Source organism: Caloenas nicobarica, chromosome 7, assembly GCF_036013445.1.
Source record: "Caloenas nicobarica isolate bCalNic1 chromosome 7, bCalNic1.hap1, whole genome shotgun sequence".
Lineage (NCBI taxonomy): Eukaryota > Metazoa > Chordata > Aves > Columbiformes > Columbidae > Caloenas > Caloenas nicobarica.
In genome coordinates, this window is record NC_088251.1 from 4,339,627 (window position 1) to 4,483,805 (window position 144,179).

Sequence of the window (144,179 nt, forward strand, 5' to 3'; positions counted from 1 at the left end):
GAAAAGCAACTACAAACAGGGTTTATCCAAAATTATTCAGCACTCTGACAACATTATAAAACACAGGTTTAGATACTGAGTGCGAGTTCGGTTACTACTCAGCTGATTCAAACTCAAGGGGATCAGATCCCAAAACTCTAGAGTGATGATTCAAAGTGCACGCCTTCCCATTCTTACAAGGTGAGGACTCTCAAGAGTACCCAGAAGATCATGTACCAGGTCGGTGAGGTGTTTCAGTCCCTGAGGAATGTCCCTCAGATGGCCAGTCTAAGGAGAAGAACCTTCCACTGCAGACCTGTTGCTTTGAGGAGACCAACTCCAAGGGGCTCTCCAGCGAGGACCCCATTTTATAGCCTGGTGGAGTCTGGCTGTGGTCATCACGAGCACAGAATCATAGAATTGTTTTGGTTGGAAAAGGCCTTTAAGATCATCAAGTCCAACCGTTAACCTAACATTGTCAAGTCCACCTCTAGCCCATGTCCCTAAGAACCTCATCTCCGTGTCTTTTAAACCCCTCCAGGGATGGTGACTCCACCACTGCCCTGGGCAGCCTGTTCCAATGCCCGACGGCCCTTTCCAGGAAGAAATTTTTCTTCATATCCAATCTAAACCTCCCCTGGCACAACTTGAGGTGGTTTCCTCTCGTCCTATCACTTGTTATTTGGGAGAAGAGACCAACCCTCTCCATGCTCCAGCCTCCTTTCAGGTAGTTGTAGAAAGTGAGAAGGTCTCCCCTCAGCCTCCTGTTCTCCAGGCTGAACTCCCCAGGTCCCTCAGCCCATCCTCATAAGACTTATCAGCTGGCCTGATGAGCCAAGAAGACCTGAATGTCACTGTTCACATCCTCGCTTGTCTCTCCGCGCAACATGCTGCATTGTCCAGAAGCTTCTTGGAGCCCCCTTGGCTGAGGCCCCTGTTCTGTTGACCGAGTGTCCCACCTCTCCTGCTCCCCCATCAAGGGGGAGGTGACCGTGAGGACAGGGACATTGGGGCACAAAAGGTGTTAAAGAGCCATTAACTGCACCATTGAAAGCTCCAACTGCCACACAGATGTGATGCTTTGGACAATGGCAAGAAACACAATATACATGACGAAAATATAATCTGGTATTTTCAACACGGGAGTAAGGATGCACATTTCACACGAGCCAACTGCTGCAGATTTCCTTTAACACTGAAGATTATTTTAGAGGTATGGAAAAGATGGATAAGATTTTATTCTCGGACAAATTGATTCTATTAACAACACCGGGTTGCATGTGTGCAGCTGCTAGCACAACACATCCTAATCTGTTTAGATGGTGTTCCAGAGAGAGTAAAAGTTAGGATCACTCCAAAAAGAGTGGGAAAAGGGGTCACTGATGAAAGGTGTCCTACCTGGTTTTCAGCTGGGCTGAATCCAGGGAGCTCCCATACACCTTAGGAGAAACCTCTCATAAACTGGCACATGCTATGTGTTGAGTTATATTAGTTATATATCACTAATATATAGTGATTTGCACTAATACATAATGATATATAACTAATACATATTTTAATTATATATTCTATAAACTAATATAAGTGATATATAAACTATATATACACTATAGTGTATATATATACTATATATATTAACTAACACAAACAAAGGAGGCTGAGATTGGTGCTGGAGAGGGATCCTACATTTTTACAAACTAAAAAGACAAAAAAAAAATACCACGAGAGGGAATATAGCCTAACACATATGGAATTAGGATGATTTACCACAGCCCCACATCCCATGTAGCTTCATGTATGCCCAGAGTCAAAGTCCAGGCAGGGCTCTGTCTGCTCCCCCCGCATCTGCACAGCATCTCCTGGGGGAGGAAAATCCTTTTGTACACAGGCTGGGAGGCAAAGGCTGGCTGCCAAATTTATTTATTTTTTTTAATAAATGCTTTCTCGGAAAGTCTGCGTGCGGGGAGCCTAAAGAAAACTGTTGGGGGATTTAGCGGAAAGTGTCTTGTAACTTTTTTTCTGGAAGCGACAAATAACAAAAAAGTGAAAGGCAAGAGAGGGAAAAAAAAAAAAAAAAAAGCAGCGAGTTGACTGCTCTGCTGATCCCACCTGCCAAACGCCGGCGGAGCGGAGCGCCGGTCCGCCTGTCTGCCTGTCCGTCTGTCTGGCTGCCGAGCCCGCCGATCACATGCAGCCCCGTCCTGCCCCCTCCCTCCGCAGCCTCCGTCCCGCTGCGCAACTTCGGCAAAACTACCCCAAAGCGGCGGCTCTTCGCTGCTCCAGCCCTCTAGAAGGGGGGTTTCCCAGCTGCCAAGGCTCTCTGTTTTCCCCCTCTTTCCAAATAAAGTTCTGGGATTTGCAGAGATTTATGCAAAAGCAAAGGATAATGATTGCCCCGAGCAAGAAAAACTCATGTTCTTCTCAGCTCTGCTTCGCTCTCTGCGCCTTTGGGCTGGTGCTGCTGGGGGATGTGTCCCAGGCTGTACCCGTGGACGATCAGGATTATTACCTGCAGGAGATTAGCAACAGAGATCATTATTACTCCTTTCCGTATCCTGGTGAAGAGTTTTTTCCTTTCACGGAGCAACCTGGAGAGGAAGGACCCATCCGTGCTGCAGAGACAGAGGAGCACCCAGGGTTCAAACCGAGCAGGAAAGAGTTAAAACCGAAGAAAAGCAACAAAAAAGGAAAAGCCATTCTCGAAACTCCACCAGGTAACTTTCCACCTCCTCCTCCAGAGCTTGGAGTCTGCTGAATCTCATGCTGTGGCTTTTAGCATTAATGAATATTCAGTTAATGGCAGTCTTGGTAATAATAACAATAAATGCACTCATGGTGATGATGATGACAACACATTAATTTTTAATATCCCACAGAACAGATCTGCTGAACTTTTACAGATTTTTTTTAACCCTCTCCTCATCAAGTAAAGAGATTTCAGAGTGGTAATGTATTAATTATGCTTCACTCTAGCTAGTATACAGACTTTTCCTTCTTAATTACACTTGACAGCTGGCTTGCTGTTAAAGCTGTTGTTCCATAAGCAAGAGAGACAGATTCCACAGTAAAAACTGATTGTATGTGGTGACACTTTACATTATCTCTTGTCATTTTAACTTGAGAGGTTCCTGAATTAATTTTACTTATAAACCTATGAATTTCTTTGAGATGTCACTTTAAAGCCCTCCAGAGGAAGACATGTAAACAAAGCTCTTCCTGTAAAAGACTAAGCCATAACAAGCTCAGTGTAATTATTGACCTGTAAAATAATGAAATTAAACAGCCACAAAAAAGCCTTCTAACAACAGAAAACCCCGCCTTAATTCCATTTTCTCTTTTCTGCATTTGATTGGATGAAAATATGCAATGATCAAAGTTTGCAGAGACTTGATCAACTTTTACCATCCAGTTGTTCCCATTATGAGCTAATTGCACCCCCCCTTGAAAGAAGAGTAATTTCTTTCTGTGTTTCCTAAAGGGATGGTGGGTACTTTTTGGTTTGGGACACTTAGAAGTGAGTTTGGCCCATGTGATGAACTTCAGCATTGTAAAATCTGGAGGCAAATCCCACTTCCCTACAGCTGAACTCCACTTCAGAAGGAAACGTTTAACGTTAATAGCTGGAGCACATGGCACAAAATTTGCAATTTAAAGCCATTATTCCATGCAGAGAGCAAAACAGAGGATTAGGGGTTGTAGAGTGACATTAACTTTTCCCAGTTACATCTAGCAGAGAATAAACAAAGTACTTTCAATTTAATGTTAACACTAACAGAAATTGATTAGCAAAGATACGGGGTTTTAGAATAATAAACATTGATAAGAAAATACCGTTTCTGAAATCTGGGAAGCCATTTGTGGGGCAGGCAGTTTGGATTGCTGGTGTAACTCAAGGCAGAAGTCAAGGATGACAGTAAATATATTAATACCTCATCCAGGGGAGCAAAGACACGGGACATCTCTGCCCTTGGCTCCCTCGGGCCAGCAGCAGCTTCCCAAGCAGACAGTACCGCCTGGCTTGTTGGGTTTATTATCTAACCATGGAGAATACATTGATTTTAAATCTACTTAATTAGGCACCGGGCTTTTTCTTCTTCAGTGTGTTGGAGACAGCACAGATTTCCAGCCTGTAGTGGGATGTTCTGGGGTTCAGCTCTGTTTTCACCTTCCCCTGTGCCTTTTTCCCAATTTCCCGGGCACCATGGCATCACATATACTTCACCAGACATGGAGCACTGTGACAGCGATGACGACAGCATCCATATGTGAGGGGAATGTTCATTTATCTCTATAGACAGGTGTCTTTCTTGCTCCCCACCTGCATTGAGCACTTTACAGGGGCAAAGGAGGCAGCAGCCACATGGGTAACAACCTCCTTCAGGGTGCAACACTTGTCCCTTCCAAACCTGCTTGGGTTTATGCACTGGAGGCAGAGCCGTACAAAATTCTAACTCTATTACACAGCATGCTGAGGTCTTACAAGCAGTCTGAATTTGGTCATCACCTAAGAATGTTTGATTTTACAAATGGAATGACACTCGTTTTTCTGTATAGGAAATTAGGGAATTAGACAAGAAAAAAAAAGACCTACTCAAACCTTCCCTGGAAAACTTTCCATTGTGTGCCAACCAAATGACTTGTGCAAGTTTTGTCTCCTAATTTGCTGCTTTTTGCTTTCCACTCAGTTCAAGGAGTCATTTCCTTTCTGCATTCAGCCAGGTGAGCTTCTTCCTCAGCCTCCTCTTCCTCAGCATGGCCAAGCACAAGGTCAAGGGGATCACAGGAGAGGCTCGTGATGCACCACCAAAAGCAGGTCAAATAGCTCAGTGCCTCCTTCCAGAGCAACCTTGTGCTCTTTTGACACAGCTGAGCTACCGAGCTTTCACCAGCCACATGCAATAAGAGGTTTTAAAGACTATGAGCTTTAAAAAAAAAATAGCCAGAGGTACAATAAACAACTGATCCCCTCCACCAAACTTTCTCTCCTTGGTCAGTGCACGGAGGCTTGGCACCAACTCAACAAACTGGCTGTTACACTTTAATATGTGAAAATTCAGTGTATTTCCTTGGGAGCAGCTGAACTATTTTAAGTGAAATAGCCATAATAAGCCCTAAGGCAAACACCCAGCAAAGAGAATGGTTACCATTTGTTAAAGATTTAAGTAAAACCAGGAGGTTTTTAGCAGGAAGTGTCAGGCAATTTTAACTGCAGACAGCGCTAAAAGTTCTGGCTATAATATTTGAAATTTCTCCTTTCTTCTCTCCCAAAGGCAGGCAAGGGCCAGGTCCTCCCGGTGCAGTGGCACCGATGCTCAGTACCATGTCACCGGGGGTCGCTTTGAAATGAATATCTGGAAATCTGGGCCCTTGCAAAGGTGCCAGAGGTACCTAAATAATAATACATACCTACAATTTCTCACATTTGGCCTGTTAAGGAGACAGCTAGAAATAATAATAGCAGTTGCCGAACAGATATCCATGAATAGAGACTATAAACCTGGCTGTGTAAATGCACGTGTTGTCTATATATATATATTTATATGTTTATACATATATCTGGAACTGGAATTAATTTATTGGGCATGCAGTAAATACAAAAATTTGTTTTTTGTGAGGCTTGCTGGCAGCCGGGGCATGCGGGATTAATTAGTTGTAACAAACAATAGTCTGGCTGGGAGCTGGGATGAAGAAAGCCGAGGAACGGGAACGTGTGATCTGCCCTTTGGCTGAGCAGCTGGTGCTGATCAGCCCCAGCTTTGAATCAAAGTCGAAATCAAACGTAGCAGTTCCGAAGGACACGGCACGTAACAGATGCCACGAACTCAATTTATTTAAGCTAATTACTGAAGGTGGGGAGAATATAGGTATTTTCAGTCTGTAAAATATTGATGTAGAAAGAAATCCTCTTGATGACAGTGAGGTTGCAATGTTTTATTTTAAGTATTATTAGAATCAATATTTGCAAATACTCGATTCAGATAACAGTTAAAAATATCAGTCTGCCTCCTTGCCCTCTAAATGACTCATAAATGAAGTAGTACCAGGTCATCCTTGGGAGGTAAACAGTTGGATTGACAGGTTTCTGTATATACATATTTCCATTTTCTAATTCCATCCGTGTTTGTTTAGGCTTCTATCCAAAGCCCATTCAAATCACTGGAAAGAGTCTTGTTGACCTCAGTGTTTTTCTTTTATGAGGCCCTTAATAGAGTTTAATATACGCCGTCCCAGCTGCCATCTGTGGGGCAGATCCCTGCAGATGCTTTGGGGTCTGTCTGCAAACATTCGCCAGGGGGAGGTTTAGGGGGCTGAGGTCCCCACGACACTGCTCAGTGCTGCACGTTGCTCTGGGTCACCACCGACCAGTTCCCACTGTCAACCCGATGGCGCCCAAATCAACCACAATTACATCTGTAATTACTCTTCTATACTTCTGTCACTTTTTGGTGTAGCTGCCACGTAACTCTAGAAACGCAATGCTACAGACACTCTGTTCCGTATCTCCTTTCATGGCTAATGTGATAACCATGCTTTCCAAAATACTGCCTACATAGCTGTCTTTAGTCCAAGACTATCTGTCAGTCTCATGGAGAATGCAGGAAGTTGGGACCTACCAAACATTAGGAAAAGTTCTCCCTAAGATACAAGTTTGATTTACAAAACTTAAATTGTTATAGTGGTTTGTGTTTTGGCCATGCCTCAATTCTGATTGCCTTTAGAAAATAAGAGAGTGATGTTTATTTATATGGCAGTGCTCAGAATGGGTTTACTGCACATTTATTTTGTTTTTCATAGGTCTTCCAGTGTTTGATCTCTGCACAATCCAACATATGTGCATGTGTAGTAATCATGATTTCCTTTGTCTTGTCTAATCTGTTGCTTTCCCCAGGCTTGATGAAACTCTTCAGATGCGTCACTGTTTACTTGCTCTATATTTGTTTATTTTTGTGTAATGTTGCTACCTGTTCAATAATGTAATTCTGAAGGAGTTTGGTGTGTTTATTTCTTTTATTTTTTCTTTTTAAAGTTATGTAGTGTATTAGGAGTATCTTGGATGGGTCGCGATCTCACTGGACCCTGTGCCTGAGGAGGAGTCAATAAGGAAAGGCAAAAATAGGATGAAATGGCCAATGCAAGCAATTATGAAAACTATAATGCAGAAAGATTTTGAATGTATAAAAATAGACTCGTAGCGCATTAATTAAGATGTTTATCAAGATATGAGATAATGAAGGCTTGGAGAGAGATCAATAAGGAAAGAGCAGGAAAAGCTGAATCAGAGAGATGTTATTCAGGAAAAACTAGAAAGATTTTGGTACACAATGGTGATGAAGACCTGAAGAGGGTGTGAAGTTAAAAACGTGACAAGTTCATGGTGTTATTGCCATTTGAATGGTGAATTTGTTGACTAGGAAGAAGATGTGAGAGTGATATGTAAGGTATTGAACTAATAGCTGAAAGCACTGAAGAAGTCACGGAGGTACACCAGATTTCCAGCTAGAACACATGTAAACATAGAAAGAAAAGGTGGCCTGTGAATCAGCATCGCTTGCCAAAATTGCGGTTTTAGATGGGATTAGCTAAAGCAAAGGCAGAAAGGGGGGAGACTGCAAACAGGCAGACTAAAGGCGCACTAGAGAGCTAGGAGGAAGTCTAGCAGCAAAGAGAGTCATTAAATTCAAAGTTTTCCAAAGGCATTTGAAGTCCAGCGTGTTGAACTTTGCTGGCGTGATGAAGATGGGGTAACGCCTCAGAGCTCTGGCTGGGAAGAAGAAGTCATTAGAAATCTTGGCAAGATGCCTGGAGGTGGAAGGCAAGGGCCGCAAGCCGGACGGGCCGGGTGGCGGGCGTGGGCCTGCGGGGAGCAGAGCCGGCCCTGGCGTTCGGCAGCGCGTCGGGGAGCTTGGAGGAAAGGTGTGGAGGGAAACGGGGCAGGAGCTGGGAATACAAAAGAGATTCAGGGGTAAAAGGAGGCTCTTGGGTGAGGGAACTGAATCAGAGGGTAGAACGAAGACTGGGGATGACTGTGTGCATGGGCTGTTTTTTAAGTGAAGGCTATTGAATTGTAGAATGTCCTGGGTTGGAAGGGACCCACAAGGATCATCGAGTCCAACTCCCGTCCCTGCACAGGACACCCCACAGGTCACACCGTGTGTCTGAGGACGTTGTCCAGTCTCTCCTTGAACACTGTCAGGTTGGGGCCGGGACACCTCCCTGGGGAGCCTGTTCCAGCGTCCAGCACCTCTGGGTGAAGAACCTTTTCCTCATGTCCAGCTGCCCCTCCCTGGCACATCTTCCTGCCGTTCCCTCAGGTTCTGTCATAGGTTACCAGTGATAAACAGCTCATATAGGAACTAAGAAGAAATAAGCACAGAATTATCCATATGCTGAGTTAATTACCAGTGCTGCTGCTTTCTATCCCGTTTTAAACCTTGTAGTTGGCTTGCACTCCTGAGAAGCCCAGAGAAAGTGGAGCGCTCCCGTGTCCTAGAATGTAAATTGTCATTTCAAAGCTTTTGCCCAAACTTCATATGCTACCAACTTTTATGAACTAACTCATTTGCCCTAGGTGCACATCCCATGAATTTTAATATGGCCTGTATCGCATCCTGATTGCCAGATGTGACAAGCGAAGATGAAAACATGTGGCTTTTAATGAGCCTTCTTTCATCTTCTCCTCAGCACTTCTACAAATATGTAGAATTATGAAATGTAACATAGCCATTCCATTTGAGAGCCCATCCTTTAAAAAATGTCACAACAAAAGAGGGTGAAGGATGACTAAGAATGAATAATGAGCAATGCCCTCAAAATTGGCCAAACCTTTTTGATTAGCATCTTTCCTTACCCATGACTTCAATGGCTAATGAAACAAGAGAAAAAAAAAATCAGAATAAACGCATTTGATTATGCTAGAGGAACCTGCTTTCTATGATAATTCTCCTAGCAGCTTTCTCTGAATTCAGACTAATTTTTAAGGTGTGAAAAATACCTCTCTAAAAAAGGGATGGTTTCACCGAATAGATTTTAGTAGTATGAACCTGAGTCTAGACTTGTACCTGAAATGTCAGCATATTACAAGTCACTCATTATTCAAATTCATTCCTGGTTTTTGATATTATTCTCTCTTCAGTGAGCTGGCTAGACAGGTCAATCTGATGATTCACAATCAAATTTCACTTATTTCTTTTGGTTTTGGAATGAAGATTTCTGTCAGCTATGTGAACTCAGAACTTGTCAAAAAGATGAAGTAATGGAAGGTATGGTGCAGAAGCAGCAATTTCTTGAATTTTCAGTGTCTGAGCCTTTTCTTCCTGGAATTTTTGAGCCTTGCCCAATACATTTTCTATGTAAAAAGCAGAATACCAAAAGTTTTATTGTCTGGGTACAGAGCTGAGATTTGATTGTCTTATTCACATATACTGGTTTCGTGTGTTTGTGTTATTATTATGCAAAGGATGCACCAGATCTGATCTTCTTCTCAGGCCTCTGGTGAGGTTATGTCTTGTGGTACTTGTTTTATAAAGCAAGGCTTTCTGAAATGGACATGTAAATATTTGCTCTTAACACTAGGTTTTTGAGTACTCAAGGCAAATGGGAACAAGCAAAGCTCTTATGTAGCCAAAATTATTTACCTTTTAAAATCCAGTGATTACACATGCAAAACACTCCGTAGCCTTAACTAAGCTCAAACAAACATTCACCGAAACAAAACAGAGGTGAGAGAAATAATCACTCATGTTCGAAACAGACAAACACCTTTAATCTTTCTGTCCCCGGGAGCTGCCTTAATAGACAGTTTGGCCCTATTTAATTCAATAGGTCATGAATCAAAGACAGCATTTGAATTCGCTTCATCGTTTTTGGTTTGGTTTTTTTTTTTTTTTCATGGCCATTATAGCTGTGCGGTTATATCTTCAATGTAAGATCTACTTCTCAGTAACCTGCTTGAACACACTATCCATGCCCAGGCAAGAATAAAGTGCATGGAAAATGGAACAGAGGACACCGCGACCAGCCCCAAGACGGGTATCTAGCACTGCTACTGTCTGACTTTTTCCCTGATGGGAACTTCTTTTCCTGAGCCACAGTTGATGCTCATCACTGAGCACCACAGCTACCTCTTTCAGAGCCTTGCCTAGCTCCTCTGAAAGCCTTTCTCTGCCTGTTTTTGTAGACTTCAGGAGCTGTTTGTTTGGGTTTTGATGTATCTGACCAATTAATGAAAACCACCTGCATTGAACCGTTAGTAAAATACATTGCAATGTTAATTCATTACTTCTGATGCAAACACATTTCAAATTTCCTTGTAACACAGCAAAGGGAACATTTATGATTCTATTCCCGTGTGGTTTTATCATCCCTGTGTAGGGAAGAACAGGGTACTCTTGGTTTCTGCTGTGTGCTGGAAGGGATGGAGCACCATCAGAGAGGAGCAAGGCATTTCATTCTTCATGCATTCACCAGGCAGTGCTAAATTAACTTGACAGGTGTAAAAGGAAAACTGTTTCTCTCTTCTACCCATAGCTAAAAATGGGAACAAAAAAAAGGTGAGAAAAACAAGAAGAGGAATGAGGAGATGCCAGATGGTGGCTCTGAGAGTCAGTGTGCCTATGGAGACGTCAGGGGAAGTATGTGGGGATCATTTAAAGCATCTTTGGAGTACTTGAGTTTAGCTGTTAATCCCTCGAGCCCTGTTTGAATTAAATTTAAAAGGATATTCTGGAGAATCTGCTGATAGATATCTAAGTCCCCTTTTGGAAATAAAATAATTTCCTTCTGGTTGGTAACATACTGCAATTGGCAAGCAAGGATTTGTATCACATTACTGGGAGTTTGGACTCGATGATCCTCATGGTTCCCTTCCAACTTGAGATATTCTATAATTATAGGTTAAATGGAGATCAGGAAAGATAAAGGTTTCATTCCTTATTTCCACAGTGATCAACACAATTTTTCAAAATAGCAAGAGGCTTTGAAGTGACTTTCTGGTTCTGGAGAGGTGTTTAAAGGAGCTGTTTTATAAATGGGAATCAAGCTCGATACACTGTGAAGTATATTTCAAAATAATGTCTTGTAAAAAATTGTGCGAGGTAGTACTACTAGGTCAGAGCTGGAGAAACACATTTTACTCTTGGATTAGGCAGAGTGAATGATTTCCTATTCTGACACACGAGAGAGCCCCAAACCTGCGCTGCATGGTCTGTGTGGGGCTGCGTCGCGTGCCTGCTGGGATTTGATATTTTACAAAATCACACAAAAACTGGCAAGTTTCAGTGGGTCGTGGAGACTTCCAGTAACTATTGCTCATGCATCTGATTTAGTAGTGAAAGCACGCAGATACAGTATTAACCTTCTGTTTACTTGTGGTTATTTACAGTATGGGAAACCTCTAAATGTACAGGTCTGTAAATAATAGTAAAGAATACAATTCTACTCCTGCTTTCACACAAGCATTAGCAGGATGCTGTGTTTGCAAATTTGCCGCTGCATCTAACAGTCCAAGCGAGGAATGCAATCAAAGTTGTATACAGAAGTTAAACATAGTTCAGGTACTGGCAGCTTATGCTCCTTTTTACTTCTTTCTGCTACACAGTGTGCTCCCTAGTTTCCAGTTACTAATAATGAGAATATTACTTTCAGAGTGAATAGTGTACCTGATTAATTTAGCTCTTAAAGATCTATTTGGGATTTATCTTTTTCTTTTTTTTTTTTTTTTCATTAGCATGAGTTGCCTGACAGACTTCTTGTGTGACTGTACATCAGCCTTAGGCTGCTTGTGAATGATGTGGGGTATGTACCTGGCAATAGTGTTGTTCTGCTATAATCAACAGAATTCCCAAGGACCGACTTCAACTAACATCACAACTTAAATCTTTATGAAGTCAATATTAAAAGGTTATGTGCATTTTTATATTTATAAACACCTAAAAATACAGGAGTTTTGAAAGATGTGTGCTCTTATGTTCAAGACAACTGATTAAAATCTGAGAAGCTCCTGTCCTTAGAAATATGGCCACAGATAGTGGTCATTTTGGTAATGGTGATTTAAACTGTAAATGATATTTCTCTACATCATCCATTGGGAGTTAATACAAATATCAAAATAATCACCAGGGCAGGACTTCTCATCTAGCCCTTAGCTGGATAATCACGCTCATCTTAGTTTTCCAGCCCTGATTCAACTTCTTCCGAGTTTCATGAAAAGAGGAGTATCTCCTGCAGCATGGGCTGGGAACACGTGTGTGCCTCAGCTTGATGTTCAGCATCTTTCCCCGCAAAATATGTGTTCATGTCAGCAATGAGAGTCCTTTAGACATCTGGGCAATCGCTTGAAGTCCGATAAAGGGAAATACCCTGTTCCAATGCCATGTCTGGTGGCCATGTTTCTCCCAGAGCCTGGAATGCTGGACATGTTTGCAGTGGACTGATCTGTTCAGGAAATGTGGACAGAAAAATGCTCAGTTTTGAATCCTAGTACATGGCAGACAGGTCTTCACCATCCAGAAGGAGACACTACTGGATATGCCCCAAAGCTGGACACTAGGTACAGCCTTCAGCTATTCTATGATGGGTCTCAGTTGGGCTTAAGCACCAGAGTCCTGTGTCCAGCTTGTTCTTTTGGGCCTCAATAGCACATCTAGGCAACATCTAACAGAGCTTTCTAAATCTAATTTTTTTAGGGCTTGAGCGATTCCTGTAGATGATTTCTTCCTCACGCTCCCATGTACCACAAATTTATTAGTTTTCTTGGCATTTCCCTTCTCTATGGCTCCACAGGATTTATCCTCCTGGCTGGGACCTAAAAGGGAGCCTGAGGGGGAAGCCCAAATGTTGGGCTTGGCTTTCAGAGTTTTCTTTGATCTGTGGAGTGGCTCAGGAGGTCTGTGGTCTCCATTTTCCCCAGATTCGCCTTTTACCTGTTTCCTCATATGAACTTTAGAAAGCAAAACAGTCTCCCCTTTCAAGGGGAGTTATGTTTGACAAGAGAGTATGGAGCAAGGCCAAGCATCTCCTTCTTCTAACACATCCAAGGTTCACTGTAAACTACCTGAGTGTGTTAATCATTGGAGATGATGTTGTTTGCAATGGGAGCAACAGAGAACTCTCTTTGTCATTCTTTCCCAGAAATTAGAGTATTTTTATGTTCAGGGATACAGTGTTTTATGGTGACAGGTTTATGGCTTCTCTCGACTGTCAGGTTCTCCTAAAACATCCGTCAAATCAAGGGAAAAGTTCAAAGTATCTTAGAAGAACTGATCTCAAATCTGGAGGTAAGCACTCCCTACCACCACCATTATGACCACCCCTTATGCCAGATTTGGGTTTAACACACTCTTTTTTTCCCCCAAGATAATTTTGAAAAATATAATGAGTTTGCCCCATATGCGTGAGACAGGATCTGAACACAGGACCAGATTTTAACCTTCTGAAAGAGTTTTCATTGGCTTAGAGCAGAAATTTTTATTTCAGCAGAAATAAATCACAGAATCATAGAATGGTTTGCATTGGAAGGGACCTTCAAAGCTCATCCAGCGCCCCCCCTGCCATGAGCAGGGACATCTGCACCAGCTCAGGTTGCTCAGAGCCCCGTCCAGCCTGGCCTGGGATGTCTCCAGGGATGGTTCATCCACCACCTCTCTGGCCAACCTGGGCCAGGCTCTCACCACCCTCAGGGCCAACAATTTCTTCCTCATGTCCAGCCTAAATCTCTTTTAGTTTAAAACCATCACCCCTTGTCTTGTCATAACACACTCTTCTGAAAAGTCTGTGGATCTTTGGGCTTTCAGACTTGAACAAGCAGACGAACAAATATGCGATTTTAAACTCACTAATAACTCACGTTTTGTATCACTTGAAATTTCTGACACACAGCTTTGAATCAGTGAACCTTCTATGTGCTAAATGTTTAGCTTGTGATTATGAGCCTTTGCTGGACCAGGGCTGAATTGTTAAACAAAGCAGAAAAGATGTTTAGACAGAATGAATTTTGGGAATCTTTTGCAGGCTGCACAAAGCTGCAAGTTCATTAGGGAGCTGGAATAAGGAGGAAGGACCTCTGAAGACTCAGTCATTTGAGTTGGAGAGGTGCCCACCCTTGGAAATATTTATCTGAACCTTGCTTGAACTGTTTCAGCTCCTTCACATGGAGCTGGAGCTTCATAAGAGCTTCCCTGCTGAACCTCCAGTTCTTCTCTCCAATCTGCTCAGAAGTAGCAAGAGCCATGTCTTTCTCATGGTATTTTTAGCATTTTGCTTTCTGTGGGCAAGAAGCTCACAGGCTTGTGAAAGTGCTGAGTGCACAGAATTTAAAAGATATTAACTGAGCTTTTAAAACCACAGAATCCTGGTGCTTGTTTGGGCTTGGGACTTTTTTTTTTTTTTTTTTTTTTTTTTAGGTTCCCTAAATTGCGTTTTCCATGACTAGCTTGAGGGCAGGTAGAAATGGGGCAGTAAAATGGATGGACTATTCTATGTGCCATTGCCTTTTTGGCAACGAACATCTGAGAGCTAAAAAGTCATCTGGAAGCTGAAATCCTTTGGGAGGTGGAGCAAAAGCTCCTGGGAAGCCCAGCTGGAGCAATCTGAGAAAGGGAGAGCCTGACTGCAGAGTGTGTGTTTTAACTCCTTAAAAATCATGCCTTTTTCAAAAATTAGGGAATAATAAGTTGCCTGTGCAAGCTGGGCTCTGTGCTTAGATACCTTCATTGATGGTGCATTTTCCAGTTGGATTCCTGTGCTCCCCTGGGGTTTGTGTCTCCAGAGTGAGCCCAAACACCAGCCATAGACCTGGTCCCAGGGGCAGCATCCCTCCTGCACCCCAGCAATTCCACTCCTCTGCCTCTGCTCTTTAGGGTTTTTTTGGTAATTTTTTTTTGAGGGTAGTCACATTTCAAACCAGGCCTGGATTTGATTCTCTCAAATCTTAGAGATCCAAGTCTTTCTTGAAGCTTTACTTCCTTTTGCTTTGAACTCTTAAATACTTTGCTTTTAGGGTGCTTCTCAAGGGTGCAACAGTTTGGATGTAGGGGGCTTTAAAGGAAAGAAGAAAGCTCTGTTATATGAGTTCCTAAATCTTTTGCTTTTCAGGACTTCTCGAAATATCCAAAGAACCTCCGGTTATTTTCTATGTGTACTTGGCCAACTTTTCATCCCTTCACTAAAACAGTTTTCCACTGTTTGGGACTTTAAATGTATCAGCCACTTCAGACTTTAGTAATGCCTTAGAGCTGAGCTTCAATCAACCATGCAATTAAAAGAAAGTCCATCAGAAAGAGATTAAGTTAAAAGCAAAAAGACAAGTAAACTTATTTTTTTCTCTTACTGAGCTCTAGAAAGTACAAACTGATTTATTTTTCAGGGTTGGGAGGGAGCACAAAGTTTGAGTCCAGGTTAATTGTAACCACAAAACTTTCTTCCGAAATCATTGTCTGAGCAATAGCTCCAGGCACTACGGTGACTTCTTTGCTTTATGAGAAATGTTTGTTTTTATTCGTTCCTCTTATTATGCCATATGAAATAATAACAACAGATGTGGTTTTAGGAAAAAAAAAAGTATACACATCTAAACTCACTGCTAGAGCAGACGCACCAGGTCTCCATAAAACTGAGACTTACACTTTATAAAAGGTTTTAAACCCGAGTTGGATTGATTTTAGGTATTTCCTGTCACAGAGTTCTCTATATAGGTCAAGTATTTAGCCCAGATGTGCAACCTGGAGGAGGGTTAGGCAGCAACTGAGGCCAGCCTGTGCGGGATGATGACTCAAAAATAAACTCTGAGGCTTGAACTGTCCTTCCCACCCCCTCAGCGATGCTTCCTCACAGTTACTGCTGCGAGAGGAGGAGGAGAGATATTAATTGCAAGAAGTGTAAGCACAGTTGGGTGCTGAGGGATGATGGTTGGCTTGGCAATCTCTGCTGAAGCGGTCAGCCCACCTTTGAGGGTCTTCTTGCTCGTGCGTGGAGGTGTGTTTGCAACTATATGTTTGTGTACACGCAGAGAAGGCAAATGTTAATGTCACTTCTGATTAGCAGCATAATCTTTGGGAAGGTTTAAAATTGGCAAGGATTAGTTTTTTTCACAAACCAGCAGGGGAGGAATGACTCTTGGAAGGATGATCCTGTACTGTTCACCTAGGTCTCACTGCAACATCTATTCTACATGCTGTTGGTAAATGCCTATTTTTAGTTTTAATCATTAAAAAATGAAAGATTACATTTCCACTCCCAGCTAAGATGACTAATGTCAGTCCACTGCCTAAAGGCATCACTTATACTACTTCATCATGCTGGCTCTGAACTTTGCTGGCTCCCACCAAGAGCCAAGTCAGAAACCTAAGCTGGTAGAAAACAGCTCATGATGAAACCCAAAACTGCATAGCAAGGTGATTCTATCTTCGTCCCTGATTTACATGTGTTGGGCTTTGGACTGCTTCATCAAAAGAAACTAGTGCATCTGTTTCAGTACCATGTTCAGCATGTTTTCTGCCTTACAGAAAAGAAATACAGTTTAGTCTATGCTAGAGTTTATCTTGATTGAAAGTTGAATAATGTTAAGTATTGCTGACCGGGAAATGGCTGATTTCAGTCTTTCTCAAGTGTAAATTTAGTTCTCAGGAATGGAGAGAACTATAGTAGTGGCGATAAAATTTAATGGCTCATCAGTGCTAATGAGACCTCCTTTACAATCTCTCAGGTTGTTCCTGCTCTTTGTGTGTGGGCTTCATGTGTGTCCTAGAGCGAAGGTGAGAACTGGGTGATGTCAGAGTGGTGCCACCTATTTCTGTACAACTGCGTAGTATCTGTGCTATACCTACCTATGGATATAATCTCTTCTGTAGAAAGTTGCTACTACAGCTTTTGAGCAGGCAGGGGGAAGAAAGAAATTTGACCACAAGCCAATTTTATACAACCGTTTATATGCAGTTGTACAATCTTTGGTAAAATATGCTCAACTAGAGTCATTAAACTGGTTAAACTTTAGCACTTTCAGGGTGTTTCATTTATTTGGCCACGGTGATCTCTTAAGATAGTACCTATTTTTTGTATTTGTTAATGGTATTCCAAGTTTCAGTGTTTATTTTTAATGGCTAGACCTAATGTTCTTCTTGCAGAATCTTTGATCTTGCAGTATACTTCAGTGATTTGGTATTTCAAAGTATTTCTGGCACAAAGACATTGGACAGATGCGTTTTTAATGGTAATTTTAGTCCCATACCCAGCCACTGTGTGAGCAGTCTGTCTCAGTGTTTTTCTCTATTGTTTGGCTAAGCTTATTTGTTTGGCTCTGGAAAAAAAAAAAAAAAAAAAAAAAAGGATGGTTCTCATTTTTGATGGCTGTACTCAGTTTTTGTGGCTTTAGCTGGAATTACAGAAAGTCTTCATCCTGTGCTTCAGAAAAACATCAGAGGAGACATATTAAAATTAATAGCACAGAAGACAGCCTTAGTCAAAGCTCATAATAAAAAGTTGAGAATTGATACGATATTTTCCAGGCTGTATTTTTTTGCCATTAAAGGGAATAATATGTCTTTTGCTGAGCAAATAAATACACATATTCCTTTGTAGAGAAAGTGGAGGACTTGTCAGGTTTGGATACAAATGAGAGGGTACCTTGTATCACGAGCATCTAGAAAACCTTTTCCTGGGGCTGTGCCTAGACTGATACTTATTGGCTCCATATGCTGATGGCCCATGCTGAATGCAGCTTGTCTTCCCTCTGAGCAACCTGAGCTGGGTGAAGATGTCCCTGCTCATGGCAGGGGTTGGACTGGATGAGCTTTGAAGGTCCCTTCCAACCTAAACTGTCCTGTAATTCTCTGATTGTTTCTTTTGTTAATGGCCTGGACACCATGACCTCTTTTCTCTGCCTTTCTCTTCTCCTGAAGAAATGTGGGGAAAGAGAGATGAAGACAAGAGCTATGGACCTGCTGCCTGCAGGCACCTATGGGTATGGTTGCTTCTTCCCCTGAGAAGAAGCACAACAGGCAGCAAGAACCAGAGCCAGGAGGAACAATGGCAAATGCTTCTCGTGCCCAAGCCTGATGGCTTTGTACGTGTGGGATCAGGCCCCTGTATTGCCCACATCATAAATCACGTCATCTCCCAGGCGGTCTGTACGATGGCAGCAGTAGGCAGCTCAGGGAATGTCGTACAGTATCTGGAGTGTAGATGAGCCTCTTGAGTCTGAAAGCTTGGCCAGAAATCTCCCAGAGAACAAGATTTCTGGAAATTCCTGCTTCCAGCTGTGCCAGGAATAACAGAAGCTCTTCCTGCTAAATGTGCTGTTTTGTTGCATCTAGAACCAGCCACAATCTGGGTTTGTGAGGAAGCAAAAATGTGAAAAGTAATTAAAAAAAAAAACCAAAGTGTACTTTCTGAACCTCAGAAATATTTGGTTTCATGTCAGACCTGACCTAAAGGATCAAGATAATTCTTAATTTATTCTTTATTTGCCTTTAATCTTTCCTTAACCTTGGAAGGAGGAGAAGAGACACTTTCACCTTGCATACTGCAACTTTTCAAGTAACTGTTGTACCCAATCCTGCCAGCTGGTGCTCAGTGTTTAGGTGGCATAAAGAAACCATGGAAGTGTTCAGTGCCTTTGTACAATGGGAGGTCTTTGTGTGTCACTGGTATCAGACATGGTGAGGACACAACTTTGGTGGCCTTGAAAGTGTCTTAGAGTTTTGACTCTGGTCTGCTACCCCTGACTCCAGTGGTTATGGCTTTAAATCCACACCTTCCCTGCCCAGGACTGGCCTTGTGCCATCACGCAGGAGATATTTGCCACTTCTCGGTAACTACCTCCCTTCCTAAAAAGCATCTCCCCTCCCCACAAGCTAAGAGACTTTCAAGACGCAGCTCCTTGGCCCTGGAGAAGATGGTTGCAAAGAGGAGTCATATCTCATCATCCAAAGCAGCTCTGAGATACCACATGAGTGACATTTGTGGGAGCCTCACTCAGGCTTTGCTCTCACCTAGAGCCCATGCAAGTGTCGCTCCTGATTTATGGAGGCTTTGAGTCAGACCCCTAACAGAACTGGCTTTTGTGGCTTTTAACCAAAAGCGTTTGTGGCTTTTTATTTTTTTTTTTAATCTTCAACAGCAACCATAAAGAGAAGTGAGAGAAGTATATGTTGCAGTGCTATGATAAATATTGCCCTTTCCATCTGAGAGAAGTCCCTGACATCTTAAACCCTCGTGCAGTATCTGTTGCTTGTCCTAGAAAAATATACAGCTTTGATGCAACATTAGAGAACAATTAATGTTGTTTTAGGATAGAAAATTTTGGCATCTATTTAATCCTTTATTTGATCTTTGATCTGGTACTATAATCCAGTATTTTAGCTTCTATATAGGGGATTTGTTGTAAGTGCACATTGCTTACTTTGTTCTTTTAGTGCCCTGGGAATGGGTTTATAAGAAAAAGCAAACAAAAGCAAACTCTGTGTGCTTGAAGGACCTTCATCTGCCACTACTGCTTTAATTAATCTGGGGTGCATAGGGGCTGGTGTCCTGAATTCAGGCCAGAAAAGAAACTGGAATGTGTTGCTTGCAACACTTTGGATGTGAACAAAGTCAGAGAACTGCTCAGACCGAAATCTGCGGACCTGTTTCCAGGGAAAAGCTGGGCCATACCGAGTATAGAGTGTGACTCATGAACATCTGTGAAAATTTCACACTTCCACAATCACATCGTCAAAACAGCAAAATTTAGCTAGACCACGTTCCCCCCACAAATGTCCTAAGACTGTAAATATAACAAATTATTTAGAAAACGGAGAACCTTGTTCTGTTTAATTCAGCCCCCACAAAGGCTGTCTACCACAGAAAAATAGTGAAAAGATACTTTCAGCAAGTAGCAGGTGAGCAGAAATACGCTTTTACTGTTATTTCACCTTTCAGGTGCATTGCAGTATTAAAATACTTTGCATACTTGTGAACTAAGAGTTACTTGAGATACAGGAATTATACTGCCAGAGTTTACTTTAAAAGTTTCTGCTGTTGGGAGATGAATTATCAACCACACTTTTCATAGGAAAAGCTCTAAAGTTGGCTGTTAGGGTAAAATTTATTATATCGACCTCATTAAGAATTTTTATCCAAGCCCATAAGGATCTAAGAATAGTATGAATAGTATAAGAAGCACAAAAGTCTTCTCCCCCCAAAATATATGCATTATTGTGTGCTTAACTTACCTGTATCAGTAGCTTCACAGATTTGCATTTTCTTTGTTAATTATACGTTTAAGTGTTTTGCTTAAACAAGGCCTAAATTCTGCATTTACCCTGGGATGACCCAGAAAAAGAAACAGGGAATCAAACCCCAAAACTAAATCTGTCTTATTTTGTGGGATTTTGCCGTGAGATACCTGACCGTACTGTGTTGGCTATGGGTCACATTGGAAGGGTGATGAGGTCTTCATATTTATCATACTGATGTTCTTCTATTGAGTTGTGTGGTGCAAGCTCAAGCCCCAAATGCAAAGCTATAGATACCAACAGCAACAACAAAAAAATCCTGGTGCTAAAATCATTCTTTGCGTAGGGAAAAATTTGTGTTAACTCACTGTCAGCTCTACCGTGACCTCCCCTTGTCTTCTCTGAATTGCTGTATCTCTAGCATAACATCCTTTCTCCCCAAATAAACGTTTTGAAATGCAAGGAGATTATTACGTATTTAAAAATGACAAAGCTCCTGGAGCTAAAACACATTTAGAATCATAAAAAAATAAATAGTCAAGGTACATTCTGCCTCCAAATGTCAAGGAGACTGTCAGACTGCACAGGGCTGATATTTGAGGCGTTTCTAGGTCTGAGTATCACCGTGCATGAGGAGTTAGACAAGAACAGACTTGCAGGAATTGAAAAGGTTTATAAGGACAGCTTTTAAAAATATAAGTGAAAAGGAAACATGATGCTTCTTTTCTTTCCATTTGAAAATCTGAACATATTCCTAAGTCGACGGAAAATATTCTTTAAATAAAACAATCATTTGTCTGCCATGCCTCCAAAAGAACAGCACAGAGTGATTTCCTAAATGCATCCTTATTAGATACAAAAGCTATAATGACAACCTGTGCTCATCTGACAATCTTTATTTAGATCAGAAGAAAATAAAATAAGTGAATAATTTAGGCAATGAAGATGAACAGGGTTGTTTTCCTTGCCATGTTCATACATATATCTTCTATTTATGGAGCTAATATGTTTCTAAGAATGCCTATTCATAGTTTTATCATAAAGAACAGCTAAGATTGCAGCAGAGCAGCTATAGTTACACTCCAGGTGTAAAGACAACCAAGCTGGCTTTGCAGAAGGTGGGTTATTTTGATGAGAGTTTCAATGGAAGATGCTGCATCAAGTAGGGTACAGCCATCGTGAGGCAGAAACTGCTTTCAAACCTGGGCCAACATCCTTGCACAGGGTTGCAAGATGAATTGAGTTGATGTTGGCTTGAGATGGGAGATCAGCAGCTCCTTTGGGTAGTGTTCTCAGTATTGGCAAGCCCTAAATCGTAACTGGTAAGTTCAGGTTTCAAGAGATGAGGTTGTGATTGAAGTAATTCTGAAGAGTCTCCTCCTCATGACTTCAAGGAATGAGCGATTGCTCAGTGTCGAACTATCAGAACTGCCTTGCTGCCCTTAGCTGGCATACAATCATTTCTCCGTCTAGCAGAAGTATAATTGAAAATAATGGACACTGAGGTATTGCCTTAACATAGCTAATGGAAAGCTATTTCGAAATGGAAACCTCACAAGAACAGCGTTCAAGATACCAATGTTATTAAGTCTGAATCCATGCCCCGTCTCTTTTTCAGTCTTGGAATTAATTAATTTGACCCAGATATTTTATTAATGGCTTGTTTCTAAAGTGAACACCTATTCATGGTTGCAAAATCATACACAAAATTGTGGCTGGATACGGGCCACGAAGAGAGATGTGTCCAGAACTCAGCTTCTTCCCTCCACCTGCAAGGTTAATGCTTGTTTTTTGGTCACTCTAAAACATAAATACTCTAGCTGCAGTTAGTTAGTAAGTTGTTATGTACATAATACATGGATTTAAATGTCATTTTCTGTATTTTATAATGGTTACTTTTTCAACCAGGTAAAGAAATGACCAAACAGCTGGGTCATTTCCAGGTGAATCGATAAGGTATGAACTGCTCTGATTATTCATGATACCCAATTTCTATAGCTTCTGCGGTGTTTTTCAAACTAGCACGGAGAATACAAAATCATTAAGACAGCCTCATTTATTATGTGGCAATTTTCATTGTTATACTAAAGATTTCTTAAAAGTTAAACAAAATATAATAAAGCAATAGTTTAAAAAGTACAATCTTTATGAATGCCATAAATCAGTTTCTTTTCCTATATGTTTTTGAAAAAATATGTTGTCCTAGTTATCTCTAGTAGCTTTAAGAAGTCGGGGGGGACACACATTAACAAAATAATTTATCTAAAATTAAATTCACAGTATGAATCAGGTTTTTTTTTCAGTAGTGAAATAGCATCTTTAGGTGGATTGTGTGGTATTATAATGAGTAACTCGGAGTCAATCAGGTGAGACCACACTGAAAAATTTGCCTCCACCATCTCTGTACATTACAGATTGATGTTTTGGTCTAATATACTCCTCTTTTCATCCTTTCATTGACGGTGGAATTCATAAGCATGTGGAAAAAAGTAATATTCCTAAAGTGTTAATAGTCAAACATTATGGCTATAAATAGAAGACCTAATTTCATTTGAAGGCAAAATCAAAGGTCTTGTCTTGTGGAAAACTTCACAAATTCCATACATCAAAGCTACTGCAAACAATAGGCTTGATGACTCCAAGAACATCATCCTGGTTCAGAGCTGCGCAGATGGAAACATCTAAAGGTCAGTGGTCTTTTATGGAGAATCCTGCTGCTCTGTTGCTGGTTTGGGAATTCTTTCCATTAATTTTCAGTCAAGTGTTGGAGCAAAATACTTGATTTTTCTTACCAAGTTAAAAGAAAAAAAAAATCTTTGCATGGTTTGGTAAGTTCATGAAGTGACAACTTAAGGTTTAATTCACTTCCAGAGAAAGCAAGCTAGGTGCTCTGCTACTAATTTATGTAAATAACAGAAAAAAGAAATCCTGGATACTGCTGAATGGATGGTAAAGATCCTAATGATTTCACTTGAAATATCACAAGTCTTGAGAACATTGAGAAAGGACAGTGTATTGTTAACAACGTATTGCACAGTTTTCATCAAAGGTATCTATATTGCATATTGTACTGCTCCTGCCTTCTCTTAGAGCCTAATCTTGCTTTCATTGAAAACTCCTGTGAAATTGAGCATTTCATAATATTGACCTGTTAATCTGATGTGTTCACAGACAACACAAATAACTCGTCTTTGAAAAATAAAGAGCAGTCAGGCATGTTTAACTGAGATCCATATGTACGTTTTTGAGTCTATTATTAGGCTTCAGTTTCTCTAGAAACAGAGATAATACACACAAATATATGCAGGTAATTTTTTTCAGCCTGTAAATGCCTGTCTTGCAGTCTAAGCAACCTTCCCTGAAGACCACAGTTTTATAATAAATTATTAACATTTCAGTCTGAATAAAACCAAACCCACTTCTCGTGCGTACGCTGGCAGGTGTGTGTCACTCCAGGTGACTTCAGCCAGGTCTGACAGGCAGCTGCCAGGCTTAAAAATAGTGCTTTTCCTGCAGGTTTCATGAAAATACGTCTTGTACAGAAGAGAAGAATGGTGAGGAAGGGGACTGTGGATCGCGTGGCCATACGTCCTGTGGAGCTGGCTCTTCACTTTGTGGGAAGTGTTCTACCCTTTTATTAACTCCTAGCCATACCTGCGGGCTGGTTCAGTATAAACATCAAATTAAATTATATTTTCTGAACTGGGTATGTAAAAGCAGCTTGCTTTTATTTTCAGCTCAGACCCAGCACAGGTATTTCTAGGTGGCTTTTGAGCGCCTGGGAGTGGTGGGACTGTTCACAGAGCAGAATATACCAAAGTGCACAAGAGTTTGCAGGATTACGCTGTGAGATTGATTTCCAAACCTGTCCTGAAATTGTTAAAGAAAGGCAGGCAGTGCCCAGCTATGTAATTTATAACCAGTAGAGATCTGTCAGAGCCTGGGACTTCTTCCAGTCGGAGTACGATGAAAGATGAAATGCTCTATAAGGAAATGTGATTAAAGCAATCAGCCACTGAAACAAAAATCCTCTCAGCTACTTCTTCCTCTGGCTTTCCTTATACATCCTGTCTCTTCTCTGTTTTGGATAATTAGATTGAAAGGTCTTTGAAATGAGGAACTGTCTACATTTTGTCCCTTGTGTAAGACTAAGATCTCTGTTGGTACTTCAGAAAAACCAGTAATATTTAGCATTTGTCTTTACTGCCTCTGATGGAGACATCTGGCCCTAGATTTGTGTGAGAACTTTCCTAAGGATGAACAAATACTAACGTGAACTGAGGGCATGTAAAATTATTCCTGAGGGGTTTCCGGTTGTCGTGAGCTAAGGAGGAACATAAAAAATCTCATGTATTTTGCCAGTTTGTGCATGGTAATGCAAAACTACATGTCAATGTTAGACATGTCAAGGATGAGGTTCTCAGGTACATACCCTGATGACATTTTGGTGAGTGATTAAAAATGTATATGTAAGAGAGACACAGGTATAAATCATGGGAGGAAGCTCTCTGACACTTCTCCAGTAACCATGGCACAAACGAAGAGGGGTGGTTTGAGGACCAGAGGGATGGTTTGGGGACTGGAAATGTGGTCTGGGCTCCATGACTGGTGCTTGGCCCCTGTCTGTGTCACAACCTGTTGTGCAAGTTACAGCAAACCTCCCACACTTGACTGCAGAAAAAAATCTGGTCTCTACCCAAAACCAGAAGTGATATGGCCATGGCAGTGCAAAAGCTAGTCTAACCTAACAAGTACCTGAGCTAAATATGAATTATGACGCTGCTTTCCACCTCGGCCCCATGCGGACTTTGACTTTGGGGTCTCTAAACTGTGCTCTGTTGTACCATTTAGATGCTCCCAAAGTGTCTCACTGTGCTTTTGTCCACCTCCTGTGAAACACTGAGAGTGGGTCTTCCCCACCTTGCCATGGTATTTTGAGGATAAATATGCTATGCGTTTTGGGGAATTGTGGTGGCTGAGGTCATTTTAGACGGGAATATATTTCTGATAATCACAAAGCAGACTCTTTCCAACGTCTTATCTTCCAAAGCCAAAGCTCCAGGTTGTGGTGTGCTACGTTACTGGGTAGTTGCTAAAGCAATAGCATCTGCTTTTCTTTCTTCGAGGCTTTGGAGCTCAGATAGATGGCCCCTTGTTTCAAAATTGCCCTTTTTGTGCTTAGTCACTACCTCTGCAGAGCTCGGCTGGTCCGGTCCCCCCAGACCTCTGTAACAGATGCTGTTGTGCAACATGAGGGACTGGGATTTGAGTTTCCAGAACAGAGTTTAATTAGAAACATAACTTCATACAGTAGCTTGGAATGAGTACAGTGGGGAAAAAAATCAAAACAAGAGATGAAGAAGAAAGTGCCAAAAGAGAGAAAAATAAGAGACTGTTTTACTGGCATTCTGTACTGAAAAGCACTTGACAGGAAAAACTGCCTATCTGTGAAAAAAAATAAGCTTATATCAAGCAGTAATAACTATCTGAGATCCTCAAAAAGCCAGATCCTCAGCTGGTGTAAATCAGCATTGCTTCATTGATTTTATGAGAGCTGCCATTTCTCATTGACTTCACAGAGACCAGCTGAGGCCCACAGCCAGTTTGGCACAAGTGAAATCCAGAAACTTTGAATACTTGTTTGTTTTCGTGTTGCTTTTCCTTTAATTAAGTTTTAATCAATCTTTTGTTTTGTAGATTGTCCTCCACTTGGTCTAGAGACATTAAAAATTACTGACTTCCAGCTCCATGCCTCTACAGCAAAGCGCTACGGCCTTGGGGCCCACAGAGGAAGGCTTAATATTCAGGTAACATCATTTTTTCTCCTAAGTGGGAGAATGGCTTAAGGTTGTACTGTTGTATAAAGACAACCAATGGATGGTTATTGGTTCTGACTACTTTGTCAGCTCGTGTAATTCAAATGAAGGTGAAGCGCTGGAATTATAGAAGTGAGTAAGGTTGATGGATAACCTTTAGATTCGTGGGGTTTAGCTAGAAAAGAACCTCCAAACTTAGTGTGCTGAGGGTGCAAATCCAAACAGACTTCTGTGAGGCAGCCCAAAAATGTTCCCTTCTCAGCTGTGGTAAATGGCTCCAGCTCCCTTAACAACCAGCCTGGAAAGAAGCTCACGCAGCAAGTCGCTTTTTTTGTTGTTTGCCTGTAGTTAATGACAATAGCTAATTGAAAGTGTGGTTTTAAGTGAAGCACTTGCCCTAAGGCAGCTTTTCAGAGGCAATGATTATGCTACCGAAAAATGCTTCAATTCAGAAGACACTAGCATGCAATCTGGTTTAGATTCTTTTATTTAATATTACAGATGTGCTTAGGTGCTTTGCAGGACCAAATTCCATTTTCCCATTTCTTGTGTTTTTGTTTCCCACTTTATTAGTGCTGTTTTCTGAATTACAGTCTTTTCCAGTGTAAAAGTGTTACGTTGGTGTAACAAAGTACAACATTTAAAACTCAAAAGTCGTAAACAGGATACTAGCAACGAGCCAACAGTGAAAAATCTCTAAAGTTTATTTAATTTATTACTTATCTTTCATTATTAGACCCTCCATTATGTATTTTTTCTTCTCCAGCTGAAAGGGGTTGCTAGCTAATGAACTAAGACTGGGCCTAGGAAGGATGAGCTCTAACCAGCAGTGTGAATTCACATGATGTCCACTGCAGTGTAATGGTGGGCTGCTGCTGGAAGGAGGGACCGCTCTTGGTTAAAATCCCACTGTTCGTTTAAAAGAGTTTATTTTGGTCCAAAAGCTCGGTAAGCCAGTTTGCTCTGCAAACCATGAGCAGCAGAGCCAGCTGGAGGTGGGAATGGGCTCTTCTCTTCCAAGTCATCATGCAGGTACAGAGGGGCGGGTGCAATGTGAGGTCTCACCTGCAGCCTTGATGTTTAATTCCTTTTGAGATGTGAGTGAGGTAGTTTGCTTCTTTACTCTGTATTCTCTGCTGGGAAAAAAACCCCTCATGAACTCAAAAATGGAATGCAGATGATATTCAGGTGGGTTCTATAGGAATGTTTAATTACTTTACTACAGTTTTGTTTATATAGTGGTATAAGACCAAGGACTGTGATGCGAACCTCTGAATTCCCTATTAGGTTTGGTTTCTCCTTTTTCATGCTGGTGTTGAAGTCCAATTTATTTAAACACAAGAATACTCATACTGGTTTCGACTAGCAGTTCATCCAGCCCAGTGTCCTATCATTACCAGTAACACTACCTTAAAATAGAGAAGTGTAAGAGTCTTACCTATGGATGATGTTTTCTCTAAATATAGTCCAGAGCCTCCAGCAGACGCCACGGGCATAGTCTTGCTGGGAAGCAAGCAGAAGCGAGGTGCCACTCAGCTCATCCTTCCCAAAATCTCCCAGGGCTCAGTTTAGACCAAGTGTGGGTTTTTTGGTGTCCTGTCTCCAGGACTTCTCCCATCCCACCTTCACCTGCTGGGTAGCAGCCATACCTGGGTCTTCCTGGTTTTAACTGTAATGCTTCTGCCAGTTCTGTGGCAGTGGTTTATTTTGCATTTTTTGGGAGAATAAGGACTCCACCTCTACAGCACAGGGGCTGTTGTCCCCTCCCTGGAGTGCTGGGTAGAGTCTTTGGTTACGAACCCACTGTCTTGTGCAAATTGCTTTTTTAGTCTTCTGCATTCAAAAGATGGTGTTTTTGTTGCTGTGAACAAAGGCTTCACAATTTCACGCTTCTGCTTGATACAGACTTAAGTGTCGTCATTTTCCTGAGCTGTGTAAATTCTACGTGGATTGATTCTCCTTATTATCCAAAAGCTGGTTTTACTCTTTTCTGGTGTAGGGACTTAATTGATCTCAGGACTATGGAAGGCTCGTATACAAATAATCCACTGTATACTATAAGTACAGTAATTCTCTATACGCCTTGACCACTCAGTTACCACTGTGACTGGCAGTGTTAAAAGTATGAGCTTGTATCTGGTTTTTTTTTAGATATTGCTTCTGTTGGATTTAGCTTAAAATTAATAGCACTTCAAAATTTTTCAAAGCCACTTCGAATTTGCAGTTCTCTTCCCTGTCACGTGGGTTTTGGCGTTTAATTTTACTTTGCATTAAATCTTCTGAATTTCAGTAGTATTTAAAAAATATATGCTTAAAACCAATGATAAAATCCTATAATAATAGGTCCTACAGGGGACTGATGTGTCAGATGGGTGATGAGGTCCCTGATGATTTCTGTTCAGTGCTCCACAGGGCAGGTTGCAGCATGCCGGGGAAAGGCAAAGGCACTGGTATTTAGGCAGCTCAGTTTTCATGCTGTTTAACACCGCACATGAAGAAAAACAACTCTCCCAAGTCAGAGAGACTCTGAGAGGCCGATGTTTCACCACAGCACTGTGCTACATGTGCGGTGATGAGCAATTTTATGGGCTGCTGCCGTTGTGGCATGGCCTGGGGGATCACCACTTCACAATATTCATGTGACTGTTGTGTTCTTCCCTGAAATAAGACAAAATCCAGTCTCAATTTCATCATCTGATGCAAAGTCAGCTGAGAAGCTTATGTCTCACCCCAGGTAACTGGCACCACTTCTCTTTACCGGGAATCCACAGAATAATGGAGTTTTTCAAAGCCTTCTGAGGGTTATTTTTTTCTGTTGAGATTTTTTTGAAGCATATGAAATTAACCAGTTGGCGTGTGCTTTTTTCCAAGGAGGAACAGGTTCAGCAGGAGGTAAGACCTTCTGGGATCTGCTTCTCCTGTGACCTGTGCTGTGTGCGACCTGGTTTTCCTCCCAGTCCTGTTTGGATGTGGCGATGAAGCTGGAACCTCTGGAGGGCAGGAGCAATTTTTTGGGTTGTAGAGCCCAGTTTACTGGAGATCTAGCCTTCAACTACAATTGTAGCATAACTAGTAGCAATTTAACATCATCAGGAAAAATAATAGCATGAAATAATATTCAGTGAGGAGCTCTGCCTTCAGGGTTAAAAGCCATTAGTATTTGTCACTTGTAAAATAATTAGCAGTGGTTAAAACCTGAAATAATTAGTCAAATTATGTTTCTTCCCCTTCCTTATTTTCCTGGTTGGAGAAATCCAGACACTGAAGATTAACCAAGTAATACAGTCATGTGTATGCAAATAAGCAGGTTGCATTGCTTTTTGTCACTTCAGTTCTTTGTTTCGCTAGTGCCTTTTGAAAAGCTGCATTATCAAAACACAAGCAAAAGACAAAATTATTGAAGTTCTTCTTTTAGCCCGTGTGCTTTAATTCTTCTCTTTCCTACTGGCAGGGGTTGCTATAAATACCTGTGATGAGTAATGCTTTTTTTTTTTTTTTCCCCTCCCAAATTTCCCAATGGTAAAATAATGTTTGTGATCACCCTGCTGGGAACTGAGAAGAATTTAAGCAGGAACGGTTTGATATTAAGTATATTTTTACTGCTGCTCTAACTGACTTGCAGCAGAAGACTGAAATTCTTTTCTTCAGTTGAATACATTTAGGCAGTGACATCTTTCTCCTCATTATAAAAGAAGGCTTTTGACACAACAATAATGTGAGCAGTTATTTATTCTGTTTTGCATATATCTAACTCAGAAGAGAAACGTGAATTACAATCAGAAGTCATCTAATTTGTAAAGGAATCATAACCTTTTGATTTACCTTCATTTTAACTTTTGGGTACGTAATAAGCAGTTGATTTGTTTTATTTGAATTACAATTTTACATCCTCACATTTATAGATAACTTATACAGGAGTGACAGAAAAAAGTCCCTTTTGCTAGATCAAAAAGGTATTTTTTTCCTAAGACTCCGCGTATTGAGAAATGTTTTTGCATTTGGCTAGAAGTGAAACATCAGCTGGGTTAGACTTAGAGTTATTCTGGAAAATTCAGTGAAAGGAAAAAGGGTTTGCTTAAGATCTAGTCCATCCTTTCAGTTTTCATTACCTCCTTCACCCTCCTACTTATGAAGATAATACAAGTGTTCAAAATGTATAGCTTAAAAGTTACGTATGTCATAACTTGAATCCATTATCTCTGTTAATTCAATGTAGTTTTTACATTCAAGTAAACATCTTACTGCAAAAAGGTATCTTGATCTATATCCTTTGAATATTTGATGATAATTTTTCTCATCTTTAAGGAATGAAAATTTTTTTCAAAGAAATTTAATAGCAATTTTAACTACTAAATTGAGATTTTATAGAAACAATATTTAAAGTGCCCTTACGGCAAATTCAAAACTTCAGGCACCCTAAGAAAAAAATAGACTTGAAAAGAGAACTTTTGACATAAATTTTTCAGGATTCTTTTCCTACAGAAATATTACTAATAAGAACTTCTCAGTGATTAAACACCTCTTTTTCAAGCAGTACTCTGTGCTAGTCATACAAAGACACCTGCTTCTTTTTACGTAGTAAAATATTCCTTTATCCTCAAAGAAGCTGATGTTGGGAAATAAGAGAGCAGGAAGAAGTAGTGGCAGTTTCTATTTTACTTTTTTTTGGGCGGTATCTTTGCCCCTGTTTAAGGCCATAGTACTTTAAGTTGTGCATAGCTGTAAGCATGTCCTTTAGACTCCACATATTTGACATACAACTTAAGCAATATCTTTATTTAAGTCCAGTTGACACCATGGAGATTGGAGTATGTAATTTAGAGGGTTTTTGCAAATCAGCTCTTCCTTCTCTCCTCTGCTTCCCTCTTCTCACCGTAGTGTAGAGGAGAGGTTTAAACCCTGATGAGCATCAGATCAATGGGAAATATCCTCAATTTGAATGAGGACTGAGGATCCAAGCTGAAGCAATGGTATGGATACTTGGTCCACAGAAATTGGTGGAATTTCCTCAGTGTGAAGGAGATTAGCATGGTGCTGGTTCAAGGTGCTCTGTAGATTTTAACACTTCCTGGCAAGCATCGATTTTAAACCCTAAGGCTGCTTCAGATTCCATCTTGTTTTGAAATGCAATGAAACCTTCTCTTGGAAAAGGTTATAACTCAGGTCAGTGATCATATTTATATTCTTGTGTTTTCCCGTTGTTCAGTTCTTCTTGAAGAATTTATCTTCCATCGTTAAGAGAGTTTTTCTCAGTATCTTGTACCTCAACTTTTATACAGACTTCACTTTAAAATATCAGAGTTAACGCATAGAAGTAGGTGGCTTAATGTAGTTTTGGTAGATGGAGAAAAGCAAGTAATTTTTAGGCTGCCCTATCTCAGATTTCAATACCTGAGAAAACAAGAAGATTGAATCTGTGGATTAACAGGATGAACAACTGATCCTCTCTTTCTGAATTAGACCCACCCAACACCCATTTTGGTAGAAACCATCTGTAAAAAGGCAGTTAGACAAAACTGTCAATCTCTGCTGTTGTAACCAGCTATGACTGTAATATCTGCTCGTACTGCTCAGTGGGAAGCTGAGGGATAACTCAGGAAATTTAGTTTATAGTTGTGTTCTTGGGTACTTCATTTATGTTTTACATATAGACACACTCCAACTGAAAATATACCACTGAACAGAGCTTTAAGATCTGTCTCTAATATAAACCTACAAAGTGCTCCAGACTCTTAATTTATATTTGGGAAATATTTAAGGATATCCATTCTTGGAATTGCATGGATGGCAATGATAAATCCACATTAAACCCAGATGAAATATCATAAGAATACACGTAGCCTCAGAGGACCATATGGAAAAGCTTCTGTGCTCTCTGTGGCAGTAGCCAACTTGGTGTCAAACATTTCCTGGGCTTTAGTAATAAGATAAATATCTAAAGACCTCAGTTGCTATGTTTCTTTAAGTGCTATTTTAGATGTATTTGGAATACAGCTTACTCAAAATACCTTGCAGCTATTTCTTTGAAAATGCTGAGAAGGCTGTTTGTGGGGGTTTTGCCAACATAAATTGGGATATAGATTGGTATAGAAGTTGGAGTACACTTGAGCGTTCCTGAGTTTTAACCTTTGACAACCTAGTGATGAAAATAATATTCTGGAACTGAAAATTGGTGGGAAATAGTATTAGTGTTTCCATATGCCTTATACTTGCCTTTGCTGCTTCCCGGGGAAAGCAGATTGCTCCAGCACTGACCATTTTTTGCATGGGCTTTCGTAACTCTGAAGATAATTTGTTCTGGATAAAGCCTCTATCAGGCCACAGGCACAGCCAGGTGGACTGAACTGATGCTCTGTTTATACTTTCTAATTTCTACCTAATGATTCTTAGGTTTTAAAGGAACTTTGCAGAATTTCTCTCCCCACTTTGAGTAAGAAAATATTTTGGTCGCTCCATATAGCTGTTGAGAATGACAATCTCAGGGGTCTTAAACTGGAGCCAAAGGAGTAAGTGGAATGAATGATGACTTCATGTATTCTTTTCTTTTTCCCATGAAAGATCTTCAGTTTCTTGGTTCTGATTTATGAAGATGTTTTTGCCTTCTTTTCAGGCAGGTGTTAATGAAAATGATTTTTATGATGGTGCTTGGTGTGCAGGAAGAAATGACCCCTATCAGTGGATTGAAGTAGATGCTCGAAGGCTAACAAAATTCACTGGAGTCATCACACAAGGAAGAAACTCTCTCTGGTCGTAAGTACATGCTCACTTTTCTCCATGAGATTCTGGGCTTTCAGACCAAAGAATTCATGTCATATTGTTTTGGTTCTTCAAGGAAAAAAGAAAGAATGGAAATGCTTTGTGACATCAAGTACTTGAGGGGAAGGAATAGTAAAAGGCAAAGTGATTATATATGGCATAAAATACAAGTTTAAGGGTAGCAAACTTCTGTAGTCGTTATCTACATCTGGCAAAGGAATCAACAAGATTACCATAGATCATTTACCTTTAAGCTCACCTTGTCAAATTTGTGTGTGTTAAACTTTCTCATTATTTTCTAAATTTAACTTGGTTAGTTTAGATGTTACTTTTTAGATATTAGTTTAGAATAACCACTTTGAGATTTCCTCATATATAATCACCAAGTAACTGGTAAAATTGCAAAACAACATGATTTTTAAATCAGCAGTTAAATAAAAAATCTATGCTTTTTTTGTTGCAAAGAAGAATTTATTATGAAAACCCGCACAGTATGTGTTGACCAGGACTGAAGTGTTTGGTAGCAGGCATATTGTGCTGCATTGATGGAAATAATTGTTTTGCACAGATTTGTGCGCATTGACTCATTCGTGACCTGCTTCTGAGTGCAGGTGCCCAGATTGTTCTATAATACAGCCCGTGTGGATGAGGTGAGAATTGTAGATGAGGAATAAAGTAATCAGCTGGTACAAAGAGTAGCTGGAGGTGATGGTTTGATTTTTTTTTTTTTCCTGATCTTTACAGCATTTGTTCAGTCTCTTAATTTCTTGTCGCGTCTTGCTGAGCTACGAAAGCAAATAATCCCACTTGTGCTGCTGGACTTTTTGACCACGTATGCAGGAGATGTACAGCCTTAGATCCACTCTGGCCAGATATCTTGCTTAATAAAATGAATGTGGCATATAATAAAAAAAAAAAACAGAAAAATACCACTATAGCTAAGAAAAGAGGATCTTTTTTCCTTCTATAGTTTAATTTTCTGGATTTTTTTTGTGTGTTTCTTTTAACATTGCTGTGAGAGTAGGAGCCTTTTTGGCATTAAAGTTTCTATATTTATTCCACATTGTTCTGTGTCAGGTAAGATAATTACTGTAGCAAAGTCTTATTCTTTCCTATATTCATACTCTTGACACCGCTGTTCCCATCAACACCAGTGCTGCACTGCTTTGTCTTGTATTGCTATTTTTAGTTCAGCTCTATTGCAAGTTTACAGCAGGACTTGATGCTCTATTTATAGTTGGTGTTCACAGTCATCTTTTTCTTTGGTTTGTTTTTTAAATTACTGGTTCTTGCTTTTTCCCTCTTCCCCCACAAAGAGTTGGTGGGCAGAACCCTGAGGGTCTGCAGGAAGAGCAGAGTTGGTGCTGGGAGAGCAGGTCCAGGCTCCTCCTGGATTGTTACTCAGATTTGGGGAGAAACGGGCACATTTCTGCCTCATAGGAGCAAAGATGGTTTCAACTGGACCAGGCTATTTGGGGCAGGCTATTTGCTGGAAAACGTGTCCTGTAAGATCGAGCTCTGTCCTGTGGAGGGGTTGAGGCAGTAGGAGAAATAGTCCCAGGAAGGGGTGACCTTGTTCCCCATGTCCAGCTTGCACACAGGGGGCTGCTGTGGAGGTGGCTTTTCTTGACAGGGTGTGATGGCCACCATCTCACTTGGTGTCCCTTGGGATAGCCTTAGCTGTGGGACTGGCTTCCCTGGAGTCCACCTCATTTTCTCTCTGTTCTCATCAGGTGGAACAGATAAAATCAGCCTAGTTAATGTTTGTGCACGCTCTGCTTCTGCACATGTAAGTCTTTAGATTTTAGAAATAACTCGGTACTCCCTGAAGTACCAAAGTAGATGTTCATGCTATCAAAAGGGTTTAGGCTGAAGTTTGCAGCCCACATCTGGGCCAAGAGTGATGTCCTGGGGTTTCCAGAGTCTCAACACTTGGCAACATCATACCTGGGAAGATGGCAGATGCTGCTTTCTGAATTACTCACGTTGTTGCATATGAAAGCTGGTATTTTCAGCATGACTTTCTACCCCAATTCCCCCAGCAGTCAAGAAAGCGAGAAGGAAAGAAAAATGAAATCCTAGTGTGGAGAAGAGCTGCTCAAAGGGAAATTGCATCGAGACAACAGTAGAGACCCTGAGCTTGGAGCAGAAGTTGCCTTAGGTTGGGATTCAGAGGCACTGCTGGAACCTTTGGGGCTTGTGCCAAACTCAGGAGTCAATGACCTGGCTGTAGCCATAGGGCCTGCATGTAGTGATTTGTTTTTTGTGAAGCCAGACCAGGAAAAACAGGCTGGTAGGACTTTTACTGGTGTGGGCAGGTTCTTTTGTGACCGTGTTGCTGTAATGGGCACTAGAAGTGAAGGAGACTCATTCCCTTCCTTCTTTTATACTTAGCTACTGACTGTGATGACATCAAAAAGGACTATTTATGATACGAAACTTTTTACAAAAAGATGTCATTCTGTTACCTGAGGCACCTTCTCAACTTCCTGAAGTTATGCAACAAGAATATAGTGCTATCATAACTAATAGAAATATATGTTGGAGAATAAGCTTATTTCAGGTCAGAGAGCCAAAAAAATAGCCCTCTGATCTGTGGTGTATTAGAAGCAAAAGCCTGCCAAGCTTGAAAGCCAAGGTAGGGCTTTTATTTAAGCCTTGGACAGTTTCCCAGCATTATACTAAAAAAAAAAAAAAAAAATCAAGATACTAAGATATATGTGCTAAGTTCATCAGTGCTTTTATGGGATAGTGATAAAGAATCAGAAAAATAACTTTTTTTTTTCCCCCCTTTTTATTGAACAAGAAACTTTAACAAAGTGGAAGAATTTACTTAAAAGTCCTCTCTGTGCCTCTGCCTAGATCAGATTTATACCTCTCCTGGTCCCTTTAGCTTCCTGCTGCAGACTTACTGAGGACATGTAGAGTGACATGGGAGGGCAGGCAAGGACACCCTGCTGAATCCCACAGCAAATAACTTTCCACCTCATTGCAGGGCTGCAACATTTGAGTTATGAGCAGTCTGGCCTTTGATTCTCTTTGTAGTTCTGATGCTGTAGCCAGAGCTGCTGCGGAGGTGGAAGCAAATCTTTGCGCCTTTATAGCAGCCCTGGCAACCTTAGTCCAGTTCTGCTGGTGTCCTGCTCCACCCATAGACAGTCTGCTCACATCAGCCTGGCTTATTGGTTTTTTGGGATTTTATGGGCAATGGATGAATTCAAGGTTACACTTAATGCAAACAACACAAAAATGCCCGGGGCCATCATTTTCCGTATGCTGGCAGGGACTGCTCCACCTTAGTTATTGCTCTCCCAGTCTCACTTGGGAGGTTGCTGTTTCTTGTCTTGAAACTCTTGTGCTTGAGACATGGGAGCCTTGAGGAGGAACAGGCCAAGGTGCAACAACAGCTCTTGAAAGCATGAACGACCTGATTAGAGAAAGAAGGAAACCATTTGTGGTTAGTAATGAATAGCTGAGTTGTTTAATAATTTCCTTTTTAAGGGAAAACACTTCTGAGTCAAATTCTGTGCTCAGACTGCCTGGCTGTGAATTCTATGATAGTCACATGGAATCAAATCTTCCTGCTTTTTTATTTTTTTGTGTGTGTGTGTGTAACAAGTAAAAACCGGCTTTAAACAAAAACTTGGATTTGAGGAGTCCTGCCTTGTATCCATCAAAGCATGTGGACTCAGTGGCTGTTGTTGTTGGGGAAACCTCGGGCATTCTTGGGATACCTGGAATCATGGCAAAGTGCTCTTTTACTATCATAAATGCTTAGATTATCCAGAAGATCTGCAGATATTGAATTTCACAGATGAAGTGGAGCCCAGCTGCAAGAACCAGGACTTCTTTTTGATTTTTACACTGAAGATATGCAAATCTGAGAAGTGTCACAAGTCTTGGTCGATATGAATAATGCCTTGAGAGTGGGCAGAATATCAGTTCCTTTGTATGAACAGAGAGCATCCGGAGATGAGTGTCTCTGGGCAGTTACCACACTGAATCACAAGGAATATCCAGTGGTGGGTAGATGGACATCAGTGACATCTCTTTGCAGAGCTGTTTTATTTGCCTTCTCAGGCTGCAGAGTGTTGTGTGAGCGATGTGACCTTTTAGAAAGGCTTGTGACATCCTCCTCTGAGAGGTGGATGCTGCCATAGCTGGGCTGCAGGGGGGTTTATGGCTGAATATTTGGGGGAGAAATACAGCATGTAATTCTTTATATTGTTGCCAACACATCTTTCAGTTTTATGAACTGAATATCTTTTAAACAACTGTTCAAGGCTGTTGAGTGGGACACTGGAAGTGCTAGTGTGGAATTGTGCCATATATTTAAAGCGATGATGTGATAGTTTAAAATATGCAGTCTCTTGACAAAGGGGGAAAAAAATATTAATCACTCTTAGCAGTTTGGCAAGAATCTAAAAAGCATAGGAAACTTGTTTCCCACAACCCAAACAATCTTTTGATAATTCAGCATCATCTTTTGTATCAAGAGAAAACCCACATGTCTAAATAGACTCAGTGTGTACTGACTGTAATATAAAGCTTTTGACTTTTCTACACAGAGCATGTTTTGGTTTTTAGAAGAGGATGCAATGTTTCAGTGAGTAAGATTTATTTGTGACTTGACGTATTTTATTAAAATTAGTCGCTCAGCCATGTTAAATTATGCACCATCACTGCATGTCATGAAATAACAAAATGACAACAATAATAAAAAGCATGGATAAAATAATCTGTGCAGAATGCTCAAATTCCAAAGCAAAATTTGGAAATTTTTAAGTGGAGAAAAACAAAACCGAAGAAACCCACAAAAAACCAAACAATCCCAAACAAAAACAAAGCAAAACCTAAAACAAACAATGTATTTCCAAGTATGTTTTTTTCAGACCTCTCAGCCTCAAAAAAATATTTATGATTTTAAACTTTTATGCAAGATATGTCTTTAAGAAAAAAAAATGGAGAGGTGATAATTTTCAAAATCTGATTTGGATAGAGGTTAGTCCACATGCCTTGCAAAGCATAAAAGGAGTTTAAAATGCTGGTTGGTTGGAGGAGACAACAAATCGATGGTGTTGCTGGGTGGAAGAAATAATGACAATGACTTACACACATTACTTGCTTCTAAACTGACCCACTTTTAAACTGGTCATTTTTATTCATTGCTGTTGAAGCTATGTTTTAACTAGAATCTTGTGTAGACACCATTACACGCTCCCTTGCTTGACTTGTGCTACTCTATAGGGATGGCAAATAATAACTATCCAGCCGATTTGATCGTGTGTCTGGTCATGCTTTTGCTAAAGAACAAGATATTTGTAGCTGAATAGGAGAATGATTTTGCAGTTTTCTATAGTATGCCCTCATCCCCAGCCTGTTCTGTGTGCAGCGTAGCCCTTCATCATCCCCCAGTGCCTCTTTTGATGAACTGTCCTTAGGGAATTGTAGGTCTGTAGCAAACTGGGTACCTTCCAGAGATAAAGTGGAGGATAAATTTAGGTCAGTGCAATTTACTTTCTTCTAATTTTGGCAGTACGGCATTCTGCTCTTTCTTCAGTGTCAAAATGAATGTATTGCCCCAAATTTTAGTTTATTGCTACAGCCACTGGCAATTTCTCAGGAGGTGAGATTTGTTTTTATGGGCAGTCCGTATGTGAGGATTGCAAGGTGCTAAACTTCCTTGCTTAAAGAGGGTAAAAATCCTTGCTTCTTCCTCAGTTTATCAGCCATTCATGATATTAAGATCATGGTCTCAGTAGTAAGTTTGGCTTCAAGAAGATGTAATCACATCAGCATCTTCAGTATTCTAATAATCAGAGTATAAAGAGCAGTGATATTCCATTCAGTGCAAGTGCAGTAGCGTTTGGGACCATATAGTGGTTACTCATAAGTATTTGAGTTGTTTCTACAGATACCAAAGAAAACAGAATTTTGCACTGTACATGACAAGAAGGGACAAAATACAATAATAGCACAATGCTGCGTTTGAAAGCATGGTAGGATAAATTCTAAATCCTGTCCAGCTCACAAGGGAAACAGACATAGGTGACATTGACTTTCAAACAGTCGTACCTCCTGTCCCCCACACAGAGGCTGTGAAAACACACCCTGATGAAACTTCAGCAAATTCAATGAAAATGTCTCAATGCTTTATCCATATCATGTGATAAAATAAGCAGCTGCTGTGTGCTGACTTGCATTGTTCGGTGCATTAAATCAGTACAAACCGTTATTTGCCTTGACGGGGTGAAAGGACTGCAGAGATTGTTACAGCTTCCCCAAAGTCGGACTCTCACAGAGTGAATTGTTCCAAATCCACTGAAATCATATCAAGTATATTGATGGGAGTTACAAAACAACCTGAATTTGATGCAGAAAAATCTCCCTTGATATATTAATGTCACTAGTTAGGTATTACACTAGTGTTTATGGTTAGTTTTCTTAATAAATTATGTTTTCCTTTAACTCTGGCTTGGTGGAGCTGTCTCACGGGCTTTGTTGTTACAGCAGTCAGCCTTTGGCAGCTTCAGTCTCTAGTGCTCTCTTCTATTTACCCAACTTCAATCCTTGTCCCATGTTAATCTGCCACCTCAATTCTTGTGCTCTATGCAGGATTTTGGTGCAGCATTTGTCACTGCCAATGAATGCTCACTTGGCTTTGGGAAATCATAGAACTGTTTTGGTTGGAAGAGACCGTCAAGATCATTGAGTCCAACCACAACCTAACTCTGGCCCTAAACCATGTCCCTAAGAATGTCATCTACATGTCTTCTAAACACCTCCAGGGATGGTGACTCCACCACTGCCCTGGGCAGCCTGTTCCAATGCCTGACAGCCCTTTCCATGAAGAAGTTTTTCCTGATATCCAATCTGAACCTTCCCTGGTACAATTTGAGGCTTTTTACTCTTGCCCTATCACTTGCTACTTGAGAGCAGAGACCAACCCCCTCCACGCTCCAAGCTCCTTCCAGGCAGTTCAGAGATCAGGAGGTCTCCCCTCAGCTCCTGTTCTCCAGCTGAACCCCCAGCTCCCTCAGCCGCTCCCATCACACTTGTGCTCCAGCCCCTTCCCCAGCTCCGTTGCCATCCTGGGAGCTGAGTTTGTGACCGGCTCAGATGATCCTGTGTAGGTGGAGTCCTGACGGCATACCCAGAAGTTTATTTATACTTTCACAAGTTTGACAAAGATGTCAAAACCGATGATGTTCTGTTGCGAGTGTGATTTGTCACGAGGCTCTTGCTCCAGTTCTGACTCTTGCCAAAGACTTGGTGACTCACTATGCAGGGCTGGGAGGGAGCAGGTCACTGCTGTCCCCAGGAGAAGGGCTCCTGCCCAGTTTACCATCACTTTGCACTGGGAGAAGGTGTTGGTGTGTGGATAGAACCTGCTTTGCACCATGAGGCTCACTGGAGATGCTCAGAAGAGGGAGGAAAGGTTTTTAACCTCTACAATGGGAAGTCTGAAACCAAGTGAGCTGCAGCCCTTAGGAAAAGGGTACATCAAAGGAATGCAGACATCTGTTGCAACAGATTCACTGATTAATCATAGCCTTGATTTGTATACTTTGCATGTGCATTATGACTCGTTGCAATGAGGATGATTATGTCTGGGGTCACCTCGAGGACATCGGGCAGCTGCTCCTGCCCCCTCCACTCGTGCCCTGAGGAGCCTTCCCAAACCAGCATCCCTTCTGCATGCACCAAGCAGCACTTGGCTGCATCTTCATGTGTGCTCGGTAGACGTGAGCTCCTTCAAAATTTAAATATGCTTACGACTGTGTACACAAATGGCAGTATTTGCTGGTTACCGTCAGAGCTTTTCATTTTTCATTCCTTTAATATTCATGGGAAGGAGACAAAAAGACACAGTGAGGCAGTGACTACATAGTTCAGATTTTTCTCCTCAAATATGTGACTGATTCAGAAAGGTGTGATAGGCATGAACAGGAATGGAAAATTAGAAATTAAAAAGGAATCACAGCTTGGTTGTGTTTAGCAGTTACAGAAGATAAGAAAGGGGAAAGTCTGGTGTAGGAAGAATTTCAAACACACACAGATCTCTTTGCAAATAATGGCCCAAAATCACAGGTGTTAAGACCATGTCTTTGACCCCTCATAGGAGGCCTGGCACCTTCTGAAAGTACAGCAGCAAAAGGAAACACCTACATCTGGCACCAGATTTTCTGGAAAGGTCAGAAAGTTGGAGATTAAAATCTTGTAAAAACCTGGCTGTAAGTGGCAGCCATTGGGTGGGAAATGCACTTGCATCCTCAACTCCTCACTGCGAAGGCAGCTTTGAAAGATCAGGGCTTAATTCATTCTGAGCAAGTGAAATTCTGGCCCTCAGCTTTTCTCTGTAGGGCCTCCAAAGAGCCAGATTTCACAGCAGTATATTAATTTAAGTCAGCTAGAAGCAATTTTAAAAATTAAACATTCAAAGATATTCAATTATTTAAAAAAATACCCCTGCTTGCTAGTCAAGCTCCATCTCTTAAATCATATTTATTTTAATTAGTTTGTAAAACTTGCTGGGCTACCTGTGGTTAGCCTGAGCATTTTTGAACTTGGCTTATTTTTGAAACTGTTGGGCAGTGGGTGATTTAAACTTTTATCAGCATAAATATTATTATAGAATATTAATAATAATGGTTTTACATTGAATTGCATGAGACTACAAATTACTTTTTCAAGCAGAAAGCCATTTAATTGCCAGCATGCTGATTCTTTTGCCTGAATACAGTTTAATCTAAGGTTTGCCTAGCGTTTTTTTGGTGTAGAGATTCCACTATTTCAAGTACTTTGGCTTGTCAATTTATATATAATGGGAGGATACACATCTGTGTGCCTGTCTCTTTCTATTCCCTATTAATTTTTGGGATTTCTAGTGCAAGTAAATCAGATTAACCTGACAGCAGAAGAATAATATGGTCAGTGGGGACCAAGTCCATTGCAGATGATGCGAGCCTGAACTCTGCCAATGTTTGCTCGTCTCATCCCCAGCATCTCTGCCACTGTGGGCTTGAGCTTCTGCTGACCAGCCCCTGCCCACCTTCCTTTTTTATCTCCAATCATGAGGAGTATAGAGATGTGGAAAACCATGCTTAGAGACTAGGGTAAGTGTATCAGATTTACTTCACTTGTTGCATATTCAGCTTTCCATAACTGAGAAGCATGGCTTTGAAATATTACGTGCGGCAGACGCTGTTCAAACAAAATAAAACCGTATCCAAATAGTCAGAAGTCTCAACTGATGCACTCACCTGCTGGAGGCTGAGCAGCCAAAACCCTGGCATCCCTCCCGCTTCCCATTTAGCACTTGCTGTGTGCTGTGCTGAGTTGGGATTCATCTCCGTGTTCAATACACGTATAGAAAAGTACAAAAATTATTCTGGGGAAGGCAAGGCAGAAAGACGTTTTGCTGTTCTGGTGCTGTCCTGATGTCTTTCCCTCTGGTCAGTAGCCTGATGATGTGGTTAGGTAAGGAAAAGCTGGTTCTCTGGACAGGAACCTGCCAAGGCTGTAGATCTGCTCTTAATTCTTCCTTTTGATTCAGGTTTTCTTTCTGTCCCTGGGCATGTCACTTAATCCCTCAGTTTGTCCTTTTTTTGGATAGAAATGATCAAGTTGGACATTTCCATGGATCACAATAAATTTAATTTAAAATCTAAGATGTTCAAATAAGCCTTGTCTAAAGGTAATGCGTTACAGACAAAACCCAACTAATAAATAATAATAAGAAAATCTCACCACATTAAGTCAATTTGAATTGTATTTGATTTTTGCATTTACTTTCCATGAAATGACACGATTAATCTTGGCAATAGATACCGAGCTTTTTCAGATAGATTCATCCTGAAGAGATAAGAATTATTAATGGTAAGCACCTGAATCCAAATGATTTCTGTCCAGTCTGTACCTCGTGATCCTTTTCTAGCACTGATGAAATTTGTGAGGCAGCCGTGGTAGAAGGAATTTGTGCTGGAACATGATGAGCTAGAGGTAACCTCGAATGCTTTTGAAGGTACTGTCATGTAATAATTTCTGTATTGCCTAGTTTACTGCAAGAAAGAGCTCAATAATTAACGCATTCTTTTCTGAATACTGGTGTAGGTCTTTCCCTGAATTATGTCTCCTTGGCTCTATAAAACTGACAATTATTTGAGGAATATAACAGTAGGTCCAGAGAGATTTTATAGAGTGAGTTCAGAAGAGCTTCTCTAAAACAATGGTAGGCATGTCCCAAGTACTGCAAAGCTTTATAGTTTATATAGAATCATTTTGGTTGGAAGAGACCCTCAAAATCATTGAGTCCAACCATTAACCTAACTCTGGCATTAACCCATGGCCCTAAGAACCTCATCTAGGCATCTGTTCAACCCCTCCAGGGATGGTGACTCCGCCACTGCCCTGGGCAGCCTTGTTCCAGTGCCTGACAAACCCTTCCATTAAGAATTTTTTCCTACTATCCAATCTAAACCTTCTCTGGCGCAACTTGCGGCCATTTCCTCTTGTCCTATCACTTGTTACTTCGGAGAAGAGACCAACACCCTCCATGCTACAACCTCCTTTCAGGTAGTTGTAGACAGTGATAAGGTCTCCCCTCAGCTCCTGTTCTCCAGGCTTTCCATAGACAGCTTTATCATTCAGTGCTGGTGGGTCCCCAAAAGATTCTGTGTGATGTGCTGCAGAAATTAATATCTGCAAATCCCAAACCCAATGAGCTGGATCTTCCTATCATCAGGTAACAGCACAGAAGACGTTGCCCAATTCTTTTAGTTCAAGACTTTGCTTTAGCTGTCATGTTTCTGCGGTGGATTTCCTGGAAAGCTTTAGATTTCTGTGTCTACGTGAATAAACTGAGCACCACGTGTATATTAAACTCTTCAATTCCAGGAGGCCCCGTGCCGACTGTGAACAGCCTGGCTGCTGGTTCGAGTGTGCGCGGCACATCCATCGGCTTCCTGAGAGCACCAGACCTCCTGTGCTGCACATGTGTAGACAATCTGCAGCTTTCGGGAAGATTTAGTGTCTGAATGCTCCTCTGGTCTGTATCTTTAGAAATGTCTGGTATTTAAAGATAATCTGCTGCCCGATCGGGATCCCTGCGCTAGTTTTCGAGGTACTCTGAGTACATGAATACGTGCAAAGTTCCCCTTCCTCACCACAGGGAACAAGATTTTAAGGCAGAAGGTGCCATTTCGGAGGGGAATCTGAATTTACAGCAGCCTCCTTAATATTGGCAGAAGCTGTTTTTCTTATGATGTTGGGAAAAAAAAAAGGGGGGAAGAATTTAAGCCCCTGGAGGCAGTTTTGCATTTAGTGCTAGTGGGAGGATGATCTGGTCACCCGTGATGGTTTTATTCTGCATCTCAACAAATGCAAATTGGATGCTCGTTCTGTACAGGCAAGCACAGTTGATGGGATGTGGTGTGTGACCTAATATCTCAGCCTGATTTATCTTGTCCCATGACCCTCTGTAGTCCTTCTGTACTGCAAATGTACAAGACCAAATGTAGTCCCATTTGTATTTTAATTGGCAGACTGCCTCTGAAAAGCACATTACTTGTTGTCACTCAAGATGGAATATGCATATGACTGATTATTATACATTTTCTTTTGGGAGAAGTTTGAACCTTTGTAACTGTAGGGAGTGAGAATATTAGAATATGGTAAATAAAAGTCCTAGATTGGAAGTATTAGTGTAGCAGTAACATCTTCTTATGCCAATAAAATGAGTTGGTTCTTTTAAGAACTGTCTATATATGCCATGATTTTCTTACAGATTTCTCAATTATACAGAATGTCCACTGTTATTTTGTTTTCATGTGGTTGTGATATTATGTTTGAATTTTTTTTTTTTTTCAGGTCTAGAGTAATGAATATGGATGTATCATGTTTGTCCTCCTAATCTTACTTGTGCAGTTGAAGTTAAAAAAAAAAATCTGTAATACTTCAGAAGCAATAATGTCTTTTTGGTTTGTAATATTGCCTCTTTTGGTCACTTACTGTGATTTTGAAAAATGGCCAAGAATATAAAAACAAACAAACAAAACCAAAACAGAAAACCAAACCAAACCAAACCACGACAAAAAACCACCTGACACCGCCATTTAATGTGCACTGAGTATGTACACAACCACCCCCATTCAAATCCAATGTTTTACTCTCAAACTTGGTTTCTTTTTCAATCAGAAAAAGATGTTTTTCTTCTTCCTGGAGTCTTGATGTTGGCCATTTCCAAAATTTCTATTGTTTCTAATTTTCACCTTTGTAAATCTGCCTGCCTTCAACTTACGATCTCAGTGAAATCTTCTGGTGCAACCGCCAGGATTTTGCAGAAGTTGAGGGAGGAAAGTAAAGTTCTTTACAAGAGTTAGTAGAAACTTACAATGCACTGAAGTCACTGTCTGTTCTGTAGTAAATAATTTTACTGCATGAAGACCTGAGATGCCAGCGTGGCACTTCACGGATCTCTGGCAGATCCGCTACCCCAGGACGTTTTCTGCTGACAGGCAGGCAATTAGTGTTTTCAGAAAGCTGCTAACTTGTTAAAGCTGTTTAACAAATGTTGAAGTAGTGTGTGCATTACAGGTGGCAGATGTATTAATCTTTTCAGTACAATAATAAAGAGTTCAGTCTGCTTGGCTATAGTCAAGATTTTTCCATTTATAACAGCATGGATTAAAAAAAATCTATTAATTGAAGAAGGCTGGTGAAAGACTGGTTTAGTGTGTAAAACAGAGCTGGAGGGTATTAGTAAACCAGCAAACCAGAGCTGAGGGTATTAGTAAATTACATACAGAAGTGCTTTTCTAAATCTTGCTAAACACCTAATCTTTGGTTTATAGGAGTCATTGTAAGTCTGGACATCAGTTTGAATTTTTTATGTAAGTGGGACCACTGTTATTCAGAAAATGAAATAACAGATGGAAATCTACAGTTATAAATTTTCTGCTGCCATGCATTGACTTAGCCTTTGTCTGATGGTCTCTATTTTGTACAAGACTGAGTGAACTTGTGCTGGGCTTGTGGGTGATTAATTTATTCTTGTTCCTCCTCTGCCCCTTTTTTGGTCTTCACTAGAATCCTGACTCTTTTAGTGGACATGCATAAGCTAGTTTGTCTCTTTAAACATAAGCACAGTGAGTTCAACGTGTGTGTTCATAGGTAGTTTGATAATATTTGTTGTTTTTAAAAGAAAGAAAAGCAAAGAAAGCAGCATTATTATGGGTGCAGTACAAGGGGAAGCTTTGCTTTGGTGTGTCTGTCCTTCCAGATGATCCCTTATCTCCAGTCCGTATGCTCTCCCATAAATGCCCAAATTGCTCCTATTCTTTCAAGTCCCAAGAGGTTCTCCTTTTTAGTCCCCAAAGCTTTCCTTACCGTGGTTTCACTCCCAGCAATCTGACTGTGTAGCTTAGCTGAGAACCCGTGTCCAAAAGTGACTGCTCTGGAGTGCTGCTGGTTAACGCACGATCAGTTTATATACGTGAAAATAGAATTTAATCATCCTGGACTGACTTGACAGTACAAAGATACCTCCAAGCCACAACTCTCTGCCAAGTCGCTGCCTATTGAAACCAGCAAGGCGTTAGGGAAAAAATAAATTACTGCTATGGTTTCAGACCAACAAATATGAGAAACAGGGCATCAACTTCTCTATAGCTGTATACAAGTTACCATGGGGAATGCCCAGACAATATAAAAGCTACAGAGCTTTAATTTCACTCTGAAGTTAGGAAGCAGCATTTTGTTTCTCCACATACTATTCTTTAGTTGAATACAGACAAGACGTTTGAATGAAGATTTTTGCTGTAAATCAGGTAACGGGCCACTAGAAAGATCAGCCTACTGAAGATTGATCTAGATATTGTAGTAGTGCGCTGGTACTGTGATCAATTGGACTCTGCTGTGCAGAGACAGAATTGTCTCTGTTCCTGTCTATGCTAGCAAATACAAGAATGACTGCAGGCTCCAGTCATTCTTGTATTGGAAGAAATGGAAATTTTGCTGGTTGAAATCTGCAAGCTTTTCATCCTAGAGGACTTCTTATTTTTTTCCATCTTTTCTGATAATAACAGCAGAAATAATAAATTTTCTGTAGCTGAAAAGGTAAGATTTTTGAACACTGGGTGTATCTGTTCTAGATAAGCCATTTATCCCCAAATTTGCTTATGAAAGGAAAAGACAACAGTAATCCCACACCTCCTGGAATCCCAGAATATTGTCCTGTTGTTATTTTGCTTCGATGTGCCAGGCTTTTTTAATTGTCTGTTGAATCTAGATTTGCATGTCACTTTTTCAGCCAAGTGTCGACATGACTTTGCCAAGTGGAATTTCCATTGCTTGCAGTCTTCCAAGCTTTATTGCGTTAAAAATAACTTGCAGTCATTCTAAGTTATGAAAAAATAACTTAGATACTCTTTGTCTTTTTCAAGGAGTAACTGGGTGACCTCTTACAGAGTATTGGTGAGCAATGACAGTCATGCATGGACTGCTGTCAGAAATGAATCTGGAGATGTGGTGAGTATCACAAAATAGATGTTTTATGAAGATGAGCAGAGGTGGGAAAGCGAGGGGTTGTCCACGTGGAGTTTTCATTTGCCAGATGAGTCGGTATAAGACTACAAAGCAACGTCTCTCAGCGATCCCACTAGTTTGAAGAGCAAATCATGTAATACAGAGGGGAACCCAGAATATCCTGTACAACAAATCTATATGTGTCTGCCTATGGATGTGAATGCCACCCTGGCAGTGGTCTTGCCTGTGATGAGACATGTCTCTTGTTGCATGGGCTGTGCAAGTGTTAGTGTCAGGCTGCTGGTCCCTGGAGACACCTCCTGCCCATGAGGTGCCCAGGAGGGAGGGTTTGGAGCTCTGGCTCCTTTGCCCCTTTCTCAGAAGCGTGGGGGGGATTTTGCTCTTTGAAGAGCAGCTCTGGTCTGAGCCACGATCAACCTGGGGCTGCACCAGGTGACTTCATGTGTTTCTATTATCAAAAGTGCTAAAAGACTTTTCGCAGAACTGATCTTGCGATTTCCGTATGTTTGGCCTGCATAGATTTTTGAAGGAAACAGTGAGAAAGAGATCCCAGTTCTCAATATGTTGCCGGTGCCACTGGTTGCACGTTATATCCGTATAAATCCTCGGTCCTGGTTTGAAGAAGGCAGCATCTGTATGAGACTGGAAATCTTAGGGTGTCCTTTGCCAGGTAAGAGTCTTTCTCAGTCGATGTTGACATGGCTGCCTGTGCCAAGACTCAGAAATTTTATTTCCTTTTGATATCTTGCTTTTGATATCGTACCTGTCTTTAGTGAGCAGAGTTATGCAAAAAGAAACAGAAAATATTTGTCCAGGTACATGGACAATGTCAGGATAGCTCTTCAAATGCAACTGCACAGTATCTGTAAGTGGCTTTATTAATAAAACAGGGTTGCATGGATGATCTAACAAGATTTTCTCTGTTGTTTGGGCCGAAGTGCAGTGCAATTAATCTCACTGCGTGTACATGCACTAAGGAGGCAATAGAGTTATACATCAGAACAGTCACTTGCAGATACCTTAAGCTTCTAGGCCAGGAAAGAACCATTATAATTATGTAGTCTGATTTTTTTTTCCCTTTTAATTATTATTTCACTGTGCAGGCCATAGGACTTCCCTGAATTAATTTGAAGGCAAATACTGTGACTGAACTGGAGCTTATCCTGTACAGGGGAGGGAGGGAGGGGAGTTAGGGATGTAAAGAATTTCTAGCAAATTTCAAACATTATCAAATCCAGCATGATCCCTGGTAGGTTTCGGGTGAAGGTAAATGCTCCTACCCTTGTGGAAAAGACACAACCTGAGGTTAAGTGTAAATTTTGGGTGTTAGCTGTTTCTCTTATCGTATGAGTGCAAAGTGCAATTTTAGCAAAACCAAAAGGTTTTGCTAAACAGTGTGTACAAAGTGAAACCTTGTATGAGGCCACTTAAAAAAAAGGCGGGGAGGGGGACATTCGGTACTGCAAATTATGGCAAAGATGTTCCTATTAAGCACATTATAAATAATCTTATGGTGGATTTGTGTCTACATATGTATGCATGTATATAAATATTAGAAAACCTGTTTGTTCAAACCTTTTCTAAGTTGCCTACTGCTCATTCCACATCGCTTATCTGCTTTTATTTTTTTTCCCTCTTTGATCCTAAAATTCTGGCACCTTGGGGATAGCTCTCTCTTTTTGTTACAGGGGGCTATGAATAGTATTTTCAGAAATACTAAAGCCAGAAAGAGAACTGCCTTTCCCGAGCCTATCATTACTGCTTTAGCTGCTCCTGCTGCTGCTCAGAGACTTGTTGCCTCCAGTTCCACTGTTGATGTAGGGTCTTCACATGCCAAGCAGAGGTAGCTTGATTTTTGTCCTTTAGATGTTTAAATACTCATGGAAAGAAAAAACCAACAGTGTCTGGGGCAAGGAGAGGATCATTCTCTGATGAAGAGAAGTATGGGGCAAGTACTGTCATAAAACTTAGTCTGCAGGTGTATTACGATGACTCAGTGAAAGTTTGGAGTACTTAGAAACTGCATTTCTGAGGGTAACAAATACATCTTGGCCTTGAGTGGGAGTGACCAAGTGTGTCCTGTGTACGTGAATATTCATGTTTTCAGTAGGATTCTGCTTTATTTCAACCGTGGGTTTAGGAAACTTCAGCCCTGTGAGTTGCTTGTTTGTCACTGTACTTTTTACCCTATAGGGGCAATTCCAGAGCCTGTATTTCCCCTCAGCTCTTGAAAGGACTGGTGGGCTGTCAGAAAGCAGTCACCTATCCCAAATTCCTCTGTGGGTTTGCAGAGGATCTGTTCTCTATAATAAAGGGTGAGGGACTGAAGGAAAAGTGTAGATTTCTTCAGTGCCATGACTTTACTGGCGTGGAGGACACACACGGAGGTCTCCAGGGAATAACAGAGATGATGCTCAAACCATTTCGGAGAGCAATTTGTAGGGGAATTTTCACAATCCTTTTCTATTCCATAAAACTGTAGAGGAAAGAGCAAAAATGTTGATATTTGGACAGGTGATTTTTATTAAGTGCAGCAGTTATTCATACTAGATTTTTTATTGGGTATACACCCCTACAGGGCTACACTCTGCTTTGCAGTGTCAGTATTGGTCACCCTTCAGCTTCACGGGGCTGTATCAGTGGGCGAAGGTGCTACCGAGGTATGAACATACCTGCAGTTCCACCAGCGTTGCAGTGGACGCTGTTATATCTTGTTGCAGGTCTTGGATTAGATTGGAAACAGCATCAGTGCTTCTTCTTGGTAGTCATTTATGGAGTTAATTGCCTGCAGTGGCTGATTCAGTTTATTCCTGAAAGAAAATACCAGAATCATTCATTGAGAAACACAATGGGAATGGGATGTGTTTATTCAAAATGTAATTGGACTGAAAGAACTAATAGATTTTGATAAGCTGCTGACCCATCTTTTTTTTTTTCTCAGAAAGAACTGACATTTCTTTCTTCTAGCTCATTTTATTCATCGCACGCGAGACTCTCAAAACAAAGCTGTTTCCCAGGTTGCAGAGGCCTTTCTGTGAATGTTTTCTTCCTGTAGGACATGACTGACTTTTTGCAGTTCCCTGTAAATGGGCTTCTTCACCCATTACTGGTGTCATCTTACTGGTTCCAGTTTAGGTGACTGACTGGTTTGGCCACGGGTCCAGCCCCTTTGATAGAACTTCTCTTATCACACTGTATTGACTGTGTGACTAGAAACCAAGTTTTTTTTTTTCCTGACAGAATTTTCCTCTGTACAACTGAGCAAGTCTCCTAAATTCATCAAAATCAGGAGGTGGAGCTCTAGCAGTTCACACTTCATCCTTTCCAAAGCCCAAAAACCCATTTAAAAAGTTATTGTGATGCTCAGTTTCCTTGGATACTTGGTATGTTTTTTATTATATTTGTACCTTGAGCATGAACATACAAGAAATTGTGTTTTCAGGAGGAGCAGTTTGCTCATATTTTTGAGATCTCTTGCACGTGTCCTCCTGAGTTAATGACAATGCAGCGGCAGATGGAGCATAGGGAAATACCCAAGAAACAAAGTGGTGTAGAAGGAAAGTAAGTCATTTTTCATGCCTGTAAATTTATTTTCATGTCTTTTAAACTTGTAATGGCAGGTTTTATGTCTTTATTAATCTCTCAATAAATTAAGTGATTTGCATTCAGTCTGTACTGTATGTCGGCTTTCCATCATGTAGGCTCACAAGGGAGGGTAAGAAAGGAATGCAAGATAAAGAAGAAACCTGAATAAGATATTAATTTAGCACTGACAGAATGTGAAGGAAATGGTTAAAGGCAGCTAGGACCCATTCCTGTGGGTAGGGCTCTGTTAATAAAACGTGCTGCATATGCTAAGTGCACTAAAAGTTGGACAAATCATAAGAAAACACTATTTAGATAATTGGAACAGAGAAGTTAATTGATTATCTATTTGGTATTATATAAGATGATTGTAATTTTTATCAGCGAAATGTTTATATGTTATTCATAGCATACATTTTTGGTGTATTGTGTGTTAGTTTTGACAACCAGCCTTTTCTAGACTGCTGTAGTAGCTCTACAAAAGCAGCTGTGTTATCCAACCATGTCAGTACTTTCTTTCAAGCAACAGAAATGATTTGCTGTTTCACCAAGGGAAAAACATTTCTCTGTGGAGGAAAGATGCCAGAAAGTCCTACCTATAGCAGAGAATCGGTGCTGCCACTTCTTGCTGGGGGAAAACAGGACAAAAGCACCAGCATTTAATTCCCTTTCCAGTTTCCAAAAATGTTGGTATTTACATCGATGTAGACTGACATGCGCAATCTTTTGCAGTTGCCTCAGAGGGATGGATGTACTTTCCTTGCCTGTTCTTTCTCAGACCTAAGGAAAATCAAAAAGAAACTGCATATGATCAAAAGTGCTGAGAGACAGGAGAGAGGAAATTAACTGAGCTCTTCATGCATTTATTTATAGTGTAGAGTATTCATGGCAATAGTCAATTATTTTAATGGAATACATTTGTGATTAAATTTAATTTTTAATAATTCTTATATAGAAAACTATCACTGGTATCATGATTATGCCATCACTTTCAACCCAAGATAAAAGATGAACTGCTCTGTAATGGAGTCCCGTGTTTCGCAGTGGATGCATCTTTCAGTACTATTTTCATTTCTTGTCTCTTCTTGCCAGGCTACCTGCTTAAGTCTAGGAGTATGCTCGTTTTGCGTGAAACTGTAACTTTCTACAAGTGAACGTGCACACAGCAGCACTAAATTCAGCTGATTACTCCTGAGAGTAAATTTTTACTTAGAGTGACAGTTTGTCCTTGTGTTCTGCTTTTATCATTGCAAAGCTAAAACTCAATCTTGAGCAATTTAAAACTTTTTTTTGAAGCTTGCTTAAGCAAAGACTGAATAAAAATGACACCAATTTCAATAACTCTCCTGGGAGTTATTTGCAATATATTGGAGTTAAGGCAATATATTATGTTTCTCGGTAGTCTTCAATATAGATGTGTAACATCCCCCAGCAATGCAGTGGGTGTCATTAAAAGGTTTTCTTTCGTATTTTATTTGTACAATGAGATGTATACTATTCTGGAAGACTATTGCCAATCCTCAGAATTACCATTATTATTAGAATCAAACTGTAGGAAATTATTAGAAACAACTACTACAGGTTAAGAGTTTGTTTTTTTCTCTTACACATTATTATCATTCGTTACCCTTAACTGGAATTAGTTGTGCAGTGTTTGAGTACACATCAACATATGCAGAAAAAAAATCCATATATAGTTGCAGAATATTATTTCATTGTTGATTTAATGTGTGATGTGAATGATCATGACTGCCATGAAATAGATCATGTGGAAAAAAATTCACAATCCTCTGATATGTCTGCCAGCAGATTTTTTCAAGATTACGCGTGTGCTGTCTGTGACATGTTCAATTTTGTGAAGACGAGTCAAATTCACTTATATTACACGGAAATGAAAAAAAAATCAGTCATTTGCAAAAAGGCACAGTGAGGTTTTTAAGGCAGTCTAAAGGATTTAGACTAGACTATTCTTTTCATTAAAAACTAATCTAAATCACTTGGAATGACTTAATTATCTCGTCCATTTGGAGCACATGAGCCCTGTTTCTGAGCTTGCAAGCTCCATCCCTATAGTACCACACAACTCATTGTAGGATTTCTGTGAGGATGAAGCAGATGAACAAATCGTGTTGGAAACGGATGCAAATTTTACTTAATAAATGAGAGTATTTCGATCATATTGTTTTATGAGTGTTGATTCCATCTTCAATTCATGGCAAAGCTCATTTCATACCTTTCCATGCAAGTTAAAAGAACATTTTAAAACTGAAGAAGGATGAAAAGACCAACAGATGCTGTTGTTGTTAGCGTAATAACTGGAAACCCACTGGAAGCATCAGGGCTCCACTGCTTGAGGTGATGTCTAAAGCTGTAATATAACAGAAAATTCCGTATATATGTCAAACTTCCAAGCAATCAGTCCTCTCCAGTACTTTTTGTGGGACGATCCCAGAGCTCTCATACTGGAAAGTAGTTGGGCGTTGTAGAAAGAGATCAAACAGAAGCCAGAAAAGTCTTCTTGGTCATGTGTCCATCTTTGTAAAGAGTAGAAGTATGATGGTAACAAGCTACCTTTACTTGCAAAATTATTACTTGCAAAATACTTACTCTACTGGTAACGTAAAGTGGTAGAAAAAACTAATATATTCCCTTGTATAAATGGGGGTGCCACACATTTGTAGGATCTTTTCTCCTTGAAAGAAACAGAAACTGCTTGAGGTAGTGCCATGAATAAATGAGTGTACTTCAAATCGAATTCTTCTGTGGTTTGAGAATTTTGGTCTCTTATTCTCTGTTTTATGAAAGAAAATAATTTTTGCCAAGGTGGACCTATACCAGCTGTGCAACAGATCTGTGTGCCTTTCTACATTCTAGCTTTTAATTTTCTAGTCTGTATTCCTGCTGCAGTAGAAATCCAGTGTTCCAAGCAGACTCACAGTGGACCCTGGCAAAATATGAGTGTTAATTCTCCAGGGAGCTGTCAGGCTGTGCACTGGTTTTGGGGGCGGACCAGAGATACAATTGTTCTCACCGGGCAACTTTTTAAAGTTTCCACCAACTCTACAGCATTCGCAGTCATTCCCATGATATTAATGTTTGATGTATTGAAAAAGTGCCAGACTTTGAAAGGAATGGGATTAAAGTATTATGAAAAAAAAAATCAGTTGCTGTATATTTTGGCTCGTGGTGATAGAGAAAGCCTTCAACATCCTGGCAGTTTTATGATGTTTATTTTTATCCTTTTACAACACTGAGATATTTTTACAATGCTGAAGAGATTTTGTATGGCATTAAACACACTGTGTATATCTAGAAGCATTGGATTTTTTATAATTTCCATTTCTCAGTCATCAATATAATAATAATAGTAATAATAATAATTTATCGAATTAACATGGGTTGACCTTTAAGGGTTTGGCATTCTAGAGTCATCTGCAGGGTCACTGCAGCATCGCTGCTGTCTGTGGATTTGCATCAATTTAGCCTGCAGTTAGGCTGGAAATAAGACCTAAAAATGCAGATGCATTATGTGAAACTTAACCCTCTTGATTATTCAAAACTTTTGTTTTATAAGCAAAGAATCTTGTTTCCTCACCCGATTAGGTTCTAATTCAAATCTATTTCCAGGTGGTCTTGCTATATATATATAGAATGAGTACTTACTGGAAAGGACAGACTGTATTGAACAACTGGATTTTGTTGAGGGAAGATTTTTTTTGACATTTTTCAGTAATATTTGTAGAGTAGCGTTCAACTGACCTTCCAGTATTTCTTCTGTAGATTAGGGAAGAGAAGTGGAGACAAGCATGTGAATGAAGAGTAAATAAGTGGTAGAGAACATGGGCAATGTTACAGTGAAGCTTAATGGACTTTGCATGTTTCATTTCACAAATAACATAAATAGTGCAGAGTTTGCTTTCCTGCCACATAAGAAAAAAAAAAAAGTTTAAAATTTTATAGCAAGAAAAAATTTGAGTATTCAGAAGGTTTAACATCACAAATATGAAGCTTAAAAGTCTTCAGTATTTTTATGTGTTACAAGTTTTCAATAATTTCATTGTTTGTTATTGAAGGACAGTATCTATGTATTCTTCCTAATAATAATTATGCTTTTCCTACCCGCCCCAAAATTGCAACTTTTATGTGGTACTGTTTAAAAAAATAATTTTTCTTCTCTAGGGACTGTCTTTTGGTTGTGTTGCAATAAGACAGGATTATATTTAGGCTTTGATTTTTGTCTTTTTTTTTTTTCTAAAAAATTTAACCCAAATGAAGACAATTTTGTGGAAGGGAAGCGATTTATCATAACAGCCTGACAGCCACTGGTTTGACAAACGATTACTCAAACTCCCAGACATTCCAGATATGGCAAACTAAGGAATATTTCCAATGTTTCCCAAATAGACTTGTTTACATCTAAAAATAAATCAGAATAGATTAGGTTTAGGAGCATATATATCAGGAAATATAGAGCTGAGCCTTGGCTGTTTTTTTATCCAGGTGAATGGCCCGGAAAGTCAAGGAAATAAGTTATTGTTCTATCTACATATTCTCCTTTGATTCCTCAAAACACAAACTATAAATTATATCCATATAGAAATAAATATGCTAATTTTAAAGTAACAAAGACCTCTGACTTCCACTAAAAATGTTTAGGAATATACTCAGGAATGTTCAATATGCACAGTAGATCCCTTCTGTATTTTGCAAGCACTGCATAGGCTCTAAAAATACTCCAGAAAACTAAAAGATAATTCCTTATATCTTATAACAGTAATTTAATCAAGTAGACACAAAACATTTACTGGAGCTTTTTCCTCTGATGTGATTTTTTTTCCTCACTCTTTTATCTTGCATCTGGCTTATCATTTTCCAGCATCTTTTGCCCTCCTCTGTAGCCTTAGGATGCTCTTCTGCTTTTCCGTTGCAGTTCAGTTGGTGCAGAGCAGCTGTTCAGCAAGCTGATTCCTGCTGCCTCCTTGCTTCTCTTTGGATCTATATGAGCTGATTTGAGCAGTAACTAGAAATATTTCAAATTTGTTGTTTTGCTTTTGAAAACCTGTTTTGGATGCATGCAAAACAGTGGAATTCAGATTTCTGCATTTCTTCATGCATTATGGCTAAGCATCCTTATATTCAAAACTAATAAACAGATGAAAATTCTTTTATTTCTTTTCTCAGACCCAAATAATTATTACCACAGAAGAAATGAAATGACAACCACAGATAATCTTGACTTTAAGCATCACAACTACAAGGAAATGAGGCAGGTAGGCAAAGAAGCTGGTGTGTCACCTCCTGGATATGATGGATGGGTGCAGGCTTTTGACCTCTTATGGAATCTGAATTATACCTGTTAAAAATTTTATTAAACAGTGTCTGCAATCTATTTATTTTTTTCTGTTTTAACCATTAAAATCCAAAAGACTTAATATGTACATCATCTAATAACCTTAAACAGGTGACACTCCATGGCAGAAGGAGTGTTTACACACAACGTGCCATCATTTTTCTTCCATATATATTTGAGTTATGAATGTTCAGCGATTTCTTCTATCAGATTTGACGCTGACTTAGCCATCAGAATTCTCCTATATTTCGCTGGTTTTGGATAATCAGAATAAACGGAGTCCAATTCTGTACTTGCAATTGTGAAAATCCTCAAAACGTCACCAAAAAACACTAGAAAAAAAATTCTGTTAGTATAATTTTAAATCTACAGGTCAGCCTTGTTAATCTTGTTCCTTTGACTTCAAGTGGGTTACCTTGTTGTTGTTTTTATTGTTGTTTTTAATCTTGCTTCATATCACCCTAGGCAAAGGTGTGGATTGTGCTAAAGAAATATTTCTGCCCACTTGCCCTTCAAATATAAAGATAATATGTTTGGACTTGAAGTGTGTGAATCATTTGCCGCATGCTGAATTTTCAGTGTATTTATAGTGCATGAATCACCATTCATTTTTATTGAGCAATTGTCTACGGAGTCACATTTATTTCAGCAGAGATTTTGTGGCCTATATTTCTTAGTACAAAGATTAGACAAGTATAAACTCAATTGTCATAATTGCTGTCAAGAACAATAAAATAAAGTGTATTTCAGATCCTCATTGCAGAAAGACAGGCTGGTCAGGTATCTTTGGAGAAAAAAACATAGCTTTAAAACAGAATTTTTTTTCCATTTTTCTTGCAAGTAGAAAAATTGCAGCTGTGGCTGAGAGCTGGTCAGTTGAGAACTGGTTTTGACTGTGCTTTTCCAGTTTCTGGTTTTCTGTGTGTCAAAATAGTTAATTTATTTAGAGCTCATTGGATTCTAATTGGGTTCTGCTGCTGGTAGGCAGAAGACTATGTTTTGGCATGTGATAAGTCTTAGATCCCCAAAACTATTCTTAGAACTTAATAATTTATTTTCTGAGTGTAAAATGGAAGAATAGCTGTCAATTTCCAGAGTCAATTAAAAAAAATATACTGTGCATTATTGTCAGTTTTGTTAGCTACTTCACTGCCAACCATCTTAGAAAAATGCTGTTCTTTGAAGTTATTTATCATTAAAATTGAAAAAGGAGGAGAAAAATATGTTCCCTGGGCCATTTTTGGGAGCATTACATTACATTGCAATATGTCAAGTATTTCTGAGAGGGACGGATCTTCTCTGTGTCAAATTATCTTAATAGAACTCTGTTTAGGAAGATGAAATTTATAGTACTAATTTTTTCTTTTAACGGCGCATTCGAGATTCTTCTTTCAGTCAGTGGAAGCACTCGCTGTATCTCGTATGCAGAAGTCAGGATTGTCTTACAGTCCAAAATATTTGCATGGTGTATTCATTCTGTATAGGAAGCTGTTAAAGTAATTTATAGATATCCCCAGGAACAGTTTGAGATGGACATTTGAGTACAACTCTGTCTTTGAAATAGCTAACCTGGTCATATTTTAGGAAACAGGAATTTTTAATTTTGAAATGCACTTAACTGGCTGTCACTCATATCTTCGGACAAGCCAGATTCTGAGCAGCCCTGAAGTTTTGTGTCACTCTTCACGGCCGGCTGTGTTTATGAAGTGATGTAATGATAATGCAGATAATTCTTCTGAATTAAAGAGCACTGTATATGTTACCAGTTAGGCAGGTTTATTTGAGGGCGAAACAACCAAATGTAGAAGACTAGAGAGATACCCAGCGAACATCCCAGGTTGCATGCAATGCCAGATGAACAGTCTCTGATAGTCTCCAGGTTCAAGGAGGAGGTAGTTTCTGGTTTTGCCCACAGCAGAACAAGAAATACAGAGATTTCCACAGACGGTAAAGAATAGTCATAACCTGAAAGGCATTGGCTGAGAGCCCTTTTGCCTCTTCTAAGTGTAGATGCCACTTAGACCTGGGTTTAATGCACCTTTTCTGCAAAATGGAGGAATTGGACCTTCAAGAGACCCGTTTTGAGAGGCTTCTTCAAAGACTGCATGCGGTCTTTTTCCAGGACACTAATAGGGTAAATAATTGGTAGTGACAAACAAATAGGAACTGTCAACTCAGAACTGTTAGAGAGCATAATTGTGGAAGTGTTTTACAGCCCTGCTGCTTGCTAATAAAGCCCTGACTGACTGTTACCATCAATTGTCTTTGACAGTTTGTGCAAAGCACAAAGAAAACACTGTGACATTTCAGGTGACCTGTTGTGCCATTTGTAGGAAATGGATATGAGAAAAGCAAATATGAAATATGTTTATTTTCAGTATTGCACTTATATATAAGCATTTAACTATGTTACTATATGCATAGTGTTATAAAAGAGCCCCGGCGAGGTCTACTACAAATGCCCTAACTCGGGGAAGGGCCTTTGACTTGGAAAGTAATCCCGTGCTTGCAATTAAACAGATGATGGGGAGTTTTCTGAAGCCAATACGAATATTTTCACTCATTGTAATACACTTTGAACTTGGTTCTAGGCATTTTTCTCACTAGTGATGACCTTTTAACCTACTTTTAACTGCTTTCCTAAATCAGTGCCCATTGCAGTGCCAGGAATGTTAGGAAAAGCTTCAGCCTGATTTCAGAGACACCTCTGCAAGGACAGGTTCATCTTCGCTATTTCACGTCTTGGGGAGCTGCCTGGATGCAGCGACACATCAGCCAGGAGGGACTTTCCTGCAATTTGAGGAGAGTGTAAGGAAAGGAATTGGTAAACACAGAGCTGAGACTAACATTATTTATGCATTATAGAAAGAGGGTTTCAGCCAGCTAAAATAGACCTCCTTTTAATGCAATATCTGTACTCATTGGCAGAGTGAAAAAAGTAATATTTATCTCTATTGGAGAAAAACACTGTCTCTGATCTGATAATAATCCATTTAGTCCTCTTGTCAGTAGGACATAAACTAATAATCCCCACACAGTAGACCTTGGATAATTTTTGGTCTGTGAGGCTCTAGCAAGAGTTCCATAGCTCCATATCCGTTGATAGTATATTTGGTTCATTATGAGAGGGTTGACCGTGAGAAGTTTGTCTCACAAAGTTAGTAATTGACACATTTAAATCAAACACTGTAAAATGTAAAATACTGTCCTCTGGTTTCACCTTATGTTTCATCTGGGACACCAAGTGGTGACATACACGTTTACGTATGCCCAAAACTTTAAAAAGACTTCCATGGAAATAGTTGGGTGCTCATAATACCAGCACACTGATAATGATGACAGTGGTGAAAAAAAATAGATATGAAATTAGACAATACACTGAAAGAGTACTGACTGTATTTTGCAGATGAATGCGGAGTTTAGATTTGCGAAATAAATTTTCTCGTACGTATAAAACCAACGTGTGAGATGAACAAACGTACAAAAATAGCATCTTTTCAGTCTCTTTGCAACATGATTATAAATAGAAGTGAAGCCTTTTATGAGAGGAATTTTAATGATGTTCTTCCCAATGTGAATCTTGTTTCCGCTTAGATTTGGTAAGTGGTGGCATGGGAATCAGACACATCTAATTATTGCGTTTTTTAAATCATCAGCCTTGTTATCATCCAATATTGTTTCTAAATTAACACTGTGTGAGCAAAGAGTGTTATTATGCTACAATATTTCTTCAATAATGTATGCACCCTTGTTTATGAAAAGATTGCCTAATTAATAGTCCCTAGGGTTCCAATTTACAGTAAATTCCTTATTTCTTTCTTTAATGTCTTCCAATGGGGAAGGAAAAAAAATACAAATAAATTCTTGTCATTTAAAGCTACTTGCAATAACTTCTTATTAACAACACAATTTTCAGTCTTGTTTGTAAATTTTAATATTCACCTGAAATGTCACAGTGAAGTGTTTGTGGGACAATTTAGACTCCAGATATCCTTATCTGGATGACACCTGTGTAACTCAGTTGAGATAAAATTCTATTGGACTTCCCCCTCAGGTCCTTAATTTAGTGAAAAAATGACAAATACATCTCATGTAAGAAAGATCTTGAACCTCACCTACGCTGTAGTGTTTCAGCAGATAGGATTCAGCTTTTTCCAGCTGAACAAACATTTTGTTCTGTGACAGCAAAGCTTTAACTCATGAACTAAACATAAAACTCTTACATCTAAGAAGTTACCAGAAGAGTTTTTGCCGCAACCAGTTTGAAACCAAATAATAGTGGATCTGTTTTGATGCTGTATTGTCTAACTATATGCCTTTTTTTTGTTTGCAGTTGATGAAAACTGTGAATAAAATGTGCCCGAATATCACCAGAATTTACAATATTGGAAAAAGCAACCAAGGACTAAAGCTGTATGCTGTCGAGATTTCTGACAACCCAGGAGAACACGAAGTTGGTTAGGATTTAGTCTAACTAAATCTGTTGAAGGGTGTTGGGTTTTGGCTTTTTTTTTTTTTTATCCTCATTCTCTGTATCTGCAGTAATTATCACTGATGGAATTATATTCACGGCAGCAAAGATTTCAAATGTATGTGGGAGGAACTTCAGCGCTATATTTCTAAATTGGGAAGAGGAGGCTGAGCACAAATAGAAGGCAGTTTGAATGTGGGATCAAATTCTTTAATTATAAAGAGTTTTATTCTTTACAATAACAAAATAGAAGTGAATTTTAGTACTGGGAAATGGATTTTAGTTGTGAGGATTTATGTGGCTTTGGATAGAAATTTGCCTTTTTTATATGGGGTGAACGCATTGCGAGCAAGGATAGGTGAAATCTTCCAAATCATCTTTCACTGATGAGTGTTGGGGTACAATTTCCTACAGTGGTATAATTCTTCAGAATAGAAACTTACTCAGGCTTTGATATGTCTGTGGAGAAAAATAAAAACCTCACTATGATTGGGCCTGGGGCAGCTGTTGGAATAAAGGCGTCTTTTGCTTTGCCATGTACATAAATACTCTGATATGTGTTCATCCCACCCAAGGAAGAATTCTGGGACGTGCTCCTAAAACACCTCTATACTTTGCCAGAAGGAATGAAGCACAGTAGACGTAATCTCTCAATAGACTTGGGGCTGATCTTAACCTGCACTCTTTGAATCTCAGATATTAACCCCAGAATAATTAATCTAATCTGCCTTGTCTTTGAGAGGCATTCAGAAAACAGTGTATCACGGGCCAGACAGCTAAATTATGGAGCGTTTGTAAATAGCTGGCACTATTGCTAATCACCTCTGAAGCAGTTGACTGCAAGTATTGTGGCATTCAATATAACCTAGGAAAATATATGTGAACCTATTATTTGATGGGTGAAGGTAAAGGAGTGTATGAAGTCAGAGATCAATTACATACAGTAGCTGATTTAACTTTTAAGAGCTTTAACATCTGTCCCAATGAACTACCAGCAATGCATTTTTCATGCTATTTTTAGACAATGAGAACTTTAAAAATCTACCTGTGACATGCTGAAATTGTGAGTATAATTAAAAATCTCTTTAATGGAAAATAGGTTATGGAGGTTTTACACAGTGGCTTTAGATATCACTGATACATAAGCTTGTTCCTCTAAAAGAGCAGCAGAAAGTAATTATTCGTTTCTGTAAAGTTACATTTTCACCTATCATTTGTCCAGTTAAGGCATTTCTTTAGTGAAGTGTTGCTATTGACACGAATGAAATTTAGTTAAATATTTGATTTACTGCTCTGACTGCACTTCTGCCCCATGTGTCTTCAACAGGGGAACCAGAATTTCGGTACATTGCAGGAGCTCACGGGAACGAAGTGCTTGGCCGTGAGCTAATCCTGCTGTTAATGCAGTTCATGTGTCAGGAATACCTGGCTGGGAACCCACGCATTGTCCATCTCATTGAGGACACCAGAATCCACCTCCTGCCCTCAGTCAACCCGGACGGATATGACAAGGCTTATAAAGCGGTAATATCATTATGAACATCCGAAGGAATTATTTTAGTTGTATTAAATGAATGAAACATGCTCCTGTCATCATTATTTTTTTTTGAAGATCATATTTTGCAAGCAATCAAAACAAACGAATTAACAAAATAAGCACATCAAAGCAAACATAAACTACTGAAACATCTTACTCAGAAAAAAAGCTGAAAGAAACAGTATTCAATGTGACATTGGCTATCAGGAAGATGTGTATGGAAAGGAAGGTGTCTAAGACTGCCAGAACAAACCATATTGAGGTGTATAGATCAATGGGAACACCATTATGGAAAATGGAAAATTCGTGCAGTATGTTTCTTATGAGAAACCAAGCTAAGCACATGAAAATTTGCATTCTTCCACAGCTGAAATTTAATAGTGTGTCTTTAAGGAGAGCACAATGTGTTGGGCATTATAATAATTCAGTCTGGAAGAAGACAGACACCAGGAGGAAAATTGCAGGGTCTGGTCAAATGCACTGGAAAATCTTCCAGGTCAGTCTGTAGAAGACCGGAATACGAGAGTTGGACTTACAGCCATGGAAGGGAATATATGTCATCCCTATTGCAACCCAGAGAAAACCCAGTCTTAAATAGAAATCTTGAAAACAAACCAGAATATTTTGGCGGCCCAAGTAATGTTTCATGGGTTTTGCTTCATCTCATTCAAGGTTTCATACAAAATGAAAAAGAAAGCGCCAATTATTCATTTCAGTTAATGAAATAATTCAACCTTTCACTTTTCTGTGTAGAGTTATCTCTGACACAATTCTACTTTGCTGAGGGGTCACAGGTTGTCATGTTCTGCATTTATTTTTTTCAATTTTTTTTTTTTTTTTTTTAATCTAAGGGTTCGGAATTAGGGGGCTGGTCTTTAGGACGATGGACTCAGGACGGCATTGACATCAACAATAATTTCCCTGATTTAAACTCTTTGCTCTGGGAGTCTGAAGATCAGAAGAAAAGAAAAGTTCCAAACCATCACATCCCAATCCCTGACTGGTACCTGTCCGAAAATGCCACCGTGAGTAAGACCACAGAGGGGGGAACGTGAAGGCTGGGGCAGGTTGAAAGAGTGAGCTTTACAGCTTTCCCTAAGAAATGAGTAACTTGTAGGTGAAGTTACATACCTGCTCTAAGCTTGTTATTCAGTGGAAATAAAAATACACCACAAAATTACTGTTCACCTCCATATTTTAGAGGCAGCCTTTGGGAAGGGAACTGCTTCCTGGAGGATCCTCTTTTCCCTGAGCTATTGCAATAACCTGGGAGAACCTGATTTCCAGCTTTTAGATACCAACAGACAGACAAATTTAAACCTGCCACAGAGCTCAGTCCTGTAAATCAAGCTTCTCCCTAGTTTTGAGGCGTAGATGGGCTCTCTGCAAACTCATTCAATATACAGATTTCTCCTGGGGTTTTCTAATTTGCTCTTATTTGAAAGATGTTGTTGCAATAGGGCAGGGAGTGATGTTTTTAAACTGAAGGAGGGGAGATTCAGACTGGAAACGAGGAAGAAATTTTTTACCCTGAGGGTGGTGAGAGCCTGGCCCAGGTTGGCCAGAGAGGTGGTGGCTGAACCATCCCTGGAGACATCCCAGGCCAGGCTGGACGGGGCTCTGAGCAACCTGAGCTGGTGCAGATGTCCCTGCCCATGGCAGTGGGGGCACTGGGGGAGCTGGGAAGGTCCCTTCAACCCAAACTGTTCTATGATTCTATTATATTTTTGTTTGAAATAACACAACAAATGCTGAGGCATATGCAAAACCAATGCAGTGGCTTATGCTAAAGTCATTTATTGGATCGTAGTGCCAAAAATTTAGCTTATTTTTACATGGTCTTTTAAATATAATGGCAGCTATTTATAGTGGCTGAGATTCCCTCAGTTTGAGGGGAAGGCAGTTAATTGGCGCAGTTCTGCGGGCTTTAGAAATATTTCTGTATTAGAAATCCCGTCTTTCAGAAACCCATTTCAGCCGATGGCAGTGGCAGCAGTGTCAGGCTCTCACATCTTTGTCGGTTGCTGCTCTCGGCCTCGCTGTTCAAAGATGTTCCTGCTGCATAAATTACAAACATTAAGGTTATGTTAGTTTTTATGGGTTGTCAGTGACCTCCAAAGAATGGCTGGCAGGCACTGTAATTTAAAGAAGCCCTTCTCCTTGGCCACATCTTTTGTGCTGGCTACTCCATGCTAAGAAACTCAGGAGGACTGAGTAAACAGCAGGACTTCTGCATCTGGTCTACCTTTGAAACAAAATTGTCAGGTTTCACAGGTCAAAACAAAGCTGCTGTTTCATTTTCTCCCAGGTGGCAGTTGAGACACGGGCAATAATAGCATGGATGGAAAAAATCCCTTTCGTGCTGGGCGGCAATTTGCAGGGAGGAGAGCTGGTGGTGGCGTACCCCTACGATATGGTGCGGTCGATGTGGAAAACCCAGGATTACACACCTACCCCAGATGACCACGTCTTTCGCTGGCTCGCATATTCCTACGCGTCCACGCACCGCCTGATGACAGATGCGAGGAGGAGAGCGTGTCACACAGAGGATTTCCAGAAGGAGGATGGCACCGTTAACGGAGCCTCCTGGCATACCGTGGCTGGAAGTAAGCGCCTGTAGAAACTGTAATTAGCATTACTCTGATAATCGGCCAAGAGGGCCAACTGTGTTTTGGGGTGCATCAAGCACAGCGTTGCCAGCCAGGCAGGGAGGGGATTGTCCCGCTCTGCTCTGATCTGGTGTGGCCTCACTTGGAGCACTGTGTGCAGGTCTGAGTGACACAGGATTAAAAGGATATAAAGCTACTGGAGAGTGTCCAGAGGAGGCTACGAAGTTGGTGAAGGGTTTGGAGGGGAAGCCCTATGAGGAGCGGCTGAAGTCACTGGGTTTGTTCGGCCTGGAGGAGACTGAGGGCAGAGCTCGTGGGGCTGCAGCTCCTCACAAGGGGAGCAGGAGGGGCCGGGCTGAGCTCTTCTCTCTGTGACAGTGACAGAACCCAGGGAACGGCAGAAGATGTGCCAGGGGAGGGTCAGGTTGGACATCAGGAAAAGGTTCTTCACCCAGAGGGTGCTGGACACTGGAACAGGCTCCCCAGGGAGGTGGTCATGGCCCCAAGCCTGACAATATTCAAAAAACAACTAGACAACCGCCTCAGACACATGGTGTGAATTTTGGGGTTGTCCTGTGCAGGGACAGGAGTTGAACTCGATGATCCTGGTGGTTCCCTCTGCACTCAGGACATTCTATGATTCTATGAAATATGCTGATGCCATCACTGCCTGGTGTGCGTTGCAGAGGGCAATGGTGGTAAAATGTGGACTGAGAGGAATATTTCCACTTCTGAAGGTCTGCTTGTTGCATTTCATCAGCGGATTGAAGGACACTGTGTAACTGGCCATTTCCTTTACCGCTGAGGTTTCCAAAAGTGCCCGTACAATACATTAGTTTTATAGATTCTGTACATTCAAGATGGTTTGTCAGGAGAAAGCCAACCCAGTCCAAACCCACTATCAGGAGGTGAGCTTGTCATCCTTTGCCATCTCAGTGGGTGCCAACAGAAAATTGCTGCCAAACATCAAAGGTAACAGGTGTCAGAAGCAGCGACTCCCACACTGGTCGGGAAGCCCGGGGAGACACTCCAGTGGCCCTTGGATAAGAAAATGATGATTTCAGCCTCCTACTCTCTGAACTCAGTCACAGATCAGCCCCTGCTCACATTCACTTTGAGTTGTAAAAACATGCCACAAAAAGCTGCTGCTTGCCTGCTACCGTCCTGTTTTTAAAAAACTTCAACGCAGTTACACTTAAACTTTGCATGGGCTCCATAAGCATTTCTGCTGCCAGAATAAATTACAGATTACATCGTTCACCACATGCCCAAACCTGTTGCCCAGTCAAGGAACACGAAAGGGAGACCAGGTCCTGTAGTGTAGAGAAAACATCAGTTTCCAGGAAAGTCCAATTAAAAGCATATTTTTAACTGCAGTAGGCGCAGTTATCTCCATGGGTGTACACTTCGAGCAGACTTGGAACAGGAACTCTGCTGATTCATCACAATTCTGCTCAAAATCTTTGGTTTTTTATAAGTACATCGGTTAGACAGTGCACTCCCTGAAATTTAGAAATGAGCTGTGCATCTGCCTTCACTCGAATGGCAATAGGAACAACTGCAGCAGTAATGGCAAACAGATGCGGACCACGTTTTTATTGGAATTGGCTCTTGTTTGTAACTTGCAGGTAGCTTCACTGCATAAACATTTCTAAATTTTGGACACAACTTTTATCCTTTCACATTGGCATGTGTGAAGTTAATGCTGGCCAGTCTTTAAAGGCTAGAGCCAAGAATTAACTTTTCAAATATTTCTTCAGGAGGTTCGAAAGTGCTGGGTGAATTCAGAGGGGAAGATTGAACTGCTTAGGTTACAAGGCCAATGCCTAACGATACATTTCTAAGCATTTCTGCAAATTCTAAAAAAAACCCCAAACCACTGAATGCTAATTTGATTGCTTAATTATCTAATTTATCAGTTTAGTTTTCCTAAATGCTGTGAGAAACATGATTATGAATCGATCCAGAAAATATGACATTGGCCATGTCACTAACAGCTGTCACACCAATTTACATTAAGTAACGATGTACAATATATATGCCGAATAGTATCTTGATTTCTTAGTAAAAATTGCATATTGGAATTGGTTCATCAGATTTGTTTTATTGCTTTATGATGTTTCTCGTTATACTTTACATCCTGCTCTCCTCCATTATAATCAGACTTCCAAAATCGTCTTTGAGAAAAATGCTAGAATATTGAGTTTCCTTTCAATTCTTTATACCTTGGACTCCAGACTAAACTTCAAAAGATGTGTTTCCATTTGGAAACCTTGTGGCTGTCCAAATATGATTCTAGATTTGGAGACAGATTTCCCCTGTGTTTTTTCACTCTATAACTCCGCGTCTATACAGATGTAGCTGTGTACCTCACTCCACTTTTTCTCTTTATTTACCTTTTAGATCATCATGTAACACTCACTTCCCCTAAACCCCCGCTTGCCTAATATCTGACCTGAAGGTGACGCACCAATATTTTGCTTGCAGAAAGCTGCCCCACCTGTCCTTTGGTGTGGGTGACATCTCCTTGCTGTACCACAACTTGAAGCTGCCCATCCTCTTGCTCCTCAGCCACCTGCTTGTGATCATGCACATAAACTTTTCACTGCTCATGCCATGGGAAAATTTATAAGGGATTTTTCTGATTCCTTTTCAGTGCCAGAGAGTCTCTAGAGAAGTGCGTGCACCACAGATATCTTGCACAGATATCAAACATCTCTGCATGCCTTTGAAACCCAGCCAAACTATTGCCTGCACATATTCGGGACTGCAACGCATGCGATTTCTTCAGCAATGTCACATATAATATTTCTACGCTGGGTGAACTGCACAAAGACAAAGAACAAATTAATTTCATTTTATTTCTGTTTTTTTCAAGGGTGGATTTGCATGTTTCAGATGCTAGACGGAGAGTTGCTTTTGGCAACATTAAACCATTTTCTTAAATATATGTATTAAATCTGAGCAATTACTATGTGTTGCAAAACATTTCACAACAGATTAATCAGAATGCAGTACAGTATATGAGGAGAAAATAATTGTGGCTGTTTCTCAAATGAAAGGGAAGCACGTTCATGCAGCGTAGCATATGCCACTGTCCGATATTTGGGCTTTCCCCATCAGGAAAGTGGAAAGCTTAACATCTGTATTATATAATCCTCCTGTTCTGCATCCAGAAGGCACTGAGGGCTCGTTAAATACTTGACTACTGCTCTGTGGTAATTGGATGGGACTAGAGGGATTTTTTAACTCTTTTCAATCAGAAGTGCTTGGTGAATGCATTTCCTGCTAATCTTTGCCATTTAAAATATAACAATTAATGATCATTAACAAACGCTCTCTGTAACGTGGACTTAAACTGCAGCTCCTCAGCGGTCGGAGGCACTGAGGTTCCTGGGTTTGGATCAGGACATATTTCTAATGGAAATCTCTATTTCAGAGCAACGGTGCAAATTCCAGTGCTCTGCAAAGCCATAATAGGGAAAAAACAGAATAGATCCTTTCATTCCTTACAAGATAACAGACACCATATATAACTTAAAGGAATTTTTACTACCTTGATTTTTCTGGCTTTTCTGTCATTTAGATTACTTACATGGGAAAACATTTAGACTGAGAAACTATTTCAGCAGCTATTCTGATAAATCATACGTAACAGTCACTGAGTACGCATTACTCTACATCCTGACATTTAGGGTTCAGTTAATGGTCCCACATCCATGGAAGGCAACTTAGACCATCCCATTTCTACCCAGGGCAAACAGAAGTGAGAGCTGCTCCATGGGAATGTACCCAGGACTAGTGAAGCTCAGTACTTTCTTAAAATCCTTTCATAACATCTTCCTGGGGTGCCCCTATCTTCTCCATCAATATCGTAGAACCTTTATCTGGAATGAGCTTAAATTTTTGTTTGTTTGTTTAGTTGGTTGGTTAGGTTGTGTTTTGTTGTGTGTGTTTGGCTTTTTTTTTCTTTCTTTTTCTGCTGAATCTCTATTTCCTTGAAGTTTTGTGGTGGCAGAAGGATGCTGCTCTTTGCAGCAAAGAATTGGGGATGCGCTGGGTCCATCTGTCATGTTGCAATCTTGTGTTTTCTGTTTTGAATGTGTTGATGGGATTCTGTCTTTAGGAAGTTGGGTTTTTTTGTTAAATGTACAGCTCTGATGTTACTCTGATACAGGATACATGGCATTTGTAAAAAACTTTTGCCCTGCCAGATCTGCACACTAAGCCAGCTAGAAAAATATCCAGTTTGTGTTTAAATAAGTTATATTGCTTCGCATAAGATAAACAGATCTGATCAATACATTAAAATAGAATATAGAAGTGTTTCTTTTTTACCTCCTATTGACAGGTATAAATGACTTCAGTTATCTGCACACAAACTGCTTTGAGCTATCCATCTATGTTGGCTGTGACAAGTATCCCCATGAGAGTGAGCTGCCCGAGGAATGGGAAAACAACCGCGAGTCCCTGATCGTTTTTATGGAACAGGTATTCGACAGAAGAACAACTGCTGAATAACTTGATGGCTCCTTTCAGATTAAAAGGGAGCTTCAAGTTTCTGATATTTTTCTTGCCTGCCTGATTACGTGGTTATTGGTATTTGCAATAGAAACCTTACTGTAAGAAATACTGGCATATCACTTCAGCCAGACTGTTTTAACTTAGGAGGAAGACAAAATAAAGAAGCTTGCTAAAACTTGACGTGAGTGCAGAGCTTGTTAGAAATGACTGACTGCCAGAAAAAAAAAATCAAAATAAACAAAAACGAACACACACAAAACCAAGCAAACAAACCAAACCAAAACTGACAAAAAGCAAAGCAAACCAAAACGAACAACCTCACAAAAAAAACAAACAAAAGAACCCCAAACAAACTAACAAAACCCATTATGTCTGCTGCTTTATCTGCTTGCTTTATCTGTCTTTTGAATTTGATGCCTCAGAATCCTAACAGTAAGGTGGTTAAGAAGTAGCTTATGCCTGGAAGGCTGATATTGTGCTAATAATGATAATTCTAAATCATGTAAACCATCAAGTAGGAATAGAATACATTTAATTCACGTATGGGATTAATGATTTGTTGTATCTTCCTAATGATAGTACTGTTCATTGCTGTGCAATATTTGGTTTTTTGTTTATTCTCTCAACAGGTACATCGAGGCATCAAAGGCATAGTAAGAGATGTGCATGGAAAAGGAATCCCAAATGCTGTTATTTCAGTAGAAGGTGTTAACCATGACATTCGCACAGGTAAAAAAAAAAAAAATATCGGTGCAAATGAACAGATTAATGGTTTAATTACAAAATACAGAACCTCATTGCAACTTTCAACTCTTTTCTGAGAAAAGGCAGCAGATGGTGCACAGTCCAAGGAGCACATTGCAGGAGGAGAGGGTCACTTCTTTCCATGGAGCAGCTGTGTAGACAAGAACAGAACTATGACTTTCTTCTCTGCTCCCCTTCCTCTTCTTCCCACCTCTTTTAAAGTAGTTAGCAAATAGCCTTTTGTCTGCCCAAAATCAATAGCCTGAGCCTTATTGCTCCTTTTCTCATGTAAGGGTAATGCAAATCTAACCCAGAAGAATTACAGCACTGAAAGACAAGGGTGTAGGTGATACCTGGTGGGTGCAAAGAGAGTTTCTCTGGCTGTTAACAGTTGTAGGACTGTGAATATGTTGGAGATGTGATTTGGAGCTGTGTCCAAAGGAGGAACAGCTGTTGTGGGGAAAGGGGGAGTTTCACAACCTGAGGAGCCTCCTGCAAAACATCACGGCTTTATAAAAGATCATTTCATAGGGCTCAGTAGAGACGCTGCTTTGCATGGGTGAATTTCAGCCCAGAGAATTACTCTTCAATATGTGTAATATTTGCAAAAAATATTTGTGCAAAATGCACAAATGGCTATTTGCCTTGTTAGCACAGTCTTGGTCTATACTCAGACACAGATATTTATACTTGGAGCAAACTCTAGGCCTGTTTAATGGCCTAGAAAGCAGTTACGGCACTAAATAAAGAACTGCTTTAAATAGACACTAGCAACTACAAGATTAATAGTAATACCTGGAAATTGTTGTTGGCAGTTAGCAGGCAGGATAGTGTCCAGTGGCCATTGTGTTTGTGTGATTTAAGACACACAGTTGTCCCAAGTGGAGAAACAAGAGGATATAGCAAGGAGAGGAGAATGTGGAAAGAAATAGTAAAACAAGATGTCAGCAGGAGTCTTCAGTGATTGCATTCAGTGCTGTTTGCAATAGGTTAACAAGGTGTCTGTTGGATGTTTACAGAAAAGTAGCATCATGATGAATAACCAGACAAACCATATGGTTGTGTACTCTAGGTTTGATCTAATATTAGCAACAGAAATTGTCTGTATTTTTTACATCCTGCCTGACATTCTGGGTCATTCATTAGCTGCCACTTTCACTTGCTTTGCCACTAAGGTATGATATGGCACGGTTTGACATGTAAACTGATTTCAGGCTATGGAATGTCACAGAGCTTTAGATAAGAGACTTAGGAATCTTTAATATTTGCTAAAGTAGATTATCTGAGCCAATAATGAATCTTGGAATATCTAACTTAGTTTACATTAACTTTATTTCAGTGCTACTGTGTGTCTGTTGTAAAAGAAAATATTGAATGACAGGTATTTAATTAGACAATAAAGATTCTGCCTTAAATATTTCAAAACAGGACCACTGGGAAATGATAGGAGGAATTAAAGTAATCAGTTGGTTTTCCTTGTCTTGGAAGCCTTGTCAGTCTTGAAAGACTGCCATAAACTGTGAGTTGTATTACTCTGTCAACAGAATTAATATGTCGCTCTGGTTGAGGTCGAGGAAATGCAATAGGTGATTAATCTCTAGCTCTCAATACACTGGATTGCCACCTGAAAGAAAACTCAATGGTTTAAAGACAGCAAACATGCACATGGGAGTCCTGGTGACATGGTAATAACGGTGTAGGAACCCAGAATCTACCCTGTAAGGCTCAGGGAAACTTCAGCTATTTCCATCCAGACTTAGAGCTGAGATTCTGTGGCTCAAGGCCATCTGCAATTGTCAGTAAAAATAAAAGTTCTTATTTCATTCTTTAAAATTCTTTTCGCAATGAGACGTTTAAGCTGACACCCTGGGAATCACTTTGTAGGTGGGAACATAAAAGTTCTATCTTGTTTTATATTATACAGATAACAATGTATGTCTCATTAGTCTTTGAAACTAGAGAATTGATGTTGGAGCCAAAAAGCTAAAATGACATGTATAGCTCCAGAGAAAGAAGGCAAATTGTCAGCAGTCTTCTTTCATTTATACCTTTTAAAATGTATCCACTTAAATCTCTGAGTTGCCTTGATATAAAAATAGGCCAAGCAAGAGGAGAATTATGGTCTCTATCTCTGTGCATATAAGTTTGTTTTAAAGTGAGCTAACTTGTAAGGTATCTACTGTTTCTTTGATACATTAATGTGGTTGACTACCCTGTAGAGCCAGACAAATGTTGTCTCTAAAGGCCCTCTAATAATATTTACTTGTTTGAGAAAATTTCTCTGCTTATTCCCGTGGACAAAAACGTGCATGGAAAACAATTTGTTTTTTACTTTCTCTTGGATGTACAAAATACGTTATGGGAAGAGAGGGTTGCTGACATAATATTAATGAGCTAATTGAACTCATTGATTCTGAGAGAGCTTTATGGAAAATTATTCCATTTTCTCTTGATGCAGATGTAACTATTGATTGGGTCAAAGTGATTACATGTTGTTCTGGTTAGATGTGGCCTGTGCTCTATGAGATAACCTTTAGAAAAGAGTTCATCATTTTGATGTACAAAAGCACCTGGACACCTTTTTTCCCCATGGTGCAAAGGCAATTTTGTGGGTTGCTTCCTGTAATTGCACATTTTGGAAATCTCAACCCAAATCTTGATGAAGAAATGTAAAGTGAAACTCTTCTGTATCACAGCCAGAGTTCAAAGACAGATGCACATTTCTCTGTGATTTTTGCAATAAAGCATCAATAATTTAATTTCACACAATGTTCAGAGAAAGCTTTATGAATATTTTGGTAAGTTTCATATGATTTCAGTATACATTACATAACCAAGCCAAAATATTTTGAAGTAGCATTTAGTAATATTTAATAATATTAGTCTAAGCTAAGAATAATTCTGATATTATAACTTTCCGGACTAATTTCTGGCTGCCTGTTCAGTAGAGAAAAGTTAAGTTTTAGTTGCACTATCACTAGCTTTCCTGGAGAGTTTTTCGTAGGTAACAGTGTATTGGGGTAGATTTTTATAATGTATTTCAGTTAGTAAAATCTGGTCCATTTAAGTGTAAATGTGTAAAAAAGGTCTGTCGTATCAAGCTAAAAAGTGTGTCTCTTAATTGAACTGTTTATGGTGCCATCTGACACATTTAATTTATAATAATGCTGTCTTTGTCTTTTTATGCATTGTTATTTTATCTAAGCATACATGGCAATTCTCTTCCGGACCCAACAGGAGAAGATAGATGTAGCCTGTCTCCAGCCTTCTCCCACTGGAGCCTATTCTTTTAGCAAACCTATTATTTATTAAATTTATTTGTATTTTCAATTGTGTTTCTCTTGCCATCTGCTCTGAAGGTTTTACCTACTGCGTTTAATCTGATTTTCAAAAAAAAAACCCAAAACAAAACAACCCACAACCTTTTAGTCTAGTATTAAATTCTGGATAATGACAGCTGACAGAAATACTAATGCCTACTTGTAAATGGAGAGGAGGTAAAGTGCATCCTGCTAACAGCTTAATATCCAGCTTTGCAATAATTTCCCTGTGGTGTGTGAATGTGTAGGTTTTTTTCTAGTCTTGTGCAGGGTTGTATGAGCCGCCTGTTAAATGTATCAGAAAAATGTGGGTCAGTTTTGAAATCCAGGGGCTAAATAAAGCCGGGCTCTGAGCAGGGATGCGTTCACAGCCACCCAGGGGGTGATCTGTAGCCTTTTGCCAGCCCTCTAGTACCGCCAGAGCATTTACAGCTGAAAACGAGCCCTTAGGGATATAATTCAAGAAACTTGGACAGCTTTTTGTTTCAGCTTTTGGTTAAGGTGCCAATGGATCAAATAGTAAGGGAGAACTGAATAGAGAGCTTCTCAGAGACCCCTTCCGGGATATGTCTGAGTCCTGAGAAACAGAAAATCTGGACCTTTATCATCACCCCAAGTGGGGTTAAAGTGGCTGAAAGAAAAACCTGAGCAAGCTGGTATACAAAAACTAACCTGGTCGAGTGTGCTTCTTGTACACAAGTTCACACTCACCTGCAGAGATTGCAATATGAGAGTGTAGTTGGTATCACTATTTTTCTAATGCCTACTGTTTGCAAATATACTCACTATTTCACCAAGCCCTAAATTAAAATAATATTTCTCTAGTTAGTCTGATCTTTTCCTGAACGTACTATTTTCATCCAAATCATCTTTAGTTTTTGCAACACACTGCACTTCAAGCAACTCAAGGCTAGTGATAGTAAGGTTGTCGGTTCTTATCAGTGTTGAAAAAAACCAACCCCTCTTCGTACAAGAGATGCTACATTTCTACTTTTATACAGAATTGCATATTTGAATATGCACTTTCATCCCACTGGGTTTTCCCAGGATAGAGTGCAAAACTGATTTTAGATATTAGTGTTTCACCTTTTCAGTTCACAGCTAACCATACTCACTAGTTACAATAATATTTAGAAAGAAGTCTAAAACTATCCTTATGTTTGTATGGGTAACATGAGGTCATATATGGGGAAAAAAAGGAAGAAAACAGAAAGTCCTGCTTCAATGAGGTGTTAAATACATCTTGCTTTACACATGAGTAGTTTAGTTGAATATGGGAGCGGGAGCTCTGTTCATGCGTTTCAAGGTAAGCAAGTGGTTAAATACCCAGATGAATTACAGTTCGTAGGAAAATTAGCATAATAAAACTCAATGTAAGATTTTATGGAAGGGGATATTTACTTACATCTCTAAGTGAATTGACATTATGCATTCACATTCTTGTATACTAAATAGCACCAAGACACACATGTCCAGGTGGTGTGGCCAGGATCATGAGTGTGGTGTGGGTACCGCTGTGGGGCTTCTCCTTATTGGCAATGACAAATTAGTTTGGGGAAGGTCTTTTATACCCTTCAGGAATCACCAACTATTACAAGGTGGCCCTTTGCCTCAGGATCTTTGTGACTTAAACTGACAGAAATCTTAGGTCAAATGTAAGCCTGTTGTCCTTTCCTTCATCATTTGGATAATATATTTTAGGTCTGTTTTCCTGTAGGGTTGGCAGGAAGAGGGATATGTGTACTCTGGTACTCGGTGCTGGTAAGACCCCACCTCGAATCCTGCGTTCAGTTTTGGGCCCCTCACTATAGGAAAGCCCTTGAGGTGCTGGAGCAAGTTCAGAGAAGGGAATAGAGCTGGTGAAGGGGCTGGAGCACAAGTGTGATGGGAGCGGCTGAGGGAGCTGGGGGTTCAGCTGGAGAACAGGAGCTGAGGGGAGACCTTCTGGTCTCTGAACTGCCTGAAAGGAGCTTGGAGCGTGGAGGGGGTTGGTCTCTGCTCCCATGTAGCAAGTGGTAGGATGAGAGGAAACGGCCTCAAGTTGCACCAGGGGAGGTTTAGATTGGATATTAGGAAGCATTTCTTCATGGAAGGGGTTGTGAAGCACTGGAACAGGCTGCCCAGGGCAGTGGTGGAGTCACCATCCCTGGAGGGGTTTAAAAGGCATGTAGATGAGGCTCATAGGGACATGGTTTAGTGCTGGATTTAGGTTGTGGTTGGACTCGATGATCTTAAGGGTCTCTTCCAGCCAAAATGATTCTATGAGTGTTGGGTGACAGCCTCATTGGCACACTCCTGGTGTGAGGATGCAGGGTTGCTGCCTGTGGTGCCATCTAATCCACATACAGGCATTTCTGTAATCTTATAAACACCTTCCTCAAGGGGAAAGGGCCACTGTCCTGAAAACCATCTCTTTTCCTACCAGGAGCCGATGGGGATTACTGGCGCCTTCTCAACCCGGGGGAATACGTGGTGGGCGTGAAGGCGGAGGGCTACACCACCGCCACCAAGACCTGCGAAGTCGGCTACGACATGGGAGCGACCCAGTGCGACTTCACCATCTCCAAAACCAACCTGGCAAGGATCAAGGAGATCATGAGGAAGTTTGGGAAGCAGCCGATCAGCCTGTCCGTGCGACGGCTCAGGCAGAGGGCCCGGCAGTGGCGGCAGCGGCGATAGGCCCCGGCATCCATGAGCTTCTATCAGCCTGGCCGTAGTCGTAGTGAGAGTTACATAGCCCGTCTCTTCATACGTATTTCTCTGCACAAGGCCTTTCTGTTAGCGGAGCTGGACGATTAGTGGGGTTTTTCAGTTTGGCAAAAAGTCAGAAACAAGTGTAACCAAAATCAGCCCTGGGTTGAGGGCAGAGGCAGGAAGAATGCAGTAGGATGTCTTGGGTGAACCTGGAAGGAAGTTTTTTGCTTGTTGTGTTATTTAATCCTTTGTAAATCTGTTTTCTTTAATAATAGAAGAAAAAAAAAAAGATACTTATAAAGGAAAAGTGTCATATCGCATGAAAAACTGAAAAATGCTGGTTCTAAAGTATAAAATTGGTATATTTTTACAATTCAAAACCAGTTACGACTCTCTCTACATTTTATTCTCATATGGGAGGAAAGCTGAGAGGGGACAACTTCTGCTGAATATCATTAAAATTTGTGTCAAAATTTCAGTCCCCCTTTCCCTGAAAATCCACCTTTCGCCAAGCACCATGATATTTGGGGGAAAAACCTGAAGAGAATAACCCACCTGCGCTTTCCTGCTTGGGTTGTTTATACTTCAGGGTTTCTTGTGATTCTTGAGTTTAATGCCAGGAGTGTTTTCTCCTCTGGCTTTTTAAGGCTGTGTTTTTACTCCGTGAACTAAAACCAAAAGTGCGTGGGACAAAGACCACTGTGGTGTGGCAGCCCCTCTCCAACCCGGGAGAAAGACTTGAAGCGAAGCTTTTCTTGCGGATACAGCTGGTTGTATCACGTTTATATTAATAAGAGGAGAGGCTTAGTCACTTGGTTCAAAAAATCCACCAATATATATATATTTTTTTAAATTTTTGACCTGCCTTAAAGTGCCTTTTGTGCTCATGCACACCTTGCACCACTGTCTTCCATGATGTGCTGTGGATTTTGTATTCTCTGCACGGTCCGCTCATCGTGCCACTACAGCTGCTACTGCTTTTCTGGCCTTACGACTCTATGGGAGAAGGATTTGTGATGTATTATTGGCTTTTCAGCAACAAAAATGTACAGCAGGATAGGACCGAGGTTCAGGAAAGATGCAGATCAGATCCGGGAAAGAATGACCTAAATAAACACTGGACAAAGTATCAGCTGGTGAAAAACAACTTTGCTCCATTAGCTTCAATGTTATGACTTTAGTTATACCAAATGAAGGGCCAGCTGTATGATTTTAGACAGTCAAAAGTCTGTGGCTAAATAAACGTCTCTTAATATGCTTGGTAGAAAGACTGCGGCATACACTTCCAAATACAGTTCTGTTTAAAACATTTTAATTGCTATTACAGTTTTTGTCTATTTGATATGATTCTTGGAAAAGACATTCACCGAAGTATCATTCAAAACTGAGAAAAAATAAACTGCAAGTAGAAAACTTACTGTAAAAATACCATGTCCCATCTGTATGAAAAGTTTTTTCTTGTCAACAAATCTTGAAAACACATAAAGGCAAAAGACTGCAGAATGAATAATATAATAATGAACCTTGCATAATAAGTAGTCGTATTCTTAAATTTCTTAGACAATTCCAGCCCATGCTTGTTCTGCAGATACCATTAAATAATAGCAGTGTATTTGGCAGCAAGGGCTCAAAGAACATAGAAGAATGTATACCTAATTTTCTATAACTGAAATTATGGAACTCCAGCTCCCAGACAGCATTTGTTAAATTAAGTAATAGAGGTAAACAAATAATCCAGTCATTACATTAGCATTTGTAATTATATTTTACTTATTTCGCTCTGTTTACCACCTTTACAACATTCTATATGCCACATATTTTTATATAGCAAATATAACAGCAACTTGTCAAGAAGGGGTTTTTTGGCAGCTGAGAAGGGATTAGCGATGTCTTTGTGCAAGTAGTGATGTGAACTAATTTTGGAATGTGGAATAACGACAGCAGACAATTTGTTAGCAGTTTAATTTGGCTTGTTCATTGGCATATGTAGATTTTGTTACCAACACAACAGATCAGGGCCATACGCGATTTTTTGTGTTATGAACTCATAGAGTTTCTTAGGTGGTTTCTTGGTGGAGTCCCACAAAAGCTCCCCAGTCCTCTTGCTGGGGTGGTTGGTGTACACAGGCAAACGAGGAACTAACCAGCCAAATTGAAATCACTCTGATAACCAGACTGAAGATGGAAACCACTATCTCAGTCCTGGCAGGTCAGTTCTTTCCACCTTGAAATAATGTTTCAGGCTGGTTTGAGATGAGATGTACTTTACAAACCTAGAGGTCCCTGTGCTTTGTTTTCAGGTATGAGGTTATCTCAACCGGAGTTATTTTTGATTTGATAGCAAGAAGTGGGTTTGATGGGAAATTCCTTGATATCTATTAGATAAAATTAGATGGACTGTGATTGCTGAAGACCTCAGTAACATCAGCTGCTGAAGACAGTGGTCTTCGTGCCTTTACTGGCCATGACTAGAGCTTACACATCCTTGGGCACAGCAGGACCAGGACTAATGCAGGTGACCTTACTCCATTTTAGTCCAGGCATTAATAAACGGCCTAATAGCTGTCAAGTGTACTTGTCTGTGCAATTATTTTGTGGCTGTCCGGCACCTTTACACTGGAGAACACTGGAGTTCAAAGGAATTTTACTAGGAACTTCAGATATGTGAACATCTCATGCTGAGAAAAGATGCTTATGCCTGACCTGAATATAATAATATTGAACTGATGTGTGCCCTATTTACTGCTATAGTTATGCACTCGGGAGTTAAAATGCTCACCTTTAGATAGATCCAAACCACAAACCAATATATCTGGATACTGGTGTTTTCTATTTATCTACCTTTTCCAAGTAGAACAGACAGAGCAGGCAATTTTTTTGGTAAAGTCTGTGCTTTTAATCTCTTCGTTTTGGTGTTGTAGGAAATTAGGCAACCCTGCAGAAACAATGGAAATAAAACTTGAGGATGGATAACGATCCTTTTATAATTACAGATCCATTTTAACAGCTACTTCTACGAGAAGTCTGCTAAACTGTGATCGTCCCTGATATAAAAGAAAAAAATACGATCTCTTCCAAGTGATAAGAAATTCGGCTACACAATCTCACCCATACTGTAAAGGTTAAACAAATAAAAGGTTAAGCCAGGACATATTCCACTCTCCAACCATCAGTCATCTGCTCCCATGCAGAGCCCTGACAATCATAAAATATAGTGGGAGCTGCCTGGCTTCTCCTTGGCTATCCGCATCGTGCTCTCCAGCTATTCATTTTTTATCTGTTTAATTATCATAATTTTTGTCACCCTGTATCTCAGGTTTTCTCATCCATCTTCATAACTACCAGTATGTTAATCTTGCAAAGACCGATCTCGGTATCTGCAAACCAGCTTGAGAATGCTGAAGCCAATGAAACTGTATCTACTAAAATTATATCTACTTGTTTGTATAACTGTAGTGAATCTTGGTAATCTCTAACCCGAATTTAATCTGCTGACTGTTAGGAGTATCTGAGGATCACTTTTACTGAGAGGGTGAGCTCTGTGTGGGTAAAATACACTGATAGAAATGAATGTAAATGAAGTTGTTGACTATGCTGGTGAAGAAATGCAATTTTTCATTGGATATTTTAAGCCTGTCACATATTTGCAGCTTCTCTCACCGACTACTTTACATTATTTTATTCATGTGTAGTTGTGTTTTTTTCCTCTAACTTCAGCTCATTATTTTCAGTGAATTTGGGACATCATTTCCAAAGTGTGGATTTCGGCAGTCAGCGATGGAGTTATACAGCCAGATTTACTTGCCCCTTTTATCACGGTGTGGTAGATAGTCGACCTTTTAGAGAAACACAAGGACAGATATGAGTTAGTTTGAACTAGAGTACAAGTGGTTTCACACCAAAAACTTTGAGTAGTTAACTTTTAAAAATTTACGTTAAATACATTTGCCATGGGTCTGAAAATGCCCAGCTTTGGAGGCAAAAGTGCCTCTTTACCATTTATGTTTGCGATCAGTGTGAATTTAGTTTGCAGCCGTAAGCCTGAGGGAGAAAGTGTAAACGGACATAAAATTGTATAAATAGTGGTGGCATCACCTTCTGCTTCTGTTCATGGCTACACCAGCATGGACACATCGCAGGATGAACAGCCCAAAGAAAATCTATTTCACACTCACTAGGAGGATACAACTTTCCAAACGTCTCTTTCCTTTCTTACTGGAGCAGTTGGATAGATGGAGAGAGGGTCAGTGATTTTTACAGCTGATGTCATGGATAATTTAATACCACTTTTGCCTGTGCCTCTTTGTCCTATCATAGTGGCAAGCAGTTTTCTCAGTCCTTTCCAGTCCTCAATAAACGGCTATGAATGCTTTTTGGCTTCAGGTGATTAACTTACAGAAGTTTTAGGTCCTTATTTTGGTATTTCCTTAATTTTACAAGTTTAAATCATATCTGTACACTTAGTCTAATGTGCTTACTTGTCTTTCATTTCTTTTTGAAGGTCATTTAGCTTGAGATCACATTTTTGTATTTCACTGTAATACTATAGTAGTATTTTTTTAACAGCAATATTTATGTTCAAAGAAGCCATCATGGTGAATGCAGTCTTGTGCCTGGAACCATGCTCTGCTGTTTTCCACTGATATAATCACTGTTTTACAGCACGCATAGCCAGCTTATACCTGAGACTTACAACTCCACCAAGTTCACATTCGGATTTGCAGGACAATTTGGTGATCATTTGTGGTGGTTTCTCTGTCCTCTTAACCTGACAAGTTATTAAATTTTATTTTGATTGAGATTTGGATTACTGCTTCAGATGAAAATTTTGAACAGTGTTCTTACACTTAATCTGTTCTTTGCTCATTAAGCTGAAAAAGGACATTTTTATGCCTTTCATAAATTTTAGATGGGTGATATTGACTGGACAATTTTTGGTATAACACTTCAGCTCATAACTATCTGAAATGAATACATTTATCAGTAAAAAATGCCAAGAATGGGAAGAAGCCTGTAAAAAAAGTTAAGGCAGTGAACATAAAGGTACTTTATAGCCACATGTTTACGTATTTAATCTGCCTTTTCAGTTATATGAGCGCCTTTAATGATCTGCTATAGTGTCAGGTTAAATCCGTCTTCCCCTCCCCTGTGTCTGGTGGTTTGTACAGGCTGGATTAAACACTATCCCATGGTTTTCTGCTCAGGCTGCTTTGCTTGGCTCTACTAAACTGATCTTCAGAGACCTTTGCAGAATTTACCTCGCCCCATTTGCCGGGCTCCCAGATGAAGGTCCAGCCTTCATCTGCAAAGGTTGTTGGAGCACAGCTGGAGTCCCAGCATCACATCTGGAGGTGACACTTGGGCTCTCAAGGGGCATCAGCACTTCTGAATGTAGGTTTTTTTCAGCAAAATATTACAAAGGAGCATAGCACTGCTCTGCAAATGCCTACCAAGGACTGATGAACAGCAAATGTTGAAAAAATAAGGTTCGATGATAGCTCCGTAACAAATACTTTGCATTCAGATTTTATAACTTTTGCAAGATTTTATGAGGAAGTTATAGATATATTTAAAGCTGTTTTGCAACTCCTATGAAGTCCATATGAAAATAAGTACTTTTCCCCAGTGACTTAAATAATAAATCATCCTGCCCTTCACTCCGTACTGAGGAATGGCAATGTCCAGGGGCTGAAAGCAGCTGAAAGATGCTTTTTCAGAGGGTAAAGCATGAGTGTGCACAGCGGGTTTCAAGGCCAGAAAAAGCTATATGGAATGGGACATACAGATCTAAAGAAATATATAATTGTAGAGACCCAAGATGTAGCTTCAAGCATGGCAACTTGGTAAGTATCCATGGGGAGAGAGCCCAACTAAGCTTGTGACAAAAAAATATACAGAATGGGCTGTTCCATGAGAATGAGATGCAAAAAAACCCAAACCAAACAAAACCCGCCACAACAAAAAAACCACTTTGTTGCTTCGATTTTGCAAGCAAAATAAGCAAAAAAACCCCTCCTCTACTTGTTTGAAATAATATTTATGAACAGTAATACCAAATCACAATTTTGCACAGAAAGCTTTCTCTTTTCTGTTGAATTATTTTGCATTCTGAATCTGTACTGTATATTCTGAAATACTGATGTTGTTTAGAGAAAGCAGTTAGCAACAATTCCCACCTATTGTTACATGGAGTAATATCAAACACTTGATATTTTAATTATTCTAGTCATTAACTCTCACTTAATTTGCAGCAGCTGCTTTCTAGAATTCAATACTCCACTTATGTCAACAGCACAATCATTCTTATTAACTCTGTATTAACCCAAGAGCAACAAAAAGGACATTCAGAGTAAACTATCATTTAAACATCTAACAAAATCCAGGCAGCCTTATTGTCAGCAAGTAAAAATATGAAAAATGGAATTACTTTTTGTGGTTTAGATGTGACAGAAATTCAATACCTGGGTTAATAAGGATCAATGGCAACATAATCTCCCTTGAATAGACCAGAGGGATTTAAATTTGAGATCTATTTCTTACCGCAAGGATCTGGATCTGATTACATGGCTTCAATGTAAAAGGCATTAAAATCAAATTCCAATTTATTACAGTTTTGTGAGCCCTCTAACTCACAGGTGAATGGAATCATCAATCTGGTTGTCTCCTGTGGCCACAGCTCTAACCCAGCTCACTAGCAGAACTGGTAGTTTTATAGTACAATCTGGAAAGGAATGGAATTTGAACAGAAAAACAGATTCTGCTTCTATGATCTACCCTGTATTTACCTAAATGCAAAAGTTTATTTTTCTGTATTTGGCTCTGTAATGAACATAACGGTTTCTGGTAACATTTCAACCCCCTATGGTTGCACTGAAGGACCAAGAGCATCAACTCAACAGCTCCACCAGCAACAGTGGGTAAGCTGTTAAATCTACCTATTCCATTTAACCTAAAAGGTTTTACTATTTTTTATTGCTATATTTTCATTTTAAACACCAAGTTCCTTGTATGTTAGAACTTTGAGAGTTATTCTTCAGAGACATAAGATATCTGGTTTTACTGAAATATCACAGCAGTGGTTCCTTACAAACTTTTTAGCACTTTTGCCCTAAGAAGGTCATCAAGGCTCAGTTTAATGACTCCGAGTCACTGTAAATGTGAGTACTGATGGTACTGGATTGGCAATAACCGTGACACCTTCAGCATTAAGTGGTGCGCAAACCATAAATGATTTGGACAAAATCCAGCATTATAAAATCAGTTTCTCACTAATGAAAGTGTTCATACAAATTAATTGCTGAATTTCCATCTTGGCTTCAGCAGCAATCTGTCATTCTTAAAGCAGTATGAGTCTCCAGAGAGTACTTTTCAGATTATCAGATCCTTTAGATGTATTATTAATTCCTTGATTTGCTGTTAGCAGACTGAAAATCAAATGTAATAGGTGCTCGAGAATGACAGGGTTTCACCTGGCTGCTTGGTTGGCAAATTTTCCCCATGTTTGAAAATGCACCATTAATCCTGATGGAGAAGTAGTACTATAGGCCAGGTCTGCACAAAATATAAATCAATAAAGCTTCCCTGGAACTCATCCTTGTATTCTGCAGGGAGCACGGAAAAGAGGATTCAAGTTGAAATCTTCTGTTCTCCTACTTGTCCTGCATAATCTTCTCTGAACTTGCCGTTTCCTGAATTTTCAAACTTCCTTGCTTTTGAAGAATTCAGCGAGATGATAAACAAAGACCAGCCTAAGTGGTGGCATTTCAACATTTCCAGTCCAAGCCAGAGAGTTCAGAAGCAGATGCTGGCATATTATTTTTTCCTCAAATGTTGATAACTTTAGTTGTTCAAATAACAGAAAATTACTCTGAATTTTTGGATCTGGCAAGAAGCAGACAGTATTTTTCATACTGAGGGAACTGGAAGAATGCTGGTAAAAGCTCAGGGCATCGTCAAAGCAGCATACCTTTGATGAGTTTGTGATTTGATACAAATTCCATGTTTGGTGTGAATGAGGAAATGGTGTTACGTCCTTTTCATGGCAGGAGGATGGATGTGAGAAATAAGCCAAGCCAGGGCTCCATTCACCTCCTGTTGTCCAGAATATTTGTCCCATGCCAGGCACAGGCACAGCTCCAAATCATCACTGTCCCATAATAGACAAGCTGGAGAGCGGTGTTGAGATTCTAAAAAGATACCATAGAAGTATCACGAACTGCTGAGGATGTTGAAATTATCCATTCCCAATTTAAAATGAAATAAATGTCTGTTGTTAGAAGGAAAAAAAAAAAACCAACTCTGGAGAGGGAGGAAGCAGCAAATAAGGATGTGAAAGATGGTAGAGAAGAAATGAGCCTCTGTGACCCACAACAATACTGGTGCATGTGTTTATGTGCCTTGTGTGGGCATGTTGTATAGCTTCATATGTTTACTTTCAGCAGACAGAAGCAATTAGGAGGAGAGGCAGCCCGCGGGGGGCATCAACACTGCCAAGCTGCCAATTGTTTGACATTAGGAAAACCAAACTGTACGAACGTGGCCTTATTATAGTAACAATCAGAGCAGAGTGTGGGAGTCTGGAGTATTTATCAGCTTTCCTGATTATATCTTGTTGGATTTGTTTCTGTGATGAAGCTGCAGCCTGAGAATTGAAGATGTAAAATAGTGGGTTTAACATTCCTCCCACCCTCCAAAAAAAGAAAAAAAGGAGAAGAAAAAGAAAAGAAAGAAAACATAAATAAACCCCCCCACACACACCCTGCTGTGACTTCTGTATATGAAAATGCTACCTTGAAATATTTAGGAACTTGCCCATGGTTTTATATGTCAGGTTGTAAAGAGGCTTTAGAGAGGAAACGAGAACAAATTCTCATCTGTTGAAGCGACACAAAGCCTACTGACATCAAGATAAAATTGCCCAGCTGCTTTGTCACTGCATTTGATAGACTTCCTCAGCAGTAATTCAAAGACTGGGATCATGGCTTGCCAAAGTTAATTTTTTTCTGATTCCTACTGTGAAAGTATGGTGATTTTTCTTTTCGTCAAAATTGGTGACCCATCTACACGTGAATGTTTTTAAAAGGTCCAGCACATTGTGTGTGCTGCTGTAAACAAAATACTAATAAAAATATGTCATTCTAGCTTTGCCAACACTGCATTTATACCGATCTCCCTGGAAGAAATTCAGATTTTGTTTTTATAAAAACCTTCAGAATTGCAGAAGAAAGCTAAAGATCAGAAGTTTGCAAGCATCTGAAGAAACCATGGCCAAGTACCAATGCCCTCAATTGTATTTTTCTGGTAATTTAATTATTTTTAAGCTGAACTCATGACTTCGCATGAGCCAAGCTACAAATTTTTAAGATATTGATCTGGTACTATGATAAGGATATTTTTGTTTTCACTTGTTGCTTTCTAAGACGGTTTTTCTTATGGGAACTTTGTGTTTAACATTAACATTGAGCTTACAAGAGCAATTCATCTGCTTAGGAGATCACTTTAATCATGGCACACACGGTACGTACCCTGTCGCCTTTGCCCCTTCTTCCCTCTCTTCAGTTTTATGCACAGTATCTTAATCAATAAGCATTAGCCTCCAGAGCCAGACTCATAGTCCAAATTACTGCTGAAAATCTCCCTGTTTTGGTAAAAAAAAGTTTTGTAATTTTGTTCAGCTGGCAAAAGGGAGAAATGGAGAACAGCACCAGTCCCAGTGAGACAGATGTCACAGTGAGGAGACATGGGGATGGATGTGGGTAACTGGCACATCTAACAATGTACGTTTGTTATGGATTGTACAGAAAACTCCCTGACATTCAGCTGTAACTGCCTCCCTTCACCAATTAGCCATCTCTCAGTAGCTGATCACTAATTTGTGGTGGCGTAAAAGACTGAGGGAAACTGTGTAACGGGCAAGAAGATAACGAGAGAAAGCCTGAAAGAAACACCCTGGCAGTACGTTCATACAAAACATCCCAGAGGGAGAAGAGGTGAGAGAAAAGAGACTTGGGAGCAAGGAAAAAATGTCCTTGTTTTTCATTCCTCCTGTGTTCAGGCAAACAGTACTCCATGTACACATAAACTGAGCAGCATCACCAGTGCTTGTTTCTATAATATTTTTTTCTTGTGAACGCTAAGTGGGCATGGAGGGCATGGTGGCAGCAATGTTCACAGCAGTGTGTGGTAGTTTTCAGTTCACTGATACGTTGTTCCAAAAGCCAAGGCACAATTTTCAAATTTCTGCAAGCTAAACTGCCTTTAACAATGCACATATCTGCATGTTGTAAACAAATGCATGTTGGAAAAGCTAAGAGACTAATTCCAGACAAGTACTGTATTTCTTGAGTAGAAGTTCATGGGAAGCATTCCTGAATAGGAGCTGTCGTCTTAAATTTATAGAGCCTTTCAAATTACCCCTTATGCACATTTCTTTCTGCAAGGTAAACAAACAAAAAGATTTCTTGAAACCTCAATATCAAAACATGTTAAACAGTTTAAAAAACAAACAACAGAGCAGGAGAGGTCTTCGTGGTCAGTGTGGTAGCTAATACCTTTTTCTTATCACTGATTCTTAAGGAGCACCAGAATATATCTGAGGTTTTTGTCTTCATCCCTTTGCTCTAAGGCAGGAGCAATGCACATGTATACCTTCTCGGTCCAGGAAAGAAAGATACTTAAAGCAAACTATTCTACTACCTTAAGTGGCTAAACAGCTGCCTGGCTGCTCCCTTGCTTCATGCACAGCCAGTTGGACCAGAAGACTGACGGACGTAGTATGGCGAGATAAAAACGTACAGTCTCTACATATACAGAAGTCAGGATGCATATCTATTTTGATGGCTTAATGCTTCAGTGCTCTGTCCACAGAGGCTGCTGCTGCCGAGTTAGCACTGAGGCTATTTCTGTTATGCTGCTGCTGTAGGAAGACTACGCAAACATATTTTAATGATGAGAAAAAACCTCTGATAGCCTATTGCAAACCAGGCATGCCAGCAGCTTAGGTGCTATTCTGCAAGGTGCTCCGTGGCATTTGAAACTCTGTGCTCAGGTCAGCTCACTGTAAGCAATAGTGCTCATGCCCCCCCTCCACCCCAAATATCTGAAATATCTTGAACTTCAGTGACTCAGCAGCTCCTTAAAACTGTGGACACGCAGGGGACGATTTGTAAACAACAAACAGGGCTAACTTCAATCAGCTGTTCGCAACAAGTAATTTGAACAGCTCTGTGTGTGCAGTTAAAGCAGATAATGTGAAAATTATGGCAAATACACAATCACTTTAATAGGATGATTAAGAACTGTAGGCTCCTGGGGAAAACATCTCAGCAGCATGTGCACCTGCATCTATTAAAAGAAGCAAAATATATGGATTAACAAGCAGTAACTCATCAGCCCATCTGAAGGTCATGGCACAGGCCGGTAGGAACTAAGAGGGAAAGAGAAAATATGTTGTAAGGCAGCCTGGGATGATGTAATGAAGGTCATGAGCATAAAGCAAATTGTAAAAGGATGTTGCTGGTGCAGGACATGGTATGGAAGCTTTAAAATTGATGGAGATTTTGGAATGCACATCAAATTTGGGATTATGGAGTACAAAAAAAGTAAATTAGAAAGTCATGGGTACTATCTTCACCACCTAATCAACTCATTATCTAAGCTGCTTGTTTTTACTATAGACAAAAATGTGTTCTTCTGAGATGATGATCTCACTGCCTATGTATATTCATTGTTTGCTGGTAGGCAGCAATGTTCTTTGGGTCCTCTTGACACAGGAGAAGTGAAAATAATTATAATTTCAAAATACTATTTTTTTGGTGAAGTTATTTGACTAATTGTTAACAGATAATAGATTTTATTGCCTCCTGTGGAGGAATAGATTTGTATTTGTGAAACACATACATATATATCTATGCATTTTTCTGATTTATATACTTATATATTTATATAGCATATAAATATTCCCATCCTCTTCTTTCTTTTGCATTGCAAAGGAGGAACATAGTTTGAGTAAAAATATCTTTAGACAAATACTGCCTGGCTCTACGGAATGATCGAACATTACTGGTTCCAGAATTCTAACAACACGAGCAAAACAAGGTGCAAGAAACTTATTAACTGTTTATACACACCCAATAATTCATAGCTGGAAAGCGGCTTTTAGGCAACTGGCTGGTGCTTCAGCCAGCAGTTTATCAGACCTGACACACAAGCTTTTGCTGATGAAACATTTGGACTGCACACATGCCCTGCTTTCTACCCTTCTTTAAAAAAAACCTTTTGTAAGTCAGCAGTTTGCTGGCCAGACCTCCTGCCCGGCTCCTCTTCACGTTCTATCACAGGCACAGAGACGGGAAACTGGGGAGATCTGATTTTTCCATCACACTTATTCACATGACACTTTTATTGCCATGCTGAGCAGCCTTCCCGGGAACATGTCCTAAAATGCTGATGATAATTTTTGTTGGCTTTTATGTTTATTTTCCCCACTGAACTAGAGGGCAGCTACTGCTGACTCAAGCTACCTTGCAAATGGCCATGTTAAGGCTACCAAGGTCACAGAAGAAGGCGGTGTTTCATGTGAGTACCAGTGAGAAACATCAAATCTGATGTAAGTTTCTTGATAAGCAAAATTGTGAAGATGGCCAGGAAAGTGAGGCAAAGGCCTTGCAGTACATAGAAATTGATAAAGTGATTTCTCATTCAAATAAATAAAGCAGGTACAACCCTTCTATATAGATGTACGTCCTTGAATTATCAGGCAACACTTCCTTAGATGGAACATCTACCTGCTGCTAAATACACCATTATTTAGAGAACTGTCTGAGTTCAGCATCATTTACATTTTCCTTTAGATTTAGGTACCATCTGCTGCTCTGTTTTCTTTTGCCTACCGTCACAGTCGTAAGCATGTAATTACCATACTCCTACTCATTTTTTTCTTGTTCTTTTTCATTACAAGCTTAATTTCAGTCAGTTTTTGTCTTTAGCTTGCTTAAAACCTGCAATTATTAGAAGACACTTAATGAGATCAACGACAATGTTTCGTGCTGCACAGATATTTTTGAAATGGTTTAAATGAGGACAGACAACACAGCGGTGAAAGCAATCTTTCAGAAAAATAGAAGAAAAAAGCCTTGAAAAGTTAGCATATCATGACTTTGGATGTATTAAAATCTTTAAATGAACTATTTTTTCTTTTCTCATAGTGGTAAAACAACAATTTGCAGTCCTGAGAAAGTGTACAGCTTTGTAAATAATCAGTGCAGCAAAGTGCTGCCCTGGCTCTTGCTCTTCTGTCCAAGTTCAGAAAAGACTCAACTAGGATCAATCACTAGAGTGCTGCCAGGTTTGCTGTTAGCTTCTGGTTTATTCTGCTGTCGGCATTTTTATAAGGTTGAATGTTGACTTTTGCGGCATCCTCTTTCTCTGAATCCACAGTGTGCAGGTGGATCTTTTTCTAGCAAAACACCTTGTGAGAATGATTGCGGTAATTGTCGGCATTTTACAATTTTTAAAAAAGCACCTGCTTTTCGTAATTACTATTTTGATCTCCAGAATATCCTGGAATGTTTAGCGCCTGAAACTGCTGGGAGGTTGATCTGACAAGCAAAGGCAGCACGAGAGCTGCGCTTTGCTAAGAGCAGGAATTGACTGAATTTGGATTGAACGTAGAAAAATGGCTGCTTAGAGGGTGATTCTGCAGCAACTTCGTCCTGGGGACTGTGGCACACAGGGCTGGTCTGGGGGAGCAGGATCCTTGTCCCCATTCCCCTGGAAGGGATGTTTCGACCCTGGCAGGCACGTGGGTCCTGGAGTACTTTGGGTTGGAAGTCTTGGAGGTGGTTTCTGCTTCAAGGCTTGGAGATGCTACTACTCACACTTCTTATAAAACAGAGTGGGGTGTAGATTTTCTAAAAATATACGGGGGTGGGGGAAAATATATCCTTTTAGGATATATTCATTCCATTCAGACAAGAATATCCACCTAAGAACAACAAGGGAGCTCTTGAATGACAATTGGAGAAATGAAAAGGACATTTGTTAAAAAAGCACCAACCTGCCAGCCCTGGTAAATAAATCTTGTAGGTGATGTAAACTTATATATAGCTTATATAGAAAATACCATCAAAAATTTTCATCTATAGGGCACTGAGTGGGCAAAAGCTAAGATTTTTATAACCAAAATTTTGAAAATGTGGGGATTTGGGTTTGTTTGTTTTCATATTTCTTAGCGTCCTGAAGTCTTCTTAAAAATATCATCTGACACTGATGACTCATTAGCAGCTGGGAAGTAATGCAACACAACTATGCCAGCAGCCTATCCATCTGCATGGAGAGTGCAAGTGTTTATCTATTTCAAAGGGGTTTTGCGGGAGAAAAAGGCTGAGAAACTTTATGCATTTTCTTCTGAAAGTTTCCTTTTTTTTTTTTTTTTTTGTAAATGGAGTTTTAGCTCTTCAAATTCTCACTTATGAAAGTGTTTTCTCCTGTAACTGCACCTGCATAAGGAAGATTAAGAGCTTACAGTTTACATCAAGGTTTAGAGCAATGTTAGATGTTATAGAGGATAAACAAATTGTAGGAACAGTAAAACTTTGAAATAATCTGGAGAAGATAGAGGATTTGTGGAACAACCATCACTGGGAGTTTTAAAAACCAGATGAGACTACCCTGTGCTGGAGTTGGATTAGTTATACCTGAGCCTACCTGAAGACAGGGAGCCCCAAACACCTGATTCACTGTAATATTTTCCTTAACAATTATTTTCTCATTTTCCAGTCCAAAGCATTGCAGCTGGAAGTGATTCCATTGGTGTACATATGACAGATTAGCTGTGATTGTAAACCTATTGTTTACACTTTCTTGATTGCAAATAGGGAATTTCATAGTCAAACTCTTTCAGATCTGGGACTTCATTCCAAGGTCCCCTGGACTCGGTGGAAAGTCTCTACAATATCCTATCGGTCAGGTCCCTTCAGGCTATCTCAAGAACATTCTGCTATCATTTGCTGTAACATTTTATTCTGAATACTTTCTTATGGACCTAGAAGAATTTTAGCTGTTTGGTATTAGTAACAGTTATAACAGAACTAAAAAATCCCCCAAACAAACAAACAAAACCCTCAACATGCAGGGCTCGTATAGTGGGATTGTAGTGATTATAAACAAATTTCAGACAAAAAATTTTCAGCAAATTCGTGGGAAGAAAGAGTATACATTTTAACATCAGGCCATGTCAGAATCTTACTTCAGAATCTTACTGTGTCCAGTATGGGGTTTTTGACTTACTCTCTGGAAATGCATTGATTGCAAAGCTGTCCTAGGCACTAGCCAAGGCATATCATCATATCGGCTGGCATGAAAATCTCCCTGGCAGAGAGGCAAAGCCAGAGAAACAAAACTCACTGCTGAAAATGAGCCTACAATGTGCTAATAGGCTCTTCTAAATAGTGGTGAAGGCTCTCATGCAAGTGTATGCTTAGTAAACCAGATTACATTAACCTATTGAAAAGTATTAAATTCCCTAAAGGTAGAAGGAAAATTGACTTCCTAAATTATCAAGGCACTGGACTTCCTGAAGGTATCAGAAATGTTTATGGTTGTTGGCAACTCTTAAAATGAATAAGAAAACGAAAATGCATTTGACATGCTTTGTCCTTTTTCACATCCATTTGAACAATGACACCTTCAGAGTGGTGGCTCGAAGACTCAGTGATGCAGGTGATCATGGAATCATAGAATCACAGGATGGTTTGGGTTGGAGGGACCTCCAAGCCCATCCAGTGCCCCCCCTGCCATGAGCAGGGACATCTGCACCAGCTCAGGTTGCTCAGAGCCCCGTCCGGCCTGGCCTGGGATGTCTCCAGGGATGGTTCAGCCACCACCTCTCTGGCCAACCTGGGCCAGGCTCTCACCACCCTCACTGTGAAATATTTCTTCCTCATGAATAAACTGAATCGCCCCTCCTTTAAGTTTAAAACCATCACCCCTTGTCCTACCGCAACAGTCCTAGCTAAAAAGCCTGTCCCCATCTTTCTTATCAGCCCCTTTTAAGTACAGAAAGGCCGCAATAAGGTCTCCCCGGAGCCTTCTCCAGGCTGAACACCCCAACTCTCTCAGCCTGTCCTAATGATGATGTGGAGGAATGTTCCCTGCAAAACAGAGGCGCCAAGGGAAGCCTGACCTGGAGCCCAGGTGTGCATGGGCATCCCCATTGCCCGGTCCTTGCTTGGGTGCTGCACCCTGCACAGGTCCTGGGACCCCGTGTGAGTGGTCCTGGGGCACGTGTAGGAACATTGAGGGTGACTGACATCCCTGGAGGGAGAAAATGCAGGTTCCCTTTCTGAAATCCAATACTTGAAGTATACTTTGTCTAAAAGATGATAACTAATCAGACTAGAGCAAGTTCAGATGCTATCGTTTTGTTGGGCTGGCTGTTCATATCAATGATTATTTTTAATGGATGGTATGAAGTTGTGTGGATTCCAGAGAAACTTGCTTTCAAATGAAACAGTTTGATTTTGACAGTTTACAATATAAAGGAGGAATGATAAGATAATAGTACAAACATTTTTTTAGCTGGATCCTGCTCCCGTGGGTCTTTTCCTCAAACACTAGCAGAATGAGAGGTTTATCCCAAGATGTTAGTGAAATCCTGTCATGGTCAGTTTGATCAAAAGCTAAATTTAAGATTTTGGGAGTATCAAGTTCAAGCACGCAACTTCAGAACCAGGGGTAGAACAGAATAAATCAAGCCAACATTATTTCTTCCCATATGCCATGAAAGTTAGGCTATTTATACATCGCAACAGGAATTACTGCTGTGTAGAAATAGTACATAATTATTTATTTTACAGTTTAAGAAGCTTACAGAACAAATGAAAGTGAAAGTGACATATAGGCAGATATAGTAAAATGCTATGTAGCTGCTGTTAGTATAATGGTAATTAAATGTGACACTTGGACAGCAAAGGTGCAGAATTAATTTTTAAATATTAAGTCGGATGTAATGGCAAAACTATTAGGAAAGATGTCAGAACATAACTTGTCATCTTGGAAATAGGTTCTCTAAAGCACTTTCAGGAGGTGACGAAAAGAAAAAGAAATCTGAAAAGAAATATTTGCAATTTAAAGTGATGAAACTCCTTACCAAAACCCAAAGGCAAATAGCGTTAGCTACGTCCAACGTCAGCTGGAAAGCTGTATTATTTAGGCTGCTTAAACTTGGAATGATATGCAGTGTTTTCTCTCAGTTTTTCCTTCAGCTGAACCCTCTGTGCATGTTCAGCATGACCATCAAAGTTGATTGATCCTAGTTATCAAATACAATGGTTTGATATACACACATTCAATTATGAGGCTTAAAGATTTAATAAAGTAATTACCTGGAAAATGCTGTGCTGAAATATCTGAATTTGTAGAGTTTAATTTGAAAAACAAAGAACCAAACCAAACAACCAACCAAACAAAAACCCAAACATTCCTCTTGAGTGCTTTTTCTTTCTGTTGACACAATGCTAAATGTGAATAGCTATTAGTTTACTGCCAGATAACTGGTTTGCTTTATTTAATTTTATCTTTCATTAGAGTCTTTCTGTCCAATACATTGGGAATACTCTGGGAGGGACACTAACACAAATAATTTGAGTTAATGGCACTGATATGGGTATTTCTGCATTGTTTGCATGGCACATCTGCACATGTCCATTGGAAAAGAGACTGTACAGTCACACACAGGAATATAACATCAGTTTAGGTCAGGTAGTTGTTAGCTAATGAACCATAAATCACTGAATATCTCACAATCTTTCCCCTTCAGAAGCTTCTTGGCCACCTGGTGGTGTGCTGAGATTTACGTTCTCATGTACTGCTCCAGCATGTGGGGACCAGACTGACTCAAGGGACAGGCTACACCTCTAGGAACCAACATACATCTCTTTATTTTGTGTTGGGACTCCTGCAGCTGTGGCCAGGCTCCTTTTCTACGTTGTACACACCACTAAATACAAAAGAATAAATGGGTGGTTTTATTGTTTGATGCGTCTTGCCCTGCTGGACTCACGCCCACTGCATTGCTGCCATTACAGCTTGTTTCCTTCAAAAGCCTGGGTAGCAGAAGTTGGCATGAAGCTTTATACTGGGTCCTAGCATGATGCTGGCAAAAGAACAAAGTCTTAAAACCATGTGGATGGTGAGTCCTTTGAAACAAGGTTCATTTTCCAGGATAATTATTCTATCTCTGCTAAATCTCCAGGCAAAACTTTCCAGGAATTAATATTCCTTTGCATCAGCCTTTGTCACATGAAAGGCAATATTTAGGTCCTTCGTAAGGGATAAAAAGAAGCAGTGGTAGTGGAGATCAGAGCAAAATAAAACCTCCCACAAATTCAGAGGGAACAGCCTCCCAGAATTTCTCCCATTGTGGCAGCAGGTTTCTTTGGGGTGTTTGTTTGAGCCTGGAGCCCAGGAGGGATCCGTGATCCTGGGAAATGTCTTCCCCATGTGAGAGGACATCATTGTGGCATTGACAGTTTGCAGAGCCAGCGCATCTCCAGCTTCTTCTCCCAAAGACAACAGTGGAAGCTTCGCATTTGGAGCCTGATTTATGCATTTCTCAGCGAACATTTGAAGTGGTTGTGAGCTGAACATGAATAAATTATTTACCCTGCCCAGCCCTGCCAGCCTTTCTGAGAGCGTGGTGTTAATCTGTGGAGACCATCTATGTGTGCGTGTACCAAGAAGGGAGGGCACAGAGAGAGAAAGATGCGAAACAGAAGCTTATTTGCGGAGCTGTTTAAAATAGAGGGGGGAAAGAACCAAAGACATAGCACTAAGTAATCACGTTGGTTTCATCAGAATTTTTTCCATGTCTGAGAAATTTGAGCTCTTCTGGTGTCTCTTCTGCTTTTCTACAGCAGAGATTTAACACCTGTAGGGGAAGCAAAAGAGCCCTTAAGAGGCCTAATCTGTGCACTGGAGTGGAATTTGATCTTCAACTCAAATCTGTGTCTAGAGATCACAAGGAGGAGATCGGCGGTATTGCTGCTGATTTCGATGAGTGCCTAACCACATCTGAGAATTGAAGTTATGAGGTTGTTATTAAAGCACAGTTAATGACGAAACCCTGTGAGTCAGCAGAAGAGCGCAAGAATTTGGACCTTGACTTTTGCAACAATGAAGTGAAACAGACTTCTTAAAACATTAACTTTTATATGAAAAAATATCTCACACCAAGTCATTTATCATAATCACATTTCATTAACAGTAAATTTAACAAAATCACAATATACATATATAGTATATATTTATTTGTATATGTCACTTTGTATTAACCATTAATTCTATGTAATAAAAATATATTACAACGTTTGATATGTATTCACAAAGCGCAAGCCATTGTAAACAGAATAGACAGCACAGGCCCTGTTATTCAAAAATTTGAAGCCAGGATTAAAATTTATTCTATTGTATTCCTTTAAACTGTAGGTACTAATATAGGAAAATTTTATGTGTCTGCCTTTACATGAATGAATCTGTATCTCTGAAATACCTTTTGGGAGACTATTGCAGCTTAGCTGACCAGGGCCCCGAAAGTCCATGTTAACACATGGGCACTCTAGAGTAAGTTGTAATTATAAATTAGTCTGTGCATCTCTCTATCCATGCAGTTTAGAGAGGTTCTATTTATATTGCCATTTTTTCCTAAATAAATAGCCCCTGCAATTATAATATATCCCATTGTTATACAAAAAAAGTAAAATGCAATAAATTATAATGGTATATTTATAATAATATAATTAAAACACACCATATCTGTAGCAGCTATTATTGTTACAATATTTTGAAACTCTCTTTCTTCAGACTGGCTAGGTGCTCTTTGAAATAAGAAACCATCTCTTTTCATTGTTTGCAAGATAAAACAAAAAGGTTTAAATACACAGGCTGGACCTTTTATACCTCTCATTATATGCATGGTCCCTACTCATTCAAGCAAGGATCTGTAAAACCAGCCCCTAACTTTTTTTTTTTAAAGGAAATAATAATCTAATAATCTAATCTAGGGGAAGATGTTTATATCTAACTGCATCTGTAAAGACTGGTAACACATTACATTCCCGAAAGAATTCAGAAGGGTATGAATAATGATTGCGAAAAAGGTAGGATTTTTCACCCTAAAATGATCTTAAGAAAATAAAAACACTGCGAAAAAAATCTAAGGTTTAGAAAAATGCCCTGTGTATAAATAAAGGTAAATCAAGGCACCTTTTAGTTATCTGTTGCTTTTTTCCAAGGCAATCTGTGATGATTTTTCAAATGTCTTACCTGGGAAGCCCTATGGTTTCTGTTATAAAAAGATTCATTCTTTACTCTGGCTGATGCAGGTAGCTTTATTTTAGTTGAAAAAGGCTGGGCTGGATGGCAGAGCGTGGAGAACTTGTCCCCAGGCTTGTCACATGTTTGTTGTGTGACCCTAAGGACACAGAGTATTTTACTGACATTTTTTTCCTTAACAAAAGTAATTTGATTTTTTTTTTTACCCCCTCTGTCGCTAATTGATTGCATTAGCAAAGCAGGAGGAGTAGAAATTACCTGTCTTTGCATAAGGATTTTGTGGTCAGAAAGTAACGTAAAACACTTGGATATCCAAAACGGCTTTTTTTTTTTTTCCTTAGGACCTCTTGCTGGATCCAAGTCCCAGGAGGATGGAGACTTTCATTTTTTTACTATTTGTATGCTTTTTAAAAGAGGTTTACTTCAAAGTACTAATGTACTACAGTGATTAGAAACCAGTTTCCTAGTATTCAGTAATAACTGCAAATGGAGATGCTTTTCCTAATATCTCTTTGTAGATTATTAATCAACCATGTGGACTTATGCCTTTGGGAACATTGAAACCATGTGCAATAGTATTTCTTCAACAAAAAAATATAATATTTTACTACAGAATTACCACACACGCATGCTGTCATACACCTGATGCATTTGCTTCTCGATACACGTATTTCTGAAGTGCACTTACAGTCTATAGGGCTAACCATCTTTCTTATAAATATAGACATGTATGACAAACTATAGCAACCTCTCTTGTTCATTAGATCAGCAGTATTTGCTTAAAAACCAACAATCCTAAATACATATTTACATGGTACACACCAGGACTACAGGTAAGTAGTAGACATTTTACAGAGACTGCAGCAGCTCTTGTCTCCATGTAAACTTTTATACCCCAACAGGGACAGCTGCCTTTTTGAGCAGGACGCTTTTCATAAAGAAACCTCACCCATCAAAAACTTTTGACACACTGAATGCTGAAAGCACAAAAAAATCCAATTTAAAAAAAAAAAAAATTGATTTAAGGCTAAAATGTCATCTTCGCTTATTCAGGCTTCGGTAGGTTACAAAGATATCATCTCTGATTCTGTGAACACATAAACCTGTGCTGAGCCCTAATTATTCAGGGCTACCTGCTGAAGCAAACACATAGTGACCATAGGATCAGGATCTAACTGAGCTTTCTGTGCTGAATGTGATGTGCTGAAATATTTAGCGACTTTTAGATTCAAGTAAAAATGAGCTGACATAGGTGTGATATATCTGGCTTTGCTTTTAGGCTTCAGTTGATTACAAGGACATTTAATGTGGGGAGAAGACAGCTCTAACAGTAATGAAAAGCCATTTCCAAGGGGTTGTTTCAAAGGTATTCACTGCACAGACAAAAATATATAGGACAAGATATTCAGAGCCTTCTTCATTTAGCATTAAGAGGGGTAAGGACCTATGAAACCCTAAACATATAAGTCCAGAAAAAAATTACTTTCCACAAGCTGTCTAAACCACCTGGGCTTTAAAAGTCAAACTCTCTCCTAAAGTAAGGCTCAACCAGGTGTAGGTGATTTCTGCTCATTCAAATCATGAGTAGTTTCCATATAACCCAGCTGAAAACCATTAGTGTCTTCCCAACCCAACAAGGATCCTCCTGTGGAGTCTCTGCTGCTCTTGCAGCCTCAGCTCTATGGCAGCTGCCGGGCTTTGATGGAAATATTATCGTTCTTTTTGGGGTAAGTGGAAATCTGAGAGGTCTCTGTGTGGAAATAGGTCACTAGGGAAAGGCCAGTTCAGCCAGGGTAACATATATTACAATAGCAGCAAAGCCAGTTTATAGTTCCCAACCTTTCTGAACCCGGCCTCCCATTTGCAATTATTTCTGCCCTAGTTTTTTTAACCTCTAAAATTGTTCTGATGCAGCTGCTTTTGAAGTGAAGTCTAAGATGTCTTCCCAAAAGTGTTTTGTTTTTTTAATAATTATTTCCAGGAAGAATTTATTGATGACCTAGGATCACTTCCCAGCACTATCACAGAACAAATGATGTACTGGCAAAACTGAGATGTTAAATAATGAGAGGCTGTGATGTGCCTCTTGGGAGCTGGATAAGTGGATCTCCAGAGGTTCCTTCCAACCTCAGCTGGTCTGTCATGCTGTGATACACATGGCTACTGCTGTAGCACTCATCAGGCTTCATAAGGGTTTGTCAGGAACTTTCTTAATATCTAGAATTGTTGGGTTTTTTGGTTTTGTTTTTTTTTTTCAGAAATAATAGTCATAAAAAGTCTGATGAAGAGCCACCGAAAGCAGGTCGGTGGGTCTTTTACTCAAAGAGTGAAAACAGGGATAGGACTTATTTAGAGAAGAGTCATGCGGTTGCCTGACATTGCAAGTGGGCACGTAGGAACTGAGTAAATCTTGTTTACACCTTTCCGTTTTTAAATACCATGAAAATAGGGCCCTACCCATTTAGAAGACAGATCGATAAAGCCTGGATATAGCCATCTAATGGGACCTGATCATCAGCTGAGACAAACAACTGTTATGTTGATTTCTGTCAGGAGAGGACCTGGTACTTGTTATTTACGCAATAAACTCTTATTAGTCTCTCATAGTTTTGGTCAAATGCAATTATTCAAATCTTCACATTCAGACTGGCTCAAAAACATAAAATAGGATCCTAGTTCACAGTTAGGGCTCTGAGATTATATGAATAACTGTAAAATGAGCAGAGGAAGAAGCTCAGAATCGGCAAAATGACGGTGGACTAAATCCTCTTAATTGTCTGCCAATGTTCTGCCTGCCAAATTTATGAGATATGAAGAAAATGTTAATTGAACATGCATGTGAGAAATAGATATTGCATATGGATTGCAGACACCAACAAACTGAATACTGTGTATTGCCAAAGCAGCTGCACAATTTTTGCACATGCAGTTCCATATTTTGGGCACACATTGTAGCCATACTTTACAAATTTTTTTGAAAATATTTAAAGAACAAATGGAAAAATCCACTCCCCCCGCCCCAGGCATACATGCGCATTTGTGTTAGACAAGAGAAGAGTTCTGCTTCATGATCAGAGATAATAAATATTGTGCATTACGTTTACCATCATTATTCTAACTCACTCAAGTGAAAGTGTTGTATAGTACATATAATACTCAGCAGACACAGTTACTCATATCTACATTCATCACTGAGACACACATTTTAGAAAATTTTGCCAGTTGCCTATAAGAATTCAGCTGAATATCTAGCACTTAACGAGCCACAGTATCATATTTCTAATATCTTATAAAATGTTGTCAGGAAATGTTAGGTTATTACTTTTATTTTGTACACTGAGTCAGTTTGTCAAGCACCAGCATTTACAACTCTCGCTTGCTTCAGATGGTAGAAATATGACAATGTGTCAGAGAGCTGATGTAAGTAGGGGGAAATTATATTTATTCTCTGTTATAAGATTAATTCTAGAAGAAAGGCACCATGAAGGAAAGACAAATTTTTAAACGCATACGAGGGGAGAGATTTATTGCTCATGGTAACACATAAATCAACCAGGGACTGACTGTGATACACAAGCATAATGAGACAAGTCCAATGCTGTATTCTTCTCCATCATTTACTAGCTGTCCTAAATGTACTTTTTTTTTTTTCCCCCCCGTAGGAAAATATCTTCCTCTACTTGAATAATTGATTTAAAATTTGAGTTTTTTCTGGGGCTAGGTTTATCAACATACAAACCTCCCATTGACTTTGGCAGCAGCCCCACATGTAAGTTAACAGCTGTGGATTTCAACAATTGTTCTGTTGCAATTTACTTAAGTAAAAGTGGTCTTACTAAAACATATAAGTCTGATATAGAGCATTTTATCTTCTTAAACTCACTAATAATCAACTTCCTAATATCCTTTCAGAATACAATCAAGCCATCAAAATAACTTGAATATCTTAAGAAACAAGTATTAACTGGGTGTTTTCACCTGTTGAACTTGAGAAAATTATGTTAAGCCTAAGAAGTAAAATGATTAAGAGGAGGTAGAGCACTTAATCTGGCTAAGGGCTAATTTTGGACGTAGTGTTGTAAAAATTTATTTAAATTCTGCTACTATATTTGTGTATATATCTTATTGTGGTTACGCTGCTGTTTCATAACTTTCATTTCTGATGTTAACATGCTGTTGTCTTACGGACTTAAAGTCACTTTCTGGAGAAAAATGTGTGCAGAATTAAAGTCAGAATTGGTCATAAGTTTAAATGTGAAACATTTGAAACCAATAGTTTTAACCTGAAAATAATTTTGAGAGTTTATGTGATGATACACTTTGTGGTTTATGAATTGATTATTCCTAAAAAATCATAGTGACAGAAATGACAACGGATTAATTATTGCTCTTGATAGTCTACATCTTAACAAGAAAATACTTGAAACTGTATTATTTCATAGTATTTTCACTGAGTTAAGAGAGAACTCACTGAAAATTGCACCAAGGAAAGTAATTCTTCATGAGTCATGGGGGCATCACCTGTCCGTGTGACAGTTATGAAGCCATCCACCAAATGTATTTAGAATGAACTAAATAATGTTTACAAAAATAAAGATACAGTGGTAGCGTCCGAGGAAGCATGACATGCAGGATTGTCCTGGTTTCGAAAATTTTACTGGTATTTAGGTCTTTTTTTAGCTGCAGGCTGAACTGAATGCATGGTAAATGTTAATAACATTACTATGCAGAGCTACAATCTAGTGCTATAAAGATTTGTATTGAAACCTCCTGAAATTTGTACGTTTGGATGTGGATTTGGATTATTGGCTGCACTTTCATGGTGGGAAGGAGGTCTATTATTTTTACCTCATTTGCTTTGGAAATAATACTTTTGAACTTAGCTTTAGGCTCCTCTTTAAGTAACACATCTGTAGGAAAAAGAAAACTATTAATAACACTTCAGAAAAAGAGGGTTTTTAAACTTTTTTTCCCCTGGGCACAGGGCCCGGTTCTGCAGCTTTGGGCAAAATCTGTCACTTTATAGCTCAGCTATACTGGAAGGTAGGTAGGAGGTGTCCTGACCTTTCCAGCCTGTCTAGCATTTTTATTTTTCTGCAATTTAATGAGGAGAAAACTAATGGCATTCTGTGGAAGTTACTTAAAAAAAACCTTCAGAGTATGGCTGAATCCAGCCTGTAGCATACTTCAAAAATGATTTTGCTCTTCATTCAGATCTACAGGATTGTTCAAAAACCTGTCTCAGAAGAGGTTGAACGCTATGTTGGGCACTGTATGAGTATCTAGGTAAGGATTTTTCTATTAAGCTTCTCTATTAAGAGTTTTTCTATACAGGATCTACTCAAGCAACTAGTTTGGGGTTGTTTTTGTAAAGTCAGGTTGGCAGCTCCATCAGAGGGAGCGTTACCTACAGCCAGTGAAAAATACAGCACAGATATCCCTGTGCAGCTTTTTAGAACAATCTTACGATGGCACCCTTTTGCTCCCATTAATTTCACGAGTCCTCCTGCTGAGGTCCAGCTTCTCACCCTGTGGGTATATGTAACTGCTGACAGAAATCAGTGGGAGATTTGTATTTGTGAAGCCTGCAGGACCACCTATCAACAGCACTTTTATCCGGAGGCAGGAGGTACAAAGCAGCCTGTCTCCCTCAGGTGTTACATGGGCTACTGGAGAGACACAGGATGGGCTTCAACCTGTCTGTGACTGCCTCCCAAAACCTTGACAGCTGAGAATAGCTACTAGGGATACGCCAGTTACTTTAGTTTCCCATATATCATTTCATTGGGTCTTTTAGGTCCCATACCGGGCTCCTCATTCGTTCCGCTGCAATATATTCCGATTGTGCGATTCGCCTGTGAGGGCAGAGGAATTGATGGAGCTTCTCTTGAGGATCTTGTTTATGATGTCTTTCCACGTCTTCTTGTACTGATGCCGTAGCAAAGAGTACACAAAAGGGTCTGAAACAACTTTGCTGTAAGCTAAGCACTTGGAAATGACTCCCCAGTGGGAACTGATGTGAACTACAGAGGATAGTTCAACGAGTCTGTGGAAAGAGGAAGGTTGAAAGAGTGAATATTTATATTAAATACATGGAGCAACAGCATAAGTGTAAGCCAATGACACCTCTCAAAAAACCCAAACAAACAAACACACCAAAAAAACCCCAAAACAAACACAACACTCCCATTTATTCCTGGGCAACTGCAAGAAAACAAAAGAAAAGAAAATCAATCTCATTAAAACATTAGTGAAGTGTTCCTCTCATCCATTTCTAAGACTGCAAATGTAAACTTGAGGTCTGTTTCCCAAGAATGGGACTACACAGCTCCTATTAAAGTGTCTTGACCTCCCAACTTCAAGGCATCCTTGACTCTGTACCTTTACTGGGGCTGGAAGCGGACATGGGATGTGTTGCCTCAATAAATGTTGAAGAGTTCAGTACAAAATGGAATAGCTCCAGCAGGATATAAGGCAGTCTTCAAACCAGCCTATTTATTTGTTATTGGAATACACCTTTTGGAGACAAAAAACTGACTCCAAATCTCTGATGTGGAGCTGGGTTTTGAACTCATCTGGCTTACTCAGGCCATCGAGATACCTAATAAAGGGACATGTCTCTCTCTAGAGCTCTGTAACCCAGCCCTATCTTTTCTGTCTACTGAGAACCCTGTTTGGGATCATAAATACTCTGAGGCAGGCAGGTCGACAATTCATAGAAAGTTTGCTGCTGCTGAAAAGTAGCATACAGCATCTATTCATAAAATAATTTCCTACATAACCTACCCTCAACCATAACAATTTTAGTCTCTGTGCCAACACTAATCTATATGGACTTTGACTCTAGGTTTTTCAGTCCTAGTAAGATCTCTTTTTAGAAAGCAAAGTTTCTCATTTTATATTTTGCTTAATTTTTTTTTTTCATCTAGTGCTTTTGTTCTGGGTATTTTTCTAGTCATAACATCATGTTTCTGGCATCACAGACTGAATATAACTACAAAGAGAATGAAAGGAGTATAAGGTCTCCAGGCATGTTTCCTTTTGACTTTCACACTTATTGTCATAATCGAATCCATCATAACAGCAAATTTAACCACAAGTATTATAAAAAAATGATTTCTGCATAGCTTAATATAATTTTCTAAGTATTAAGCAAAACCATACTTTGAACACTGAAGTTTGAAATCAGGACACGAAGTGTCAGTGCTTGGTCTCATGGAAGTTGTATTCCCCTACCATTAGCTATCAAAAATTCCAAGATCTAGTCTGAACTCATGGTTCTAAGTCCCCTCTGGAGTATCTGATAAAGCATCTTGCTGATGCTATCAAGTGTTTTTAGCCAGTCCAGCTCCGAGAGAGAGAGTTCAATGCCTTTAGACAGTTTGTCTGGGTCATAGGAAAAGCACACAAGGTAGGAAAATCCATCATAACGTATCTTGAATTTAAAAAACTGGTCAGTTTAAAGGCCAAACGTATCTATTTGAAACAAATTTAACAAGGCAAAACTTTTAACTGGTTAGGGGAGGGAGGGGGAGAGGACAGAGCTTTACCTACTCCTCATACCTACACTAACACAGAGAGTTCATTTGTACTGAGACTTAGAGTATTTTTGACAGTGAAATACTGATAACTCCATAAAGATTTCTTTCCCTGTGCCTTTGAGCAACACTGAAGGTCAGTTCTGTTCAATATGTCTGCACGGCTGTTGAGAAACTATTGATTTTTCTAGAGAAGGAATAGCCACATGTGCTGCTAGAGAGCCCCATTGTGCGATGGCAAATACGATCTTTGCTGAAACTGCCTTCAACAGCAGGTGCTCTTAAACCTGCCTGGAAAATACTTCATTTGCTATTGTTTCTTCAGAAAGGAACGTTCTGAAACGTGATTCCTGCAGCAGCAATTACAATAGCGTTGGTACTTCAAGCAATTTAGAGATTAGGATTTTTTTTCCTCAGTCATTTTATGCTCATTCCAGAAACTTTCGCTCCGTCATGTTGTTTAAAATAGCGCTGGCAGATGGCATGGCCCAGTCATTTGAGCATGAAAGTGGGACTAAAGAGCCTTAATTTGTTACACCACTGACTACGAGCTGCTGTCTTCTCTCTCTGTTCTGGCTTGCCCAGACTGCAAACTCCATGGCAAAAGCTCTGTCTCTTCCCAGATGCGTGTGTTTGACTTAGCACCATGGCTCTGCAGCCAGTGCGAGGGCTTAAGCCACTCTCACAGTATTTGTAATTCTAATATTAAGCATAATTTTGCATGCTTTGTACTAGCAATTTGATCACTTTGTGTATCACTTCCATTGGAAGTGAGGTGCAACTGTTCAATGATGCTTTTAAGGATGGTGCCGTCAGCCGAACTACTCTTTGGGCTCACAGATGTGTGAGATATTTGAGATGACCAGGCTAAGTTACATGAAAATACTTGGGAATTGCCCTTGTCTCTCCACTGGTGCCACTTCATAGAAATAATAGAATGTCCTGAGTTGGAAGGGACCCACAAGGATCATTGCGTCCAGCTCTGGTCCCTGCACAGGACAACCCCAAAACTTGTCTCAGCTGATCACCATAAGCAGCTTTGAGATACCAAAGAACCACCATCTGTCCCATTTCTCTCTCCTTTCATCTCGACTAAACAAATGTTGTTCCTTCAGCCTCTCCCTGTAACTCATGGTTGATATCTTTCTTACAAAGCAGGATCCAAAGTCAGACATAATTATCACCTACTCAAGCCGCCGGACGGGTCTCATCTTGTATATTCTCTCTTGTTTAATAAAATGTAGCTTATGATACCCACGTTAGTATACTCTAAAATGAGAACTGACTATTTGGAAACTATTCATCTACTGAGTCATATTTACTTTGTAATCTACCATGAGCCGTTCTTCTTGTTATTCTCCACATATTTAATGCCTTTGCATTTTGAACTTCATCAGGTTGAATTTCATCTGGTTGATTTACTTTTATCAAATGCTTTACAGATGTGAATTTGATTAAGTTTAATTAAATTCAGTGGATGCTTTCAATGACCAAAATATGACAAATTTCTGTCTGAGTCTCTGTCAATCAATTCTATGAGATGTTAACAATCTCCATTTAAGGCATATCAAATAGGCACTTCAGAGTTGCAAGGCTAGACTTGCTAGTTTTACCTTAATTGACTGATCAACTGAAAAGCCCACACTTTTATCAACAGAATTTTAAATCTTTTCTTTTACTGTGCTCCTTAAGTGTCCTTGATATTTGCACATTTTGTTATTCTTTTGTATTATTTTTTTATAGTAAATTACACTTGCAGATGTCAAACAGCAAACACAGAAATGCAGACCAACCCTAAGCTATGCAATTCTATTTAATGTAAAAACAATTAAATGTCAGTCTTTTGATGCATGTCACGTACTTTATTGCCTTTGACGGAGGGTTTTGTTTCTCATTTATGAGGAAAATCATATGCATAGCTTCGATTTTCATGAATAGTTTCAGCCAAAAAGAAGACATTTTCAGTGAAGGAGCATTAATATTTCAGTTCTACCTGTAAATGAAGTTCTGCAGTACCAGCTACATAATTCCCTATCTTGCTTTCATAAGCCACTCTTCTGCTGTCTCATCTTCAACATGTTTTTATTTCAAAGCTGTGATTTGCTGTGATGTTTTGTTAATATTTTAGAAACTTATAATTTTGTAGCATGTGTCATGTCAAATGGTTATCCAATTATGTTATTTCATTTTCAGTAAACAAATGAGAATTCCATGTTGAAGATTAAGACCTTGATCTTTTATGCAGGTAATGCACACTGAGAACCCTGTATATACATGTGGAATTTACCACTTTAGTAAAATATTTTACTGAATGTGTATATGTTCAGCTAGAGACTACTACAGTGAAAACATGTGTGTTATGCTTTGCTTAAACTTGAGAACTGAGCTGAGTTAAGGAGAAAATTCTGAATAGACCAGAGTCTCAAACAAACTAAAACATCTTGTTCACGAGTGAAACAAAGCTGGCACTGCGTTTTAGAGCTGGTAGATGATTAAGTTCTCAGAAGGAGAAATTGAGTCTTTTCCCCAAGAATTTGGATCAGCTCTTTAAGCTTGCATTACTAACATTTCTGTTTGTGTCTAACTCTGATTTTTTTTTTCTCCCCACATAAGTCCCAAGGTATCAGAATTAGACCATAGTTATTTATTTTGTCTCAATGATATGAATAAGCTGACCATGAATTTTGTCTTGATGTTGATTTTACTTTATTTCTCGATCGACTGAGTCTTTTGTATGCTGTCTGGTTAGTGAAAATGCTGTATTTCAATGACTGCTTTTTGAAATAAAAGTAACATCACAACGATTGTTAGCTGATTTTCCCTTAGCTAGTTTTGCCTCTTAAGTGGTGCATATATTACAACTGGCCCAATTCTGTAAGAAAGCAGACTTTTGCAGCTAATCTCACAAATCTCTTGTAGCAAATCTTGCAAACTGTTGCTTTGAGCTGTTGCTGTTCCCCAGAGCTGCAGGAACCACCTGTCAGCACAGAGATATGAGGACAGCAAGGAACACTGTCCGGCTCATAGTAAAAAGTTTTTCTACCCAGGAGAAAAATATCTTCACCTCACTTCAGCTGAAGCTTTTGACAAAGACTAGAAGGCCACTTTCTTCGAATATGTCAACCTAAGATTGCATACGAAAATCTTGAATTTATATGTGCAGATGGGCAAGAACGTAACTTGCAGAGGAATTCTGAACTTGCTTATCTACCTGAGCAGGATCTGCATGCAGAGCAACCAGTTTAAAAACACAGTTTGTTTACACCTTATCCCCCAGAGATGTTACAAGAGAATTATAATCTTCTCTCTTCCACCATCCTCCTCTGTAACCTGAGGGCTTGGGGCTATCAACTTCTTTCTGATATTACTTCAGGATTTCTGATTTAAGGTCAATTTCCTTACACATTGCCAGTACTTACTAGCTTACGTGAGGAAAGTTCTGTATTTCAGTATGCAATGCCTGGAGTTGGGAATTAATATAAGAAACCAGTACAACTTGTTTTAATTTTTCTTATGAAAAAGCTCCTTGCAGAAAACAGCTTTTAAACAATGTTATTTAATCGCATAACAGTAACAAAAGAAGAGATGTGTACTAATAGAATTTTTACAAACCAAGAAACAAGCTATGCCTAGAAATAAATAATACAGGGTAATACATCTGTCATACTGGTCCAGTGAAGACATTGAATCAGGAATAATCAGATTCTACTGATATACTACTTAAGGTCAGCCACTGAAATAATTAGAAGGGTGTTTTCTTGATAAAAGAGGTGCCTAATCTGATTTTTACCTTAATGTACCCTGAAAAACTCTGGTTTACCCAGAGAAGAATTTAGCTGGCTGGGTTTACAAGCACAACTCCTTCACTGGCTCATGGAATTGCTGGACACAACTGTTTGTTTTTAGTGTGGAAGCAGAGAGACGTCATTATAGTAAAACCTTGTGATTTGCTGATTTCAGGCCTTGATTCATGAAATACTTAAGAGCATGTTTAATTTAAGCGTGTTGCTTACTATTAGAGCTGGCTGTCCAAACGAGAGGCTGAGCAGCACACTTCATCGGCTGTCTTCTGTTCTCTGCCCTGAAGTGTGACTGATTGCCTCTGTCTTGTGAATGCAAAGCACTGGACATAGTCCAGAAAATAATAATTCCTTACATAATTAAGCTCAAAAGCCTCCTAATCCCTTTGGTTTCAGCACTCTCGGCTATATGTGTGAGGCAAAGGGAAGCACAGTAAAGCACGTCCATGTGGTGCTGTGTCCAGCAAGGTCCCTTAAGTAGCTAAAGGGGGAATTCCCTCTGGTGTGCAGTGATTTCCCAAGACATATCGGAACTGAAAACACCAGAAAAGCGACTGTCTTCAACACACCTGTCATGCAGGTAAGCATCTTCATGCATTCAGGACCCTATGTTTTGACTCTTCTCATCATCACTCTCTGTGGCAAAACTATTAGTCCTCAACAGACTGAAGAAGCAGGAGAACGTTCAAGTGATCCTTGTATGGACTAAAAGGAGGAGGCTTGGGATTTTTCTAACCCCTCTTCCGTATCTCGATGCGACTGGGACACAAATTAGGGTGCAACAGAATTAAGAGGAGGTGGGGAGGTGGTGCCTGCATGCTGTGGAGAAGCACGAAAATATTTCTGACAGTTCTGCTTAGAGCACTCGATGTCACTCAGGACGCAGCCGTGAGCTATTCTGTGAGTCTGACAATTTTCACCGAGTTCAGAGACCCAACATAAAATAAAAATTAACCATTTGCAATGATAAAAACACTTTAATATCTTATAGCCTGAGAACTCAGGTTAAATGTCCGTAATTATAAATCCTTTCATACCCTTTTAGAGTGTGTGACATGGAGTGCCTTCTCGTGACTACTAAGTGAAAGGTAAATCTAGTAACATTGCTGCAAATGTATTGTCAACATCATTACAAATAAACAGCACGAATCAATTAGCTATTATTATCATGAACATAAAGTCAATGTGACATGCAGGTTTCTATTTTTACCAAAAGACTATAAGACCTTCCTGTGAAATGTTTTGTTAGAAATAGAAGTTCAGGATATTACACGGAATTGGGAAAACTTGGTGTTGGCTACCTATCCACTTCTACCAAGTTCTAATTCAGCTTTTTCTATGATTTTTTTATGATGGATCTGTAGGACTGAAGTCAGCCCAAATAACTTCTACTTGATAGCAGTGGAATAGGAGATACCCAAAAATAGTTTTTTCTTTCTCTGTTCTTCATAGCAGCATTTCATTTTTTTCAGGGTCTTTTACTAAGGAAAGCAAGTTGTAAATTTACTTCAACAACTAGATAATGCTTTTCAGGATATACTCACTTTCTAATATTTTATGTTTCATAGGAGTAATTTTGTGTTTCCCACAGGAGCCATTTCCAAAGATAAGCTAGTAGATAGACAGACATCTGACCATAAACCACAAGAATTTTTTTTAGCTATGAGCCAGAACAGATTTGATATTTGATGTTTATGAGTAATAAACTCTATCCACTCAGACAAAATTATTGTTTAATTCTGTAGACCATGTTCTCACCTCAGCTGGCTCTTGTTGACCAGATTTTCACAGCCTGACCTATTCAGATAAATGTCTTGCCCTACAGATCACCCTCTGAAACTTGGAGGCAATCTGAGGAGTAAGCACCTACTTTACCTGAAAAAATATCTGCAAAATCCTGTGAACTGACTTCTGAAATTGCTCACATGAGACCAACATATCAGCTGGGCTGACTGAACAGACTTTGGCCCACGGATTGTGTCAGGATTGTATTGGAAAAGCGTGATGACATTTGTTAGCTCAGTAAATGCAATCTGTCCTAGGAGTGGAAACGTTGCACAAAATTTTCACAGCAGACCGGAATAATTTTCTGGTTCAGAGTGCCCTACTTCTCTGAGTTAAAAGTGCATCTTGATAGTCTTTTCCAGTATGTAGGATCACACTTACCTTGTAATTACGTAAGGTGCAAAACAAAGTATAAAAGTACCAATAAAGGTACTTATTTTCTTTGTTGCTCGCTGCCTCCGTCTCTTTTGTTCTTCTAGACAACGCTCTCTTACGCTGTGTGACATTCAACACAAACAAGAACATGAATCATAATATCAGGTAGCAGATTTTAACCGCTTTACTTATGGAATGATGGAAATCAATCATTCTAGTAAAAGTGCTGTATTCACATAAGCCAGGTGCACGGTGTTTATATGGGACAATACCAAATATTAATCCTTTGTGTGATCATCTTACCCTCCAAAAATGATTACTGAGGAACACGTTTATATATTTATATACACACACCCCTATTATATCTATTTATATATAGTCAAATTTGTGGAATTCAGCCTTGAATTCAGTTGCAGCTCGTTTTTTGAGCACTCTAAGCTGTACCTGCTGGCCAGAGTTCACCTCATGATATTCAGAGATTTAGAAAATATCCAGAGTGGGGTAAGGCACCATGCTACTTCCCTAGAAACAGCAATTCAAACACCGCTACCTTAGATAGGAAAACCTTCCCAGCAAGATAAGCAATAAAATCATAATGGGAAAAAACATTCTCTGAATGTTCAGCTCAACATTGGAGCAGTCACCATGTCCCAAAGCTGTGAAATGTGTGGCCATAAATCTTCCAGCAGCCCGTGCAGCTCTGCACAGCCGCTGTGCTGAATGTTCTGCAAAATCAGGAATTGTATAACAGACCCACAGCACTGTGATGCTCTGGGCAAGATCAGCTGTACCTCCCAGAACCCCAGAGTTATCTGTACCTGAACCGGTCCTTTTGGGAAAGAGCAAACCCACAGCCAGTCCTGAAATCCCTCTCTACCCACCTCACAGTGCTGCTACATGTTGACTTATTGCACAGCTACCACGTCTCGGGCAAACTGAATGGTCTGGCCCACGTGCTGCATTTTGTAACTGCTTGGCTTTGTTCTCTCTGTTTTTATTGCAAATCTACTCACTCTCAGGTTCCATACTCATATATGTCAATAACTCTGAAGTTTATGGCCATAACCTTACATTGTTTGCTGTACCTGCAAATGTCTGATCATCATTTAAACATGTTACGTCCTGAGGATCTCGGTGTGCTTTGGTGGTCCCTGTGGCAGTGAGTTCTTATGTTACATTTTGATTGGGTTAAAGAAAATGTGTTTCTTTTGATCAATTTTATACGTGGTCTTACATTGCCAGTCCCCAGAGCAGCTACCATGATGGCAAAATGAAGAAAAATACTGGAGAAAAAGGTTTTTCTGCTTGAAATAACAAATATTTTCACTCTTAAAGAATATGCCTAAGCAGAATTAAAACACATCTAAAAGTGTCACATGCTCTATGTCTGAGTTATTTGCAGCGAGAAATGACAGCTGAGAAGAGAAAAAAAAAATCCACCTTTTAAAGGGAACCTATGTGTTTTCAGTTCTGCAAGAGCTGGAGAACTTGGAGTATTTTTAAGTGCAGATGGATGATATTAGAGGTTCAGCAGCTTTGCTTAAGACCTCTGTTATTAAATCCATAGTATCCCAGGCACATGGCAATATAGGAAAAGAAATCTCCAAAGTAGGTTCAATTAGGGTGTTTTTAGGATGTAGAGGGTGGTGTATTTTTTCACTTGAACAGTATCCCCAGTTATGTATTTTTCCTACTGTCTTTGACTCCTGGAACTCACACATGACTTGGGAAGCCCTGATAGACTTCAAACAATTTCTTTTGTTCAGCCTTTCCAGATGCAGCTAATAAATACCACATTACAGAGGAAGGTACTTTATCTCATGCCTTCACGTGTACAATGTATACAGATGGGTATTTTGCTTTTACATATGCTTTCATGTGCTAAGATAAGAATATATATGCAAGTTCCAGTAGTGGCACTAGTAATAGAACTGGATTATTGACTAAGCTTTCATTTAAAGATTTTAATATCCTGGAAAATATCCTTTGAAGGTTTGGTATTTTAAACAAAGTTTATGAGATACTGGACCTTAAGATCTGTAAAGCTGGGTACACCAAAAAAGACAGTATAGATTATTTGGGTGAAGAAATACATGGGTTAAGCACTCAACTGAAGTCTTGTCCAAACCTCTCACAATACCTAAGATATCTTGGTCTTAAGAACAAAGTCAAGAAAAAGCAGTATCCAGTAAAAATGCCTAAGCTAACTTGAAAGGACATGTGCCCCAAACATTCACACGATTTTGTGTGATATTTAGAGGTTTCCTCTGTACTCGTCTTAAATGATCTTCAGAAGATCACTCGTGTCTTTCCAAGTCACAGGTAATAAAGCTATCTGTCATAACGCCTGTCGCTAGACCCCCTTGCGGGTGGATTCTGAGTCATAGGAAGCAGAAAATTGTCTGTACACATTTCTCAGCGTCGAAACTAGACTGTGCAAAAACCCGGAGAAGTCAGGCTAATCTAAGGTGGGATTACAAACTTTGTTCTCTCAGGTGCCTTCACCCAGCATCCATGTCTATGCTGTTAGGTACTACAGTAAACACTGAAATTCCCTGTATAGTTCCTTATGTAATTCAAATGATGCCTTTTTTATGTCAGAGCTCCATGAGCATCGCTGGCTGCTCCAGGAGACCTGCAGCCTTCGTGTAGCTCTCACAGCAGGGAAGGCAACCCGAGGTCTGACCCTCTCGGCAGTGGTAGCTGCCACCAGTTAATGCAGCACCACCAGGGGCCAAATCAGCCACCGCTTCTGTAGTCTGGGAAAGAAGATAAAACTCTCCTTTCTTAGACAGATGCATTAGAATAACCTGATGCAAGGGATAAATAATGGTTAGTAACACAGGTTACTGGCAGCAAAGTGCAACTCTGTCTCTGAAGAAAGGAGGTGTCATTCCCACAGCCCCATTGAATCCGCCTCTCAGTGAGATGATTGCAAAATGCAGGAATGCCCTCAAATTAACCCAGACCATAAAAAAATGCAGAGGAGGAGAAATACCACTGAGATTTTTACCCTGTTTCTAAACTTTGCTGTCCAGTCCAGGCATACTTTAAGCATTAGGCAGAACAGTTGCTATTTCAAATAGCCCTGTGTCGATGCTCTGTAACCACCACATCTCGGAGTGCGTGCAGGAACTCAGACCAGTCAAGGTACACTTTAGCAACCAGACAGCATGTAGGGCAGGAGGGTGTTCTCTCCTCTATGTGACTTGGGGGATAAGAACAGATTTATAAATGTTTTTTTCAAGAGCACTAACAGGACTTGCCCCAAGTTCTTGGCCCGCACTCTTGGTCAAGAAACAGATCAAGCAGCTTAACTGGAGAATTTTGAGCAAATGTTTCTGTTCCTCTAACAGTTTGCTGTCCTGCCCTGATCCTTTCAGACTTATTTGCCCTAGGCTTAGGAATCCCCAAAATATGACCTTTTTTTGAGGACAGCCACATGTGCTTTAGTCCTGCAGCTCTGCTCCTGGCTGGCTGCAAACGGAGGGAGCTGATGTTCAGCTTGCAGAGCCAAGGACAGCAAGGGGGGGTCGGGTGGGATGTCTGGTATGGGACCACCTTTTCAACTGCTCCTGGCTTTCCTCTCTTCCAGGCAGACTTCTTCCCCCGTATCAGACGCCTCCTTGCACTGCCAGCTGCCAGCATTTTTTTTGAAAGACATTTCCCTTCCTTTCAGTCTCCGACAGAGACTGTCTGAACCTTAAGATCCTGTCTCTGACTGCCTCCCAAGCAGCACACGCATCTCTCACAGCCTCACAGATAGTCACACTATCTAGCCAAACTGTTCTCTCCCTTTTTTCTAGGCAAATACATCAGACCCTTTCTTTCTAATCACCTGCCTTTGCCACATTAAACACTGAGACAAACTAATTCCTCTGAGCAAATTGCGCTGATTTCTTTACACACTGCAACCGGTGCCTCTGGTTTCCCCTTTCCAGAACTAAATTGTTGACTCTGCCTTCCCATCCCAGTCATAGCTGGTCTTAGAGCATCAGCCCCGGCTCATCAGAGCCTCTCAGCCCTCAGCCAGGACCTGCTGATCCATCAGCCACCCTGTCCTGCTCTGTACTGCCTCAGCTGTGCAGGTTCATGTGCTCTGGTCCCGCTACCGACCCAAGGAAAAGTACGTCTTCCACCCTCCCTCCATCAGCCAAACCTCCATCCCTTCCAGATCCAGACATAGCCTATCCAGGCAAGGTTTATACTTTGTGCACAATCCCTGGTCTGAGTCTTTTGCACAGCATCCCAGCACACATTCATACCCGTTCAGTGCTTGCCTTTGAGCCCGTTATCCTCCCAGCCCCACGGAGACTTTTCTCCTCCTGTGCTTAAAGATTCTCATTTGAAATGAACTTTATACATCCCTTGCTTGTCATATTAACATTGCGACTGAAGTCTCTCTCACTCTGATTTAAATATAGGCATTCTAGCGTATGCATTTTGCAGATGTTATTTCCTTACAAAGCTGCCTTCAGGAAAGATAAAGTTACAGAGTGGCCAGCGATAGGGAAACTGCTGGGGAAGGGGCAGCACGCAGCGCCCAGCTTCCCCTCAACTCCACTGAAGGGACATGTGCAGCCTCAGCCTGCTCCCTCCTGGGGATCCGGCAACGTTTTGGGTTGACAGTCCCCAAAAAATGCGAGTCTATCAACCGCTAAATCCACCTTCTGAGACAAAGGGTAGTGATCTGATCACTATCTCAAAGGGAAGTGCATGCTCAGCTAAAACTACCTGTTTCTTTTCTCTCCCTCCCAAAGCAGGTCCTTAAGCATAAGAAAAAAAGAGTTGCTTTTACAGCCCCGAATATAAACACAAGTAACAAGAAACATGCAGAATAGAAACTGGTAGGAAGGATGCTTGTTTTCTCCCCCTCCCCATCCTCTGCTGTGATACAGATCAGACTGTATTTAACATAACACTGAACCCCATCCTGGCTTTCTCTGCAGTGAATACTCTCACTCGCTGAACACACAGACACCTTACCTGGGATGGATGTCCACGAGCAGCACCAGGGTCTGCATAGTGATCACGTCAATCCGCTTACAGTGGAACCGTGCCACCTTCAGCACTTTGAGATATGTGAAACACAGGACTACAAGGGAGAGGAGGAAGCTGAGGGTGTGAAAGACCCCAGTGAAAATCACAAACTGTGTCCTATCCTCTGGTCTCTTGTTGTACAGGGTGCAGGAGGCATAGAGGTGATGGAAACCCACCCAGGAGAGAGAAGCTGCCACTATCGGGAACGACACCGAGTGTAACCACGTGTAGCTCAGTATGAGAGCAGCGTCTCTGTACCTCATTTTGGAATGATAACTTAGAGGGAAGACCACAGCAATCCACCTGTCAATGCTCAAAGCTGCCATGCTCAACATGGAGTTCGTGGTGAGAAAAGTCTCCAGGAAGCCCACAATGTGGCAGATCTGATCTCCTCCTGGTTGACTCTTGTAAATGATCCCAGCCAAGGTCAGGGGCATGTTCGAAACAGTCATCAACAGGTTGCAGAAGGTGAGGTTGAGGATGAACAATCCCGGGACCTGCTTGCGGATGTCAGCGCTGTACAGGAAGCACATCAGCACCAGCACGTTGGCCAGCAGGGCCACGAGCATCAGCACTACCACCACGAAAGCCAGGATCACCTCCCAGATGCTCATGGTGCGTCCAAGTCACAGGAGGGACATCTCCAAAACTGCGCCACGCCGGCACCCGGGGAACATGGTGCGAGGCGCGTTCACCTCGCCCTCCTCCCCAGCCTGCTCGCACTCTTGCATGCCCTCCGTATTTTTAGAAGAGCTGCAGGTTTTGGTTTTTTTCTCCAACCTCCCCCTCCTCGCTGCTCCTTTCCACGTCAACGCTTTCTGAGACGTGCACAAAAGCACTGGGAATGCCCATCAAATTGCGAGGAGGGCTTAAAAAATATCAGCAGGACTGAACCACTGTCTCCATTCGGTCCATTTGAAGGAGGGAAGGTTATGCTGAGAAATGCTCTCCTGAGATCCCTAATTATCAGCCCAAAGCTGGCAAGCAATTCACCGAGTGAATTGTGCTCTCTTTCTCTCTTGCTTTCTGTCTCTCTCTCTCTCTCTTGCTCTTTCTCTCCCCTCCCCTCTCCTCCAACCCTCACTCCCTTCCAGGCTGAATGTAACCTGCTTTTTATGATCACAGATAAAAACCCCATTAATGGATTAAAGCATGCACACTGCTGGTGATTCGCAAACGTGATTATGTCATGCCCACTCCACAACCCCTCCCCTTCTCCTTGCGATTGTGACTAGACTTTCCTCAAGAGAAACCCCATGCTTTCATTTAATTGATTTAGCCCTTAATTTGCAAACAGCTATGTAACTGAATTCCTGCAGTTCACTGTGTTTCCTATATTTTGGTTTATCACTTCCACAGTTGCTGCTTGCTCTCAGCCAGGGCAGGGGCTTTCTCTTATCTTCATTAGTTGTGCTCAAAAAGATGGGCAAAAATGGATGTATCCTGCTACTTGTCTGGAGCTCTCTGTCAATAGGCTACTAGAATGGTTTTGCTGCTCTAGTTCAGCAATTTGCAGTCCTGTATCTCCAAGCATGATGCACGAAGAGGAAAATTATTGCCTCTCCTCCTCCTTTAAAAGCAGGGAAAACAAAGCCCCAAATGCCACTGTCACATGCCCAAGGTCATGGAGCCGGCAAGTGGCAGAGACAGCAACGTCCTGCCAGCCTCGCTATTCAGTCACATTTTCCCCCCTTCGACAGCCCTTCTTTCTTCCTAATCAAAGATCCCTCCCTGTGAGGGTGAGCAGCCTGTGAGATCAAACCCAAGAAGCAGCTTGACAAAAGCAAATAAGACTGAGTCTGTATTTCACATAATTAGGTGTTAAAATTAAGTCTCTTTCAAAGGACAGAGGGGGGAACTGTTTTATGGTTGCCTTTCTGCCTCTTTAAAACAGTTTTCACCGGGAATTCTGAAAGGTTGCGAGCAATCAGGGCAGCTTTCTCATCAAGGCAGCCGAGCCTTAATCCCTGCACAATAAGAAGGCAAAAGATACCCTGCAGCACAGTTGTTATGGCTCAGTAAGTTCCTCTGCATGTGTGTGAGAGCTAGATGCACAGGCAGATTTTTCCCGTGTTCTGGCAGCGCTTGCCGGAGCCGTTCATGCTCGGTTTACAGCAGCTATTCCTTGCAGAAACTCAGGCTCATCCGCCCAGCAGCAGAGCAGTCGCCCTGCACAGCGTCAGAGCTTTGCGTGTTGTCAGAAGACCCCTTCTCTTCCACTTTTGTTTCATTTCCTTAAACCAGGCTTTAAAGGGCTAATAGAGACAGAAGACTGTCACCAGAGACAGCTCGGACTCTCCAGGAGGTTTTAGCTGGTGTGCAGGTTGTCCGGGCATGCACTCAGCAGGGGACGAGCGGCTCAGGGTGAAGAGCCCAGGTCTGTCTTTCCGTGAACCCTGTGAGCTCCTTGTGTCCGGAACACAAGTACACGTCCTCGTGCTGGGCGGATGAGAAGCAGGACTTCAGCGTCTAGCCTTTTCCTGAGGCAGTGATCCAAAACCACCTGAGAAAACCCTAAAAGTGACCTCTTCTTTAAAGAAGAGGGGTCTTTACCCTATTAGGAGAGGGAGGCAAAGGAGATGAGAGAGAAGATGCAGATCTTGCTGCTGCGTGGCACCAGGATGTCAGTGAGTCTCCTTGGGTAGGAAGCAACAGCCCTGGCTGAGAAAGGTCCTTGCATCGATAGCCTGAGCGGGGTCTCCATGTTACGGTACCTTAAAGCTCAGTAAGCAAAGACAGCTGCAGACCCCCAGGAAGAAACCATATGAGTTGGGAGACACCGAGAAGAAAAATGTGGGAAAACTTGCTGGGAGACTAGGAAGGACAGGGAAAAATGAGAGGAAAACGTGGTAAGGCAAGTACTCTGTGACAGAAGTAAAGGGGAATCCCATGCCCACCTGGTGTCAAGGTGATACCTGACTCCTCCTTCCCACACTTAGCCTCCTCCTTGGCTCAAATCAATCCTGCAAGTCCTCCAGCTGCACAAACCATTCAAGACCCAGCAGCACAGGCACTGGGTAATTTAGCCATTTATCTTGCCATGCAACACCTGAGGCTATGGGTTTATTGGGATGGTTTCCTGAAGAAGCATGTTGTTTTCCCTTTGGTGAGACATGATGCCTTCTGGATTCAGAAATTCTGCTTGTGAGTAATTCATGGATGTGACAGGGGGTCTGGCATCAGTGTCAAGCCTGGGTGGGCAGGGAGGGAGGAAATTTATGTCTGAAGAAAAAGGATTAGGAATGACAGTTAGGAAAAGAGGATTCTCCCAAAGTGATGGATAGCTGTGAAATAATGGGAGGCAGAATGAGATAGTTAGTGAAGCAGTGATGGAATATGGAAGGTCACACTTGGGGCTGGCATGGGTAGACACTGCAGTGACCTTGTTGTGAGGAGACCAATGTGGAGCTGATGTTGTGGATGTAATGTTGGATAAAGGGTAATGGTGGACATATCCTGGAGGACAGAAGAGTTTGGCAAGACCATGGACTGGCCCTGCTGGATCTCTTTACTGGGAAGTGGAGAAGCACACAGCAGTGGATAGCTGCAGGACTGTCAAGAGGAGACCTACTGTCTCCCCTGCATGATGTCTGAGCTGCTTCTTCCAAAACCTGAAATCTGTCTCCCTCCACCTAGCCCCTCTTACCCCAGCATCTGGTTGGGTGTTATTACTGTTAATAGTGGTGTGGGAAAGCTAAATTAAAGCAGCAGGTTTGGTGTGTGCTTCAGTAATTGTCAGCCTAAATGAATGAAGCATTCCTAGTACTATGCTAGGCAGTTTGCTCATTTATTTGCCTTTCTTATCAAGCTCTTCTGTGTTGTACAAATTTCTCGGGTAAAGAAAACATTGTTATCAACTCCCAGTGTTTACAGGAAAAATGTAGCAGCTAAAAAGGGCTTAAATCTACAACCAAGAGGAAAAAGAGAAAGCCGAAGTTTTCTCTTGATGAGTGATTTGAGTCTCAGTGTGTATGTTTAACTCTAAAGGCCCAAGTACTTTACATAATTGATTCCCCTGTTGGTAATCCCTGCAGCTGAGGATATTTGCTGAATGCTTCTGGATTTATTTATCATGCATAGCTAAGAGAGCATGATGGATCCATCAAATAGCTTCATTTTATACAAAACAGGAGGAAAGAATATGCTGTGCATATTTTATCACTGTAGAGGAAATGAAGGTGTTGCCTGTGAGGCCCTAATGGTAGGGACTGCAAGTTTGGTTTGTAATATTTGAATGACAGATTACATTATGAATTAGCAATAAACCTTATTAATAAATATCGATTATCACCAGTGAACTCTGACAGCACTAAGTCTGGGCTTAAAGGATCAGTGCTTCTTTGGTGTGTGCTCCATTATCAGGCACACAAAACCACAGGAGTTTCTGTTGTGTTTTATATATATTAAATCCAAAGGTGACTCTGTGAAGAGAGAGACCAGGTAGAGCAATGGGCTCCTAACCAAGAGACCTGGGTCCTGTGTGACCATGGGGACACCAGTTCACTAAACCTCTCCCGTCTTTGCTTTGTCCTGTAAACTCATGGGGACAAAGGCAAAACGCTTGTACACAACCAGGCCTTGACCCTGAGCGTAAAGGCCTTGTCTTAATCAAATAATGATTTTTATCCACAAATGACTAGTTCTAGAAGGATTACACAAATCTCCTGCCATTCTTTTACAACAGCCTATGGCTAATGGATTTGTGGCCCCCCTGCAGTTTACTCTGACAGAGATACAATTTGTATTAGTATTGTACCAAACGGGAAGCATATTGCAACAATATGAAACTCCTCTAGATAAGAAGTTAATCTGTTGCTCTCTATGTAGTAATTTTTATTACATTTTTGCCTATATTTGGCAATGGGCAAAGGCACGAAGCTGATTAAACCTTCAATATTTTGGGTAGACCTTTCAATTTCAAGTTTCTACAGCATGTGGACAGAGATGTTCATGAGGGGATAAAGCTTTCTCTGCATGTTGTCCCACCGAGACTTTGAAATAGCTACCTGAGACTTTGAAATAGCTACTTGGGATAAATGACATTTTCAATGTCCAATATGTTCTATATAGGAGGCTATTTTGATGACCTAACTAAAACATCTAAGGCACTCATTTCACTGGAAACTAATGTTTAAGGCTTTACACCACTGAGAAAACTACTTGAAAATCTAACCAGAAAATGCGTTTGAGGTCTGATGCGTTTCCTTTGTACTGAAGGCTGTAGCACTCCAATTTTTCTCTGTCAAATTTGGAGATATCAGTTTCATGCTTTCACTGCACTTTTCTTCTCTTGTCTCACCTTTCTCCTTTGATCAGCAGTGTACAAACTTTACAGGACTTTTAATAACAGGAGTATTGACACATGGGAGAGGTTGTTTCTCCTTTATCTGTGTCTTAGCCGGTTCAAAGACAACCAGTTTCCCCTGGAAAGCCAGTGTGCCTGCAGACAGCCCATGGGTATTTCCTCCTGCCTCTGTCAACCCTTACTTTTTGCTTCGCAGCTGTTTGGAGAGTTTGCAATATTTTCGTGAACTGTAGAACCAGGTTGTTTCACTTTATGGTCAATTAAACTAAACTTTAGTAACAGTGGTATCTTCAGTCTGATTATTTGAAGGTCAAGTGTCACATTGGAAAAAAACCAAAGTGTTATGCTCTTTTAAGTGAGTAAATGGCTTGTAAAATAATTGTTCTGCTGCATCAACAGTAATGTCTCACTGACTTCAGCTGTCAGAATTTCACCATATATGTATAGTAGGGGTAATGTGAGTAATGACTTGTGTAAAGTCTATATACTTTGTCAGGATGGCAGACAGACCTAGTGGGGCAGCTGGCACTGGTAGTTCATTGATCCATTAACACTGTCAGAAGCAGTGAAGAACACTTTTTACGATTTTGCAAATACAGAGGAACTTTTGAGTCACTGTAAGAAAAGCGATCCAAGCCTCTGGTCACCATGCCAGGACAGTGGCTCAAGAAGAAAAGACACAAGGAAGCCCTTTAAGTGCTCCTGTCAGTTGACTTTGATCTGCCTTCAACCCAATATCATGTAAAACCTCGGCGACTTGGCTTAGTGGAGACAGAAGCTGCAGCTCGGTCCCTCTCAGGCCCTGGCAGGGTGTCACGGTGCAGAAGTCACTACTACACCTTCTCTGTCACCTTCACTGTCCAAAATTTCTTTTACTCCAGCCCAAATTCTTCCCGTTCTCCAAAAACTAGCATCATGCAGAGTGGCTTCTTGGCCAATTCCTTCCTCCCTGGTAGGTGTGATGTGTTTCACATAGTGAGCGCTGTGTGGTGTGCTGGGACTAACTGGGGTTACTGGTCAGCAGGAGAGATCCTCATGGGCCACCTCTTTGCAGAAATGGGGGGAGAAATCCTCTGCTGCTTTGCTGCAAATTGCAAGTGCCTCGACAGCTCCAGCAGCTCACAGAGCCCTCCTGGTGAATTATTCATGCTCAGGTTGTCACTGTTAGTTTGCTTCATGGAATTATAGAAACATCGGGTCCCGAGGCACATGGCTGAAGCCAGATGGATTTTTAAGGGCTCTTAGGGCAGCTAAGGAAATCAAACTAAGCCAACAGCAGCAGCAAACCATGTGAACCTTCGAGTCGGGAGCTTTTGTGGGTGGTTGTGTGTGTAGGTGGAAGGCACAGCTCTCCCTTTCCCTGGGCTCTTCTGAACCCCGGCAGAGCTTGCTTCCTGGGGACCAATTAGTGGATGAGCAAGCTCCGTCACTTGGTGAGAGGAAGAGAGTAACTTGGTCTCTCTGTGTTATTCCTGCAAATGCAAGATGTGAAGTGATGTATTCCAGCATGGTTTGGGGTTCACAATGTATAATGTGGAATCACTCTGTGTTGTTATCACAAATGATGCAGATAGGAGGGCTCAAATAAAAGCTTGGTCAATAGTTTTTGTGGTTTTTTTTTTTTATAGTACACTACCATTTCTCACAAAAATTATCTTTATTAGCAAATAATAATTGGTTATATATCAGTTTTTAAAAATATGTAAGAGACTTTTAGTTTTGTTTTCTCTTCTTTTTTCTTTGTTCTCAAGCTGTTTTTACTCCTCATTCTTTTTTTTTCCCTAACAATGAATAAAAGAGTAACTAATCTGAAAACGAACATAATTTTCTTTGAGAGATGTTGAAAAAATCCAAATAAAATAATAAAAACCCCTATTTAAATTATTATTAAACTAATATATCCATAATATTGCAGCCTATAGAATAATATAAGTATTTTCAGAGAGGAGAAGTAAATTTTTTTGGTCAGCTCTTTGACCATTAATTTTCTTGCATACACATCTGCAGAGGTTAGAACTATTCAGCACACTCTTAACATACTTTCTGACCCAAACCCCGGAAGGTGTTTCTGGAAAGGCTGGTTTCCAGATTCCAGGAGCTATTGAAACATTATCTAGTATGGTACTTGCACCAGCTGAATGAGAATTGCCTTCAGAAAATTGGGAAAAACGAATTAATGCTTTTGAAAGCCTGCTTAGATGATGCCATCAGTATTTGCAAGCTGCATAGCTATTCTGATGTTATTTGCATGAAAACATGTCAATCAAATATCACCCGCATTTAGAAAACTGTTATTATTGCTCTGAGTGACTCTGATGTTTTCCTGTCACTGTTGTCATAAGGATGGGAGCAAACTGATGTGCATGTGGAAGGGGCTCTGTGAGCACCCAAGAGTGCTGCTCCCATGAGGAGATATAACAAGGACTCTGTCAGATATTGAGACTCTCTTGACAAGAGCTCAGCTGTCAAAACTGACGGTGACAACATTTCCTTTGCCAGACTTGCCATGAGGATGTGACGTGGTGCCTCAAAAAAGCGGAGCTCAGGTTGTTACGCTCCAGATTCATGGCTGGCAGGTGTCCAGCATGGGTTTACAGCTAACGAGGGTGGCTTTGTCACCATGATTAACTTTAGAGACTCATGTTCATCTTGTGGGGTGGTTGATTTGCAGCAGGAGTGCTAGAGGTCTCCAACAAATCCAAAGGCACTTTGTCTTAGATACACCTACATGTAGGCTGGAGGAAAGCTTTGCCCTGAGAAATTTGTGCTTGTAGAGGCCCTGATGAGATTTGGAGACCCCTGTTCAAATGGGAAGGCAATGCAACTGGAGAGGTACTCATTCAGGGAAAGAAATTAAGCTTAGGAGTGACCTCTAGTGCACTGCTCATCGTGCCACCTGAGATGTGACAGTCATCCTGGGATTTAAACTGTCATGGGAAAAGCATTGCATATTTGAAATGCAGGGGATATATTTTAGAAGAAGATGGACGATCACTAATTAAAAGACCAAAAATATTCTTGGGTGTCTAAAGACAGGTAAAACAAATATTTTCCCGATGTTTGTGGAGGAAAGGCAGGACTGAATTGACTAGATACTCCATTTTATATTGGTCTCGTGTTCCGGTAACCAAGTGATATCTGTCACATCTACACTCTTCTAGGCAGAATTTGTTCCCTTTACCTTGTAGTTCTTCAAAATGTCAGAGCAGAAATCTCACTTTTGTCACACTTGCTCTTTTTAGATGTGCAGTATTTCAGTTTCCTCTCATTTTAAACTGGCTTCTTCTCACTCAGCAAAGACAAAAATAGAGGCTTGCAACAGAATGTTTTTAGAACGATACGTAGATGGCAGTGCCTGTTTCTATATAAAAAAATCATACATGAGCATGCACTGTCATAAACTTCCACTTAGCAATTAGCTAGGTATTTTATTTTTTTATAATTTCTTCTAGTATAGCAATTTTATGTGGATTTTCATATCTATTCAGTTCTTTGCACAAAATTATTAAAAGTGTTATCTTGTGATTGAAATAAATGATTTTTGCATCTTGTTTTTCTGCTGAGTAGAGTACTATTTCTGCTCTTTCTAAAAAGTTCTGCAGGAGAAAATGTTGTTATACATATGGGGAAGCTATAACTAAATACGTCTGCTTTATTAACGAAGGATATTTGGATCTCTGCCTCAGGCTGGGCAGAAGAGTTTGGGTTCAGAAATGTTTTTAATATACATGATCATATGTATTTTTATACACAGCTTTCCTCGGTCCCCTTACTGTGCTGGAACTGTGGACTTCAGAGCTCAACTTAATCATGTATCATCTGCAAATTCTCCACATATTTTCGATACACCGGAGGGGTTATTAATGCCATTCCAGCTCAGGGAAAGTAACATTCAGTTCATAGGTCTTTAAGAGACTAAAAGACTCATTGCAAAGGAGCTTATTTAGGGCTTAAGTTATTTCCCTTTAACAGCTCTTCTGGGTTTGTGATTCCTTTGAATTTGTGATATATTGATAAGGTTTTTATAACGCTTCTTTTAACTGGGAGCTTTCTACAGGTCCACTAGCTTTAAGGACTTTGAAATTCTAATTTTAATTATTACAATAACTGGCTTACCATGGTAATGAAGGAATTATGCAATTCCTTCGATAAGCCAAGGCAGCCTTTTTAAAACAGATACGCTATTTCCAGGCCCATAGTTTGGGAAGCACTATTAATGAGGTACAGCATGCCCTTGCTATCAGTTCTGCCTTTTCATCTTAAGAAGTTATTAGCTTAAAAATTTTTAGTTGTAATAGAACCTGTGAAACTAAGTCAACGTTTTACAATCAAAATGGAGATGGGGGAAAGGAGGTAAATATTAAACATACTTGGTTTCTGTGTTAATTCAAAATAATCATTTGACCATCAACCACAACCAGCAGGTTCTTAGCATCATGTGAAACTGCCACATATGAACTGTATCAGCATTTTCTTTGTAGTCAAGAGGGATGGAGCACCAGTTTCTGTTAAAAAATATTCTTGCTACCTTGTATCAAATTTTTAAGATCATGATAAACCAGAAGAGCTGTTTCTATGATCTTTTATTGACACTGAACCGGACATTATCTGTGAGATATCCCATCTGTCGTTTCACTGGTTGCTTTCTACAGCTGGGAGCAAACACAACATTCATCCTATTGCAAATACTGTGCGGTGGCTCTCCTCGGGCTTAGAGCAGAACACATTCCAGAAAAATACAAGTGCAAAACTAATTGGTGAGTGAGTTCCTGTGGCTGATATATTCAGGTGTAGCAGGAGATGTATCTGACCCACAAGAGCTCACAGGGGTACAGGAGTCAAGAAGTCAGAATGCTCTGCAGCACTGTAAATGAATTTAAGCAAAATGAGAATGCAAGGAAATAACGTGATTATAGTGTACTGAGTTGGACAGGAATATTGCTGAAGAATCAAGCAAAATCCTCTGGATTTCTGTTGGGCAAACACATACAGCAATGTGTGTAGATGCATGGATCAGAAAGCTACAGATTAAGAATTAGTTTAACTTGCCTGGAGATTAGTGCCTGCTAAGAAACAGGGGAACACTCATTTCTTAAATTTCATCTTGCTTAATTTCATGTAGCTTGTAAGGTATCATTTATGTGCATAGTCAATAAAATATACTGCAACTGATCGAATAATAATATTACAAGTTTTATATTTAAAAGACTACCTTTTCAAAATTGCATGGTGGTGAAGGAAGCTTTTAATGTATTAGTGCTTTTTGGAAAGAGTACTCTGTTCATCGGGAAATAATGAATCACTTGATGAAGGGCTTCAAACCTCTTTTTTTTCTCCAGTTCTCTTGATGACCCAAAGACCAAGGATGACTGAGCCATCCAAACTGCCTTTCCAGGTTAGGTCTCAGCCACAAAAATGAAAGATGTTGAGTCCTCTCTTGGTGACATCAGTGGTCAAGCATTCATATATTTAATAAGATCTTGGTTTTTTGCTTGTCTTGAGGTGAAGTAGGCTTACAGAAAGGGTGAATAAGAACAAGGCAATAAATACAAAAACTAGTTAACTTTTCTTTAGGTTAACATTACTAAACAAGAAGAAACAGGAGTTAGATTTCCAAGAAAGAGCTCAGTAAGTGACTGATTTCAAAACAATAATGATTTTTGAAACTCCCACCAAAACACAGGGTATCGTATCCATCTACCTTTTGAGTGTAAGACTCTCACATTAAAAAAATAACCAGTTCTGTAACAGGGCAGGCACAGCCAAAACGACATACCACCACCCTTCTTCTATGAATATGTGTAGAGCATATGGATAAAACTCCTCTTAAAAACATCATAACCTTTCAGTCAACTATAAAATAGCAAGTATTGGCTGTTCCTCGTGTATTCTTATCAGTCAGTGTACTCCATGTGGGTTACTGATAATGAAAGAAAACTTATGTAAAACTCCTGCAGAGAGATGGAGCCAAACTGGCTTCCAAGATCAGCAAGCCCCTGATGGAACAATTTGGAAAATGACCCAGTTCACAGTAGTACTGTGCAATTATTAGCTGTAAACAAATGGCAACCGCTTCGGTTTATTTTTAACTAAGGACTTCTCAGGACTTGTCTCAAGTGAGTTCCTTCCTACAATGGAAAAAGTGAATTTAATCCACATTCATATAGATTATTTTCATGACTACTAGCTAATACATTTGTCTTTTTAAAACATTCTTCTGATAAATGTTGAGAGCAGCCATGAGAAAAGAAAAAAGCAACCACACAAGAAGATTTAAGGTTTGTGGAGGGAGCAAGTGAGGACAGAGACCCTGAAGTGATCTGTTATATCCTTTATATCATAATATTCTAGAACATCTTTGACTTTTCTTATATTAAATTTCACCTGGTAGTTGAGAGCCTAGCTACAAAATCTAATTATAAAGCAGAAAAGAAGAAAGTGATGAAGTTTTGTCTATGTCCTTAATCACTATTTGATTTTTATCAACCCTAGGCATAATAAACATTGCCTGCAATTATCTCCCACGCAGAAAGATTGCTTCCTTTTGTCATGAATACCTGTCATCCAGACCCAGGAGCCCTGGGTTGTTATTATTCAGGGCTCAAGGAACATCTGCATTTACTTGGCAAGCTCTGGAAATGATAATGCTTTAGCGGTATTAATGTAAGAATTTCCTCTACGTTCATGAGTATCTCATTGATCTGGTAGCTATAAAGAAAGAAGAATTAAGAGAGTTGCTGACATTTCACAGTGTTGGGGATCTTCCATTCTTCATCACAAGTTTTAGATGGATTCCATTATCACAGAAAGTGATATTTGTGGGAAAGCTGAAACCTCCTAAGGATTTGGACAGAAAGCTCCCAATGTGTTTTCTCTTTCCTGACCATGATGTTTTCTCTTACGTGAAAGAAAAAAAAATCTAATTATTTCTAAAATATGTGTGCTTGTATATATATATATGCTCTTTTCACTTTAAGTCGGTATAATTCAATTAGCTTCAGGGAGTTGTCCATTCTCAACGTGCAGACCCCAGCAGGTGTAGAAGCACTTGCAGCCAGGAATATGTCCACACCTGGAGACACAGGCAGTGTCCCTGCAGCCCTATAGCTAGACGATGCTGAAGCTTTTTCTCTCTTCTAGGCAATTTTCTTTAAACTGAAACCATGTCTTGAAAATTGTCTTTAAATGCAGAGAAATCGAGGTTGTCTTAATACATACCCTCTGAAATGTTTCCTCGTTTGCAGGGAGTGTTACTGCTTTGGATTTCCTGCTATCATAATTTCCCTCCTCTGTACATAGGCTTCTTCCCCTTGTTGATACCAGCTATGTAAGGTCACAGTGATTTTTTGAGTTTAGTTTCTTCTAACCTTTCTTGCAAGTTAGTGGAGGGAAGAAAACAAAACTTGAAACTCTGATACTTTCCTTATTCTTTTTCTTAGTAGACCTTTTTAGCATCTGACAAACTGTCTTTGGTGTTACCTTAAGGGAAGGAAAGAACATTGCAATGAGTTATATTGGAGAGCACGTGCAGAGAATAAAAAATTCAATCCAATTAGTATAAACTGCGTGTCTGCCCCTCAGGAAAACCTCTAACATATATTGGCAGGGCAGAGATCCAAGTGTCAGTGACCCCTTTCAGATAAAAGACCTTTCAAAACAGCTTTTCAGATCTAACTACCAAACTGCACCCTAAGTCTCTTAAACAAGAGGATGTCTGCACTGAGTCTTGCCTGCATTTACTTAGCAAGGATTTTTGTCTGAAAGGTCTGGAGTAAGAGCCAGCTTGTTGGCCACGCTCATGCTCTGGAGGAACTTGGTAGAGGTGGTCAACGCATGCGAATATTTGGAAACGCCTCTGAAGAAGTCAGCCAAGAGAGCTCAAGTGTTCCATGAAAGAGGCGCATGTGGACACACGCTGTCTGGATTTTGAGGCAGATTTGGCCAGAAATGGTGCTGATGCCGGACATTTGAGGTGAAAGAGGAACGTGTGCTTCAGGGTGTATGAGCAAGCCTGTCCTCTGCTTCCTGGCACTGAAGGACCTGCTATCAAGACCAGGTAAAGGCCTCATTTATAGTTTCAAGGAAACCATGACAACATTCAAAAATCACTGAAAAATTATTGTTCCAGCTGTGCCCTTTTCTTCTGGTCATGACCCTAACGTGTCCTCCTTGCTCAGTGGAGGCGAACATCTGCCTGCCAAAGAAGACTTTTGGGCTGCCAAAAGGGAAAAGGACCTATCCTGGGAGCAGGGTAAGGGAACGCAGCACTGTGAGAAGGCCTGTTTTATATATACAATGTGCATTTTAGTCCTCTTAGTGCCCATGTCAGGCCAGAAGATCATATTTAGTTATACCTGTCTGTGTGGCACTCAGCCTGCCTCCCTGGTTGCATCTAAGATAAATCATTTCGAAAGTACGGTACCAATCTCTATTCACGTGTGTGTTAATTATTTCCTTATACGTTACTCAGAGATGGCAAGGTGATTGAAAGGGTAGAAAATCTGAATATTTAATTCCAAAAAGCTGGAAAATTTCTGTTCATGAATTCCATGTGGTCCCTGGTATGATTTCCAGAAAGAAATCTCATAAGAATTTGCCCATCTTAGGGGCAAGTATAATAAAAACTCCCTTAAAAAGATGTGATGGGCTATTGCAAGTGGAGGGGATGATAAAGCGATGTTGAAGCAAACTCGGGTGCATTATCAACAAAGAGCTTGCTTGCTCTAATAAAATGAAAGTGTAATTCTAGAGGCAGTGCACCTCCCTTAGCAGGAGGGACTCCAAGCCATGTATTCACAGGGTTTCCAAAGCAGGATAAAACTCATATTTATCCACTGACTCATGGATCAGCTAAAATCAATATTTTTCTTTTAAAATATGGTTTGGGATTTTTTTCTTTATAAACTTCACAGGATGAGGATTGCACTGCTAAATCTCAGCTTCAAAATATTTGTTTTCTGACAAGACTTGCATCACTGAAAATATGGGTCTGCAATGAAAGTGATGACACAAGTTTATAGCACTGCAAACACAAACATGCAATGACAGTATCTCAGAATTGTACTCTGATTTTTACATGTATGTTCTTTAAAAGTTGTACTGGAGACCCATTACAGACTCAGCTTGCTCTCAGGTATCCAAAGAGCTCCCACAATGGAGAAGGCAGGAAGATCACCTCTTGTCCGTTCCTGAGCTAACAGGAAAACTGGGTTTGTAATCTTGTTCGTTCTTCTTATAGTATTCTTTTTCCTAATATAAATATAGCTATTTCTTTCCAGAGCATGATAGTAACCCTTGTTTATATAACCTTTCTTGGTAAATTACTATAGATAAACAGAGATACAGATAGAGATACACGTAATATCCATGAATATTCCAGGATATTACCTTTATTCACCAAAGGATAGGATTACTCACTGTGCAACTTTATTAAGCACAATATTACAGGACTTTCACCAAGGAAAGCTGTATTATAACGTGGGTGAAAAAAGTGCAGGACCTACAATAGAAATTCTAAGAGACAATACATTATCTAAACTGAACTTTAAATTTTCTAAGAGATTCTGGTAACAAAATACTCTCTCTCTTTTCTTCCATTTTTTTATTGCCCCGTTACAGGATCCTATACTTTGCATGTAGAAACCCAAGGAGGCATTTTCTGATTATTGGATTTTCACAATAACGTAGAATATATCACCTCTGTAACTTCTGGATCAGATGTATCATATTAACTCCAAGAGAAATTAAGAGATGAATTTTACCTATGTGAATATTAAAGGAGCATGAATTCTGAGAAGGTTGGTGTTTATATGAGCATCTGTATGTATAGGTGGGTACGAGTTTTGAAAAGCAGGAATTGGGAATTGTGAAATACCTTACAAAAACAATAATCTGCTCAGAATTTCAATCATGTGAGCAAAATACGTTCTAGCTATGTGCTTGGATCACTTGGGATCTCTCCTGACTGCAACCAGGCTGCAGAAATGGCACTATTTTATCTGTTGCTGTCTCTACCAGAGGAAGATGCTTTTAATGTATAGCCCTCATTACTTAATATATAGCCCTCACTATTAAGTTCTCCTTCAGTGATCTACTGAAAGTATGTTTAAAGGGTTTGAGTGGGTTTTTTTTTAACAAGGACAACATCCTTGTTCTGCCAAGTTTGCCGAGTCTGTTAGCCCTGAGCATTTAATTTTCAGGTGAGTGTGGTAACATTATTTGTTTTCTCAATACAGCAAGATAAAAGGGACAAGCAAAATGTATAATTTCCTAATAAGGTTGAAAAATAAGGTTGAAAAAAGGTTAGGGTTCTTTTTCTTCTAAAGAAAAATCTCGTAGGTGAGAAAGACATGACAAGAAAAAAGGCTTTCTCAACTAATACGCTGAAGAAACTGTTCAGGAACAGTTAATCCCCCCACAAAGATATTTCCTGAGCAATTCTGGCAAGATTAGATAGAAAAGTCTTTTACTTATGTGTCTTGCTGTTATTTGCAGCATGGGTACGAGGTGTCAAGACACAAGTCTGCTGAGGTTTTGATATTTTAGGTCATTCGTTCTTCTGTAATCAGCATTATTTCTCATTCATTTCGCTTCTGTCTTTTTCCCAATATTCACTTTAGACTTCAATCCCTATGGCATACAGTATTTGAGACCTGATCCTAACCTTGCTGAAGTTAGTAGGAAGAATGATAGAAAGACTAGTGGAAAGACACTGAGGACTTTTAATTAAACCCTTTTAAGCTTTTCAGTAAACAGGGAAAAGCTTCTCAAATAGGTAAAAATAACTGGGTTTAGTTGCCTTCCTCTGTTACTTGTGAAAGGCTATTTACAAGTACTTCTCAAACTGGCAGACAATGCACCAATCATGAAACTGTAGGCATGGCCTTTAGGTATATTTATCCCAAATAAAATGAAAAAGTAAACCCAACAGTTAGTACACAACCAGTCAGTCATTCATGAAAAAGAGGCTGAAAAGCTATGATTGATGCTAACCACAGCAGAGACGTTTGAATTGCAGATTTATATCATCGTGTGTGTGATGCTGTCTTCTATGCACTGGAATTATGTAGAACATGATCTGCTTATTCAGCACAATCACTGTATTTATGTTTCTTGCCAAAGTATAGCAGGTCTAGACAGAGATGAGAGTCCAGCAGATACCAGTGTTCTCAAGGATGAACATTCCATGACCTTTACTGGTATGAGGTATCACAGGGCACCAAGGTATATATGATCCCAGCCATCCTAAAGTAGATATACCAGCACATGGAGTAATCAATTCACCATGGAGCTGCAGAGATTTTTTTGTTACTGAGTAGTCTGTGATGTGATTGACCAGGAAGTAATTGACTATAACAGATAGAACTAATTTGCTGTAAAGGGAAACAAGGTAGAAGTCATGCAAAAGATCTGCTTGTGTGTGTAGAAGTGGGTCTCCACTGAGTTATAAAAGCCCAAAACACGAAGAGGTTATTACGCTTTCGAAAGCCATGGAGATATTTCTCTGCACTGGACTCCTGCACCACTATCGTCTCTTGATGGAACTGAAAGGAAAGATGAGTGACAGCCAATCCCTGTAAGTGTCTGATTTAAAGCCTTCACCAGCTTCCAACACATCTTTCTCAGCAAAGTGTCTGCCAGCCTAAAGTGTGTTCTTCAATCAATTTTTACTTTACTTGTTGATAATCGAAAATCTTCAGCATGTGTCTGTGAAGATCCTTCCGTTTTTTCATTTTCCAGGGGAAAATTATGAGAACGTGTCTCAGTTCACATCTCTTGGGTCCTCGCAATCCACAGTGTATTCTGTACAAGCTCAAAATGAGTTGTGTCCTATTATTATGCTCTAGCCTGTACAAAGTGTAGCTAAAACACCATGACCACTGGATCACCACAACCCTCTGAGATTTATCTTAATCTTTCCTGGCTATTTTAAGCCACATTAGGCCACAATAAGCCAAGAGTAGCCTGATTGCAGAAGTCCCAATGAGCTCACGTAGCAGGACATGATGATGCAGGACTTTCTGATACAATTTTGCTACCCAAATAACCAGTGTTCTCTACATGATTGTCCAGATGAGGTGATCTTTGTTTTGAGTCTGGAGCAGGGAAGAAATTGTTGCCTTTGGAGCTGGAGCAACCAACCCGTCATCAACCACGACCCTCAGAAAGAGAGCAAAAATGGAACTCACTAAGATGCTCTATGTCTGGGTTGAATTAATGCAATCAGGGATATGAAAGTAAAGACCAATCCAAACTTGAAGGTTAGGCTGAGATCCCTTTTAGGAGTTTGACTTCTTATTCCTACAAAATGACCACGTGGAAAGCAAATATGGCTTACCACGTTTCAGAAAGGAAGTAGTTGTGTTTTCATGCTTCTAGATTGCTTATTGCCCCAACAGCCTGAATTATATAGGGTGATGGATTTCTGTAGTACTCTAATTCTTAAAAAATTGGTTTCTGTTCATAAACATGAACAAACTTCCTAAACAGCAATTGTTCCTTTAACAAAAAGAGTTTTATATTTGCATGGCCGTCTTTGTTCTAGTCATGATTTTAAGTGCAATCAGACGAGTGTACTAGATAAGACACATTACAAGCTTTAGAGTTAATTTAGTTAGTTTAATTATAAATACATGTTTTATTCAGCTTCTTATCTGAAATTTATCAGCCTCAAGATACTCCGTAGCTGAGGTGATCATTCAATATTTTATAAACTGTGTAGGCATAGACTACCATTAGACTTCAATAAGAGTGGTATTTCAAAGAGCATTTTGGATAAGGGCTGATACACACCCAAGTGGTTTGTGTAACACAGACATGCAAGGAAACTTTTCCAGTTCTGGAGAATAAAACAGAATTAGAAAGGCATGGAAAATTGTTCAAAATGGAGAAGAAGTCCTCAACATCATGTCCAGTTTAACATAGGCTTAGCAGACAGACCGGTTTGAAGAACTACTGGTTCTTCTGTTATCAGCAGCGATTCACCTCCTTCCTGAGTCTCCACCCTTTCCTTGTGGCTGCCATAACTTGCTTGGGAGGGTCAGATTACAAAAATAAGTTTTACTATTATTTATTTCCTGGACCTGAAGAGGAGTAACCACAGCAAAATCAGCTTGATGTCTATGAACCATCATGATTCCAGGGAAACAACATTCAGATGTTGTGGGCATCTGGTGTGAAACAAGAATGCAATGCAGAGTTTTGATTTAGTTTAACGAGTCCAAATTAAACACTTTGACTTGGGCACATCCAACCCTTTTGCTTCTATTTAAAAGGTTAAAACCAAAAGTTTTGCCGTATGCATGCTTTTTTAAACTTTCCATTCTGCAGATCATTCAGTTAGCTGACTTTTCAGCCCAGCTGAGGAAGAAAAACATCAGGCTTTTCCAAAAAGAGCTGGGGAAAAAAAATGCTTAAATGCTAAACCTAATTGGCAGCAGCGAATAATATCAGATTTCTGAAAAAATTAAAAAGTTTATGTATGGCAACCCTTGCTGTTTAACTGGCAGGCGGCTGAAAAATGCAGCTGGATTGTGTTCCAAACTCCTGGATTTCCTGAAGAAAATGGCACCATGACACGAGTGCCAGAGTGACAGTGAGGAGAGGACCGCGGTGCCTCGAGAAGGAGCAGGAGATCCCGATCATTGCCAGTTCTGCGATGTTTCTGCTGAAAAACATTGAGCAAAAAGCTTTTAGTTCCCCCCAGCTGCAGCTTTTCCCCCCACCCAGCAGCTGACGAGCGTGTTTGTCCCTTACAGAAAGGATTCTACTATTTAAAGCGAGTTCAAAACTACAGATAGAAATTCCAACATGTGAGCCATGTACCATTGCATTTTCCTAACCCTAGAATTAAAGACAGGATTTCTAACAGCAGCATCCCTGTGGTCCGTCAAACCTCACACTGTTCCTATTCCATATGGAAAAAGCAGCCAAATGTATTGAATCCGATTAAGTTCACTTTTAAAATTAGAATGGGGAAAAAAATGACAGTGAAAGTCTGGGAAAATTTTCAGACAGGAAAGAAGTGACGGGTTTTGCTTTCCCATAAACTTGATAAAAGCTTAAATATCACTATGCTCTAGGAGAGTTTGGGTAAAATGTTGTGTTTGATTCTCAAAAACCAACATGAAAATGATATTTACAAATAGAAAGATTTTTGTTTTCACAGTGAAACCCTCAGCAAACATTATCCTCTCTCCCCCTCAGATTTGTGTGACAAGTTCCACTGGCTCAAATAAAATGTATTTATTTCCAGAGAACCCTTTCAAGAAAATTATTTCAAAATGAGTTGACTTTGGTTGTTATCCTACATTTTTCCACACTTTATTAACTTGACTCTTAACAGATGGCATTTAATGAATAATTACACAGTAATGAAAAAAATATTTTGCATTTAAAGAAAGCTTTATGCAGATTAACTAATCAATTTAGACACTGTATCTCATTTGTTTATAGTACATCTCCCAGTTGGAATGTAATTATCTAACTTTATATCTATATTTAACCATCTAAATTGAAGGAAATAAAACAGAGTTGAAGTAACTAATTGTCAGCATTACCCACTGATTTGTATTGAAAGATTAATCAGTACAGAAGAGTATGTGAGCTTAAAATATTCTAGGTTTTTATAGATGCTGAAGAATAACATTTGTGAGTGCTTCCCTCTGCTGTGGTTACTCCATTACACGGTACTATAATCTACACCAGCCACTGAATACCTGTTGAAACGTGCAATTATATTGGAAATACCACAGTCATTTTTCACAGCAATAAAATAGTAGATGGAAGCTAAAAAAGAGACTTTCGGGGTACTGCAAGGCATGATGCACCTCACTGTTTAGCACCGGGAACTTGTTAAGATGACCACCCTGGTCCAGCTGCCTATCGAACCTCTGGAAAACCTGATGCTGGGTATATAGATTTTCCCAAATTTGGGAATAATGTTTTTCAGCTCCTGGGGGATTTCTTTGCACTTATACAAGCACTGATGCCCCAGTTTCCCCATCTCTTGAGAGCCACTCAGTCCTTTCCCACCTCTCCCTCCCTTTCCCTTGCTTGTGTCTCACATAACACTTCTGCACATTCCTCGTCCCCATACACATATCTATTAATTTTTAAGCTTTCAACTTGTAAACCAGAACTAGCAAATCGCTTCAATATTGTATTTGTCACAGAGCTCACCACCCTGCAGTCACAAATTAGGTGTCCGCGCTCCCCTGTTACGTGCTGCAAAGGCCACAGCAGGAATCAGCGCCAGCATGAGGAGCTGCAAGCAGAGCTGATTTTCTGAGGCTCTGAGGTGTGCTCAGGTTTCACAGTCCTTGAGTGTTCTCATGTCTCTCAACTTCTGCCACTGAAGATTTTCCATTCTTCTCAGCTCTTTGCTTTTCCTTGAGATCAGCTCCTATAAAGAATATTGTCCTGTATGGATTTCGGAAAAAAAAAAATATTTTAAAAGCCCTTTAAAAAAAATTCAAAAGGAATGCAAAAGCACACAATGAGCAACCAGGGGCACTGCCTGGTGTAATTTATTTTTTTTCTTTATTTTACCTATCACCTCTATCTTGGCTTCCATACTCTGAAAGATTATTATGTTAAATCTTTTCCATCCAGCCTAATGCATCTTAAACAGCCATAGGGTTTGGTGTTCTGTGTATACTCTCCAGACATTTTTCAGCTCTAGAAGCAAATTGCAGAAGAATTTAGGACTAATACCTAGGTCACTTCAGCTCAGTACATGAAAATTTTAGGCAAATAAGTGAAATTACAGATCAGTTCTTAGCTGGTCCTTTATTTCTTCTAACACTGGAGATGGGTTGGAAGGACTGAGGGTTGTTATCTCTTCTGCTTTTTTTAAAAAAAAGCAAACAGCTGTTGTACCTGATCTGAACAACTGTTAGAATAAATATTTCAAGCCAGTTTGTTTTTTTCTGATTTATAGAAAACCAGCAAAGATAAAAAATTTGCATTGTTGCTGTTCCAAAACATGTTGCTGATATTCTATATGACATCAAAGAGCACTTTTAAAAGGTCATTTAACACATTAAATATGTTTAACTGCATGAATGTCTATACCAAGAAATCTGGACAACCCCAACACCATGTTCTGAGTAGCAGTAACCTCTCACTCCATGGTTATAAAATGTATTGAATGAATTTAAATAAAAATCGGTGAAACAATTTGCTTCCTGTGATCTGCTATGCTTGAAAACTACCTTATCTTCCTTTTTTTTTTTTTTTCTTTTTACAGTCCTCTAAAATGTGTTAACGAATGAACAGGAAGCTTAACGATAAGGAGGGTAAAGGTATTATGTGCCATTAAATATCATCACCCGAGAAAAGCAAAATATGCCCTTTGTATGTAGTATTAATATATGGGTAGAAATACCTTTTTTAGTTATTACTTGCTACCTGTGGCTGAAAACACTTGCAGTTCAGTAGGGATGGTTATCATGGGAAACCCAGGGGGAGGGCAAGTCAAAGAGATCTAGATTGACCAGATGGCTTCAGATGTAGAAACGAGAGGGAAAACGTGGTAATTGTAAGTGATAAGTCTCTTGACTGCCTGTTGCCATAGTTGCCCTTTGGGTGACAAGTCACTTTACGGAGGAAATCTAACTCTTCGTGGCATTCTGCCTACAGGGAACAACTTATGAAGAATGCAAAATGTCAACCTGTATGAAGGAATTAACCCTTCTCCAGGAGGGAGGAGTGTTAATCGCCAATGGAGAGCAGGGCAAGAATAACAGGGAGAAAACCTCTCAGCTAACAGTCCATTTTGCTGTCACCAACTTTCGAAGATTTGTTAAAGGTTCTTCTGCCAGCTCTGCAAACCCAGAGCTTCTTCAGACATTTATCCCCTTCCAAACTCATCCCGCTTGCTGTTTATCAGCTCCCTATTCTTGTGCGACAGCCTCAGTTAGAGACAGAGAGCACAAAACTGGAGGAAAACTGTTCTGCAAGGCTGCTCCAACTCACACCAGGGATGGAAAAGTCCTTTCTGGCCTCAGACCACAGAGGTGGCTCACAAAGCCCTCTCTTATTGTCCTTGATCCTTCAAGAATACATACAGAAACAATGGAGAAAGAGGCCGTGATCTGCTCCTCGTATTTGTGGCGCACCACAGACTTCGGTGAGCAAGATGTCAGGCTTGTGTGATTATGAAACCCAGATAATATCCCAGTGGAAGCCATGAGAACGACTCTCTCTGCGATGTGATTTCAGTGGGTAATTCTCTCCTACAACAGCTACGTGAGAACAGTTGTTTTTCACTCAATGCATCAACTGCCTGTAAGGAGGTTGGAGGATGGAGGGTGTTGGTCTCTTCTCCCAAGTAACAAGAGATAGGACGGGAGGAAATAGCCTCAAGTTGCGCCAGGGAAGGCTTAAATTGGATATTAGAAAAAATTCCTTCATGGAAAGGGTTGTCAGGCACTGGAACAGGCTGCCCAGGGCAGTGGTGGAGTCACCATCCCTGGAGGGGTTTAGAAGACGTGTAGATGAGGTTCTTAGGGACATGGTTTAGTGCCAGAGTTAGGTTATGGTTGGACTCGATAATTTTGAGGGTCTCTTCCAACCCAAATGATTCTATGATTCCGTGATTCTAAGTAAGCCTGAGCTCAGTGCTTTATTGAGAGCAAAATCTTGAAATGGGGGGACCGTGGCATGTCCCTATAACACCAACACCCCAAGGTGGCCTGGCAGGGCCTGTGTAGCTAAAGCAGGCAAATGGCTTGCCCAGCTCCAGCCAAGAGAGGTGATCATCCTCTAAAACCTTTGCAACCGGCAATGGTTGATAAAGAAAGCTACTTAACCCATGAGGTCTGGATACTGTAAGGGAGTAGGAAGGATTTTTTCCCCTCTGTGCAATTTGGCCCCAGCTGATGAGGAGCCTGAGGGCAAAGACCTAATGTGCTGATTGTAGAAGTAAATTTGAAGAGTGGAACATGAGCTGGTGGACTCTCCCTCCTGACCCTTCTCAGCAAGCCACGATGTTCCTTTTGTTATCTGTGATAAAAGATCCACCAGTTATACTATTAATAAAAGCAATACTCATCAGGGGGAAAACAACCTGTATGTATAGATGATGAAACAGCACGGAGAGGATCTGGTTTTCAAACCCAAGCCTGGCTACTGCCTGATAAGCATCTCGCATAAAGTGCAGTAGCAGTAAATACGCCTGGTGCCAAAAGGAGGATATAATGAGGCATGACAGAGGATGGCTTTGCTGTTCCCTGCCTGAATTTCTTCTCTTTGGGAGACTCCGCAGCAACCAGCACACCAGAGAGCGGGGCTGTGGGTAGGAGCGGGCGGCAGCACATCTCATTGCGGATCAGTTCATTAACAGCAGCTTTCACGACTATCGCTTCACGCTAGATTTTCGGCCTCCTACGCCCCCCACCGAAACACCCCAAAATCTGGTCATTCCCTGTGGGGAGGCCTCTGGCAACATCCCCCTGCAGCCAGCCAGCTGAGGCGACGCAGGAGAGATTTTAGAGAGGTATATTAATAAGCTCTAAATGATGTTGCTTTAAATTTGCAAGGGTAGAAATTTCTGCACAAAGCTTATTTTGTTCTTAAGTTCTGCTTATTTGCAAACGTGTTTTAAACAGACACGCTCCTGTTTTAAAGACTTCCATAATAATTTGATTATATGTGCTACAGAAGGGTGAGCTTGTGCTAAGATGCTGTGAATCAGTTTATCTTGGCAGCAAGTTGTACAAAGTATATACAAAGTTATGAAGTATTACAATACTATTTTCTGTCAGGAGCTTGATGCAGGATGAGATCTTATGGGAAATCATGCTAATAGAGAGGTAATTGCCAAGTTGGATGAAAGGCTTACAGCTGCGGAGAGCTGGCTGCTGTAGGAACGGAGGAGAGGACTGTCAAAGGAGCTGAAGGGAATCAGACACACAAATCCTAGTGAAATGTAGCAGCTTTGGCGTGTCTGAAGCTCTGGTAAAAATCCTAACCTAAGCAAAGAGAGCAATGATAGATTTTTTTACGCTGCAAAAGTGCCTGCTGTTTGAGGTTGGTCCCATTGCAGGTGCGGCTCCTGGAGCTGCCCACTGCTGATGGAGAAGTGGGCACTGTTACCAGGTAATGCCACAGGCAACCACCAGCTTCATTTCATGCAGAGAGACCATTTCAGGATAGCAAAGGCACCGCACATTATCTGAGCACAGGTATTATAAGGCAGCCCTTGAAAAAGGCAGCAAATGCTGCCAAGTTCAGAGAAATCTGGGTGGGAAAGCAGAGAGATTGAGTGCTGAAGAAAGCATCTTCTTGCCTCGATTCTCCCTGCCCCTTCTGTTTAAGTTGGGGAAATTAGTATCACTAAGATTATTAAGGAAAAGTACTTGGAAGGCTGAGCTGTCATACAAAGACAAGTTCTGGAAAAAAGCCATAAGCATCAGGAAATCACCCAGACCAGAGAAGCTCTCATCTCAGCGGATTGTCAGAGCTTCAGAGCTAATTGCAGAGGACGTCGCAATAAATTGGCCCTTAGACCAAACTGGTGAAAGGTATTGACATGCCTATCCTAAGAAAGGCTCAGTGGCGTTTATCTTATTTTTCTCTCTTACTTTTACTCAATTTCAGTCATTCTTGTGCGCAAGCGAGACTGCCAGAGAATATTTAGTGACCTCAAACCTCTTTTGGAACTGGTGGCTGTGGTGCGGGACAGCTCAGGGGTCAGCAGAGACCGCCTAGGAGGACTGAAATAGCACAAACACTTAGTTTGTGCACTCAGATTGCTCCCATAGTTTGAAATTGTACCAGTAGAAAAAAAAACAAAAAACCAAAAAAACCACCAAAACCAAGCCAACGAAAAAAACAACCAAAAACCAAACCAAACCAAAAAAAGGTCATTTTTTCAAAAAGAAGTTTCTTGCTGAATTACTAAGGAAATGCCAAACCCCCTGGAAATTACAGCAGCACCCAGCAGTGGTGAGTTGGTGCAGGCTGAAGTTGCACAGGTCCCTTAGCCAAGGATGGGACAGATGAACATTTCTCATATTGCAGACGACCTGGCTTTCCCCCATGCACAACCGTTTAAAGCCGCTTGCACCTTCCCCAGACGTGACCCTGGCATACAGAACACCAGGGTTGGGTCTGCAGCACTTCTCTCTTCTGGACGTGCACTGCCATGTGCGGATCTGCCAAGAAAATTGCTCCAAAATTCCTCCAGCAGCCCTGGCGTACACCTGCCCTGCCTTGCCTTCCTCCTACACTTGCTGGCTGTTTAGGGACACCATGGAAATCCAGCGTTATTTTAATTTCTTTGGGCAGCTATCAAATGAGTCAGGTCTACTGGGCTGAGCAAGACCATAAACAAAATTATGAAGAAGAAATTTAAGCTCACTAAACTGGGAATACAACCCATATAGAAGCACATGTTTTTTAAATCTGTTGCAATGCTGAATTTGAATCTATGGCAGCACGATGATGCTATCGGATTTTTAAGAATATGCTATGCCAGCCCTTTCGGTATTGTAACCCAGTATTATTATTTAATAAGTTCCTTCAGCCAGAGTGTTTGCAAATAAATAAACCAATAAGTTAAGTGCAAAAACAATTCCACTGAAAGGATGTGCTCTATTTGCTCTGCGCAGGTATTGCTAATAATAGAGGTCTCGTAAAATGGCTCAAACTGTAACAGAAAGGTTGAATGCTTGAGTGCACACTGCAGAGGAATACCCGGCCATACAGACACTGAAATCACGTCCTTTCAAATTAGCGTGGGGACATAAGAAAACGCCACATAGCCCTGGTACAGCCTGTCCAAGCAGGAGGGTTTGAACAGTATTTCTGTTCCTGTTTGCTGGGCTGTGTTTGGGGAAGACATTATTCCCTTGGAAAAAGAACCTCTTTAAATGACAGGCACAATATTTGTGCATCTAACGAGCTCAGCTGGCTGTCCTCTGCTCGGGCAGTTTCAGGAAAACCTTTCTAGGTACGCATTGCACTCTGCTTTCCTAGCAGGCTGGGGATGCCATCCGCTCTTTCGCCTCTGCTGGCTGTTTTCCACTTATTTGCTTACTCTTTTCCATCCCAGTTAGCTCTGTGTAGCCTGGAGGGAATGAACTAGATTCTCTTTCTGGGGCATCATCAAAAGAAATGTTTACCAAATTGCAGAGAATCACATCTGTGTAGATCTGGTGGCAGCACATGTGCACTGCAGTGGCCTGCAGAGATTTTATTTTTCCTGATAACACGAGAAGAAAAACCTCCAGTGTCCCCCACCACAAGCCCAGGATCAGTACATAAAGCTGGCAATCATTCAGCAACCCTTTCCATCTGCTTGGAAACAAAAGCATTTGAACTGAGACCATTTGGGGATTATAACTCCCTGGGTACCATTTAAATAATGTTTTGAAACACTCTTCCTCTGAAACAAATTTCTCCAGTTTTCCTCCATCAGTTACAAATTACCAATAGCCAGATTACCAAGTGCATATTAAAAATAAGTTTGTAGTTATTTAGATTAAAAGTGTCAGCTAGAATATTAAAATATTCAAAATAATGTACAGTAAACATGCATATTTCTTGAGGCAGAAATTATTTTCCCTGTTTCATAAGGCACAAAATTCACTCTCAGCAGACCTGCACTGATAGAAAAAAGACTTCCCTCTACATCGAACTCCTTGATCTCCAAATACAGTTTTCTAAGCAAACTCTCCTTTTGAACAGATATCATGCATAACAACAACTCAGTCAAATGCCATTCTGTGCAATGCCAGGCTATGTCAGTAGTGGAGCACCTGCATGGAAACAGCTCCTCTTCTCTGCAGTTCCCACCTGAACTGGCTAAAGAAATAGGCATATGCAAAAGTGAAAACATTCACTCACATTTACAGATTTTAATCACATCAAAGTATTTCTTTGCATATGCACCCACTGGGTCTAATCAGAATTTTAATGACTTCCTCTTTCAAGATATTTACTTTTTTTCAAGTATTAGATAATGCCCATCCTGTTCAAAGCCTATTCCTCAATCGATCCTACAAATGAAACCTCAAATATAACCCCTCAGCAATATTTGGTTTATTCTTTAAGTAAGGTGTCCAACAAGTAAATCATCAAGACCTGGTTGGAAAACATCTAGTTTATCCAAACTTTCTCTAACCTGTTTTAAATTATTCACTGACATCTTGTCCTTTTGTTACCAGAATTACTGGATTACAGTTGACCTCACAAGGATTAATGCAAAACAGCACTAAGCACTCTTTTCATAGCATCATTTATTGATTGTAGCTAAGACTCTGGTTGGGGCTGGGGGACATGCTCAGGTTCTAGATGGTGCCAGCAAGCTGCTTTCTCCTGAAGGACTAAATCAAATATTCACACACGCACGTCCCAGGGAAGCTAGAGATGCATTGAGAGATCACATTTAGAAAGTTAATCACTAATTAATGTGAAAGGCAATAAGTTCTTAATCTCAGGAGAGGTTTCCACTGAAGGCTGGTGAGGCAGATGGACATGCAGAGGAGACGGTCACATCACCAGCACAGCCTTTCCACGTGGGACGTGTCTGAGATACCTGGGAACCGAGCAATCACATAATCTCATATGGGAACAGGGCGGAAGAAACATGGAGGTGAGTCTGGCAGACAAGGAGACGGGTAGATGTCATAGATACCAGAAAGTGAAATTATTAGGTGGGGGAAAGTAACTTTAGCAGATACACTTTAGGCTTATCCAGGATTTATGGTTCCACAGCACTCCCAGCTTTCCCCTTTCTACTGGTAAAACTCAACCAGCTGGCTTTCTTCCCACCAGGAAATCCATCGGCTGGTCCTTGACTGTGCATGAAGATTTATTTTGTTTCCCACTCAGCTGGGGAGTAAGCATTCCAAAAGGGTTTCTTTCTGTGCACTCAGCTTTAGAATACAATTCCTCTTACCCGTAGTCTTACAACCATCTTTTCTTTATGTTTTGTTTTATTTATTGAAATTACGTGGGGTTTATTTCACATATACTTTATTGGAAGAGCAGAACTGCTAACTGAAAGGGTGTTTTCACTTTTACTGGAAAGGCTTTTCTGAATATTAGCTCTGGATTGGCAAATTTTCAGTAATTTGTACTCTCCGCAACACACTGGTATGAAAATTGGATTTGGGCAACGGGCAATCCCTGAGCTACTTTACTTTCAGTGTAATGACTTTAGCTAGAAGTTGAGCATACATCACGCTCCCGTCCGTTGCTTTTCTGCTCAGGATCAGCTGCACTTTTGGGGACTCCATCTTTTAACCCTTATTCATGTGGAGTAGCCCCTGATAACGGGAAAACACCATCACTTTGATTGACTTGTAGAGCTTGACAGTTTAAGCCTCCATTAAGACAGTCCTGTAAAAATTAGGGCATAATCTGATTGTGCTTATACCACAAGATGCCAACTGAGTTCACCTGCTACGTGGTAGAGGCAATATACTTATCAACTCTGCTCATTTGCCTAATGACTCTGACAAGCAAGTTCTTCCTCCTTTAACAACTTGCAGGCCAGGTTGTGATGCCTGGTCAGACCAAACGACTTGACAAAGAGTAAGAATATTTCAGCTCTGTGGTACAAGCCATCTGATGATCTTTGGTATTTTCTTTCTGTCCTTGAACCACAGATATGTATCTCTCTAAACGATCAATATATATCTGAAGGGTGGTTTTGGGTTAAAGTTAAAAAAGGTAGGGAAGTGATGGTGGATGCTGATTTCGGAGCCTAAAAGGAGAGATAAATGTTAAGCAGTTTCTCCATTCCCATACTAGCAAAGACCTAGAAATAACTCATAATGGATCCCATGCTGTAACTAAAGGGAAGATGATCTGAGAGACATGTGTCTGTCCTACCTTCAGTCATTTAAAAATAGAATTT

At 40.2% G+C, this 144,179-nt stretch overlaps 2 protein-coding genes across 2 annotated transcripts; one reads left to right on the top strand and one right to left on the bottom strand.

The window, feature by feature from the left end:
• The first annotated feature begins 2,199 nt into the window (after positions 1–2,199).
• Positions 2,200–80,479, top strand: CPXM2 (carboxypeptidase X, M14 family member 2). The gene is made up of 13 exons (XM_065639078.1): positions 2,200–2,693; positions 25,884–25,993; positions 32,613–32,752; positions 47,200–47,284; positions 47,822–47,972; positions 56,069–56,157; positions 60,571–60,694; positions 62,036–62,232; positions 63,097–63,270; positions 64,554–64,851; positions 69,206–69,345; positions 70,008–70,107; positions 75,868–80,479. The coding sequence occupies exons 1-13, from the start codon at positions 2,348–2,350 to the stop codon at positions 76,119–76,121; spliced, it is 2,208 nt and encodes a 735-aa protein (XP_065495150.1). The 5' UTR covers positions 2,200–2,347; the 3' UTR covers positions 76,122–80,479.
• Positions 80,480–102,281: 21,802 nt separating this feature from the next.
• Positions 102,282–115,619, bottom strand: GPR26 (G protein-coupled receptor 26). Its single transcript, XM_065639355.1, has 3 exons — positions 114,952–115,619; positions 109,972–110,085; positions 102,282–102,513 (listed from the first exon to the last, which is right to left on the bottom strand). Exons 1-3 carry the CDS (start codon positions 115,617–115,619, stop codon positions 102,282–102,284), a joined length of 1,014 nt encoding a protein of 337 aa, XP_065495427.1.
• Between the last annotated feature and the right edge of the window lie 28,560 nt (positions 115,620–144,179).

Excerpts from the sequence above, each read along its gene's own strand:
- GPR26 (XM_065639355.1), bottom strand. The coding sequence starts at position 115,619 with ATGAGCATCTGGGAGGTGATCCTGGCTTTCGTGGTGGTAGTGCTGATG. Across the intron at positions 110,086-114,951 it reads CTCGTGGACATCCATCCCAG|CGTAAGAGAGCGTTGTCTAG; the intron begins GTAAGGTGTCTG and ends AATGTCACACAG. Across the intron at positions 102,514-109,971 it reads GCACCTTACGTAATTACAAG|ACTCGTTGAACTATCCTCTG; the intron begins GTAAGTGTGATC and ends CTCTTTCCACAG.
- CPXM2 (XM_065639078.1), top strand. The coding sequence starts at position 2,348 with ATGCAAAAGCAAAGGATAATGATTGCCCCGAGCAAGAAAAACTCATGT. Across the intron at positions 32,753-47,199 it reads GGAAGAAACTCTCTCTGGTC|GAGTAACTGGGTGACCTCTT; the intron begins GTAAGTACATGC and ends GTCTTTTTCAAG. Across the intron at positions 47,973-56,068 it reads CTTAGGGTGTCCTTTGCCAG|ACCCAAATAATTATTACCAC; the intron begins GTAAGAGTCTTT and ends TTCTTTTCTCAG.